This window comes from Malus sylvestris, chromosome 17 (genome assembly GCF_916048215.2).
Source record: "Malus sylvestris chromosome 17, drMalSylv7.2, whole genome shotgun sequence".
In the NCBI taxonomy this organism is placed as follows: domain Eukaryota; kingdom Viridiplantae; phylum Streptophyta; class Magnoliopsida; order Rosales; family Rosaceae; genus Malus; species Malus sylvestris.
In genome coordinates this window covers 12,478,226-12,612,052 of record NC_062276.1, presented here as the reverse complement: position 1 = coordinate 12,612,052, position 133,827 = coordinate 12,478,226, and the positions used below count along the sequence as shown (strand labels likewise).

The window sequence follows — 133,827 nt, the reverse complement described above, 5'->3', positions numbered from 1 at the left end:
GGACGACGAAGTACTTGCTGTCGTTGGGGCATGGCCGTGGGGTGGAGAACAATGCCGTTTCAAGGGTGGTTGTAAGATTTGTAGAATACAATGTATCATGGGGAAGAAGAAGATGCGATGGTCTTCTTTTTGTCCTTTTTTGTAGTGTTTAATGTTTTATAATTTTTTTATATACAATTATACAGCTTTTTTTTTTTATTAGTTTCAAGTAATTAATAATGGTAAAGTTGTCTCTTTATTATTAAAATTTATTTACTCAAGCAATTATTTGACGGTGAATTAATTTCTAAAGAAGTATTAGTGTAATATCTTAAACGTGAGAGAGTTTTACAAAAATTCGATAAACTTCAGGGGTGTGAGTAAACTTAACCCCAACTTCCCAATTCTTTTTGTCTTTTTTTGTCAAACGATAGGTTTTGTTAGATTAGATGTTTAGGTTAGCCACTGAAGAGTTTTGAACACACCCATTCATGCAAGGACTCAACTTCTTTTCACAACTTTGGTAAAGTGTCACTTGCAACTTCCCAATTCTTCAATAGTTTACAAATTGCAAATTTCGACAACTCTATTAATCACAATTCACAAAGGAGTAATGCAAGAAATGAAAACAAGAGCTCGAACATAAAATGTCAAGTGCAAGAGTATTTAGTATTGTTAAATGTTAACAAGTTTGAGCCAGCAACAAACCTTTAAATATCTAATTAATTTGCATTATAGTCATTAATTAGACAGAAACATTAATGTTCATAGTTAATAAATTTAAAAATTAAGAATCTGTGTTCGAAAATATGTTCACTTGGCTGGTATTGAAGAGGGACATACCAGTGTCACACAATATATTTTATGATAAGAAATGCTAAGGAGACTCTCAAAATAAGACTTTTTATGGACTCTTTGTCACCTCATATTTTAACTTTATTTCTGTGCTAACATTACAAAGTATTGTGCAAAAAAATGAGGTGACAGAGAGTTCATAAGGACGAGGGATTAGCATTTGACACATCGTCAATGTTTGCACAATTTTCACATTCTGTATACATATGCATGTCTCTTTTTGTGCTGATGTTTTCTCACTTTTCCTTGTATATTATATTTAATAAGTAGGATTTTTTGTAACAAGTAGGGAGATCTAATATTTGAGTTTTGGGGATAAATTGAGAACTGTTGTAGACCTATTTGATTTAACGATCTAGGGTTTAGAGAGAGAGAGGGGCCGACAATATTGTGGGAGAAAAGAGAGTGATTTAATTGTGAGGTGTGTTTGATTCACCCCATTGTGCCTTTATTTATAGTAGTAGGATAGGCAAAAACCTTTCCCTTTAGGATTACAATATTTAATAGGTAATTTACTCCTAATAGAAATATAAGATACATTCTCATATCTACTAAGATTTACACAATCACATTGCTATTCTAAATATGACTGCAACACTCCCCCTTGAGTGTGTAAATACTCAACAAACCATCGCATCAGATCTTCAGTAGATAAGGTACAATAGTTGATGAAGTCATCGGCATAACGGGTGATCACGAGTCTCAAATTTATTTGAAGTATGCATTTGTAGTAAAACTCACAAAAACCTCGCTATGGTAAAACCCAAGGCATGGGAAAAACCCACAAACTAAGGAGAAAATTGAGAAGTATGCATAATGTCTAAAACAAATGTCAAAGAGGACGAAATTAGTGAACTCTGTATGATCATCCCAGGATGGGTGCCTCATTAAAACCTCGTTAGGTAACAAAAACTCAGTGGGAAAAATGCTCCTAATCGTAGGAAAAAGAGTACAGTAAGAACATGTGAGTATGCTTCTAGACACTCCCCCTAAGTTAGACATAACTTCTAAATAAGAGAACTACAAGTGATTCAACTCAAATAATTTACACATACCGATTCCTTAGATAAGCTTTTGAAAAGTAGACTTGGACAATGACTTGGTGAAAAGATCGGCTAGGTTGTCCTGGGAACGGATTTGCTTGACTCCAATGTTTTGATGATGCTGCTGCTACTAGTGTGAGTAAAAGAACTTCAGCGCTATGTGTTTGGTGTTGTCTCCCTTGATTTATCATTTCTTCAACAGCTCGATACATGTTGCATTGTCTTCAAAGATTGTCGTAGAAAGGTCAACGACTGATGTAAGACCACTGGTGCTTCATAACTTCTCTCAGCCAAAAGCACTCATGCGATGCTTCATGCAAGACGAGAATCTCAGCATGGTTTGACGAAGTCACAACTAACGTTTGCTTGGTAGACCTCCAAGATATAGCGGTGTCTCCAAAGGTAAAGACATAACCCGTTTGAGAACGTGCCCTATGTGGGTCAGACAGATATCCAACATCTACGTAACCAACAAGGCGAGAATCAATCCGAGGACCATAGGAGGTGGCAACACTTGAAGATTCGTGGGTATAGAACAAGCCCAAATCCGTAGTACCCTTGAGATAGCAGAAAATGTCTTTAACACCATTCCAGTGCCTGCATGTGGGCACATTGCTATATCTTGCCAAAAGATTCATAGCGAAGGAGATGTCGGGTCTAGTGCACTAAGCCAAGTACAATAAAGCTCCAATTGCACTTAGGTAAGGAACTTCAGGTTCCAAAATCTCTTCCTCATCCTCCTTTGGATGGAAGGGATCTCATTTAGCATCTAGAGTCCGAATAACCATGGGTGTACTCGAAGGCTTCGCTTTATCTTCATTAAAACGACACAACACCTTTTGGGTGTAGTTCGATTGATGTACTAGGATTTCATCCGAACAATGCTCGATCTCCAGGCCGAGACAGTATCAAGTTTTCCCAAGATCCTTCATCTTAAATTCCGATTTCAAGTGTGCAGCAATTTCCTTAAGCTTTGCGAGAGTCCTGATGAGGTTCATGTCATCGACATAAACTGCAACGATTGCAAATCCGGAATGTGACTTCTTTATGAACACGAATGTGCATAATTTGTTGTTCACATAACCCTGACTTGTCAAATATTCACTCAGACGGTTATACCACATCAGCCCAGTTTGTTTCAATCCGTAGAGTGACCCTTTCAACCTAATTTTTTTTTAACCAACCTTTCAACCTAATTGAGAGAAGGTTTGGTGGTCTAGAACTATTTGAACTAGTCAATGGAAGTCCTTATGGAACTTTCATGTAAATTTTCGTATCTAGATCCCCATAAAGATACACAGTTACCATGTCCATAAGCTGCATATTCAGTTTTTCAGAAACTACCAAACTGATTAGGTAGCGGAACGTTATAACGTCCATGACGGGGGAATACGTATCCTCGTAATCAATCTCAGGACGCTGAGAGAAGCCTTGCGCTACGAGGTGTGCTTTGTATCACACTATTTCATTATTCTCATTACGCTTCCTCACGAAAACCCACTTGTCGTCAACGGGCTTCATGCGTGGTGGTGTATGAACGATAGGTCCAAACATATTACGTTTCGCGAGCGAATCGAGTTCGACCTGGATTGCTTGTTTTCAGTTTAACCAATCGATTCTACGTCGGCATGCATCAATGGAACGTGGTTCAATGTCATTGCTAAGCATGATGTCAGTAACTACTGAGTACGCGAATGCAGTCGATGTTCATTTCATTCATATTCCAAACTTCATCCAATACTACGTAGTGGATCGAAATCTCACGATTCTCGAAAGGCTGGCATGTTTCATTTGAAGCATCACCGTAATCTAGAATAACCTCATGCGTTGGAACAGATGAGTGAGCGATGGTCAAATTCAAACTAGGGTCACTAGTTGGTGTTATCTTCCTCTTCCAGGGTTGTGAATCCTTTGAACCAAAGGGTATACCATGCTTTAGGGTCGGAGCAAATGATTGGCTAGCTGCCAATGTACCTTGTCGCATGGAAGGTGAGGCATCCCTACCTTCGGGGACGGTCTGGCCTTCCCAGGCAAGTTGTGGATGTATGTGGGGTACATCTATCGTTGCATGTGCGTTTGCAGTGGGTACATGTGATCTTGTTACCTTTGCTAGATCATTAAACGCATCCAGCATGCTTTGAGCAATACTTTGAAGATCTATAATTCGTCACACCTCAGTTTCAGACTGGGCAGTGCGGGGATCTAAATGAGACATAGTGAGAGCATACCACGACAATTCTCGGCATTCTACGGGAATGTTAGCATACTTATCTCCCCCTAACGACGGGAAGACTGTCTCATCAAAGTGACAATTCGCAAAATGTGCGGTAAAGAGATCTCTTGTCAAGGGTTCTAATTAACAAACTATTTATGGCGAATCATAACCGACATAGATTCCCATTTTTCTCTGATGACCCATTTTGGTACATAGCGACGACACTATTGACACATAAATGGCGCACCCAAACACCCGTAAATGCTAGCCATTAGGCTCGTATCCAGTGACCAATTGTAACAGTGAATGTGGTTGAGTAGCGGTGGGCCTTAGGTGGACCAACATAGCTGCTTGCAATATTGCATAACCCTAGGCAAATACCAGCATTTTGGTTCTTATAACCAAAGTCTGATTTATCAATTGAAGGCGCTTTGTGAAAGTTTCTGCCAGGCCATTTTGGGTGTGAACATAGGGTACATGATGTTCCACATCAATCTCTACTGATATGCAATAATCGTTAAAACCATGTGACGTAAACTCTCTAGCGTTATCTAGTCGAATCGACTTAATCGGATAATCAGGGTGATGAGCCTTAAACTTAATGATTTGAGCTAGGAGTTTAGAAAACGTGGTATTATGTGTGGACAACAGGTAAACATGTGACCATCTTGTCGATGCATCAACCAACACCATAAATTATCTAAATGGTCCGTAGGTTGGTTGGATAGGTCCATAAATGTCCATTTGAATCCTCTGAAGAAACTTAGGGGGGTCGTGAATAATCTTTGTATATAAGAGTTGAGTATTCAACTTCCCTAAAGAACACGCTTTACATGACAGAAGTCCAACATAGAGATGTAACTTATGCCCGTGTGAAGATTTGAGGATACGGCGCATCATGTCAGGTCCAGGATGTCCCAAACGGTCATGCCAAAGCAACAAAGTGTCATGAAACTCATGCATAGGGCAGGCCACACTGTGGGCTTCTATGCCTTGAATGGTTATGATGTACAACCCATTCGGCATACGTTCCAACTTCTCGTGAATACGCTTCTGGCCATATTTGTATGAAGTGATATAAAGAAATTCAGAACCATTATCTTCAGTGGTTTCAATATGATGTTGATTATCTCGAATATCTCTAAAACCCAGCAACGTTCTTCTGGAATGTGGAGAATAGAGTGCCTCCTTAATGGTCAAGATTGTACCATTGGACAACATGATATGTGCCTTTCCGTATCCTTCAATCAGGTTGGATGAGCCTGAGAGAGTTGTCAAATGAGTTTTCTTGGGTATTAAGTTTGTAAAATAGTGTGGTTCACACAAGATGGTGTCCGTGGTTGCATTATCTGCCAAACAACTAACTTCCCCACTACACATACCTATAAATAAATTGATTGAATTGGTCACATGTATAAATATAAGTCCATTCATTCAATTAAGCAATTTGAGAAAATAATATCCATTCAAATAACAATCCATAATTCAAAACAAACCAAAACCAAACAAATTATTCCAAATACTTAGAAAAAATATTCAAAATTAAACCATAAACCTAGAAAAATAAAGGGGTAGGGCCGGCCACTTCTAGTGGGTTTGGCCACTAGGGGTAAACACCCCAAAAACATGTCTAATTTATTCATCCATAGAAGCTGACGCCTCCTGAAAATCTGATATCTCCATTGACGTAGTTGCATCTTTCAGATGATCCACATGTGCAAAGTTAGACTTACGACAGGAATGATACTTGGCAATAGCCTGAGGGGAAGCTCGACATATTCAGTAGAAGTAGGTTGAATGGAAGCTTTGCCCTTGTTATTGAAGTTTAGGGCCTTAGGGGCGAGTGGTGGACATTGCTGGGTCACATTTCTTCCCTTAGGTGCGGCACTATGTTGACCTTGGGCCGTGGTAGGGCTTGTCGCCCATTGCCACGGCTACGACGATTCTTTCGTCGTTTATGGCTGCTAGAATTAATCGCATACGCTTCAGGCACGGCATTCGAGCCAATTGGTCGAGCTTGATGATTCTTTATCAAAAGTTGGTTCTGCTTTTCATCGAGAATTAAAACAGAGATCAAATCTGAAAACTTGGTGAATTTTTGTGCCCTTTATTGTTGCTGCAGGACAATATTGGTGGCATGGAAGGTCGAATAGGTATTCTTCAGGAGATTTGATTTGGTTAGTTCCACTTTGCAGAATTTCAATAGTAAATGGATTCTACAAACTTCAGAGTTGTATTCATTCACGGACTTAAAGTCCTGGAAGTGAAGATAATGCCAGTCGTGTCTTGCTTTAGGTAAGTATGTGTTTTTCTGCTTTTCGGAATGATCGACCAGAGCAAGCCAAAGGGTGCGTGGGTCATCCTCAGTGAGATACTCAGTCTGCAGTGCATCATGGATGTGTATTCGAATGAAGATCATTGCAGTAGCCTTCTGAGCTTCGTCAACAGGTTTGTTGGCGATAGATGTCTCGATGGTGGCTTTAATACCCTTTGCAATCAGATGGAGCTTCACGTCTTGAACCCACTTCAAATAGTTTCTTCCAGAGACTTCTAGAGCGGAAAAATCAAGCTTGTTCAAGTTTGACATGTCCCTAAAACAGAGGGGAAAATGTGATTAGTCATATGGTAAGTCATAGACATATATCGTAGAACATGCATGTTCTATAGACATGTATTGGTTTAAATTTTACATGAAAACTACATGTTTCATGTGGTATGTTTTAAATGAAAACTTCAAGTTTCAAAGGCACTAAATTTGAAACTACAGGTTCAATATAATTTTTATGAACAATTAGTTCATAATGAGAGGTTTCTGCAAGAAACACAGTACTAATTTAAATATAGTGGATTTGAGATTCTTTGGGAACTCAAGTGTGAGAGCTTCGTTACTATGAAAGTATGTCATGGTTCAAAGTATAAAAATAAATTATTGAATCGTTAATGTCCAAAAGTGATATTCAAGTCAATAATTTTGGATTCATTATCAAATTAATGGACTACAAGTCACTTTTAATTAATTTAATAAATCGGGCTATACGGGGTCAATTGTAAAAGCTAAATAATATTATTGGATCGAAAATATAGCCCCAAAAATATTTAGGCTTGGGTTGGGTGCCTTAAGTAAAAGGCAAGGCCCAAAAGGGCCTCAGGAGTGGGCTGCAAGCCACCATGGGGCGGGAGAAACCCCAGCAGCAGTTGGGTTTCAATTTTGGCCTAGGAGAGGGCACGGCTCAAGGTCCAGCGAAAGTTGGCCTGTGGGTTTGGGGCGGGAAGCCCAGCTGCATAGGCTGGCTGTAAGTGATGCGTGGAGTGGGCCGCAGGTGGCGTGGAGGACACGGGTCGTGACGCGGGCCAAGTGTAGGTTGTGGGTCTGGGCAACACAAAACCCAACAACCATAAAGGTTGTTGCGTGCAGGGGAAAACCCAGCCAATCTGGGCTGGTTGAATGGTGCGGGCCATGGTGCAAACGGGTGAAGGGCTTCAGGCCCATCAGATTGACCCCAGGTCGAGGCCTGGTTTTTGCATGTACAGTGATGGTGCAGTGGGTGTGCCACACCATGTCTAATTTCCCTTTTTTTCAAAATCCCTTAGGGTTGAGGAAACCCTAAATATGCTTCTAATTTAATTTTATACATTGACTTACATATTCCACATAACAATTTAATTGTGCGATGCATGAAACAAATATATGAACATATACAATATATATATATATATATTGTAAGGAAAATATAAACATAGAGGGGTTCATGCATCATAGGGAATGTTTTCATGCTTCGCGGACGTTTCAAATATCTTCTTTTATTTTAAGCGTACCTGATTAGAAAAAAACAAACATAAGCCTTTGAATTTGGTGGAAGATAGCCTCCTCCTACGATGCGTCAATTCCTCAGCTTCGAGGAAGAGCGTGCTAATAACTTGTTGCAAGCCTATTTGATTGAACGATCTAAGGTTTAGAGAGAGAGAAAGAGGGCCATCAACATTGTGGGAGAAGAGAGAGTGATTTAATTGTGAGGTGTGTTTGATTCACCCCATTGTGCCTTTATTTATAGTAGTAGGATAGGTAAAAACTTTTCCCTTTAGGATTATAACATTTAATAGGTAATCTACTTCTAATAGAAATATAAGATACATTCCCATATTTACTAGGATTTACACAATCACATTCCTATTCTAAATATGACTGCAACAAGAACTATATATTTTGTTTAACTTTTAAACAATTTGAATTGGTAAAGTTTATACATAAGACAGAAACACAAAAATCAAACTACAAAATTTAAGCATTATAAATATCACAAAATTTAAGCATCAAATATCATAAACTTTAGGGTTTAAATAATAATATAAAAAAATCCAATAACATAAAATTGACCGAAAAGGAAAATGAAAACAAAAAGAACTCTAGAAATTTTAGCAAACCAAGAAAATAAAAAGAAAGAGAAATGCTAAGGAGATTCTTTTAAATTGAGACTTTCTCTTGACTCTGTGCTACCTCATAGTTTAACGTTTATATAGGTGCCAACATTACAACATTGTGCCAAAAATATGAAGTGATAGAAAGTCCATAAAGAGCCACGTTTGAGAGTCTCCTTAGCATTTCTCAAGAAGAAATTGTGGCTATATTTTACATGTTGGCGCACTCGGTGGAATTTTCAGCAAGGAAGGAAATTGAAGGTATGTTCGAGTGGTGGTACTAAATTCGATGGCATGTTCATGTTGCCCATATGCGGATGCTGGTTGTGCGCACATATATGGTGTTGGAAAATTTAATGATAATATTATATTAAATTTATTAATTGAATGGAAATTAGAAGTGGAGTCCTTTTGTAGAAAAATGTGTCTACTCAAATGAAGAGTTGCAACTTTTGACTCTTTATGAATAGTCACATGCTTTTCAAAGAGGTATCTCATATTCTATAAATAGGGAAGCCCCCTATAATCACAAAATAACTTTCCATTATTTTACATAATCATATATAGAGTGTACTAAATATTAGAGTCTCATTGTGTCCATACGAGAGGGAGGGTTTTCAACACAATCGTGGTTTATGGAACCTTTTAATTTGGAGTGCTACCTTTACAAGGACGTGGTCGTTGTATTTTGGAAGACATGCGCCGATCAACTATGTGTCATAGCCCGTCCCGGGATTTTATTTATCGAGGATGTGAAATGACGGGAATGCCCTTAGCGGTTACTAAGGTATGTGTGTGTCACATATTATTGGACTAAATACATACATTCCTAAACTTTTGGAAAAATAATTTAAGTTGGATTAAAGTTGGTATGTATGTTTTGTGTGGTTAGGGATTTTAAGAATTGGATTGTGACTTGTTTTTAGGTGGACCACACACACACACACACGGGACAACCCTCTCATTTCCCGTGCTCTCTCTCTCTCTCCTCTCCGTTTCAGTCTCTCTCTCTCCCTCTCGAAATTGTACGAACAAAGCACCAAACCCTAGAACCTGCACGGATCAACGCCAAAAATGTAAGATTCTTCATCCTTTCAACCTCTTGAGTCGTTTGGTACTAGTTTTAGAATGGAAAACCTTAGAAATCACGTTGAAAACCCGAGGTCCAATTTGAGTATTGTTCATGCATTCGTGATGTGTTGATTTTCAGGGAATTCTAAGCTTATAGTGAGCTTAGTGAGGTCCTAAGGAAGCTCGGAGTGCTTAGTTTGAAGGTTTTGGACGTCGAGATCGTTGAGTTCGAAGTTGGCCGATTTTCTTGGAATTTCTCCAGTGAGATTTCGTAGTTTTTAGAGCCTTAAAGTAGTGTAACGTGATTCTACATGCTTAGGGCTTCATTTTGATACAAAATACGTGAAAAATGGTTGAGAAATGACGGAGAACAAGGAGATTGAAAAATCTCCAGTTTTTCGGCGACCAGCGAACCAGTTCGGTGACTGGAGGTTAAGGGTGATGCGTGTGGGGCCGCGTGGACCCGTGCCCATCCTGGCGCGTGCGGCCTCAGAAATTTTTTCTAAAAATATGCCGACATTTGTGACGTCGAGTAGGTCACTGTGGTATATTCATATACCCAAATTGAGCACCGTATGAGAAGTTATTACGAATTGTCGGTTATGTGCTTTAAATAACGTTGTTTTAGTTGTTTCGCATATAGGTGATACCTATCCCGAGGACGAGCGCATCCAGGTACATCACGGGGGTTACGACCCTTCGACTTATCAGTGAGTGGACAGTTATTTTTTATATTTACCTATATACTATTGATTTTCCCAGAAATTGAATTTATATGAAAGTATGTTTTAAAATGCCATGCATGCATATTGTGAATTATATGAATTGATAATTGATGCATATATATATGTGAATTGGTACTGTGGACGAGCATGTGAGTATCAGGTAAGTTTTATGTTATTCATGTGAATCATTGATGATGTGAATTGTGTTGAGAGCTCATAACCTGCACCCCTGGTGTTAGTGCTTATAGTATTCACCGCACTGCACGCTCACATTGGATCCAAGTAGGTGCATGTCGTACAGATCATGAGAGGGTTCCGACATGCTAGTCGTATAGATCACTAGAGGTGGTTCTGACTGGTAGGTGACCTTAGATTATGCGCGCAGATGATTGATGAGAGAAGCACTAGAGCGTATTATTTCACCATTCTTGTCATACAGACTACTTCAGGTAGTTCTGACTTATGTGCAGAGTAGCGCCGTACAGGTCACCGTGGTGACTCCGGCTGGGTTGGATATTGAGCTATAGAATTAGCCGTGCAGGACCAACTGCAGGGTCTCCGGTTGATTCATTATGTCACCTGTTATATTGATACATCCATATTCTGTCATTGACATTTATAGCATGGCATACTAGCTGGATTTTGATAAAGATTGGTGTTTTGAGAGATTTGAACAAATATTGTGCTATTATGTTATTTTCTGGGAAAGTATACATGTTTTACAGTGAGGGGTTAGAAATGTTTTAAATGAAATGTTTTTGAAAACTTTGGTTTTACTGACCCACTCAATTTTGTTTTGCGCCCCTCCAGGTTCTAGTTGGTAGTTGGTGGCTCACGAGGTTTTCTTCGGCGTTCTGACAGACTTCCTGCATGTAGGACTCACCTGCGGGTGTTGTAATTTAATTATAGTCCTACTTGACTGCACCTAGTATTTATGCTCTGAAATTGTGTACTGCACACTTAAACTCACTCTAGCATGCTAGTTGGATATTATTGCTAGTATTTGGTTTTCGTTTATTCGTATTTCTCTTATCTTTTGCTTCCGCGTCGCACTTTTGGTTACGTCACGCTCACGTGACGGCCATCACGCCTTGATTCTAGGATCGGGGTGTGTCACTATGAGCACCGTAGCGGGGCGTAAACTTGTCTTAAGGACAAAGTGTTCAGCACTTGCCTTGACCGTATTTTCTAGGTTTTTCTAATCCATTATGTCATTTTCATTTAATATTGGTTACTCATGTGCATACATTAATTTTGATATATAATTGCATGAATTACATTAATTTTGATATATAATTGCATGAATTATTTCTTAAATTTTTATGTGATTTAATATAGCAATTAGACTCCAATTTTTCCAACAATCTTAAGACAAGTTTCTTGGTTTGATTGCTGTTTTTGTTTTGAGAATAATATGCTTCCGTGACAAATTAAAAGTTGATCATAATGGCATGATCTTTCTTTCAGATTTATTCTATCATGTTTTTGTACTATAGATTATTTTTTGTGGTAGAATAGTCTGGTATGTAGTCTTGGTTTCTTGCAAAACTGTTTGTTTGTATTCTTGTCTAGTTGGTTACTTCTTTGCCATGCATCAAGTTTCAGTTTGTAAAGTAAGGTTGCCCATCGATGTGAAAGGTCTTAGGTTCGAATCTCGTGGATGACGAATTCGATACCAAATTAGGTTGCCCATCGTGTGGCATAGCCAAACTTCTCCTCACCTTAGTGTAAAAATATCAATGTATTAAAAAAAAATTGACATCTTGATTTTAAAGTCTATTAAAATCCTATGAAGTCATAGTTTGACTAAATTTAAAGTATAAACTTAAAACTAGTAAATTATTGAGGAGACTATGTTTAGTTCTTTTGATTGGAGATGATATATAAGTATGACCAGATATTGTTTATTAAAAAAAAAATATTTTGCAAGGCTATAATTCTAGACGGGGCTATATTAGCCATTTTCGTTGAAGATGACCTTAAGTTTCTAGTTTCGTATCCGGTCATTTTTTCACTTGGTACATGTTATAAGCCAGTTCCATCTCTAAATTTTCTGTAAAACAAAGGAATCTCCACTAAAAATTCTGTAACTTAGATCTCAAAACAACTCTAGAGGAGTCGATAAAATAAATGAATTTTCACATATTCTTTTCTTTTTTCTCCAACGGATAAATTCTAATTCAAATTAGGGTTCGAGACTACTGGAAATGCCCTTACCATTTCACCTTTAAGAAAGTTTGCCCCATATCTTAATTATCAAACATCAATAAAACACCGTCCCCAACTCATCCCCACCGTAGTCAGCGAACAAGCAAGCATCACCAAATCATTCGATAATGTTTTAGCCTCCTCAATTAGTTTAGACTGAAAGGAAAATTTTAATCCCACATGTGAGGCTCATTGTTTTTCTTTTAACGGGAAACTAATGGAAGTTTAGGTGTGGACTATTATGACTAACGGGACTCACCATGTCATTAATTGACAGCTTTTTAACCACAAAGTCATATTGAAAGTGCGATGTCACGGCATGGACCATGAAAAAAATTGGGCATATGTTAATTGCTAGCAAGTGCTGCACAGCCTGCACTCCAGCTCCTTGACTTCCATGGTTAATGATCCATTCTCCTTCCGACTTTCTCAAGGATAATTGGTTCTTCCCTGTCTGTGAGGAACAAATTGTACAAACCAAATCCCACTGCAAATCCCATAGCTTCTCTTTTCAAAAACATTGGAAGAAATTTGGCTCATTTGTTTTATTAAACGCATGGTGCCAACTGATAGGATACCTACGAGTATGAAAATGCAACAAAAAAAAAAATTCACAGGAACGAAGGTGAAATTCCAAATAAAGTACATGAACCATAATGCAATTTAGTTTTTTTATTTACAGCCCAAGCCACATAAGTGAGTAAAAACATGGACTTCTCGCTTACAAATAAAAAAGAATATTATTAAACTAAATTTGAGTTCTTGCATTGGAGAATTCCGGCATACATCGATCCTTGCATTAAAGTTACAAAATCCGCCCCCTCTCCAAACACAAACCCAAACCTTGCAAATTTTAGCCACCGGTCCTTTGCTTTGGCTTGGGGTCGGCGATAGCCTCTCCCGCCTCCTTCTAGCGTTCCCCTCCTCCTAGCCTCTCCACTCCCCACTTCCTACCCCTCTCCACTCGTAGGTGGTGATGGGTTAATAGATGGACTCAAGCCTACCGGATTTTGTTTTATCGGATTTGTGTAGCATTAGTGTAGGTTTGTTTGTACTGCTTCTAGTGGGTAATGTCTCACCTTATGAGTGATGTGGCCAGTTTGTGAGCAATGGTTTGATGTGACCTCGATTGTCAGACTTGGTTTTTCATTGTGGCCTCTCTTTGCCAAGTTATGGTTTTGATGTAGTCTTGCTTGTTTGGCGGTGACATTACATGGGTTGCGGTATAGATCAATTATGTATGCCGTCTTTTTGCCAGATTTATACTGACAGTGCTAGTGCGTGTGGTTGTGGTTGCTAATTAGGAGGTTATTATTAACTCCAGTGTGTGTGAATTACCTCCAGATCAATTAATTTGGTCACGAGAGATTATACCCATGTTGCAACTCTTGTAATTATTGTGGACTTTTTGTAATTGTGATTCAATAATGAAATTTTACTATCGTCTCTTGTCAAAAGAAAAAAGAGTTGCAAAATTACCAGAAAATATTTTGTATGATAAATTTGTAAGTGCTAATTTTGTAACAATCTTAGATATTCATATTTGCCCTTACGGGCCATCATGGACTGAGCCCAAAATTTCCGGCCCAAATCCCCTTTGATAACCCATTGAAACCGACCTAGCGGTGGTCTTCCACTTAGAAAACCACACCAAATTCTGAGAGAAAAAACTCACTTCTTCTAATCTAGTATTCTCAGAGAAGAAATGGGGATTGTGGAAATGCTTATTGAATTACAATGAACATATTCTCAACCGCTGTTTCTGCACGTTGCCAACTTTTTTTCTTCTGATTTAAGAAAGAAAGCTTCATCTGAAGATTTTTTCCCCAATATTTTGTTTTCAGTAATAATGTGGAAGCAAGGAAACAAGTCAAAGGCATGGAATGGGCCTCAAACACGTTGGGTTGCATTTCTGGCAGTGTGTTTTACACTATTTCTTCTGGTTTCGTATTGTCGGTTGGCAACACTGATCAAAAGACCAGTTCATTGCTTGGACTTCCAGAGGAAAAGTGGAATAGCTTTGACTCAGTGGTGAAATTTTCTCCAACCTTAGAGTTTCCAAATGGAACGGAAGTAATATGGCAAATACCAGATTCGCCTAAAGCACTTCTTTTTCTGGCTCATGGTTGCTGAGGTAGAGCTCTATATTTTTGGGATAAATCTTCTCACTGCCCTGACTGCATTGGTTTGCCAGAGGAACGGCTAATTGCTCTTCATGCTCTTGCCCGAAAGTTTGCTGTCCTTACTATATCAAGTGCAGGGACATGCGGGGCTATGGGGAAGGAGATAATTGTTGTCAAGGATATCATCAGATGGTGGGTTGAGAAAAACAAGCTTGAAAAGCTTCCTCTTGTTGCTAAGGGGGCCTCTTCTGGGAGATACTTTGTTTCTGTGCTTGCCACTGTGTTGAAGTTCAATAGTATTGCAATCATGATTGCTGAAGGGGTGTTTGATCAAATGAAAATCGAGAGCTACCCCCCTACACTTTTCATGCACATGCCCAAAGATATAGTTAGGCAGAAAAAGATAGACAAGCACATGAAAATTTTGAAAAAAGAAAGGTGTTGATGTTGCAGAGATTGAATGCATGGAGTTCCCCTTGTCGCCACATTTGTTAGCTGATAGAATCCCAGGTCTTGATCAGTCTGTTTCTGCTAAGTTGTTTGAACTCTTCCGGAAAAAGGGTTTTATCGATGAGAACGGATATATGAAGAATGATGGTCGTAAAACACGTTGGAAAGAAGCTGTCAGAGAGAGTAAAATTGTTTCTCTAGACGACCATCTGACCCATTATATCCAGGAGGAGTTAAATCTTGCATTTGCGTATCATGAAATGGCTAGCTTGCACGCTGACAGGATGTTTAAATGGTTTGAATCTCATATGAAGTAACTGCTTGTCAAATTCTCCCTTGATTTGCCTGATTCGGTGGATCTGGCCCCGGCTTTGTAGTAATTTAGAGGGTACGTACGGCGTAGCACCAGCTTTGTTTTCAGTACTTTGTCTTGGAAGGGATTAGGAAAACACATCTTCAATCGTTCTTTTGGATAAATCTGAACAAACGATAACCAGTAGGAAAATAAGAGCGTAAAAACTCGATAGCTATTCTGTATTACTGTATCCTGGTTGATCTTGAGTGTCATATTTGATTGACTAACCATGTAATCACAAGCACGAGATAGAGATGCACCACCTATGTCTAGTTGTTCAGGGAGAATTAGAGCCCGTTTGGGACTACTTTTGTCGGAAGCACTTTTGCTCATGCTTTTGCTAGACGTGCTTTGTAAAAAAACACGTCGAAATTTATACATCCAATTGCAGGAGAATTATTATGTGCATGTTGGAATTAATGCTGCTTGTACTGAGGGAACATGTGTAGCGATCGAATGGGTTGCACAAGAAACATATGCATCTTGGGACAGGCATCCGTGGGTTGCACAAGAAAATGTCAGAAGCGCAACTCTTAAAGTAAATAGAAGATGGCATTTAGTTGTCTTGTCCCCTAATCCCTAAAACATTTTTAGAGACTAACTTACATGCACTTTCTAGGTTGGACAATGTATGGTCACTCAACTGCTGTCATAAAATCATAGCTACAAGCATCACATCGCAGATTCATCTCCGCCCTCCCCTCCTCCACCCCTTCCGCAATCTCCACGGGAGAACCCTCCGTGGACGGTTCTGTGGACTCTTCATATCTCTCTCATCAAATAAACCTTATTAGATTTAATGTTATTTTGGAGGTTGGAGGGGTGAGTTAAGAGTCAACTGGTTTTCATGGGGCAGAAACTAAAAATAGGCTTTAGCCAAAATGATCCTTGAAATTGGCATAACTCCTCATTTTAGTCTTTGAAATTTGCAATCGAAAGAAGTAGTCCCTGAGTTTATTCACTATAAATCATTTTGGTCATTTCGTGAAAAAATTCAGGTACATAAGCACCAAAATGACAAAAATACACAATTTAATAAATAAAGGGCCAAAATGAATTGAAAAAATTTGAAGGTATTTTTGTCATCGCTTTATTTAACAAATATTTTTCACGGAATGATCAAAATGATTGGCGGAGTATTGATTTTAACAAATATTTTGACCTTAAGGACAACTTCTATCAATTTTAAATCTTATAGACCAAAGTGAAAAATTATGTTAATTTAAGAACCATTTTGAATAAAAAAAAACTTTAAAAATATGCGGATAATAATGGCGCCATTCTTTTTTAGGAAAACTAATGAAAATTGCTTGAAAACTTTGAGTTTTAATGATAAGGACAAAATAAAGGGTAAAGTGAATAGTACCAGGATTGACTTTTTAGTGTAAAAATGTGGTTTTTCGTTAAAGTGAACAGTACCGCGGACTTTTCGTTAAAACTCCCTTCTTTTTTCCCCCTTTGACATATTTCGTATATTTCCTTTTTGTTAGTTGGGTGGGTATCCATTTATTATTGTATTTAATCCTTCATTGTACTATTAAGTACATTTAATATATGAGTCCAGATCCTCTTTGTGATGATCCTTGAGCTTCGTGAATCATGTCAGTTTATCGTACATCATATGATCAGAAATTATTTTAAATATTTTTATTTAAAAATAAACATAAACAGTACTTGACAAAAACTGATCACAAGATATACGATGAACGGACACGATTCACGAATCCTCAAAATCCCCGTAAAATAATCCGGAGAGGATTTAATTGATTAAGCTTGTTTCTCTATTTGACCTTGGCTGGGACTTGCATCTAACTCAAAGTTCAATTATATGATCTTTGTCGCTCATTTAGCTCACACAAAGTTTTGTTTTGTTTGTATTGTGTGCCTTTTTACTTAATTATGTACCATGTATTTGCTTTAGCAACGGCTACACATTTGACCAAGACTAGCTTTTGTAATGTTATGTTTTGTGATTTAATGAATTGTGGTCTGGTTCAAAGAGAATGACTTATATGACATGGATACACCGTCACGGTGACGTTCTGTGCTAGTAAAATAAAGACATGTAAGCTTTTACCACATGTCCTTATTTCATTAGCATGGGATATTACATAGGGATGTACTCATGTTATGTAAGTTGTTCTCATGGTTCAAATGTTTTTGGTTAATTTAGCTGGATGTGTCCTCCTTTTAAACATTATATTATGTTGAGAAAAGTTTGAACATGTCATTTAAGAGGGCATTCTGCAGATACAGGGGACCAAGGAAAGCTATATATATCTCATCAATCTTTGTGGAAAATGACTTATATATAGAATGGGTTCACCGTCGCCATGGTGTCTGATTTCAATGAAACAATGACATGTGTAAGTTTTTCAAACACATGTCATTGTTTTAGTGGATCGTGACACTAAGTGACGGTGAACCTATTCCATGTAAGTTGCTCTCATCTTTATGGCTTGGCACTCCCATTCAACTGCCTCACTCCCTAGTTTTTAGTAATCCCTTCTTAAACTTCTTCAATCAAAAGTGGACTTAATGATGTAGACTTTTGTTTGACATAGCCGTATTCTAAATTAATATTCTAATCTATGGGGAGGGGGTATTTGAACTCTGGTGACCTGAATAATTGGCCTTACTCACGTATGCAACATGGTGATCCATTTAGAAAGGGAGGGAAACTAGGATTTGTATATGATTAAAACTTTTGTTATGTTTCTTCTTCCCGTTAACAGTCCTAGCATTTTTATTTCCGTTATGTTCTTGTGCTTGTGTTTTGCATTTTCTACAGATATCCGTTCGAGTATGATTAGCACGCGAGTAAGATGTCATTAGGAGAAGGAGATTGATTACAACTTGGAGATTTCATGCTTTCACTTAACAAGAAATGGTCCGTACTGATAATTTAAGACGGCGGTCCTCACATATTTTCTTTTCTGCAACACGAAAGACGCGTTCAGCAGTATGAGGCTATGAGCTGCAGAGGTACCACTATAGTTTTATTAACATGTTATTTTTACGTGAATTTCATCTACTTTTTTTCATAAATTAACATTGACATATCATTTTCACATTAATTGAGTATCTAAAATTTGGGATTCGTTTTAGCGCTTGTAGTACTGTTGCTTCTATTTATGTTGCATGAGATATGAACTCAATAAAATCTTGAATTATATTAAATTAAAAACTAATTAAGATGATCAAAGCTAAGTATTAAATAAATGTAAACCAAAGTTTGCATATCTTAACATGCTGTAGCTGCAAATTTGATTAGAAACTAAGACCGTAACGTTCTAGAATAATAACAAACAAACACTCTGAAGTCTCTCTTAAGTAGTCTTAGATATAAGTAATTAAACAACTCATAAAGATTAACTTTGAACTTAAATTAAATGAAAGCAAATGATGATTGTGATTGAGATCAGGCTCTGGGCTTGAGTTTTCCTTCGTTGGCAAGCTTGAAAACGCGGGCTTGAGTTGCTGCAGCCTTGTTTGATCCAAGTGCACTGACGAAGCTGTCCCTGACTTGGTTGGTGGTGAAGTGGAACCTGTTATCCACCATGGCATTCAACAAGGCAGCAGTTCCTTGTCTGTAGAGCTCTCCTAGCCCGTCGGTGCGGGTGTTGGAAAGTGCCTGCGGGAGGCTCATGGTGCCGGATCCGATCCCTGGAAGACTAGACACGCCAAAAGAATTGCCCAAAGTTCCCCACCAGCCCAACAGACCCCATATTAGTGTGGGGTGGCTCCCCCAATAGCTGCAAAACGAGGCAATTTATGAATTAGGGATGAAATTTAAGTTATGAATATGTACCATTTTTGTACGTGCTCATTTTACCATCTACAACATCTGGTACATAGTTGATATGTGGTCAAATATCAACCAAATAATAGTAATGTGCCAAATACTGTAGATTGATACTAGTTACCAGCTAATCACTGCGTATTATTTAAACCAGTTACTTACTTGCATGTGAAGGGTGGAAGGGAGTTGGGGCCAGGAAGAAAAGGAGGAGAAGGGATGATTGGGGTGTTTGGGTCAATTGGTGGGGTTCCAATGTCTGGGATCGGGGGGCTTAGAATGACTGGGGTGGGAGGGGTACCAATTTCTGGTGTGGTTGGGGGGCTGCCACCATAAGTTGGTGGCGGAGAGTAGTAGTAGCCACCACCGCTTGGAGTTGATGGAGTGGATGGAGTGGATGGAGTGCTAGGGTCATGTGATGGAGTTGGGTTGTGGTGTGCTGGTGGGGTGCCACAGTTGGAAGGTGGTGATGGTGTAGGGTTGTAGCTTCCACCACCTCCATGAGACGGGGGGCTTTGAGAGCCGCCACCGTGTGATGGTGGGCTGGAAGGAGTTCCGTGTGAACCTGAATTAGTAGGAGAGGTCATGAGAACACATATTAGTGAATGCTTGACATAATATTATTTGAGAGAGAGAGAGAGAGAGAGAGAGAGAGAGAGAGAGAGAGAGAGAGAGAGAGAGAGACCTCCAGGGGGGCTGCCGGAGTCGGGGTCTGGTGGAGAGTAGTAGTTCTTCTGGTCTTGGACAGTGGAGGACATGACAGAGATGACCAAGTTCTGGGAAAGTAACCCAACAACCAAAGGCCATAGAATCAAAGAGGCAGCATTGCTTCTCAATCTCCCCATTTTTGTCTGCTTGCTTTGGAGAGTAAGGAATTAGCGAGAAGAAGGGAAGAAGGGTGGTGGAGTAAGTGTAGGGAGGAGGAAGAGGGTGAATATATAAGGGAGAAGTTAATATTAGCAGGTGAATGAGTGGTGTAGTTAGTTGCTGTGTTGAAGGTGCATTTACTCCTCCTACTTACTCCCTTGTGTTTCATACAGTAATGGTATCAACTTCTCAAGTTGCTAGCTTTTGAGACACATACCATAATCTCTCTCTCTCTCTCTCTCTCTCTGATATGGGTGTTGACATAATATTGGTTGTGATCTGGACAGATTGTATAACTGGGATTAGAGAGCTCATTGCTTTTTTCTTTCTTGATGAAGTCTTTACTTCCACAATTGAAGTTTACAGAGCATGATATTACATAAAATTATAAATTTAACCAAGAAAAAACTTATATCCCCTCCCCTAGCCTTGTGGGTAGTACAATATTTGGAAACCAATGCATGATCGGCCTTCAGCTGGGGGACTTCTGTAACGTAAGTACACTATCATTGCAACGTCTCGTGTAAATGATATAATGATATAAGTAGGTTTCTCTTCATTTATATGATTGTCAGAAGACACCACGGTACATCGGTAACCATGCCACATGAACGTTCTCCTTCAACTAGCTTGTTTTTTTTTTTTTTTTAAATTTTAATGAAATTCTTATCCAATATAAAAAATTGGGAGCGAGGTTTGAACTTGAGTGTAGCAGAGAAGCACATTGCTCTAACCAGCTTAGCTAAGCCTAAATATGCTGAAGTGTGTCTTGCTCATGGTCTAAAATATCAGTAGTCCAAAAACATGAAAATTTTGATGGAAATATCGGGATATTATCGATATCGATAAAAATTAAATAAAAACCACGGAAATTGTAAGAAAAACTTGGAAATTTTTATTGAAACTTTGCAGGATGTTTATTTAGTCAATTATCTATTAGTTTATCACAAAAAATTGGAAGGAAATACATTGCATGATGGATTTAACTGATTTAAGTTGATTATATAGCAAGCTGGCAAACATTGTGAGTGTAGAAAATATGTAGTAATTAATGAAAGAAGTTTAAACACACCATAATCATTTATATATAATGAATTAGTACAATATTTTACACTTTATACATTGCATGGTAAGATACATGAGTGACTTAGTACCACATAGAGTTCCTATGAGGTTCAAAATTTTCACTATCTTCATCATCTCTATATGTAGAGTAAGTGTATTGTGAAGAGTAGTCAGCAACCATGACAATGGCTTTCAAGAACCAAAACCCAAAAGTCAATAGGAAACTGAATACTTCGGTATTTTTTGGGATTTCGGGATTACCAAACAAATGGGATTTGGAAACCAATCCCATATCGAAAATTTCGGTATTTTTTGGGATGGTTTTGGTTTGGGTTTGGGACTTTTTTCGGTTTGGTTTGGGATTTTCGGGAATTTTTTCCAGCCCTACAAGTGACCAAATAAAAAATAGAAAAATTAAAAACCACATGCCATTGACTAAGTAATTAATTGACACAATTTAAAATATAATACCACAAAAAAATTGGAATATGTGCAAATTTGTTTCTTGCAAAAGAATTTAAAACAAAACCATATATATAAATATTTTAGCATATTTTCAGAAAAACATAAGTGATATGGTGGTCAAGGCGTTGAAGGAGTCAAATGGGACGGGTTCGAATCCCTCTATGCTCAAGATTGAGATTTTTCAGAAATTTTCAAGTATTTTTATGGGTTTCATTTCGTGATATTATATATTAACGATAATTAAGGAGATAAGTCATGAAATATCGTCATCTAAAAAAAATGATAATATATTATTGATATTTTGGTCCATGGTCTTGCTTTGCTATTTAAGATAAAAACCCTGAATAGAGCCTGAACCCAATTTGAAATAATCTCAAAACCAAGTCAAGCCTTGACCAACCTGTCAATTTTCCAATATCATTATACTTGTATTAGCTCATCCTGGTCCCAATTCAACCTGAACGGATGATGTGTTAAACATGAGATTATGCATTAAGTTAATTACAATATGGTACATAAAATTGTTTCGGAAATAGTGGAGCCCTACCCATAAATTTGTGTAAATTGCGATGGGCCACATGAAAGATTTCCAAAGTACTTTTCACATCCATCTCCTCTCTACCATCTTCATATTTGTGATGGATTGGAAAATTGGAAACCATTCAATCCATATACATGAAGATCTTTGTGATTGTTGTTGGATAAGGAAATTAAAACTGGACTGACTTCTTGCCGGGCATCACATTTTTGAAGATTTGGTCACGGTTTCATGCAAATTCCATACCTTGGTCTGCTTATAAATTTGCAGCTAGCTAGCTCAAAATGTTGCAGTGGAAATTGTAGCTAGGAAAATATATATGTTAAGGTATGGTATATAATATTTTCTTCAACAAGTATGGTACATTTGTGTAACAGATGGCAACGACTAAAATTTCTAGAGAGAGAGAGAGAGAGAGAGAGAGAGAGAGAGAGAGAGAGAGATGAAGTGGGTTCTGTTACTGTATGAAGGTTAATGAGATTTGCAGAGAAGTAGCTGAGATTGCACAAATGTGTGGGGAGGGGAGAGTAAAGAAGACAGCGAAGTAGGGTATTGTATAGGGTTTTGCAATTGAATTTCTTTTCAAATTTCAAATCTGCGATTGACCATAAATTTTAGAGTGAACTATCGATTCACTCCCCAAACTTTCACTTAACTTTCGATTTCCCTCCTGAACTTTTCTATTGGAAAATTAAGGACTCAAACTAATTTTTTTAGCCGATTTGCCCCCTACCTTTAGTTTTTCATATATTCCATCCATATTTCTGTTAAATGAGATCATGTGCACAACATGTGAGAGTAGTTAAGTCATTTCACTCTTAAAAATGATTAAAAAACTGAAAATAAATAAAAAAACAAAACTTTCCGTCTATTTTTTCCCGCTAATTCCTATCCTCAATTTTATTTTATCCTCTCATTCCTATGCATGAGAAATGATATATGGTGTTATTGTCTTCATAAGTAGCTAAGTTAGTCTTTTTGTTGAAGCATGTACTACCATTTTTATTTTCTCTAACAAATTAATAATTTGACAAATGCTCATGGTGTTATTGTCTCCAAAGCAGTGCATTAATATAAGAAACATGTTCATAATACTCATAAAAAATGCTCAAGATAATTACATACTTTTCATAATGTCATAATAATCCCAATACAATTTCACAAAATGATCCTTAAGAAGTTGGAAAACATAAGAGATTTTACCATTCATAAGGTATATAACCCATAGAATCTCGATTACAAAATATGGGCATTCCACTTAACCAAACACAAGCAAAATAAGGTTTTAGTTATCAAAACAAGAGCACAAACATTATGCTCAAAACGCACATGACACATGGAGATCAAATACACTTTCCATGGTCTTCCTCATTTGGTTGGAATCTTGTACCAAAACCTATTTTCATTTCTGATGGCTGAGTAAGGTTGAGGGTGTTATGTTTTCCAACTTCTTAAGGATCATTTTGTGGAATTGTATTGGGATTATTATGACATTATGAAAAGTACATAATTATCTTGAGCATTTTTTATGAGTATTATGAGCATGTTTCTTATATTAATGCATTGCTTTAGAGACAATAACACAATCAACATTTGTCAAATTATTATTTTGTTAGAGAAAATAAAAATGGTAGTACATGCTTCAAGAAAAAGACTAACTTAGCTACTTATGAAGACAATAACACTATATGTCATTTCTCATGCATAGGAATGAGAGGGAAAAATAAAATTGAGGATAGAATTAGCGGGAAAAAATAGAGGGAAAGTTTGTTTTTTATTTATTTTTAGTTTTTTAATCATTTTTAAGAGTGAAATGACTTAACTACCCTCACATGTTGTGCACATGGTCTCACTTAACATAAATATGAATGAAATATATGAAAAACTAACAATAGGGGGCAATCGGCTAAAAAATTTAGTTTGTGTCCTTAATTTTCCAATAGAAAAGTTCAAGGGGAAAATCGAAAGTTAAGTGAAAGTTCAGGGGGTAACTCGACAATTTACTCTAAATTTTAAGCATACAAAAGAAACCGAGCGATTATTTTACTATGCTCTAGTGTATGCTATAGATCATGATTTTTAACCGTTTGGTTGTTGAATTCTTGACCAAGAATATGACGGCCAAAAATTCTGATGTACAAGACCTGGAGCATATAGAAAATCCCAAGAGAGAGTACGACATGAGAGTGATGAGATTTCACTTCAAGTTTTCAACCAAAGTTCAATGGCTGTGTAAGAGAGACAGCATGGCCAATGGGGATCCTGAGTTGTCACACATTTAGAGAAAGCCCTACTTAAATAATGGCTGTGCAACAGCGAACTGTGAAGCTCTAAGTTAAATTTATAGCAGCAGTGCCAGTGATCGATGGCAAGGCCTATGGAGCTTGCTAGCAACTAGCTTAGCTAGAAACTGATGAAAGCTTTCATGTGAACTGAAATAATAAGAGGGTTTCTGGTGGTCGTTGAAAGCATTAATCCCATAAAATTCTCCAGGAAGTTGATGCAGTAACCAGACAAATATATGACCTGAGAAACTCCTTTGAGCTATTTCAACAGCTCTGGTTGGTTTGGTCTCACATTTTGAGAATGCCAATGACATTTTTTCGCCATCAAAGCCCAAATTTATGATTCTTTTTTCATGTGGGAAATACTACAAAACTTTTCTCTCCTTCTAGGAAAAATATATTCTCATATGATTGAGGCTTTGCACAAGTTTGGGTTAAGTATGGTTATCTAATTAGAGCAATTTTCACACCCGGTGAGATCAAAATAGATAAATAACTTATGAGAGATATTCTACGTATAATAGGGTCGGACACCCATACTGAATTACAAATGAGTCAAAGAACAATGGGTTTGTCCAATGGTAATCAAGATTAATGATATAACCAAATTCATCAATTCTAAACTCAGAGGCTAATTTGCTATGTTGTAAAAACAATTTTTCTTGACCCAGACCTTTCTTAAATTCCATTAAGATCCCATTTGGTTTTCTTGGGAGAGGAGAGCGTGGGTTTCATTGTCTCTGTAGTATTCAAGTGCTACTTCTGTGCGGTTTCCTGACAGGGGAGAGAGAGAGAGAGAGATCGCAAATATTATAAATACACACAGGTCCCCCATTCGTTTTTGCTACAGAATTATGACTTTACTGCTGCTGTTCTGTGTGCAAAAGTCCAAAAGCCTGAATCTTTCAGAGCAATTCCACCCCTAAAAAAATACGCTAGCATCCAGCCCATTTAATCCATTTAGTGAATGATGATATACCACAATGAATAATAATAGGCCAAATACATCTTCACCCCTAAAACTAAATAGCCTAGTCAATTTTATTAAATTTTTATTATAAAATAATAATTTGATTTTTAATTTCTGACATGATCCTTTCTTCTTCTTCCCACTTTTCTCAAAATGGTCTCTTTGGACTCCCTTCTTCTTTTTCTTCCCTGATTTTCCAACTGTGCGGTCAAGCACAGTTTCACCACTTTTTCTTCCCTTCTTTTTCTTCTCTTCAAACCGCCAAAACTCGTGTGAGATCAGCCAAGTTCGGCCCGACCCAAATTCAAGGGCAGGGGAAAGATTGAAGCTTTCTAGAGGCGGAAAGAGATAAAGATAGAGAGGGAGAGTTTTGGATATGGAAGCTCGAGTTGGGGTGGTGGTGGAGGGAAAACAGAAAGCTACGAATTTAGCTCAGGGAGGCATGTTGGTATCGCCTGGCGTCATGTAGGTCGGGCAAGGGCTCAACACATTCTGAGCCGGCCTAGAGAGGCTGGGTGCCAGCCTATATGCTCGGCTGGAGTGGATTGGCTGGGTGCTGGCCTAAAGGTTCCCCGGTGAAACTGCACTTAAATAAATGTGGTTATAATTTATACCAGCAACTGCTACAACAATCGACTCCCTCTCAAACTACATCCTCAAAATATTTGTGTATATGCATAGCATGGATGGATTCTTGGTTCTGTTCAAATTCTTGGAATAGGAAATGTACTCAAAACCTTAATTACTAGGTACTGCCTTATGGCTACATGATCAAATGAAGTGGATAAGTTAATCAGCGTGAGATCGATGCTTATGCTTTCAGACTGAATATGGACCATTGATTGTGTCCACTCTGGTTGGAATGCTGTAAACACAAAATTTCTGTAGCAAATCAAACAAGAACACGTGTACAAAATAATTGTATTTGTATTAATGAGTTTAGGGTTGCAATCTTTGTTTACAAGGTTGATCCTTTGATTTGATCTCCGAAGATGTGTAGATGTGTGTTGTTGATCCAAGAGTCGCAATGAATTGATCTAGGATGAACGACTGCCACATGGATTTGACTTGTGGCGATGGAAGAACCAGCACAGTGTAGTAGTGCTTGATGATTCTTTTACGGGTTTGAAGAAGAACGCAGAGGGTTTTCTGAGTCTTGTTGAGTGTCTTGGGTGTTTTTTTTTGGGGGGGGGGGGTTTGAGAGCTTCAAAGCTTCAGAGTTTTAAAGCTTCAGCGTATGGCCGTGAATGATTTTTCTGGCCCCCTTTCTTTGTCTTGGAGCCTCGTATTTATAGACTCTTCAAGTCTTGCCTACAGATAGATTTGACCTTGATTGTGGGTTTAATTGACAAAAGAACCAGAACTCAATTTGTGGGTCGATTCGTGATTTGACTCCACCAATTAATATTTGATTAAATTAAATTAAAATCAAATTATTCATTTCTGCCAAATGTTGACATGTGTACTTCTTGATGACTCATCCGATTTTGATGAGTCACGTCCATGTGTACAATTTGTGAGACACATGGCGCATGCCACGTATGTCCTGACATATCGAAACTTTAATGTGTTGGTGAACATTTATTTAAAATTTCGATGTCTACAAATGCATAGTCCATATTCACAATGCTTGAATATGAGTATTTTTCTTAGAATATAAGTGTAACAAAATAACATTACTCGGATTTATATACGCTAACCTATCTTATCTTCCGTATTGGAGGATCATGCACTTAAGGAGAGGTTATCATTTCATGGTGTGTATCTATAAAGCTTATCTTTTCATGGTGTACATATATAAAGCTTATCTTTAGGAATAATATTCCACAAATGGATCCACAAAATTTGGTCCCTAACATGGCTGTGGTTAATTTATGCATGAGGCACCCCCTTCGCATGATGATAAATATGGTTTCTTAGCATTTGGTTTGACCACAATCTTTATAAATTGCTGCATACCTACAATACAAAAATATACAAAAATAAATTTGGTTACTAAATTGCATTGTGTAGGGAGGAGACACTAAAACATCGATAAAGGAGGCACTAAATTACATTTGTGTATCGTTAATTGTTGGTATTGTGTCACTCATATTCTATTTTTAACTAAAAGTTTGTAACAATTTATGCATAAAGCCAAATTACCCAATAATTTGATACTGAACTCAACCTTATAAGAGTCGAACTTAAGACCGTTTTGCTAATAACAAGTATCTCTTGTCGAACAAGTATCTCTTGTCGTTGAAATCAAAATTGGAAAGATTCCACGGTTTTTATCCCCTCTTAGTTAATCTTCATCATCGTATCAGCAACCCTACTTGATTTTTTGGGATTTCTTTTCTTTTCTGTGGTCGGTCATCCATTTCGAAATATGCAACTTACCATGGACGTCGTTAATTGTTTGGATCCACAAATTTTTGGAATAATAATCCACACGTGAATCCACAAATTTTGGTCCCTAACATGGACGTGGTTAATTTGTGCATGAGGCATGCTCTTCGCATGATGATAAATAGCATTGGTTTTACCACACTCTTTATAAATTGTTCCATACATATAATACACGAAATATACACAAATGAAACTCGTTACTGAATTGCATTATGCAGGGAGGAAGCATTAAAAAGTCAATAAAAGGGCACTAAACGTCAATAAATTAAGGGGAACTAAATTGCATTGTGTATTGTTCATTGTTGGTTTTGCGTCACTCGAATTCTATTTTTGATTAAGGCTTTGTTTAAGTCCGATTTAAGCATAAATCTGACATTATTGTGAAGCAATTCCAGCATGGAGACTTTCAAGGTCTCTTCTTATATTTTTCTTAGTATCGTTATTTAAGTTGAAAAGCTAAACTAAACTGCACAACAGCTTGCAATAATTTGGTGCTGAACTCAACATTATAAGAGTCAAACTTAAGATGTACTATATTGCTAGTGACAAGTCTCTTTTGTTGAAATCAACAAGCATGAGAGATTGAAAAGATTCCACGGTTTACATCATGTGTTTGTTAATCTTCATCATTGCATCAGCAACCCTACCAAATTTTTTGGGATTTCTTTTCTGTGGCCGATCACCCATTTCGACAATATGCAACTTAACGTTGAGTCAATGTAACGGGAAAATCTGAGTTGTTGATTTGTGATAAAATAGTCCTGGGACGGTTTACGACTTCATGATTAGTTGACTTTTCTGAAAAAATCAGGGGGTGTGACTTTCTGGTTTTTTTCTTCTATAAAGCTAAAACAATTTGCTCACCTGATACCACATTATAATTAGAACTATAAAATTTCAAACTTTTTTAATCCATGAAATCATCGATGGCAAATGAAATTTGCAATCATTCTTTTTGTTTGTTCTGTTTCTTAGCTGCAACGGTCTTTTTCATTGTTTTCTTAGGGCACAAGAAACGCTGTAACACGAATAAGAAAAGACTGCCACTAGGCGAAATGGGGCTTCCTTGGGTAGGCCAGACAATGGAGTTCTACAAAGCTCAACGGAAGAACAGTTTGTTTGATGATTTCGCTCAACCTCAGATTGCTAAATATGGTAAAATCTTCACAACGCATCTGATGGGATCACCAACTGTGATTGTAAATGGAGCCAATGCTAACAAGTTCCTGCTGTCCAATGAGTTCAAGTTGGTGGTGAGCTCGTGGCCTTCGGCATCAGTTCAGCTGATGGGAAAGGACTCCATCATAGAAAAGCAAGGGGAGAGGCACCGCTACCTGCGCGGACTTATTGGGGCGAGCCTTGGCCAGGAGGGGCTTGAGACGTTGGTGCCTAAAATATGTCACTCTGTGCGGTTGCATTTGGACACAAAGTGGAAAGGCCAGGACTAGATTAGCCTTTACCGCTCGACGAAAATTTTGACGTTTACCATAGTGTTTGAGTGCTTTTTGGGGATCAGTGTGAAGGCAGAGATGTTGGGAATATTTGAGAGAGTTTTGGAAGGGGTTTTTGCAGCGCCTGTTCAAATTCCTGGTTTGAGGTTTTGGAGAGCAAAGAAAGCGAGGGTGGAGATAGAGAATATGCTGATTGAAGTAGTGAGAGAGAAGAGGATGCAAATGGAAGGCAAGATAGAAGCAGAGGAGGAGCAGGGAGGAACATTGCTTTCACAATTGGTGGCTGGAATGATTCAAGGAGAAATCACTGAGGAGAAGGTTGTTGATAATGTGGTGTTGCTTGTTTTTGCAGCTCATAATACTACTTCTTTCGCCATTGCTATGACTTTCAAAATGTTGGCTCAGCATCCTTATTGCCATAGTATTCTACTGAAAGGTATGTAACATTTCGTGCAGTCCAAGTTCATTGATTTCAATCACGAACTTATCGGTGAGTTGCATTTCATTATATCAGAACATGCTGAGATAATGAGAAGCAAAAGACCAGGTGAAAATCTGACACTGGATGACACAAAGAAGATGAAGTATACCTGGCAGGTTGCGCGTGAAAGCATGCGCATATTCCCCCCAATCTTCGGCTATTTTAAGAAAGCCATCGCCGGCATTGAGTATGAAGGCTTTACCATACCTAGAGGATGGAAGGTATATGCTTTCTGCTTTGTGCCTTGCATTTTTACACCGGTGTGTACTTACAGTGCTTGGACTAATTTCTAGTGGTTAATTCCATGCAGGTGTTGTGAACAACATATGGAACACATTACAACTCTGAATACTTTCAAGATCCTCTGAGTTTCAATCCAAGTTGGTTTGAGGAGTCAGTCCCACCGTATGTGTTCCTTCCATTCGGGGGAGGGCCAAGAGTGTGTGCAGGCTACCAACTGGCCAAGTTGAATATCCTTATCATCGTGCATTTCGTTGTTACGTGTTATGATTGATCTTTGCTTTATCCCGACGAGCCCATAACCATGGATCCTCTTCCATTCCTTTCCCATGGGATGCCTATCAGAATTTACCCAAAATTTCCCATAGCGCAACCCGAGAATTCTTGCAACTCAATGCATAAATAGCCAAGCAGGCTCACAGTATCCGAATAAGCAGTGAAGTACGGTTTTCTGAGTCAATGTTTCATCCCATAAGATGTGAAGACTACATTGTAACTTATATTTCAAAGAGCTATTGTAAATACATTAAACATATGAAGATTTACATTGAAAGAAGATAACATAGATTCCTAATCAAGAATCATGAGCTAATCATTTCAAACATCTTTGGCCAAAAAGGTCCTTCAAAATAACAACTCATGGGAAATTTGTCGCATGGTTGGTCGAGATTGTGGATTCGTTCGCAAGCACGCATGTGCAAGGTTTGCAACAGTGATCACTTTTTCCACAACATGATTTCCCGGAGGCGGGAGCCTCTTGTCCAAGACATCGTTCAGTTGTATAGGTTCAGGTGTTGATGTTGATGAAAATGACAAAAAATAGGAGATGAGGTCTCCGGGATGCTTTCCCATGATCATTTCTAGTGCTACCACTCCAAAGCTATAAACATCACATTTCTCATTTGCTTCCATCGTGTATGCTAACTCTGCAAAACAAAGACCCAAGTCATGATGAGTAAAAGCAGGAAATAAGTACTTATGTCAAATGGAAGAATTCAAGCAGAAGATAAGTACCTGGAGCACTGTATCCGAATGTGCCTGCAAATGAAGTCCAATTTGAAGTCTCAAGATTCAAGAGCTTAGCTGTACCAAAATCGGAAACATAAGCTCCATATTCCAAGTCTAGCAAGATGTTCTTACTTGAAATGTCTCGATGTAATATCGGAGGTGAACAATCATGATGCATATACAACAATGCATTAGCAACATCCTTCACAGCATTCACCCTCTCAATCCATCCAAACTTAACTGCATGGTTTTCGTCGGTCAGTATCTTTTGCAAGCTTCCTCCGTCTACGAAATCATACAACAAAAGAGGGTGCTGCGGATGCGAACAGAAACCATAAAGCTTCAAAATGTTTCTGTGACGAATCTCTGATAGAGTACGAACCTCACTTTCGAAAGCCTTGAGGTTTGCCACTCCACTATCCTGTAGCATGTGGAGTTTCTTCACTGCAACAATCCGGCCTGTTTGCAACACAGCCTTATAAACACTTGCATTGCCTCCCACCCCCACACAATATTTGGAGTTGAATCCCTCTGTGGCTTCAATGATGTCTTCATACTCAAGTCTTCCATCATAACTCCAAATCGCAAACTGGTCTTCATTTTGCACTTTTCGTGGATAGCAGACCACGCAAAGAATCCCGGTTACCACAAATACAAACAACAGGATGCCTAAAATAAGGACTACAGTGAAGATAACCGATTTGCTGCTCTTTTTCTCCCCTCTTGTTTCGGACGGACAAACATTCAAACCTGTGGCATTGCCACACAAGCCTGTGTTATTCGCAAAAGCTAGAGCCAAGGCCTTATGGAACGCTTTGTTGTTGGGAAGAGGACCCTCCAAATGATTGTATGACATGTCCACAACTGTCAAGCTCAACATGTTATCGAACATAGATGGGATCGAACCAGAGAGCTTGTTGTGGGAGAGATTCAAGGTTTCCAACTTCATCAAATTTCCAAGTTGTGGTGGGATTTCACTCATCAGTGAATTTTGACTGAGATCGAGAACTTGAAGAGCGTTTATGCTTGCCATCTGAAGAGGAATGCTCTCATTAAATTTGTTTCTGCTCAAGTTCAAGTTCAACAACTCTCTGCACCCGTCTAATTTTTCCGGAATTAGTCCACTGAAATCATTTGCTGCTAAGTTAAGATGTTGTAGATTGGTTAGCAATCCAATCTCCGAAGGCACACTGCCTGAAAGTTTGTTGTCACCTAGGTTAAGGTTGAACAAGGATGTCAACTTCCCTAGTTCCTTTGGGATTGTCCCGGTGAGAATATTCGAAGATAGGTCAAGCACATGGAGCTGAATTGATCCCTTAAACCGAGGTATCTCCCCGGAAATTCTGTTGTTGCCGAGCCTCAAGCTTTGTAAGTTTTGGCACCGCTCCCAGTTTTCTGAAAGCTCTCCATAGAATTTGTTGTAACTTAAATCGACATAAATTAGTTTCGGATAAATGCCAAACTCTTGAGCTATATTTGCTGTCAGCTGGTTCCTCTCAAGCCTCAATCTAACTAAACTGGTGCAGTTCCTCAAGCTTCTAGGCATGGGGCCTGTCAACTGATTGTTGTGTGCTGTAAACAGTTCAAGGACTCCGCTGATGCATATATCGTGGGGAATGCTGCCAGAAAAGTTGTTGTTGCTAAAAAACAACTGCTTCAAAAATGTAAAATTATTCAGTCCTGAAGGAAGAGAGCCATTGAGTTTATTATCCACCAATCCCAAATGAGTAAGAAATTTGAGCTTTCCTATTTCAGGTGGGATATTTCCAATTAATTGATTTCCCATCAAATACATCTCCTTGAGGCTACTCAGGTTGCCTATAGTGGAAGGAATTGCGCCGGAGAAATTGTTGAGTTGAAGGGCAAGAACAGTTAAGCTGGACAGGTTTCCGATTGCTTCTGGAATCGAACCCATGAGACTGTTAAACGCTACATTGATCACACTGAGTGAATTCAGCATGCATATTTCTGTAGGGAGATTTCCAGAGAGATTGTTTTGTTGGAGGGACAGAATGGTTAAGTTGCCCAACATTCCAACTTCATGTGGAATGGACCCGTTGATGTTGTTTCCAGCAAGATCAAGGATTTGAAGGCTTTTCAAAAACCCTATCTCCAACGGGATTGTTCCGAAAATCGCATTGTGGCTCAGGTTAAGGCTCATGAGACTTGGGAAAGATGAGAAACTAAGTGCATGAAGTGTACCTCTTAAGCCAGAAGCAGTGAGGTTTATTTGTGTTATGCTTTCAAAATTGTTACAAGCAATTCCTTCCCAATTGCATATGCTGTTTCCAACCCATGAAGGCAAGAGGGAGAGACTTGTGCTGTTGTCAAGGCTAGCTTTCCAATTCAGAAGTGCTTCTGCTTCTTGTCCTGATGTTGCTGCTGAAGCTGAAGAATCCAACAAGAGAATGAGTATAATTGGGATGAAAGAAAGTGTTTTTTCTTCTTTGGATGCCATGATTTTAAGTTGTGAGGATTATTTCATTTCTGGAAACCACAAGATGGCTCAAGAAAACCATCTGCCAAATTAAGCTGTTTTGGTATTGAGGAAGAGTTTTGGTGCTCTTATTATATATAAAGGATAAATTACAACAAACTACTTCAACTATAGATCGAATCACAATCTCATACTTCATGTTTAAATATTGCAATGTCATCCTCAATTTATGAATTCGTTTCAATGTCAGACATTCGTTAAGTTTTCTGTCAATGTAGTTGTTAAAGGATGACATAACAGAAACGGGATCTACTCATTCGCCAACTAGAATAAAAAATTAATTAATTAATAAAAAATTATTATTTTTTATTCAATACACTCTTTTCACTCTCCCTCTTGCTCTGTCCCCCAACCTCTCCTTCTCTCCCAACTCTCTCGTCCTTCTCCTTTCTGCAAAAGCAGAAAATCAATGACGGCGTCTGCTGCCGCTGCCGTTGGGGCCAAACTACCACCACTACCCTGCAAACCCACCACCCTGCAAACCCAGAAACGAGAGTCCCTTGGATTTGAGATCCGACATTTGCACCGACGCCCCCACCCCCCCCCCCCCCGGGGGGACACCAGCGATTGTAGGTAGAAGAGGGTCACGGCCAGCCCGAACACCAGATCCGAGGGCAACGGAAGAACCGATGGGTCCACTCGGAAAGGAGCAGAGCCAGCGTGAGCACTAGAAAGAGGAAGAGGGAGGCAGCGGACTGCAGGGACGTGAATCGGTGGAGACGATCGCGTAAGGTTGACATCCACCGCCTGCTAGGGTTCTGGTGCTGTTTAAACTAAAAAGCAAATTACAAGCAAATAATAAGAATTAAAAAAACAGAATTTTGTGACTAATCTCAGTTGGGATATTTTAATTATTCAAATTGAACCAAAGGAAAAACGGAAAGCGATTATCTTCTTTGCTTCTCTCACATCCAAACCAGAGCACAGTAAGAAGGGGAGGACTGAATCATGATATTGACAGGAACCTTCGGGATTGTCGTCATCGAAAAACATGGGGTTGCAGCCAATTCGCTGGCATTGAAACAGAGCTGCCCGCTGACCCTCCATACTCTCTCCTCGGTCTCTCTGTCTGTCTGAGAAAAATACGAGCCTTCAGCGACAGAGATGTACTGGAGAATTGAGATTTGGGATGAGTTTCGCGACGGTGGTAGTGGGATGATGGTGCGGCGACGGAGGATGGACATGGAGGAAATTGGCATGGAGATTGTGGAGTGTTTGGCTACAGTGATTAATTTTGGTTAGGGACTGGGTTTGCAGAGGGTGGGTCCCATATTTTTTAATTAAAATTATTTAAATGATTTTGTTTTTAAATTTTTAATATTTAATTAATTTTTTAATCCGTCTCAAGTCTCGTCGGTATTTAATAGATAAATTGATATAAAAACTAAGAGAGATCTGATATTACAACATATTCGTAAAATGAGATATGATTTTGTAATTTTAAAATATAAGCTATGAAATTATGATTTGACTAATATTTAAAATAATTTTATATAATTTACCCTAATTATATACACGATTTATATATGTCAACATGTATGTAGTGATATGATTGAATTACACGTCTGTTAGTCTTGAATTTATTATAAATTAACACGACACTTGTTCATTGTAATTTTTGAAGAATTTTTTAGTTAAGAATTTTTAACTTTAAAGACAATCTTGATACGAAGGATTTTAGTTAAGAATTTTTAACTTTAGAGACAATTTTGATGGGACAAGTCAATTTCCAAGACTATTTATGATAGAAACCTTTAAATACATCCTCTGTAGAAGACAATGGGACCATGGACGTCCAGGTCCATGATCAATTGCTTTTTTTTTTTTTAATACATCGATATTTTTTACACTAAGAAGAATGAGAATTCGGCTAAATTACACAATGGACAACTTAATTTGGTATTGAATTCGCCATCCACAATATTCAAACTTAAGATCTTTCACTTTCAAGTGAAGAGGAATACTACCAGACCATAGTACTGAATGGCGATCAATTACTTTATTAAACGCAAGAAAAAAGTTTCTTTGTGTATAGTATAGTATTGGCTGGTGGTCGTGTGAATGCTGAGAAAAGTGAGAACATAGACATGAAATTCTCATTGAAAGACTTGAGGTGGACCAAATACGAATGCTAGTGGTGTCTTAAAACATGTGTTTAATTAGCTTTAACAAATTAGAGAGGTGCAACGCACTAGGGCAGCGCAGCAGCCTCATCCATACAGACAAATATTAGGTTCAAATTTTAGCCGCCTCGGAATAGATTTTGTAATTTGACCTTTGACTTTTTGTCAAAATAGGTGCCAAATTCGAATTATCTGACTAATTCTATTCTAAAAAGTTAACGATACCTGCACCATCTAAGTTACCTCTTGCACCATCTAAGTTACTTCTCGATGTTATGTATTAGCATTACTTGCACTATCTAAGTTACCTCCTTAGGGTAAACTCTGTACGATGCCAAATCAGGGTTTTCAAAGTCATGGTATTGATAATGCCAGAGAAATTACTTAGAAGTTTAACTTTTTGCACGTTCAACAAGCGCGAGCACGAGCACGAGCACGACTCCCTCATTTGACCTCAGTACGTAGACCATCATAGCATGCATGCACCCGGCAACAATATGCTGAGACAACAACGTGTTACGGCATAATATGAGGTTGTTTAAGAGCTATTGAATACCTTTCCTTAATTTACAGGTCGGTTTTTACAAACAAGTTTTGTTATGAAGAGAATTTTTGGTAGGGCCGAAATTACATGAGGAGGAGCCTCACATAAATGTTAAAGAAATAAAATAAATAGATAGATTTACAAGAGAATATAACACATGTTTGGAGTTGTGATCTAGTTAAATTTATTGAGGCGCTAATGTTTTTTTTTTCATGTTGAAATTAACCTTTGTAAAATCAAGTCAATATAGAGAGTTATTAATCAAAATTAAAGAGGATTAAGAGAAATTAACCTTTCAATATCAAGTCAATATAAAATGTTATAGAGACCATCAATATAAAATGTTAGAGTGACCATGTTTTTAGACCATATTTTGGATACCACATGATGTGACGATTGATAATTAGATTCCTTCTCTAATGATTTAAAGAAGTAGTCCAATTATTAACTTCTATATTATCATTTGGTCTCAAAATATGGCTAAGTAGATAGTCTTTTTATCATCACCCCAAGTCAATATAAAATAGATTGGGAATTTTCGAACAAAGATGAGAAGAATGGAATGGGAATTTAGAGAACAAAATATGTGAAATATATAAATCTAGTAAAAAGTTAAAGAGAATGGACAAATTTACAATCCTAATATTGTTATGGGTTTGGAATTTGAAGGATAAAATATATGAAAGTTCAAAAATGGGAGTAGGAAAAGTTCAAAGTTTTTTATTCTTCGCTTGGCAATGTAAATAATATATTTTAATAAAACTAAATCAGACTTTAGGTTTTAATTTTAAGAGTTAATGATTTGTTTATAAAGTAAGATGTTAAATTTAGTTTTAGGATGAGCTGTTGTGGTTGAAAAGAAAAAAAAGACCTCTTACTTTAACAATTGGTGAATAAAATTTAAGAGTTTTATGTAAATTAAAAGAAGTATAATACCAATAAAGAATGAATTAAATTGTTGATCTCAAATCAGCCATCCATGGACCATGCTTCATCTCTAGAGTACAACTTTGTCTTCTCTTATGAACTTAAACCAGTTTCTTCAAAGTCATTACCTACATTACCAGTATATTAGTTACATTAACTTCATCTAAATTACAAGAATAGAAAATTGAACTTGATTGAGAGCTGTGCTTAGCTTTGATTCGATGAGATTGTGCGCCAAGTCTTGCGAACCCATTTCTTATGTCTTTAGAGTCAAAAGAACAAATCTAAGGGGTGGTTTGGGAGTGAGGTGCTTAAAAAAAAAACACCCATGAAAAAAAGCTGTGAAGATTTTAGGTGTTTGGTAAACTGAAAAAAAATGGCTTATTTTGGAAGCTGCTGTGAGAATAAGCTGAAATCAAAGGAAAAAGCCGAAGCTGCTATTTGCAGCTTTGGAAAACTGGCATTTTTTCAAAGCACACGGAGTTACAGTGCTCCTTTAATGAAAAGACCCACTATTAAACTGTTTTTTTTTTTTCAAAAGCACTTTTACAAAAAAGTTTACCAAACACTTTGCTGATTTATTTCACAGCCGCTTATTCTCACAGCAGTTTTTTTTCAAAGCACAACAATACCAAACCAGCCCTAAGTATACAAGTTATATTATAGCATATGATAAAATGACTTGCTTTATTAGCATGTGTAATTAGGGGTTTGCCTTTAAATATTTGAAGTGCCTAACTTTAGTGGTGAAGTCATATCACTTTTTTGGGATCATTCCAAGTCCAACACAAGAGTTTGAAAAAAAAAACTACTCGATCCACAGGGGAAAATGCTGCATTTTTCTCTCAAGCGTGTCATTCTCTTAGTCACCTAGTGACTAAGAATTCATGGTCACCCATCTATAGATTTAATAAGAATTCTTGGTGTAACAAAAAATTCATACTTTCTTTAGTCACCTCTAGGGTATGTTTGTTGCATTAGACTAGCTTAGTGAATCGTTTGGTGCAGTGTCAGACTAAGAAACAGGATAATATAAATAAGTGAAAAATAGATCTTATTTTTTAAACTAAAGAAATCTAATGCCTAGATAATGTTGAATACCACGCCGTAAAAAATTGTATCAATTGATAAAATTTACGTCTAATGTTTGAAACTTCAAGGCCTACTTGAAAATAAATACAATAAATATTACACCAAAAGCCGTGTGTAGAAGATATATAAGATATTCTACAAACAAATGTTACAATAAGAAATAAATACAATAAACTTCATACACAAATGTTGTTAAGGGATGTCTTCCGAAGTCTTGTAGTTATGAGCTAAATTGAGTCCCAAAATTGAGTGTATGACATTCAAGATTCTCCAAGTTTAACACAACAACAACACTCGTCTCACATATTTCAGGAATGCTAATGAGTATCCTTTCCCTGTAAACCAACAAATGTCCCTGTTACATACATAGAATGTGAAACCACATGCCCAGAAAACTTAACTCTTCCACTGGACATCATAATTAAGCTTAGACAAAAGAAGTAAGCATGATACAAGGCAACTATATCAAAAGAAGTAAACTTAGAGAAATATACAAAGATGCAAAACTTCATGTTTTCCTAGTCTTAAGTATATTGCTTTATGTGAAAATATGTAACTAAAACCCATCAATCGAATCAGCAGGGGTCTTAACAATAGCACAATATTTTTAGAACCAAGGCTTTGGATTGTTTTATTTTTTATTTTAAACAAATGATATTATCTACACTAAAGGGAAGGAGGTGGGCTAAGCCCCACAATGGGCTAGCAATAATGTAGTTTAAATTCACATTTGGCGAGAATCGAACATAAGACCTCTCACTTACAAGTGAAGAGGAATACCGCTAGACTCTAGTACTAAGTGGCAATGACACACCCCAACCTGGAATGTCTACTTGGACTCCGAATCGAGCTGTGTTGGCCGACACCAGCAGGGTGACGAAACCATAAAGTGTAGTGATGTGGAAAATGTGAACAAATTTAAACCTAAAAGTGCCTAAATATAAGAGTGCGCTTGTGAGCAGGAATGAACCCATTTCACACGTGATGTCAAAGCATAAGTAAAGTACAGTAAAGTATGATGAGAATTATATCATCGAAGTTAATCTTTAATACCAAGATTCGCCAAGAATCCTCATCGATAAGAAAGCTCATCTACTAAAACCTGGAGGGGCGAAAAACAAGGGTGAGTGGGCCTAAAAATAAAGTTTTGTAAAAACCTTTTCAAAAACATAATAACCCCTCGCTGTAAAAAAAGTGTAGTTTCCAAAATATACATACTACGTATAGTATGAAAAATACTTACTGTAGCCTGCAATATCTCAAGACTTCAATACGTCACAAATTCGTAAATAAGCATATAACTTCTAGTAATCACAATATCTCGCAAAAATAAATATATCACATCAAGTGTTCATCGACCTATGCTGACACACGATTCCATGCAGAGCTATTCTGACATGAACAAGACTGGGTGTAATAATGATATACACTATAGTACTACAATCAAGTGAAGACTGGCGCTATGCGCATCACATACGAGTCCTAATTGCCTATAGCAATCTAGGTCAGGACTGGCACCTGCAATGGATCCAAAGTGAGCGTACGGTGCGATGTGAACATACATGTGAAAGACTGGCCTTGGCCCGGGCGAGTACTAACACCGGTGCAGCAACGATGAGCAAATAACGTAAATAAAATCATACAACGGTAAATCAATAATTTACGTCAACATAAAACTATTCTATAAATATTAATCATGGCCATAATTAAAATCCCACAAAAGTACGCATACATGTGCATCCCGTAAGATTTAGGATAATTTTGTAAATTACATTGTTTCGCTAATTTTTATAAACATTAGACTAATCTAGGCATATGTAAGAAATTCTTTTCAATCATATAAATGGAAACTAAATAAATATATAATATTTAAAAGTGAAGACCTATTCACAGATACTTGCGACGTCGCAATCATTCGAACTAGGATAGCCGAAGTCTCCGATAGTAATCGCACTTAAGCATAATATTGAGAATCATTAGTAAAACTCTACTAAGACAATTAAATTTGGAAAAACAAAGTGCGGATTTGGAATCAGGGCGTCGTAATACAGTAAGGATGGTCCCCGACAAATTTTGTAAAAAGTCAACCGAGACGCCCCGGCGATCAACTACGTTAAAACTTTGGAATTTTCCTAAATGGATTTTAAAAATGGACTCGGGACGTCAAATTAGCCTATGAGGGTTTTCGAGAAAATTTCATAAAAGTCAACACAAAGAATATTCCATATGCATTTTAGAACCGAGTCGGGCGGGATCTCGGGTTCAAATTTGGATCCGGGTCGCAGACCTGGGCTTCCCTTTTTTTTTTTTTTCTTCTTCTTCTTCCACCGGTTGCCACTGCAACCGTCGGAACTTGAGAAACTTGGCCAGGAAACGTTCCCAGCTCTACCTAGCTTCAAAACTCAACTAAAACTAGCAATCTAATATACTAATTTGACGCTCGAAAGGAGAGGAAGAGAAATATACCAACATGGGGTTCTACCGTGGCTGGAATTGTCCAGAAAACGGCTCAAAGCCCTCGGATCTCTCGCCGAAAAGCTGGGTTAATTTCCAAGGGGGTTTTCTGCATCCAAACGTCACCAAAATCCCTCAAAATTACCATAATCGTACTACAAAAAATGATCTACGAAGAACTTGGGGTTTCAAGGTTCACCTTTGTCAGAAAAATAAAGACTCGCTGGAGGACACGATGAACAGTGGCCAGAGCCACTGTGCAGCCACATCTCGAACCAGGGTGCACTGAACTGACTAGATGACGGCAATGGTGATCTTTCTTCGAGGCTAGTGGTCTGGTTTCGACAGAAGACGACGATGCTCCATCGTGGTAATGTTTGCATAACTCTAGAGAATATAACTGCAGAGAAGAGGAAAATGGGTGAAAGAGAGGTGAGGGATGAAGGAAAAGAAATCATGGCAGTCGGCGGTGGTTCGTGACTAGCCTAGGTTAGTGGTGGTGGTGTTCGCCAAAACGGCGTGGGTGGTATGGTCCGGTTTCCTTGCACTTGCAGAGAGAGAGATGAGATGGACCTGAGAGATGAGAGGGTGAAATGAGGGAATGAGAGTCAGGTGGCAGCAAATGGGTGGACAGTTGAAAAAAATGGGATTTCTGGGGATTAGGAGACACATAAGAGAGGGAAAGAGTGAGGTGTAGGCCTCACATGGCACATAGCTCAAAGTCACTAATGAAAATGCAAAAAAATATCTCCCATAACGTGAATTTACCAAAATGCCCGTCATGCTCCGTAGTTTGTAAAATCTTTGTCGAAACTCCAAATTATGTTCCGCTTGCGCCTATGTGTTAGTATTGTTGAGTACTTCGAGAATACGGTAAAATAATAGCTCATACGCGTCATGAAGAGACAATCAAAGAAAGTCAACAATCTCTCTTCTAAGGGCATTTTAGTCAACTCATACTTTTAAAATTTATAAAATCGTAAAATTAGGGACGGATTGTCACAATCTACCCACCTTAAAAAAAATTTGTCACCGAAATTTGAAATACGTTGTTGTACATAAAATGCTTAAGATAGAAAGAATATATATATATATATAAAGAAGAAATCAAGCTAGAGCAGTTGCATCAAAGAGAATGTCATTCTGTCGCGATTGGATTGCAATGATTCTTCTTTCATGCCTCCAATCTCAAACTTTCATTCTCCTTCAATACAATACCAAAATGTAATACTTTTATAAAAACATAAGGTCAAAAATAGATATATAAAAACATAATGTCAAAATACGTATATACAATAACGTAGAAATAGTTGGTACTGAAATCAAAACTGAACATAGCTAAAAATAAGTGTAGTATCTTTAGGTCAAGCCCAAACAATAAATAAATAGCTAAAAATGCTAATGTAAAAGGACCTACTTGTCCACTTGCTTAACAAATACAACAAATAAGTTATCGATATTACGGTCTGTAGCCCGCGATATCGACAACTCACTGTTGTCTCAATAAGCAAGCAACAAATTCCCGAGGGTGCAATATTACCATATTGCCCCTCATTGGAAAATACATATAAATCGTCTAATTAGCGTCTCGACCGCGCTCATGTACTACCTTCTCTAGCGACAACGCAAATAGCACACAATTTCCTAAATTGTAATCTCGATTATTCAAATACCTATTCGTAATACTCCTCTGTCAATCATGTGCTATGCATAAAATCTCCATACTACATCTCAACGGTGTCATACCCAAAACCAAAATTGTAACCGTAGTTACATGCAACTAAAATAAAGATAATTGTATGTTACAACCATGCTAATTGTAGAACAGACAAAATGCAACAAGTCCACTAAGGTCTGAGTAGCTCATTCAGACTAACTGTTAGTTTGAGGGTGAAATGTGGTACTGATATAAACTTAGTACACATGGCCTTCAAGAAGATTGCCAAAGACTTAGCACACCATGTAGTCGAACAATGTAGTTCACAACACCTTGGGGAGTAGATTCATAGTGAATTTCTCTCGAGTTTAGCAAGAACTATGTTGAGAAGGCTAAAGGAACACTCAAGAATTTGAGGGTCAAAACAAGTCCATCAGATCTAGGATACAAGGTAACTGGAGTGAATGTATGACATCTTGCTACAATGGTAGCTTCCAGAAGATTTAATCACCAACGGTAAAATTCATTCAGCAAACTATTTCTTAGGTGATTGAAGCATTAATGGTCAAAACTAAAAATTAGACATGTATTCAAGGTTGATTGGAATGCCTTCCAGCACCAAGAGATGAATATGGAATCATAGTCAAAGTAGATGTTGATCGAAACGCCAGAAAATCTGATAAATTCAAGAATGAACAATTTTACTAAGAGATCTAAAATGTTGTCTGTCTAGACCAACAGAAAGTGAGTTGACTTGTCAAGTCAATCTATAATCATCGAAACATCATCATAATCTCCACATGTACAATATACCTCGTACCGGGAGTTTATGATGATATTTCCCAACTCCATTCATATACAGGAAGTGATTATAACCATTCGAACGATTTCTTGATAATTCAAAAATAACGTCAAATCGATGCTTATGAACTCCAACTTGAATAGGATAAGAAAGGCTAGAAATGTTCAAGGGTAGATATGTCTTTTGCTGTGGTAAATAATTACATTTGCACAATCGGGGTGATACATGCTAGTGCAATCGTAGACGTTGATTTGGTTCTTCCATTGTTTGTTGCTATCAGAAATTTAGCTCTTTTTCAAGAAAAGGTGTATTTGAGAAGTTTGTAGGTTAGTGAAGATTCTGGACACGTTTCTCCACAGAGAAGTGTCATCCGGTTTTTCAAGTAAGAATGATAATTGTTGACGCAAGGTTATGAGTAAGATGATTCATTTCATACGGTTCCACCCGTTGGGAGGCATAAATGATACTCCGTCGTGCAACATCAGCACAGACAAAACGTCATCGTGGATTTCGAAATTATCGATGCCATTGAAATGTATAAGAATAAAGCTCAAGAAAAGACAACACTTCAATTGACAGAAATTTTATTCATAATTAACATCACAACTTAAACTAACTTTCTTCAATCAACTTGGAAGGAAAATGCTACAGCTGAAAAATCGCTAACAAACTGCCGATAAAAATCGACAAAGCCAAAGATATCTCACATTTCACAACACTTTGTGAGAATTTCAACTTTCTTCCCCACTACAACCTTTTTGAAAAAAGAAAAGAATATCGTCCATTGAGAGCACGTCTCCCAAGAAAAGTACTTGTTCTAAAAAAATTTAACATTTGAAGAATGTGGAATAAAGCTAACTATCAGTGTTTAGAGAATTTGGTCTTACTGCCGAGATAGATGAGAAAGTCGTCGATAAGACTACTATGAATTCGTCAGGCTATGGAAGAAAACTTGGGTTACAAAAGTTGGTCGGGTAGACCATCAATTTGAAGTATGGGTATTAACAATTTTAATCATCACCCAATTGAGTTGCTAAAATCTAGGTACAATCCTAAGGTTTAGTCTTTTGTCTTCTTGACTTTGTTTGAGGTTCCCTAAGACAAAGTGTTTGGTTGGGTAAATTCTTAATCAGTAAGCTTTCACAACTTAGTTTCCTAAATGTCAAAGGAGTCGTTCGAAAAGGCATAAGGAAGACTGATGTAGTACAAGAAAGTAGATCAATGGTGCATTTAACTTCCCACTTCAATGGTATCCCAAGTAAAAATTTTAAGAAATGATGCCAGAGATATACGTCCTCAAAACGTGCCATACTACTTCCTGTCACCCCCCATGTACTAAAGGCCTTCACAACTTTCTCGATACTCAGTTTCACTTTTACAGCGGGAATTTAACTTGTGTTACGACTCCAAAGTTTGCCTATGGAAGTGATCGGAAAGATGGCTAGTCAAAGAGGTTTTGGTTACCTGCATGTGTAAAAGGGTTAATAAAACTGTGAATTTACTATCCTCCTATAAGGCTTGCTCCTAAGTTTCCACGATTTTAATTTCTTTGACTGAGGTAGTCATTGTTAATTAGTCTATCAGTCGCGTAGCTAATTAACGCACATATAATATTTTGATATTGTTCGTTACCCTGAAACCGTGAATCGGCATTCTGGCATAAGGTATCACTCCTAGATACTAGTACATGTGTTTGGTATCATAAAGCATACCGCCTGAACACTAGTTGACAGCTTTTGGATATCGGACAATATCATTAATTAGTAGCGCCACCATAGGTGGATTACAAGTTAGAGCCCGCTCGAGTGGATGGTTTCGAATGATTTGTAAGGAATTGGTCATATGAGGTGGTTTCATTAATTCTAAGGAAAATTAATTACTACTTCTGGAATTTCTACTACCTGAAGGTATAATAACTAGTACTCACATGCCTATACTCATCGAAATGATGAATACAACATCAAAAGGAATTCTGGGAACTAGTGTTGGTTAAAATGTCCTAAGGTAAGAAAAATGATTTGCTAATAACCTACTTTAGAATAGACTTAAATGGAAATCGATCTTCCTCCTGAAGATTTGAAATTTTGAATACGCTTGAAAGATTTGTAAAGTCGGGGACCAAAGGTGATTGTCCCCCAGATGTTCTTCTGTCTAGTGCTACCACTTTAGCACCACATCTACACTTGAGACATTTTCGAAAATTTCGACGACAAGTAAACTTCATAGGAATTCTGATAGGTGTAATTTCCTAACTAGAAAGGGTTGTTAATAATGATTAGATAGTAGTAGTGGGATTGACGGGTAAATCTCTAGTGATGCATAACTATCGATACATTAACCCTACATCAGGACCATCAACTTAATCCAAATCGGAAATTTCCTTGGCAGGGAGGTTCTTGTTTAAAATATTGAGGCGGTCGCCACAATGCTATTCTAGAAGGTCGATAAGTCGTCTAAATAGCCAATAACTTAGAAAAAGCTAATACATTTTTCATGCTCAATGAGGTGGCAAGATTTGAAAATAGGCTCAAGAACATAGAATGCTTACATCATGCATGTGATGAACACAATACTACCCAAACTTATGCTCTGATACCAAACTGACACACCCCGACTCGGAATGTCCATCTGGACTCCAAATCGAGCTGTACTAGCCGACACTAGGAAGGTGACGAAGCCATAAAATGTAGTGATGAGGAAAATGTGAATAAATTTAAACTTAAAAGTGCCTAAATATAATAGCGTGCTTGTGAGCGGGAATGAACCCATTTCACAAGTGATGTCAGGGCATAAGTAAAGTACAGTAAAGTAGGATGAGAATTATACCATTGAAGGTAATCTTCAATACCAAGATTTGTCAAGAATCCTCGTTGCTACGAAAGCTCAGCTACTAAAACCTAGAGGGGAGAAAAACAAGGGTGAGTGGGTCTAAAAATAAATTTTTGTAAAAACCTTTTCAAAAACATAATAACCCTCACTATAAAACAAGTATCGTTTCCAAAATATACATACTACGTATAGTATGAAAAATATTTACCGTAGCCTGCAATATCTCAAGACTTCAATATGTCACAAATTCGTAAATAAGCATATAACTTATAGTAAGCACAATATCTCACATAAATAAATATATCACATCGAGTGCTCATCGATATATGCTGACACACGAGTTCATGCAAAGGTATTCTGACATGAACATGATTAGGTGTAATAATGATTTACGCTCTGGTACTACAATCACGTGAAGATTAGCGCTATATGCATCATATACGAGTCCTAATTGCCTATAGCAATCTAGGATAGGAGTGGCACCTACAATGGATCCAAAGTGAGTGTACGGTACGATGTGAACATACATGTAAAAGACTAACCCTGGCTCGGGCAAGTACTAGCACTGGTGTAGCAACGATGAGCAGATAATGTAAATAAAATCATACATCGGTAAATCAATAAATTATGTCGACATAATACTATTCCATAAATATTAATCATGGCCATAATTAAAATCCCACAAAAGTAATCATACATGTGCATCTCGTAAGATTTAGGATAATTTTGTAAATTCCGTTGTTTCGCTAATTTTTATAAACATTAGACTAATCTAGGCACATGTAAGAAATTCTTTTCAATCGTATAAATGGAAATTAAATCAATATATAATATTTAAAAGCAAAGACCCACTCACAGATACTTGCTTGGTCACAATCGTTCGAACTAGGATAGCCGGAGTCTTCGACAGTAATCACACCTAAGCATAATATTGGGATCCATTAGTAAAACTCCACTAAGACAATTAAAATTGGAAAAACGGAGTGCGGATTTAGAATTAGGGTGTCAAAATATGCTAAGGAGGGTCCTCAACAAATTTTGTAAAAAGTCAACGGTCAACCCTAAAATGTCAACTGAGATGCCTCGGGGGTTAACTACATTAAAACTGTGAAATTTTCCAAAATGGATGTCAAACATGGACTCAGAACGTCGAAATTAGCCTATGGGGTTTCTGAGAAAATTTCGAATATTCTAGAATATTCCATATGCATTTTAGAACCAGGTGGGCTGGATCCCGGGTTTGGATTTGGATTCGGGTTGCAGACCTGGGCTTCCCCCCTATTTTTTTCTTCTTTTTCGGCCAGTTGCCACTGTAACAGCCGGAACTCAAGAAACTTGGCCGGGAAACGTTCCCAACTCCACCTAGCTTCGAATCTTAACTAAAACTAGCAATCTAATATACCAATTTGAAGCTCAAAAGGAAAGGAAGAGAAATATACCAACATAAGGTCCTGTCGTGGTCGAAATTGGCCAGAAAACAGCTCAAAGCCGCCGGATCTCTCGCCGGAAAATTGGGTTAATTTCCAAGGGTGTTTTCTGCATCCAAACGTCACCAAAATCCCTCAAATTTACCCTAATCGTACTAAAAAAATATGATCTACAGAGAACTTGGGGTTTTCGAGATTCACCTTTGTTGGAAAAATCAAGTTTCGACAAATGAGACGATGAACAATGGCCAAAGCCACTACGCAGCCACATTTTGAACCAGGGTACACTAAACTGATTGGATGACAGTGATGGTGATCTCTTTTCGAGGCTAGTTATCTGGTTTTGATGGTTTTGACAGAAGACGACGATGCTCCGTCATGGTAATGTCTGCATAACTGCAGAGAAAAAGAGAACAGGCAAGAGGGAGAGGTGAGGGATGAAGGAGAGGAAACTTCATTGTTCATCGGCCATCGTCTCATTCGGGGAACATTCGTGGTGGTGGTGCTTGCCAGAACGGCGAGGGTGGTATGATCCGGTTTCTCTGCACTTGCAGAGAGAGATAGATGAGCCGGAGCTGAGATATGAGAGAGAGTGAAATGAGGAAATGAGAGATGAGGTGGCAGCAAATGAGTGGAAAGTTGAAAAAAAAAAGATTTATGAGGATTAGGAGACACGGGGTAGAGGGAAAGAGTGGGGTGTGGAGCCCACGTGTCACACAGCTCAAAGTCACCAATGAAAATACAGAAAAATATCTCCCATAACGTGAATTTACCAAAACGCCCATCACGCTCTGCAGTTTGTAAAATCTTCGTCATAACTCTTAATTCAGTTTCGCTTGAGCCTATGCGTTGGTACCGTCGAGTACTTCGAGAATACGGTAATATAATAAGAAAACTAATGAAAAGAGTTTCAAAAGTTTTAGTTTTAATCAAAAACCATGTTATAAGTTTTATTTAATGATTAGTACAATTCTCATATTAAAGTAGTCCAACTAAAAATGGCCCAACTATAATAAATCATTATTTGTCCATTTTACCCCTAACTTTTTTAGGTTGAGTTCCAGATTTTCGTTGTTAATGGAGTTTATTGTTGTTTTGCAGACCTTTTTTTTTTTTTGAAACAAAAATATAGATCCTCATACTATTTAATTTATATTTTGTATTATTTCGTTGAAATGTGATTGTCGTTATTATTCATAGTGTATTTGATGTACTTTTTTTTAATTTTTCTTCTTCAGTGGAGTTCATCGTTTGTTTCTCTAGAAAATAAATTTGAGATCTGCATGCTATTCAATAATAACGACGGGTCACTGTTTTTGGACTGTAAAAACAAACTGTCTCTGGATTTTAAGTAACATTATTTCTGGAATCTCAATTACTATTTCTGGAACCTAAGTTACTGTTTATGGAATCTAAGTCACTGTTTCTGGAACTAAATCACTGTTTCTAGGTCCAAATGAAATAGACACATTGTTTCTTAAATGTAAGCTAGAAAAGAAATAGTGAAATTCACTGTATTTGGATTCAAAGCAAATTAAGCATCATGTTTCTTAAATATAATCAATTGATGCATGAAAGAAAATAAACAGTCAAAGGTCAAAACATAGACTGTTTCTGGAATTTAAGTCACTGTTTCTGAAATTTAAGTCATTGTTTCTGGAATTTTAGTTACTGTTTCTGGATTTTGGTTCTTTTCTTTCTAGATACAATGTTTGTTTGTGCACAGACAAAACAAACATTGTATCTGATTTTTTTTCTTCAGAAACAGTGTTATGTTTTGGGTTCTCTAGAAACAGTTTTATGTTTTGGTTCTTTTTTCTGCCTAGTTCAACAATGTTAATGGATGAGTGACTCAACAAATTGCACCTAGTGGGAAACCAAGAAAACAGAAATTTCAAGTCCAACCTCACAGTTCCGAGAGTCAAAACAATTTCATTCTAAAAAAAATCAACAAACAAACCCTAGTCAATATGTAGAAGAAAATGTCCTCTATAATAAAGGAGCTATTGTCCTATGTAGATGTGTCCATCTTAGGATTCTACAATCCAACCCCTCAACGAAGTATCCCACATTTCTTATTCCAAATTATGCGTGTCTGGTTTGGGGGATGCGCCTCTAGAATCTTCGCCATGGCCAAACCCAAAGCTCCGAGGCAAACGATCGACTCCTACACTGTCAAACCCATGAACAAAACCGTCAGAAAAAAGTCAACAAACAAACCCTGCGGTGCTCGAAGCATTAGACGTAAGGGAGTTGATGTCCAAACCAACATGGTTGTCATCAGGATCCTGGAACTCTTGGTTTTCGAAGACATCAAACTCGACATCGAAGATGTTGTTGTCGGGGTCGCCATTATTGGAGAAGTTGAAAAAACTCAAGTGTTGCGCTGAGCTTGCACCGCTTAAGCCAGAGAAGGGTGAGAAAAGGATGGTTTTTTATTAAATTTTGAGCCATTTTGGTTAAATAACATTTGGTGATGGTTTTGGTTAAATATTTGTTGGCCCAAACCCTTTTCATTAAAGCTCCCTAAAATAATAGCTCGTACACGTCACAAAGAGATGGTCAAAGAAAGTCAACAATCTCTCTTCTAAGGGCATTTTGGTCAACTCACACTTAAAATTTATAAATCATAAAATTAGGAACTGGTTGTCACAGGCAAGCTTTGGATTCATTTAGTTGTAAACTTATTCAATAGAATATGTTCCTTTTTAACTTGCATATTTCTATTTCTTAAAAAGATCAAAAGGGAGAAACAAAAGCTTACCCCATGCAAACACAAGAGTAACAATCATTGTCTTGTTCTAGGTCACTTGTCAACAAGCCGATATTGAGATTGTCAGTATAGGTAAAGCTTCTAAACAGTTGATGACCTTTGTTGTATTTATCTTTTATATGTCGACCCTTCTAGTACGTCTGATAACAAGAAACAATGAACCTTAGGAAGTCAAGAGACGAAATGCTCAAAAGCACTGTTTCCTCTTTATATCAAATCCGAATCAAACTGTTTAAAAGAAAATGAGATCAACTATTAATATTAAATCCTTTTTACTAAGTTGGTTTTAAGTAAGCATCTGAAGAATGCATATACAAAGCTAAAATTATAGTGAAAGAAAGGATGCTGCTACAGTGCTCAACACCATAAAATTGAAAATAACTAAAATTATCCACAAAAATTGACAATCTTTATGATCAAAATCGAAAATTATTTCTAAACAAGGATAACACAATTTTCTCGCAAACATCAACCGAACAACTAAGTTAACCCTGTGACCCTATGGGACCAGATAAAACTTATGCAATGCCAATGGTAAAAGCATCATATAGTATCACGACTATACAAAGCTACAACAAAACTGCAATCCCAGTGGACATTAAAAATGACTGATGCACTCGCAGCTATCAACTACTATATCATCTCAAACACACCCATAGTGACCAAGAGAACGTTTATCTCATTGCCTACAAATGGTAAAACCATCTAAATGATTGGACAGGTGAACTAGTTTTAGAATAGGTTACAAACTTTTAATCAATAATGTAGCTAGAAGAGACTAAACAGACAATAGCCATATATAAACAACGGTAAATTGAGAGAAATTACTATACAGTCCGAGAGAGCGAAATTTGGATACACAATCTTAAATTTGCGGGAAATATTTGATGCAGATACTGAGGAAACTAAGCATTGTTAACAAGATGCCCCAAGGTAACCTTGTCAAATGAGATTGGTAAAGGTGCCCTTGAAATATTTGTTAGCTCCTGGGAAACCTGTTGCTTGGCAGACCGAGATTGTGGGTTGGCAAGCATGAAAATGCAAGCTTCACAAGAAACGCCGCTTTCTCTGCAACTTGATCTCTTGTAGGTGAAAGCCTTTGGTCCAAAATGTTCGTCAACGGTGTATTAAGCACAGTTGATATTGTCGAGGAGAGAACTGAGATCATGAGATCTCTCGGATGCTTTCCCATGATCACTTCCAAAGTTAACACTCCAAAGCTATAGACATCAGATTTCTCATTCACTTCCATTGTGCAAGCAAACTCTGCAAACCCGACAAAACAATTCAAAACTCCATTTCATAGTAAACAAAAACGTATGGGTGCAACTGTGTTGCACTCAGATATTATATGCTTATTGTGACAAATTATAACAAGAAGAAATAACTACCTGGAGCAGTGTATCCAAATGTACCTGCAAATGAAGTCCAATTGGAAGAGTCAGGCTTCAATATTCTAGCTGTGCCAAAATCGGAGACATAAGCAGCATGCTCTAAATCCATCAAGATATTCTTGCTTGATGTGTCCTGATGAACAATTGGAGGCAAGCAATCATGGTTCATGTAGGATAAAGCGTTCACCACACTTCTGCCCAGATTTATCCTTGAAATCCATTCAGACATAGTTGCTTCTTTGTCACTGCTTAGTAACCCTTCTAAGCTTCCTCCTTCCAGAAACTGGTAAACCAAGAATGACTGCCGTGGATGCGCACAAAAGCCATACAGCTTCACAATGTTGTGATGGCAGATTCCTGAGAGTGCACGAATCTCACTCTCAAAGGCCTTCAGGTTTTCTATCCCACCCTCTGGTAGCGTGTGAAGTTTCTTCTCTGCAATAATCTGGCCTGTTTGCAACTTAGCTTTGTAAACACTTGCACGGCCCCATGTTCCTACACAATGTTTCTAGTCAAATTCCTCTGTAGCTTCAACATTGTCCTCATACACTAATCTTCCATCAAAGCTCCAAACTGTGTAGAGATCTTCGGTTGTAATTCTCTTGGCATTGTCCATTTTTTACAATCTGGCGAGGGAGGTGAATGTAGAGAATCACAACTACAATGAACCCAAGAAACAGATCTCCTGAAACGAGGGCTGCAATCAGAGAGGTATTATTGTTGTTCGTTTTCCTGTTTCTTAGGGTAGATTGGCACACCTTCAGGCCAGTGGCATTACCAAACAAGCCTTTATTATTCTCTAAATCTTCAATTGGAGCCTCGTTGAAGGCTTCAATGTTTGCAAGAGGACCCTCCAGTTGATTGTAGGATAAATCTATAGCGTCAAGTGTAACATTTTACCAAAACTGGATGGGAAGGAACCAGAGAGCATTGTGCGACAAATACATTGCTTCTAAGCTTTCCAGTTCTCCAAAGTGCAGTGGTATTTCTCCTCTAAGTAAATTATGACGAAGATCGAGGACCCGAAGAGACGGTAAAACCTCTCCATCCATGTCCTGCTCCCCCCATATTTTTTTTCCTTACTAATACAGAAGTGACTCCAAACACTAGGATGCCTTGCTGTAGAAACTGCACAAACTATTTCTTGCATTGCTGGTAAAGTTTTTTGCTAAATGGCACTACAAGCCATTGAATTAAGTTTCTACCATAAGTGCAAAACCTTTGCAATTCCTAAATAAAGACCACAAATGAGCCATGCATAAGACAAGCACTATCTTGATTGGCTTCTCTCATGGAACCTAGCCAGTAACCATTTTCTTGAAAGTCATTATCTATCAATCAGTAAGTTATTAATTGCCCACGAAGGCTCTCTTATCCGAGAAAAACTTGCATGTCACGAGTTAATGTCCTCTACAAGGGGAGGGATAGAGAGGGAGGGGGTATGAAACCGGTCTAGCTAAGTTTCTCTCCTCTTCTCGGCCATGATTAAGTTTTCCAAGCCATACAATAGTCGAGAGGGTAATATGTGTCATATTCATATATCTTCCATAATTACACACCTGGTGTAATTAGGGTTTTGCCTTTAAAAACTCATGGTGCACACCTTTAATTGTTGAGCCATACCATTTTAGGGATTCATTCAACTCTTAAAAGCTTGAGAGATGTACTTTAGACATACACGTCTGCTACCACAAACTTCTATTCCTTGCCATATATGTCGTTAATCAAACTCTAAATACAATGACAATAGTGATCTTAGTTAAAGGTTGAATTGGACTGCCTGGATTTTTTGGCCTTTTTTATCTTCACTTTCATTTCTCTTTTATTCTTTATTTTTCCTTTCATGAAGCCGGGTTAAAATATTACTCAATTTACTGGAGAAAGAAAATAAATAATTTCTCATTGCTTTGAATCAACAAATGGTGAAACTAACAAAATCACTAGGACAAACAGAAGAACTTTGTTTTTGAATTATATCAATAATAATTCTTACAGGGGTGGTGGATGTTTGACACACTGCTTGCCATCAGGCAACAGCCTATGACTGGTGGGCTTTAACCCTTTCTTAAACCAATGATTCACAAGGGATGTTTCTAGTTTCCTCACCTGCAATTGTTACAAGCAAATGTTCAGAGACAAATAACAGAACCTTAGACCTTTATTCCGACAATAGAAAAACATAAATCGCAGTGTAGATACAGTCAAAGTATCTAACACAAAAATAAGTCTAAATTATGAAGAAAAAGAATTTTCATTTCTTTTGCATAAAGGCTCGCGGCAAAAGGGGTAGAGGAAAACCTAGGATGACTTGGAAAGAGACCTTAAGAAAAGACATGGAGTACTTGGAGCTAACGGAAGACTTGGCGCAAAACAGAGCGTAGTGGTGTTCTACAGCCTACCCCATGTAGTGGGATAAGTGGTGGTTGTTGCTGCATCATATTTGCCTCCAGTACCAACGCTGAATCTAAAAACACTCCACAGCCTAGTCTTTTTACTAAGATGGTGACCATTGTTACACCATATTCCAGAGGGGTTTCCATGCCATGATTGGGAGTTTGAAACTTCATAAGGTGTTTTTGAAGTTTGCGTGTGATTATAAGTTCAAAAGGGAGAGGATCAGAGGGCATAAAAATTGGTCAGAATGTATCTCAGGCAACAACGATGTTAGAAGAAACCCTTCTAGGTAGCATAGAAGGCCTTTGCGCCATTTTTATTTCTTTAGAACAAGAATCAGAGTCCTTGATTCCCTTAAGATTATTTTTCTTCACCCGCATAGCCACTATGAGGTATGAAGTGGCTTTGTTTTTGCCCGGTCTGTTTTCAAGTCACTCTCAAATTGGCACAAACTGGGAAAAATGACTCATAACATTTGGAAATATGGGAGCTGCTCATTTGTTCTTGTTTGAGTGAACTTAAAGAGAACCTACAAGTCAAACCTTTGAATGGGTGAGACCGCAAGATATTCTTGTATGAGTCTGAAGAATCATTCGAACTCTATACTATTGGATGGTCCTTTTATTCTTTCTTTGGAAGATTGTGATTTTTAGGTTGATTTCCCTCCGTATCTTCTTTATATTTGGTTTGCTACAACCTGGGTTTATTCACCATCCTTACCCTACAAGACAGATCATAAGAGGATTCTAAACTATCCTAAAAACCACAAGGAAAAAATTACGGACAATATGGAGAACAAGGACTGACACCACAAACTAGGGTATTTCACAAATTAAGATTTAGCAGATTGATTTTTTGTTTACCCAAGTCAGGAAGAGACAACCATTTGCTTTCAAAAACAGCCTAATCAGATTTTATAACATTTATTTGTTTGGAAAAGAGAAAATGACATGACATTCACTTTCGGTGTATGAAATGGATTTGAGAAGAAACAAAAACCAACCTGCCTAACAATGAACGGCTCCTCATTGAGACTCAACGGTTCAGTTAAAATAGTGAGAAAGCCATTTTGATTTCCATAGACAATATCAGTGAAAGGCCGATCACCCACCTACAACAAACAAAAATACCCCATGAGTCACTATGTTATAATTCAGACAAAGATCAAATGGAACAATTCAAGAGGTCTATGAATCTTATCTACCATAATTAGGTGTGAAGATTTACAACCAAAATGCTTCTCGATCTCTTCAGATGTTCCAGCTGGTTTCTTCACTCCTATAACATATGACAAAAATACCCACATCAATACTACATAAAATCTGTAATTCCTATGGAAAACTTGTATTTAACCAACCTACTCTTTTCAAATGGAATTTGGTTTATTAAAAAAATGAGATTAAAAAACTTTGCAGCAGAAAAAAGAACAAACAAACAAACACTTACTATGTCTTATGACTTTAATTCCAATTGCCCCTTCAAGCTCCCTAGCTTTTGAACCATCATGGTCATACTCATAAAGCCCTAACCATGAAACCAAAATCATTACTTTGACAATTAAAAACAACTAAAATTTTCAGATGGGTTCTGCCAAAAATTACCAGCCGAGTTACTGAACACCGCGATATCGGGTCCGAAAACTGATTTACACTGCTCCAACGAAGACCCAAGAGGGCCCCAAAGCGTCAAGGAATACGGCGCAGTGATAGTATTATCCTTGTCGAACACAACACCCTTGAAACCCCTTCTATGCAACTCAGGCCAATCAATGTACCTAACATCAGGCACAGAAACATGCGGCAGCGCCAAGTGCTTGTCCTTTGTGAGCACCATGGCCGAACGAACTATGGCTCCAAAGTTGAACCTTTGTCCCAGTGCGGCTTTCACGTCTGCCCACCACATGTTTGTCAAAAGTCCCTCGGAATTATCGGCTTCGCTCTCTCTTTGGTCTCGTCCTCGTTCGTCGTTTGGGGCTTCTGGGCTTTGATTACTGGCCGCCTCGGTATCGCCGGAGGATTTCAACTGCAGAAACAACAAATCGTTCTGATAAGGGTCGGAATCGCCGTTGGTGTGCTTCTGGCTCTGCTCCTGGTGCTCTCTGCTGCAACTGTTGGTGTGAGAGATGGAAAGCGCGCAGTGGTTTGAGGAGTGGGTTTGGGGTTTTGGGGGGAGGGGAAGGAAGTTGAGGGTTTTGCGAGGGTGTCGATGGTGGAAGTGGAAGAGGAAGTGGTTAAGGGGGAGAGGGTAAGAGCATTTGCGCAGTAGAGCTGATGAGGTCGACTGCATTTCTACTTGTTAATTTTCAGGGATAAGGCGATGGGTGCCATTCTTAATGGATCTTGGTGAGACTTGGTTTGCGACAAAGCCCAAAAAGCTGTGGTGCCAAACAATGTGAGAGCCCACACAATGCTAGCCACTTCTTTTCTTCTGCTTATTTCCTTTTTCTTTTTAAGAAAATTAATAAAAAGTCTTCAAAAACTTTAATTTTAATGAAAAATGACAAATAAATGTATAAGTGAATAGTACCAGAAAAGGTAAAAATGTCATTTTGTTAAAGGTGAACAGTACCGAGAGTGTTTCGTTAAAACTTCATTTCTTTTTTGGTTAATTACACATTTGCCCCATGGATGGATTTTTAGTTAGTTAAATTTTTTATCGTTAGCTTTATATTTTTGTCGCCACTTACTATTACAGTTTAATGGTATTCTTCTACATTTATAAATAAGAGGTCTCAGGTTTGATTGTTGTCAAAAGTAAATTTGAACAACATTACTACTAACTCATTGTGAGGCTAAATGACCACAATGTTGATTATATATATCAGCAATGAAACATTTTGAGAAAATACCAAAACACCTAAAACAATAAAGAGACGAGACATAATGAAAATAAGATATTTTTCTTTAACGAACGTAAAACCTAAACGATCAAGATTGAGTACGCCAGAAAGAAAAAGATATTAAATCACATTTTATTCAAGCCCCAACAATTTTCTTGAGATGGAAACTATAGTGTTGCCGGTTCGGGCAATTTTAGTGTCAATTAAGCTGCAAAACCACAAACAAAACAAATAAAACAACTGCAAAACCAGATTGACAACTTTGGTTTGGTCCATTTTTCAGCATACAAGACTACGTGGTAATGGAGAAGGGCATATTATGTTGTGTAATTAACAAAAAAAAACTACTGTTGGTAATTATGTAAAACAGGTAATGAACACTTTCTTGATATTGTTAGAAGAAAAATCAAATATTATGAATTTTTATCGCCTAATATGAACTACTATATGTATATTGCAGAATCTCAGCTCAGCTTACATTGTAAGAGTAAAGGAAAACATGCGACAATAATGTCACATTAGACATTCGTTATTAGAAAAACGATGAAAGAATGTATCATATAAATTGAATCTAATTACACAAATGAATGCTGCATAGAGCGGGGAATATGTGATGATGTATGTATCGTAAGATATCTGGATCTCTAGAACCTTGATCTTCTGCACTCCGCTGGGAGGCCTTGTGGGAAACGTTTAAGGTCATTGCAGTAGTTGTAGACCATGAACTTTTGTTGCACCCATCAAAGCCGGTTACGGCCAGCTGTATCGAGCCCTTGAGTCTGCCATGCACTGTCCCCCACTGAATTGGTAGATGCAGTGGAGGCACAGGAGGATGATGAGCCAGAAGTACAAGCATTGGCCTTGAAGTTTCTGTAAGAGGCAGTGAAGGGAGCTTGAGTCCAATCGGTCTTGACAAGGCCACCTCTTGTTGCCCAGTCATCTGCATTCCACAAGCTTGAGTAAATCCGCATGGGCTTGTTTTTGGGGAATGGGACTCCAACTGATTCCAAGTTGTTGAACACTCTGATTGGCATGTTATCTTCCAAAAATCTGCATAAATTTGCAATTGTAATAGAAAGTATCTAAAAATAACAAGTGATATGATGAGTCAATATTATATTATATATTTTACCCTATTGTTAGTATAATTTCGTAATTATTTTGGTAGAATTTTGATATTTTGCTTTATATATTCAATGTAGGATATTCGACTTCTTCTGGAGCAAAACATGATCAAACGGATGAATTTTGGAGCAATTCAAATTGGAGGACGTTCGTGTGTCTCTTGACTTGTTCGTGTCAAAATTTGGGATTTTCTGGCGATTAAATGAAGGAGCAGTGCACGTTACTGAAAAGTGACGTTTCTGCGTTTTTGGAGCCCAAGATGACCTCAAATAGGTTCATGGCCTTCTAGAGAAGTGTTCAGAATAGTCCAAGCTCTACATCCAACTATTTTGGGCCAGTTTTGGAGCTGATATGGGGCCAGAATGTGGCTGTGCAGATTTCTAAGCGAATTTACCAAGTTAATTTAGGATTATGTTTCCTATTTTATTTTAATTTATTTAGTTTCCTAGTCTTATTCTAAGACCTTTGACTGGGAGAATTTTATTTAGAGGAATATAAATAAGCCTTTTGGCAAACCTAGGGTTTCTCGGGGACGGATGCAACTTTTTGGGAGAAGACTTTGGGAAAAACTTAAAGAATTCAAGACTTATACTTTCAAGTGTTTCCATTCTTTTTCTAGTTTAATATAATTATGTTGATTTTAATTATGAATATGCGTAGCTAATTTTCTATTGCTAGGGTGAGACTATGATCCTTAGCAAGAATATGTAGTCTCTTTTTAATTTTCTTATGAATTTATGCATGCAAGTTTTGGATTGTTAATCACTGTGCTCTAAACTATTTATTTGTCTTAGTGATTCGCGACCATTAGAATAATTAGAAAAGTAAGTTGATGCAATTTTGGCGGAGGGATGTCCCTAAAATTGACTAAGACTTCTTGTGGTTAACATGTGTAACTATTTAGGATGGACGACACGTCTTAGGAGTTATATGGTTTTTCAAAAGGTTTTCACAAAACTTAATGAGTCTTGCATGTTCATATTCGATCTGGACACCACGGACAGGTTGCATGATTAGATATACATTCTATGTTGGGGATTACAACTAGGGCATACTTTAGGAAAACCTAACCTTCAAAATATGCAGGATTGTTAGGGTGACGGCAGAACCCTAGTATTTTCTCATTTTGAAATCTAAAAAAAAATTGTTTCCTTTTTCTTTCTCTAAGAATTGCAGATTTTAATTAGCATTTTTAATTAATTTCATTTTTCTTAATTTAGATCATTAAATCACCATTTTCCAATCTTTGTTTTTAAATAGTTAACTAGGATTAGAGTTTCTCATAAATTGTTTTAAATAATCCCAATGGAAACGACCTTGCTTGAGTCATTTATACTACAACACCCTTGTTCTCTTGCAAGTATTTTGTGTGATTTTATCCCTACTTTTGTAGGTGGTAAAATTCCTATCATGATATTCTCAACACATTCCCTCAGGTGAGTGCATGCATGTACTACTTACATAATGCGTTGCGTGTTCCAAACAATGGAGTAGGTGTGGAAGGCCTTTGTGGGATCAAACCAAAGGTGGAACTGCTGTTCTCTGTTCCCTTTTCCTTGGCTGAACACATTGGTATGTAGTGTGTAGGGATCTCCGGATACGTTTCCCAAAAACTCAAAGTCGATTTCATCATGAGTGGACCTTCGGAGGATAACTGCAAATCATATAGGAATTGTGTTTCACAATTAGCAAAGCAATTATACAAAATATATTTATAGAGTTGCAAGGATACAAACTAAGAGGGTATGTAGTAGTACTACTTACATAGTAGGCAGTAATAGTTCCCGCTGAGTTACCGGCAACAAGCTTGATCTGCATATCAATTCTTCCAAATAAGTACTCGTTCTTGGATTTGAAACCGGAACCGGAAGCCTGATCAAGGTTAAGTGTGAGAAGCTGTCCTCCGTTGAGTATCTTGGCACGTCCATTGCCAAATGTAACGTCAAAGTCTTGATAGAAATTGTCAGCCGAGGCAGCCATGGCCATGACACAAGTTATGGACAAAGAAGAATTACCATTGAGAGCTGAAAGCAGTTCAACCGGACACAAAATTGCCCAGCACCCTGTCCAAAAATCAGCCCAGCACGCTATCAATCTGCTTCAGCCTGCAAAACAGTTTGGCACCCAACCTAAGCCAAGCAACAGACCAGCCCATTTCGGACAGACCCAGAGGCCGGCCTATTTGGCTGGCGCGTGTAGCACACTCGCGACTGGGCATGAGTAGGAGACAAGGGTGCAGGCGGCGGGGCACGCTTGTCAGCCCACTTGTGTTCACCCATATTAGAGCTATGTGGCCCTCCTCAGTGCCGTTGGATTTCCAACGGCTAGTTTTTGTAGACCGTTGGATTTCCAGCGGTAAAAAAAAAATTTAATTTGACTTTTAAAATGGATCGTCCGATCACAGATCAACGGTCCACGTTTTTTTCACAAAAAATAAAAATAAAAATAATTAAAAAATGCCCAACAGTCAGAATTATGACCGTTGGCCACGTGGCAACACCTTGACTCTTGGATTTGAATATTTTTCAAATCCAACGGTCCAAATTAATTAACTATATTAAAATTTATTAAAATTTATGAAAAAATACAGAAAAATTATTAAAAAATACAGAAATTTTTTTTAAAAATATAGAAAAAAAAATTTTAAAAAAAAAATTCTATAAATACCTAACCCTCATCTTCCACCTTACACCACATTTCAATATTTTCTACACTTTCTACACTATCTACATTTCAATATTTTCTACACTTTGAGAGAAAAAAATGTCTTCGTGGAAGAACATTGAAGATGTTACGTTGTGTGAATGTTGGGTTCACACTACTCATGATCCGATTACGGGTAATGAGATGGATAAGCGAGAAATGTGGAGTAAAATTACGAAAGCGTTTTGCGATGTACATGGAAAAGACGCCAGAACTAGTCAAAGTCTTCAAGGTCGTTGGAAAAAACTCAACACATCCTTTACTTGTTGGAAAAACGTCATCTCGCATGCTTCTGATAATCTGCATAGTGGGACAAGTTTAGCGGATCAGGTGACAATATTTTTATTTATTTATATGCATTCCACCCGCATCAATATTTTAATTTATTTAATTTCTTATGTAATTTTTATGTAATTTATATGCATTCCACCCGCATTTTTTATTACTATCTCATCCCACATTTTTATAGACACTACAAGCACAAGCATTCTACAATGCAAAGAACCAAAACAAATCATTCAACAAATGGGTATGTTGGCAAATTGTCAAAGATTGCCCTAGATACAAAATTGTGGCAACTGGTCCAGAAGTTGTCATGCATGGCATGGGTCTACACAGTTCGCCAGAAGCATACACAGCTGAACAAGAAGCCAACACATTTGAAGACACGAAAGGGACGCCTGAACAAGTGCCGGAGACCCAACCGACTCGTCAGTCCCTCAGACCTCAAGGTAAAAAGGCATCAAAGAAAAAAGGTAGTTCTTCCAAAAATGACTACACTAAATATATGGAAGAACTTGCTCGCCAAGGTGAACTGAACATAGCACGGGAAAAGGCTAGAGATGAGGAAAAAGCTGCTGTTATTGCAGCAATAATAGCAGCTACTAAGGCTCGTGATGCAAGGCTGAGAGACAAAGAGAAATAGTTAATCGAGAGAATGAGATGATTAGAGAAGCACTTCATCGAGAAAATGAGATGCTTAGAGAATAAAGGATGGCCCAAGCAGATCGTGACATTATGAACAAGCCTCTAGTAGGACTATCTCCGAATTCAAAATATTTTTGGACATCGGAAAAAAAAAAGAGGTCGTGTGAAAGAGGCGTGCAAGAGATGCCGAAACAAGTCGAGGGGGTTCTAGCTACAGAAATCCTAGCAACGAATATCCTAGCACCACATATCCTAACTCCACAAACTTTGTATAATTTCGTATTTCTTTGTAGTACTTTATTTAATTTTTATGTAATTTCTTATTTATTTTTAGAACTTTATTTAATTTCTTATGTAATTTTTAATGTAATTTCTTATTTATTTTTAGAACTTTAAGCAATTTCAAATTTATTTTTTGTACTTTATTTAAACACATCAAATAAGATTACATAAACTCACTAAATAAGATTACATTAAACTCACCAAATAAACTTTAAAAAAAAACACCAAATAAAATTACATAACCTCACCATATAAACTTTAAAAAAAACACACTAAATAAGATTACTTAAAAATCTTATCCAAAATTAAAACTATTTTATTTATTTATTCTTTTATAAAAGAAAATTTAAAAAAAAAATTAAATGGGCTAGGTGCCAGCGCATTTTGTAAGGGTGGAGATCGTTTGTATCAGCACATTTTTAGACTAGGTGCTAGCACATTTTTTTAGAGGTGGAGATGTTTTGGCCTATTACTATTCATTGGAGTCTATTACTGTTCAGTTGAGTGGATAAATGCGCTCGGTGTGATGAGTAGTTTTATATTATATATTTTACCCTAATCTTAGTATATTTTGGTTAATATTTTAGAAGAATTTTGATATTTTGAATTGTATTTTCAATATAGGACTTTCAAATTCCTCTGGAGCAAAGCATGACCAAATGGACGAATTTTGGAGTAATTCCATTTGGAGGACATTCATGAGTCACTTAGCTTGATCGTATCAAACTTTGGGATTTTTCACCAAGCGGTTATTTTCTGACGATAAAATAAAGGAGCGATGCGCAGTACTGGAAAATGACGTTTTTGGGCTTAAATTACATTTTTTGAGCCCAAGATGACCTCGGATGGGTTCGTGGCCTTCTGGAGAAGTGTTCAAAATATTCCAAACATTAAATCCAGCTATATTGGGCCAGTTTTGGAGTAGCTTATGGGTCCAAAACGTGGCTGTTCAGATTTTAGGCGAATTTTACCATTTAATTTAACGTTATGTTTCCTATTTTATTTTATTATTATTTTTAGTTTCCTAGTGGGAATAAAAGACCTGTTTTTAGGGTTTGTGTGGGGGCTTAGCAAATAGATTGCTTGGCCGTCTACAATATTTCTCTACGCTTTATTTTATGCAATTTTGGAGACAGAAATAATTGCTAGGGTTTTGGAGATTTTCTACTTGAAGGTGTTTTCAATCATTTTCTTAATAATATTTTCTATGATTTCAATTATGAATATGCGTAACTAAATTCTTTTACTAGGGCGAAGCCTTGAGTCTTAGCATGAATATGTGATTTTTATTTAATTGCTTATGATTGATTGCATGCATACTTTGAATTATTAATTACTGGGATTAAAACTATCTAATTGTCTTAATGCCTGATCAACATTAGGATCTTTAGAAAAGTAATTTGATGCAATTTTGGTCAGAAGGTTCCCTGAAATTGACGCTGGCTTCTTGTGATTAATAATTATAATTTCACTTAGGATGAACATCACGTCTTAAGGGTTGCATGGTTTTTCAAAGGGTTTTCATAAAGCATAATGAGTCTTTCATGTTCAGATTTGATCCAAACGTCCGGACAGGTTGCATGTTAGATATACGTTCTATGTTGGAGGTTCCAAGTAGAATATGAATTAGAAAAATCTAACATTCAAAGTGGCATGTGTAGATCATGAGTAATTGGTAAAAGTTCGTAAGATTGCTAGGTGATGGTGGAACCCTAGTGCTTTCTTAGTTTGATTTCTCCCAAAATTGTTTTCTTTTCCCTCCAGTTTTAATATTGCAGATTGTCCTATCTTTAATAGTTAAATTCGTTTTTAATTTAAGTAGGTTATAAAATTAATCATCTCAATTTCTACTTTACAATAATTAATTGGAATTTGGTTTGTTTCGAATTATTTAATAATTTCTGTGGAGAATGACCTTGCGAGATCCGTTTATACTACAACAACCTTGTGATTCTTGCAAGTATTATACGAGTTTTTATCGCATTCACATGAGTAGTAAAATCCCTATCAATAAAATGGCGCCGTTGCCGAGAATTATTTAAAATAATTCCTACTAATCAGAATTTCAATTAGTTATTGCTGTTTATACATATAAGAAAAAAAAATTAATTTTCATTACAATTTGTAGGTTACAATTTGTTTCTTTTTTAGCAGTGCAACAATGGAATTCGCAGTTCCCCCTGAATTCAATCTAACACCCGGTGGACCACCTCTTTGGGTTTCATTAGCAAAAACGGGTTATTATGGATTTAAGCCCGGTTTGTGCTCTTTGTAATTCAAATATTCATGATATTTTGCAATGTTCTGAGAGAGAATATTTTCCAGATTATGTCCAGGAGTATATAAATATGAGAAACGATTCAAAATGGAACTGGAACAATCCCCATTCAGAGTTCCACACTCAAAGTTTGAAAGAGCATCTTTGGCAGTATTTTGAGCGGCTTAATGTGCCACAAGAGCTTTCGGTGGAGGACAAACTATCTAAATTATTGGAATCAACTGAATTGTACATAGAAATAACCAATCAAGAATTTCAAATTCAAGCAGTAAACCGTGGGAGAAGCTATGATGATCAAGAGGTTGGTGCAGGAACCGATGAGCCATCTGCCTATTATTCACGCCCAAAGGAGGAAACAGCCCCTAATGACTTTGAAATTTCCATAGAATCTGCTCCTACAAAAGTCTGTGTGCCACTCATGCACTCTCCCGAGACTCCAAGGCAACCCGCTAAGCAGCAAGAATGCATGAATACTCTAACAAATCTAATTACAGGACAACTGCTTACTGATCATAAAATTTTAGTGGCAGTAACGGACAATGTACCTGCACAGGCCATCAAATTCAAAGAAATGCCAGATGAGTCCTGCAAACATGCAAAGATCTATATGGAAAAGAGGAAGCTTATTGACAGCCAAGTTCCTCGTACAAAATTTCAGCCAGTGCGGAAACTATGGGTGTTAAATACACGATTTAAGTCAGCTCAATGGAGAAATAAACATAGCTAGAAATGAACCTATATCTTTACAAAGATTCATTCAAAAAGAAAGGCGTATAAGAAGAATTCAACCATTAAATTTGGAAGCACAGTGCTCTATGACGTTATTAAAGAGTGGTTAACTTTGAAAGAACAAGTGACGTGATCAACAATTCTTTCCGCTACGTTTAGCTATAGACTTTAACTAAAGCGCTTTTTGGGAGGCAACCCAATTTTTCTAACTCTTTTCTTTTTATTTCGTTCAATTTATTTTCCAATTTTTATTCCTAATTACAAAAATCAGAAAGAAAAAAAAATTGCAATTTTTAATTCTTGTTATTTTTCTTTACTTATGTAATTAGTTTTTTTTTTATTGCAGGTTGCATTCGAAACTGATTCGGCCTAATCCCAACTAAGGGGGTGCAATCAACCTTTATTCCCCTAGCACATTCATCATCAATTCCTCTACATTCATGAGATTAGGCAGTGCGGAGTGCAGAAACAAAGTTGAGGGATCTAAGTAGCACAGAGGACACGATTCATCAAGGCAGGATACAGCTTATGTTATCCACACTTTTGGGCTCAAATATACATCAGTGGGTACAAGCAAGCACACAGATAGAGATTTATGAGCATGTGGAGAACATTATCATGCATGATGCGCAAATAAGAGTTAGGCATCTATGTTCTATACCTTTCCTTTTCAGATAAGCTCCTGACATCTACCGTTCTTTTCTATGTCGGATCAGCATTCTGCAGCTCCTGCCGCAGAAGCACACATGCATTAGATAATTTTCATCCATTTTTTGCCCCAAATCTAAGCATATAAAAAAAATAAAAAAAATCGAAGGGAGATGTGGATAAAAATTACCCATGAATGTGTCGGAATCAGAGAAGGATGTGATCTGCGGTGTCATCTTCGCGGCTGTTGATATTACTGTTTGAGGGTGCTCGATTTCTGAGGTTCGAAGGCAACGAGATGATGAAGGAGGACATCGTAAAAGAGTGGTAGATGCGCTTGGATGGTCCTGGTTCAGAGATTAAGTTTGGGGGTATAGTGCGGCTCTGGGGTATGGGTTTGGTTTTTGAGATAGAAATGGATGTGGGCTCGAGGATGAGAAAAGAAGAATCTAGAGAAAGAAGCTTTCTGAAGCAGCTAGAGGAAGAAATGAGAAATGGGAAGACAGCGCCAGGGTAATTCTATATATAGATAAATGAGCATCGAGTAAGCTTAAACAAGTTGGCTGAGACGTTTTGGATTTGGGCTTGGTAATCAAATGGGTTGTTTCATCTTTTGCTAGAATGAGCCACATCGTGGCCCACATTTGCACCTAGTCTAGCCGTGCAACAACTTCATTTTCAAGCCCAGGTAATATCTTTCTTTTTCTTTGGTTTTGTTAATCATTTTCACTTTTATAATTATTATATTTTAGTTTAAGTTTATTTCATTTTGTCATGTTTCTTTTATTTTCCACACCTTGAGGACAAATTGTGAAATAAGTTTGGGGGTGGGAAAGTAAATTTTAGGCTTTTAATTTTTTTTATGTCAGCTAAGAATTTTCATTCTTTTTAAGTTAATATCCATAGATTATTTTAAACGTTAGAACAAATGGACATGGTAAAGATTCATCCCATAGTAGAGTCTTTTCTATTTATCGTTCCTTAGACACTAATTCATGATTATACTTTGAACTTCGCACATCACACCAACATGGTTTGTGGGAAGTGTGATTGAAACACTTACTTTTAGTCTAAGTTTATTTTTAATTTTTGATTTAAGTAAAGTCAGTTATTATTGTGTTATAAAGTAATAATTGTCTCACCCGAGGTTTTGCCTAGTAACCAGGCCAGTCCTACCTAATCAGCAGTGATTCTTGCATTAAACGATAGAGTTTTGGCATGGGGAATGGTGGTTAGTTGGTTTCGTAGCCTTTTCAGCTTGGGTTAACAAGCCCTTAGGGGTGTTCTACACATAGTGCCCTAAAGCCCTAGTGGTTTGGGAGTCATTGACCTAAAGCTCACTACATGGGTTGGATCGAAAGTTTAAGTGAACCGACATTACACAACCACTACTGTTACTGAAAAAAAATTGAAAAAGAAAAAGAAGGATAGTTATATTCAAAGTTAGTATGTGTGAAATAAAGAAGGACGAGAGGTAAGAGTTTTAGTCGAGTCTCCTTAACTATGTTGGTTCACTTTACACCAAAGGAAGTTTGTGAATTATTTTCTAATTGATTCTAAATGGTTTAGACTCTGTGGTGGGATTGGTTGGAACTTTTGAAAAGATGTTGTAGTTTTTTAAATTTGCTTGGATTGCAACTTGAAGGTGGAAGTTTTGTCTTGGTTGAGTTTTAGCTAGTTGTCTAGTTTGTAAAGTTTTTATTTTTGTTTGAGTCTTGTTTTGCTTGAGGACAAGCAAAAAGCTAAGTTTGGGGGTATTTCGATGACTAGATTTTATATTATATATTTTACCCTAATCTTAGTATATTTTGGTTAATATTTTGGAAGAATTTTGATACTTTGAATTGTATTTTCAATATAGGACTTTCGAATTCCTATGGAGCAAAGCATGACCAAATGGACGAATTTTGGAGTAATTTCAGTTGTAAAACATTCATGAGTCACTTAGCTTGATCGTATCAAACTTTGGGATTTTTCCACCAAGCGGTTATTTTTTTGTGATAAAATAAAGGAGCAATGTGCAGTGCTGGAAAATGACGTTTTTTTGCTTAAATTGCGTTTTTGGAGCCCAAGATGACCTCGGATGGGTTCGTGGCCTTCTGGAGAAGTGTTCAAAATATTCCAAACATTAAATCCAGCTATATTGGGCCAGTTTTGGAGCAGCTTATGGGTCTAAAACGTGGCTGTTCAGATTTTAATCGAATTTTACCATTTAATTTAGGGTTATGTTTCTTATTTTATTTTATTTTATTTTTTTAGTTTCCTAGTGGGAATAAAGGACCTGTTTTTAGGGTTTGTGTGGGGGGCTTAGCAGATAGATTGCTTGGCCGTCTACAATATTTCTCTACGCTTTATTTTATGCAATTTTGGAGACAGAGAGAATTGCTAGGGTTTTGGAGATTTTCTACTTGAAGGTGTTTTCAATCATTTTCTTAATAATATTTTCTATGATTTCAATTATGAATATGCATAACTAAATTCTTTTGCTAGGGCGAAGCCTTGAGCCTTAGCATGAATATGTTATTTTTATTTAATTGCTTATGATTGATTGCATGCATACTTTGAATTATTAATCACCGGGATTAAAACTATCTAATTGTCTTAATGCCTGATCACCATTAGGATATTTAGAAAAGTAATTTGATGCAATTTTGGTCGGATGGTTCCCTGAAATTGACGCTGGCTTCTTGTGATTAATAATTGTAATTTCACTTAGGATGAACACCACGTCTTAAGGGTTGCATGGTTTTTCAAATGATTTTCATAAAGCATAATGAGTCTTTCATGTTCTGATTTGATCCGAACGTCCGGACGGGTTGTATGTTAGATATACGTTCTATGTTAGAGGTTCCAAGTAGAATATAAATTAGGAAAATCTAACCTTCAAAGTGTCATGTGTAGATCATAAGTAATTGGTAAAAGTTCATAGGATTGCTAGGTGATGGTGGAACCCTAGTGCTTTCTTAGTTTGATTTCTTCCAAAACTGTTTTCTTTTCCTTCTAGTTTTAATATTGCAGATTGTCCTATCTTTAATAGTTAAATTTCGTTTTTAATTTAAGTAGGTTATAAAATCAATCATCTCAATTTCTTCTTTACAATAATTAATTGGAATTTGGTTTATTTCGAATTATTTAATAATCTCTGTGGAGAACGACCTTGCGAAATCCGTTTATACTACAACAACCTTGTGATTCTTGCAAGTATTATAGGAGTTTTTATCGCTTTCACATGAGTAGTAAAAAACACCAAATAAGATTACATTAGACTAACCAAATAAGATTACATTAGACTAACCAAACAAGATTACATTAAACTCACCAAATAAACTTTAAAAAAAAACACCAAATAAAATTACACAACCTCACCATATAAACTTAAAAAAAAAAACACACACTAAATAAGATTACTTAAAAATCTTATCCGAAATTAAAACTATTTTATTTATTTATTCTTTTATAAAAAATTTAAAAAAAAAATTTAAATGGGCTGGGTGCCAGCGCATTTTGTAGGGGTAGAGATTGTTTGTACCAGCACATTTTTAGACTGGGTGCCAGCGCATTTTTTTAGGGGTGGAGATGCTTTGACCTATTACTGTTTACTAAGGTCTATTACTGTTCACTTGAGTGAATAAATGCGCTGGGTGCTAACGCAAAGTTTTAGGAGTGGAATTGCTCTCAGAAGAATAAGACATTTTGATTGCTTTAGAAATGAAGCAGTTTGTGGTTTGATGGTATAAATTGAGAGTTGTGAGAGCCCTTTATATGCTGGAAACCTTCGAGCGAGTAGTGTAAAGTATGCCGCGTGAATAATAGGGCTGTCATTATTTAATAAACTAATTAAAGTTTCAAAACTGGCAGCATATATTTGGTTACAAATTATTAGGTATGGGGTTATATGATATGATTTTGTTCTCTGAAAATTGACTTGTTGCAAAAGCCCACAACTTGTGTTAAAGCTGGACACGGGTTTGCAAATTCAGCGCAATAAAAGTAGAAGCTACGAAGCATATGATAAAATAATATACATTAATATGTAGGAGTTTTTATTCTTAATATCATCAATGTCTTATGTGATAAAACTTAATATCTAATAATAGATGATTAAGTTGAAATAATATTAGAGTATATCCAGCAGTTGGTGAAAGGTAAGGGCAGGGACCCAAAACTTGCCCTCCAACCCCAAAACACTCCTCCACCTGTTCAAAGATGCAAGGGCAGGTATGGTGGGCCAAGCAAAGCCACCCAAATGCTCGAGCATCTGAAGCTCGGCCTTGTGTCAGCGATCAAGCTGACGCCAACCACCTTATTTTTTATTTATTTTTTATGTCAAGCGCGTGTTACATGAAACTAGAGAGTGGGCAACAAACTGCAAGGTTGGGCTCTCTACAGCATAGCCCAATGGCTCAATGACGTGACTTGCTGTGAGTCATTGGATTTCCAACGGCCAGATGATCTAGATCGTAGGATTTCCAACGAAAAAAAGTTGAAAAGGTTACCATTTGGACACGTGGCACAATCTAGTGCGAGAATATGTGAAAGAAGATTCATGCACAATTTGTAGAGCGGTTTCAAGGCACACTCAAACCGAGCAATCTCTACCGAGTAGGTACAAACATCTACATAAAGATTTGAAAACTTGGCAGCTTAATACAGATGGTTTGTCTAAAGGAAATCCCGGTCCTGCTGCATGTGGAGGAGTTTTCAGGAATTGCCATGGTTGTTTTCTCGGAGGTTTCTGTCAACGGATTGGTCATTGCAACTCTTTTTTTGCAGAGTTATCAGCAATTATTATTGGTATTGAGTTTGCTTATCAGCGGGGTTGGCACTGTCTTTGGTTGGAAAGTGATAGTTCTAGTGTTATTTCTGCTCTTCAATCATCTGATTTTGATCCTCCTTGGCCTCTTCATACGCAATGGTCTATTTGTTTGGATCGCATTCGGAAAATGACTTTCTACGCATCTCACATATATCGAGAAGGAAATCTTGTTGCGGACAATTTTGCTAACATGGGCTTGTCTTCTCCATCTTTAACATGGCATGATTCTCCTCCGATGGCGGTTCGTGCTACTCTGTTTTCTGACTATGTTGGCTTGCCTGGTTACCGCTTCTCAAATTAATGTGCATGTCGGCATCCAGGTTTGTCTCACTTTCCTTTTTTTCTCCTATCTTTATGGTGTTGTTTGATTTGTTTTGCAGGTTTAGACCTTCATGTTTGGTTCTAGAGGGGTTAGGTTTCATGTCCCCCCCTCTTTTCTTTGTATCATTCTCATTTTTTGTTTCTAGAAGGGTAAGGTTTATGTCCCCCCTTCTTTCTAGTGTATTCCTTTTTGTTATCTCTGTTTTTTGGAGGGGTAAGGTTTATGTCCCCCCCTGACTAGGTGTACCTTGTTTTTTCGTTATCAATAAAATTACCCTCGTACCGTCGAGGTTTTCCAAAAAAAAAAAAAAAAAAAAAAAAAAACTTGGCGAGAAGTCATCGCAAAAGCGGAAGAAATTTATTAAAGTGGCAATAATCCAGCCAATATGGTAATAACATTTTATTATTAATATATTTAAACTATAATTAATATGTTATTATTTTACCTTTATTATGTAAATTTTTATGTTGTTTCACAAATTTTTTCAGCAACTACAAGCACAAATGTGGTTCAATCTTGATAAGAGAACATCTTGTAATGCTCTGCAACCATTTGAGCAATATTCAGAAACACAAAATAAAGCTTTGAGGCTGTTTATTCTTCTTATCCATTTTTCTATCAAATTTTAGTATATTAAATTACCAAATTACATCACTCCCCTCATTTTTGTCCATTCAATTTCTTTGATTTGTTCAATTCAATTGGATTTTATGTCTATGTTCCATGTTGTTTCATGCATGCAGGGAACGGCAAAGAAATACATTGTTTCTACACTGTTAATTTATTGACCTGAACTCAATAATGTTAGGTGCACCCTGTGTATCCATAGCTGTTGATGAATCAAATTAATAAAGAGACGAATTTGTTACCAACCAAACGCGGCTTATACCTTTTTCTCTTTGTCCACATGTGTTGTAGCACCACAATAACCAATTAAAAATGCTTCACAACCTCAACTCTCCCTTTCACATAACAAACGTCTGGCTTCCATGCGGCTTCCTGACTCTCTTTTAATCCTCTATCGTCTACGTACCTGTCTCCAGCCAGCAACATATACACATATATACACATACATACATACATACATACATACATACATACATACATATATATATATATATATATATATATTATTGAGTTTGGCAATGCGAGTAGTCAATTCCTGTGGCACCGCGGCCCGCCGCACTCAAAGTCTGAAATAAAGCTAGAAGCATATAAGTAATTATTTGCAAACCCTACTGCCAGTTTTGAGCTTTACTTTTTTTATTACGCCAGCTATCTATTCGACGCGGCATACTAGTTATATAAAAGGACTTCAGAACTCGAATTATAGCTTCAAACACACACCCTCATTTCTTCTTGAAGCTCATTATTCTCTTGCTACGTCTGTCTGTCTACAGTATCCACACTACATTCATCAGAATGTGTTCTTGCAAGCTCCCAGTGAATATGGTGCTTTTTCTTTTTTTGTTCACAACTTCTCTGATGCTCATGGCTGCCTCAGCTGGTAATTTCTACCAAGACTTTGACGTTACATTTGGCGATGGACGTGCCAAGATACTCAATGGAGGACAGCTTCTCACGCTCAACCTTGACCAGGCTTCAGGGTCTGGTTTCAAGTCCAAAAATGAGTACTTATTTGGAAGGATTGATATGCAGATCAAGTTGGTCGCTGGGAATTCGGCTGGAACCGTCACTGCCTACTATGTAAGTAGTACTACTACTACATATCCTCCTAATTTGTATCCTTTGTAATTCTATATAGATATATATTGTATAATTTATTTGCTAATTTATGAAACCAAATGCAACTTTGCAGTTATCCTCTGAAGGTCCAACTCATGATGAAATCGACTTTGAGTTTTTGGGAAATGTATCTGGAGATCCCTACACTCTCCATACCAATGTGTTCAGCCAAGGAAAAGGGAACAGAGAACAGCAGTTTCAACTTTGGTTTGATCCCACAAATGCCTTCCACACTTACTCCATTGTATGGAACTCCCAACGCATTATGTAAGTTTGCAACTTTCACACCTACAGTTAATTCATTTATTTTCATTTAAAGTTTCTCATATATAATTAACCGGAAAATGCTTGGGTCGTACAAGTACGAAGTCATTCCTCCCTGCAGACAAATCACAATATGAGAAATGAATAAGTAACATGTGCCAAGCAATGTTCTAACTAGCTACTGAATAAAAACTAACTAAATACATATACAAATTAATGTTGTGCAGATTCTTGGTGGACAACATTCCAATCAGAGTGTTCAACAACCTGGAATCAGTTGGAGTCCCATTCCCTAAAAACCAGCCCATGAGGATTTACTCAAGCTTATGGAATGCAGATGACTGGGCAACAAGAGGTGGCCTTGTCAAGACAGACTGGACCAAAGCTCCTTTCACTGCCTCTTACAGAAACTTCAAGGCCAATGCTTGTACTGCTGATTCATCATCCTCATGTGCCTCCACTGCATCTACCAATTCAGTAGGAGACAGTGCATGGCAGACTCAAGGTCTTGATGCAGCAGGCCGAAACCGGCTTCGATGGGTGCAACAAAAGTTCATGATCTACAACTACTGCAATGACCTTAAACGTTTCCCACAAGGCCTCCCAGCTGAATGCAGAAGATCAAGGTTCTAAAGATCCAGATATAGTGCCATCACATATTCCCTCTTTTGCAAGTACGCAGCATTCATTCTTTTGTGTAATTAGCTTCATTTTATGAAGCACTCCTTTTTCCTTCTGCAAATAAAGATTTTGTAATGTGACATTACTATCCCATGGTTGTATTCTTTCATCGTAAGCTTAATTGAGATTCTGCAATAAAGCACTTCATTGTTAAATCATCTTAGTAGAATTTTAATTTCGTGTTGCAATTGAGTCATGTTGTGTCATTCCAAATTTTTTACGAGTCTTAGTTGACTCTATGTCGAACCTCTTTAATTAATCTGTCAACGGTGTTTGCATTATCTCGTAATGAAGATCATAACTGTTACTAATTAGTATCCTAAATATAGTCATAAGAACAACATTTATGGTGAAGTTACGTAGACTGATTACAACGGCATCATCCAAAAAATATGTTGCTAGTTTGTGGCATGGCCACAATTCCAATTTGCAAAGGGAAACCACATTGGACAATTCAATCTCAATATTCTAAGAACAGCATGATCTATTCAAACGCAGCACACCACTGATCTGCCCACAACATATAACCAACATTCTGTGATTCGGAAACAATTTTCACAAATTGAGATACAATCTGAAGATTAATTTAGATTGTATTCTTAGTTTTACTTTTTAAAGTTAAAATCTAGAAAAAAATTCAAGTACTTTTGTAAACAACATTTCCTCATTTTCTGTTTCTGAGAAGTTTTCAAGGTCTTGTTTCGAAATTATCCTCCTAACAAATTTCAATTTTATTTTTAAATCCTATAAAAAATTCTTCAAATAAAAATGTCTTCTTCTAAGGTCTCGATGATGTTTTTTCTTTCTTTGATCACAATTTCTCTGGTGGCCGTGGTTGCCTCAGCCGATAATTTCTATCAAGACTTTGAGGTTATGTTCGGCGATCAACTTGCCAAGGTACTCGAAAATGGACAACTTGTCACCCTCTCCCTTGACAAATCCTCTGGAGCAGGTTTCAAATCCAAGAATGAGTACTTATTTGGAAGGTTTGATATGCAAATCAAGTTGCAACCTGGAAACTCAGCTGGTACTGTCACCACATTTTGTGTAACAACTCTCAATCTCTAGCTCTAATTAATTTTATCGGTATTATTTCCATAAATATTGAATACGCATTGCTAATTGTTGAAACATTTGCATGCATGCATAGGCAGTTATCTTCCTCGGGTTCAAATCATGATGAGATTGACTTTGAGTTTCTGGGCAACTCAACTGGGGAACCCTACACTATCCATACTAATGTCTACGCCCAAGGACAAGGGCTCAAGGAACAACAATTCCGCGTATGGTTCGATCCCACTCAGGACTTCCACACATACTCCGTTGTTTGGAACACCAAGCGCATTATGTAAGTAGCACTCACCGACATGTACCATAAACTAGACAACATTGTAAATTTTAATTGGTGGTACCAAATACCGATCTACAATTCTTTCCTACACTTGAGATTACAAAGTACAGTTCGTTGGTACCAGGAAGTAGACAATCTTTACCAATATTTTCATCGTACTCACCTTGAACACATACTATTACGCAGATTCTTGGTGGATAATAGTCCAATTAGAGTGTTCAACAACTTGGAATCAATTGGTCTTCCATTCCCTAAAAACCAACCCATGAGGATTTATGCAACTTTTTGGAATGCCGATCACTGGGCAACACAAGGTGGGCATGTGAGGACTGACTGGAGCCTAGCTCCTTTCACTGCCTCTTACAGAAACCTCAACATAAACGCTTGCCTTGGGTCACAAGGACCATCTTGTGCCTCCACATCTACCAATAGGTCAGCGGATGGTGCTTCATGGGCAAACCAAGGGCTCAATGCTGCAGAATGAAATAGGCTTCGATGGGTGCAGCACAAGTTCATGGTCTATGACTACTGCACTGACCGTATTAAGTTCACCAAAGGTCTCCCTCGTGAATGCAAGCATTCAAGGATCTAAGGCTTCTAGGGAAACCAGATGCCAAATGATCGCACATCCCATGCATTCTTTTGACATATATTATCCACAAATGACATAGTAAGTTTATCTCCGATGGTTTGGAGGATGTCTAATGTTCAACAAACAAGAATGTAAGTAAGATATAAACATACTGTAGGTGAGTTCAACACCTAGATCGTTGTAGCTGGCCCTCTCCGTTGTGGTGGCACAACGTAATCTGGTACAAGTGAGTTTAATTTCTGCGGTAGGCAAATTAATTTCCACCCTTTCTGCAGCGAGTCATAGCCTTTTTACCACCAAACTCTCCTCCTTCAACGACAATAACAAGTCAATTGTGAGTAGATTCATGAAACCAAATTGTTAGTTCGTAAAACGACTTTGAACATAAGTAGGCATGATGTTGGATAAATAGCCAACTTCTTCATGCCTATATGGGTATAATCATGAATTCATGTCCGCTTGTTTGTAAATGTGAAAATATTCTGTCTCTGTGCTAATTATGTAAACTCTAACATCAAATTAATTGTTATTTTCTTCTTCCCCATTTGTTTTTTTTATTCTTTATGGGAAACTTTTGTGAAATTTTAGAAACAGACATTGAAACTTGAAAGTAGCTATCTCATGCATTATGGGCATGTTTACTAGCTAAGAATCAGAGTAAGCAACAATTGGAGTAAGCAGGAATCGGAGTAAGCATGAATTGGAATCAGACATTCCCATTAAATTGTTTATTAACTATCAGGAATCGGAATGAAAATAAAGTTGATTCACATTATAATTCTTTACAATTGACCAAAATCTCCCATCTCCACGTTCTCATTCTCCTTATGTAAACACATCGTCAATGACATTTATGATCCACAAACGATGTAGCTAGATTGTCTTCACGTGGTTGGAGTGTTAAAAGTTAATGCTTTACTTAAACTGTTTTTGTAATTTTAAATGCTTTGGAACTCTGATCTAGTGCCACCTGTATGGCTTAGATTTGTTGTAAAACAAGGCCTGACTATTTCCTTTATATGTCGGCCTTGTGCTGTTGTAAAAAAGGCAGAACAAAATATCTGAAAAAGTTGGCTCAATCTCTCTGTTTTTCTCTCTACCTTTCGACTCCTATTTTCTGCAGTAGTAAACTGCTCCTTCCTCTTAAAATCTCCATCTTTCTCATTTTTATTCAAGTTTTATTAATGTTGAAGATGGTCTGAATTCCAACATGGTATCAGAGCCAATCTGATCAAAAGAGTGGGGCGTTTTTTGATTCTCAAAAAAGGGGGAAAATTCTAAGTGAAACCCTAGAATAAAAAATTTTCAAATTCATGGCTGGTTCAAGTAGCAGTGGTGAGATTCGAACTCCTATCTTTAGTGGAGTGAACTACGACTTCTGGAGGACAAAGTTGAGAACAATTTTTGTATCTCATGATTTGTGGAGCTTGATTGAAGATGGCTATGTTGTACCTCTAAGCACTGTGATTTTGACAGAGACTCAAACAAGGGAGCTGAAGGAAAACATCAAGAGAGATGCAAAAGCTCTTGGGGTCATCCAAAATGCTATCTCAGATGAAATTTTTCCGAGAATCTCAAATGAGACAAGTGCCAAATCAGCTTGGGATGTGCTGGAGAAAGTCTACAGATGCTCTACTAAGGTAAGGGCTGTCAAACTCCAATCCTTGAGAAGAGATTTTGAGTATATAAGAATGAAAGATGATGAATTGCTAGATGATTACCTGAGTAGATTATCTGAGATTATTAATCAAATGAAAAGCTATGGTGAAATTTTGTCTGATGAGAGAATAGTTCAGAAGTATCTAATTAGCTTGCCAAGAAAGTATGATAACATAGTTTCAATCATAGAGGAGACTAAGGATTTGTCAACTTTGAGTGTTGAAGAATTGATTGGTTCTCTCAAAGGTTTTGCTCAGAGACTATCTAGGCATGACAACAATGATGTAGAAAATGCTTTCCAAACACTTACAGTGAATCCAAAAACTCAAGTTAGTTCAAGTCAAAGCAAAGCCAAGTCCAACAAGAATTGGAAAGGCAAAAACAAACCATGGGAAGGAAAGGGTATTTTTGAAGAGAAGAAAAAAGTTGAGAAGAGTTCGTATGTTTCGAAGTGCAAAATTTGTGACAAAGCTCATTCCGGTGAATGTTGGTTCAAGGGAAAAGTGAAATGCCACAAGTGTAGCAGATTCGGGCATATGCAAAAGGATTGTACCTATAAAGATAATCAGCTTGCTCACTACACCAAAGCAGAAGATGAAGAGACCAATATGTTTTATGTTGGTCATGATACAACCGTCCAAGAAGAAGCTAAAGTTTGGTTTGTGGACAGCGGCTGTAGCAATCATATGACGGCGAACAAGAATATTCTCCATAATGTTGACACTACAAACCTAACCCGAGTGAAGATGGGAAATGGGCAGCTAGTTGATACATTGGGAAGAGGTACTATTGTCGTGCATACGAAGAATGGAAAGATGTTCATCAAGGATGTCATGTTAGTTCCTGATTTGAAGCAAAATTTGCTAAGTCTTGGACAACTCATTGAGCATGGCTACTACTTATATTTTGGAGACAATACTTGCAAGATATATGATAGGAGGAATCGTCAACAACTCTTGGCTAAGATTGAGATGAGGAAGAGTAGAAGTTTTCCTCTCACAATTGAGTATGCAACTCAATCTGCATTCAAGATGGAAGTGCAAGAAGATTCAAAGCTATGGCATAAAAGGCTTGGCCACTTGAATTTTCAAAGTCTCAAGAAACTACAAGAAAAAGAAATGGTGCATGGGTTGCCAAGTATCCAAGAAAATGAAGAAATTTGTGAAGGGTGTGCACTTGGGAAGCATCATAGAGATTCATTTCCACATGGTAAAGCTTGGAGAGCAAAAGTTCCATTGGAATTGATTCATACAGATGTTTGCGGACCCATGAAGACCTCTGCTCAAGTGGGAAACAAGTATTTCCTAATCTTCATGGATGATTATTCCAGAATGACTTGGGTATACTTTCTAAGACAGAAATCAGAAGTGTTCTCAATCTTCAAGAAGTTTCAAGCTATGGTTGAGCGACAATCTGGTTATCTAATCAAAGTTCTTAGAAGTGACAGAGGAGGAGAGTATACATCCACAAAATTTGATAAGTTTTGTCAAGATATTGGTTTGGAAAGGCAGCTTACTGTCAGCTACACTCCAGAACAAAATGGAGTAGCTGAGAGAAAAAACAGAACCATAGTCGAAATGGCTAAGGCAATGTTGCATGACAAGGGAATGGTGTATTCTCTTGGGCGTCTAAGAAGCAGAAATCAGTTGCACTATAAACGGAAGAGGCTGAGTATGTGTCGGCTTCAATTGCAACTTCTCAAGCAGTGTGGTTGAGAAGAATTATGCAAGATTTTGGTGAGAAACAAGAATCAGCAACTCTTATCCTATGTGACAACAAATCAACTATTGCCATGAGCAAGAATCCTGTCTGTCATGGAAAATCAAAACATATTGCTCTGAAACATCATTACATCAGAGGTGCTGTGGAAGACAAGGAAGTGGAAGTGGTCTACTGCAAGACAAAAGATCAAGTAGCTGATATCTTCACCAAGGCATTACCAAAGGATAGATTCATCTACCTAAGAGAACTTATGGGAGTGAAGCATCAAAGCATTAAGAGGGAGTGTTAAAAGTTAATGCTTTACTTAAACTGTTTTTGTAATTTAAAATGCTTTGGAACTCTGATCTAGTGCCACCTGTATGGCTTAGATCTGTTGTAAAACAAGGCCTGACTATTTCCTTTATATATCGGCCTTGTGCTGTTGTAAAAAAGGCAGAACAAAATATCTGAAAAAGTTGGCTCAATCTCTCTATTTTTCTCTCTACCTTTCAGACTCCTATTTTCTGCAATAGTAAACTGCTCCTTCCTCTTAAAATCTCTATCTTTCTCATTTTTATTCAAGTTTTATTAATGTTGAAGATGGTCTGAATTCCAACATGGAGGCCTTAGTTTCGACTCACACAGATCTGCAAGTGCGATACCTATTTGTGGGGAGTTCTATACCTAAAGGCCAAACCAGGTCTAAATAAACTCACGAGTTTCCAGTGCAAGCAGCAGGGAGGACCACATACACCAGCAGCAAACCTGCAAAGAAAATTATGCTAATAGTTCCAGCTTTTAACAATTGAGGGTTTGACCTGCACAGTCATCAACGACTAAACTTCCAAAGGGGCTTCTGCTTGTGCATAAAATGGCTCCAAACTTCAACTTCTACAGTTCTCTTCCAATCCTACACCCTTTCTGTAAGCTTATTTATGTAACGAAAACTAAAACATGTCATCCTTTGACCATATAAATATGCTTTTGCTTCTGCCTTCAGAAGATTAACTGTTCCATGACTAAGCATGAACTTAAATGCCAGTTACCAGTCTGTAATTTTTCTGCTTTCTCCTGCTCCTTCCTTTCTGTTTCAACTTAAATCTGTTAGACTGCTCGAGCGTTTCCAGTCCTCATCTTCCAAGTTAGGATCTCCCGGGTTTTTTATTTTCGAAAAAAGAAAAAAAAAAAAAAACAGGGTTTAACAATCCTATTTCATGATTTACAAGACATCTCACCGCAAAAAGAAATCGAAACGAAACTTTCTTGGCCGGCACTGAAAAGAACTATTCCAACTTAAAGCAAAAGACAACGTTGAATGGGAAAATTAAATTAAAGATTTCTTCGCAATGAATTAGATCAAGCTTAGCAGATACAGTTACAGAATCAGCCTATATGTCAAGATCTGTGAATTCTTGCACAAGAGATATCATCAAGTTGTAACATTTTTTAAATGCTCAACGGACCAATAGCTTCATTCCCTACTCCACACACTGCTTATCAGTTAATGTACTCCAGCAGCAATGTGCAGAACGGTGAGTTCACCCTTGCATGAAACTTGAACGGTGCAAAGTCCATCAAGCAAGCATCACTGCTCCCTCTGCCATTGAAGACAAAAGAAATGAATAAGAGAAAATTTTCAATTACAATCTGCAGCCCCTTCAGCGGCCCAAAATGCATATGCTTCAAACGTAACTTTTCATCCAGACTTAAGAGGGGAACGATGATCCCTTGCAGATAATCATAAACTCTAAGATTTATAGTTTCTTACTCACAATTCATTATTCACAAGTAACCTTGGCGGAACATTTAATTTAGTTCTTCATAAGTTTCAATAATCATGACTTAAAGCCTAACATTTCGCACTCCCTTACAAACCATATAATCACACAATGAGAAAAGAGGAAGTGAGACTGGCATAAGAAGAACCATAACGTGAAATTCCCGCCGTAACTTTACGAAATTTAAGTGTAGCCCTTGTAGACTTAACCTCTTCTTCCTTTCCTTCATCTCCATCAGCTATCGATATCTTCAAAAACATAAATAAAGCAAAATTGCTTCTGGTGTTGGGACATCCGGAATAGTAAAATAGTAGTCCCAACAGAGAAGCAATGACTGAAGCCTGACAAAACTTAGTCAAGATTAAACAAGGACCTCACCACTGAGACGATCCTTTATTTCCAGCCTCAACCTTCTGTTTCGCTTGAAACCTCACAGGCCTTTTAATCCAAAATTAAATTTATGATCCAATGCCATTTTCCAGTGCCAAGGACCACCTACGGGAAAGAGACAAAACAACAGCACTTCTTGCAACTATTTATCTACCAAACCACAGTCCATCATAAAAAATCAAGACTGTAAGCCTGCCTACGGGAAAGAGCAAAACAGCAGCACTTCTTAACATGCCTGAGCAAGGACGCATTTAGTCCCCATTGATATTATCACCAACACAACTAATTCTAGTCTTAACAGTGATTTTCTCTTCGCTCCCAATGTTACAGAACTATTTGTATCGTCAGATGCCCTCGGTGCAGATACTAATTTCCACTGCTCCTCACCGTGTTTGGAAATCACTCGGACACTAACTAGAGTCAAAGTTTTGAATCGAAAAACAAAGGAGCCACTACCACATTTGGCATTTCGCTCATTAGCTTTACACAACACTTGTTTTTGTGCCTTGTGAAGTGTATACAATTTATCTGCCTCTCAAACAATAACTCCAGAGAGCAACAGCTAGACGATCCCGCTCGTATATCAAATGAGATGAAACGAAAACTAACAATCACAACGCCAGATTGTACCGACCCTGACCCATGCAAACAAAGATTCGTAATACTTGGAATATCGCGAAGAATTCAGATTTTAGAAAATGCAACATTGTTCCAGCATTCGGTAGGATTTACAAAAACGATTTTCGCACTACCGTTTTCTCCTTCTTCACCCCTCTCTTTGTTTCTGTCATTTGATTTATTGAATGCAACGGCTATAAAAAAGAAGGGGATGCAAGGGAGAAAAAGAGCGTGCGGAAATCCCTTGTAAAAGTGACTCCTAATAAGCACCCAAATCAGCATACGGAACAAGAGAGAAACTTTCTTGAAATAAAAATTCCTAAACGACAAAAGATGCAATCTTTCATTTCAAAATAAATAAAAAAAGGGGAACGAAATCGTGATTTGGGACGGGTGTGTGTGAAATAAAGTATAGGGATTTGGGTCTGGGGTGATTCAATGCAAACCCAAAACGGCAGCAACGTTAAACAAATCAAAAAACATATATAACTGAAAAACAGAAACATAAAATCAGTTTACCTTGTTGAGGAGTGGAAACAAATTTCCGACGAGACGTGCCTTGGGTACGAGGAACAAGACCCATCAGAAAGATATCGGGTTGGAGCTGCTCCAGCAACAGTAAGTCGCAGCATTGCTTCTTTTTGTTTCCCTTGATTTGATGCCCCTCTCTCTCTCTCTCTCTCTCTCTAAAGTATTCTCTCTCCAGAGTCTTTAGACTGGACGTACCATAGTGTGTGTAATGCATATATAGGAGTGAGTGTGTCGGTGTATTCAGTGGTGTATTCTGTGGGTTTAAAGGAGGGTTTTAGGATTTGCACGCATCACGAGGACTCCCTAACTATGACTGTTCCTCTCTCTCTCTCTCTCTCTCTCTCTCTCTCTCTCTGCCTGCACCTCCCGCCAAATTTTCTTGTCGGCTGGTTTTCAGACTAGTCCAGTCCAAGCTACAGTAACTTCCCTCGAACCCATTCGCTTTGTTTGTTTTTATTTTTTTAAATTAAAATACTTTTTTACATCAATAAATTGAAGGAAATTACTATTTACAAATTTATTCAATTCGATTATCAAAAACTGAGAAAATAGGAATAAGAGATAAAAATAAGTATGAGAATAATATTAAATTATTGTAGGCTTATTTGATTGAACGGTTTAGGGTTTAGAGGGAGAGAGAGGGGGTTGACCACTATTAGAGAGAAGATAGATTGATTTAAGGAGGTTTTAACGAAAAACTTGCGGTACTGTTCACTTTAACGAAAAACCACATTTTTACACTAAAAAGTCAAACCTGGTATTATTCACTTTACCATTTATTTTGTCATTATCGTTAAAATTCAAAGTTTTCAAGTCTTTTTCATTAGTTTTCTTTTGATTTAATTGTGAGGTGTGTTTGATTCACCCCATTGTGCCTTTATTTATAGTAGTAGGAAGGGTAAAACATTTCCCTTTAGTATTACAACATTTAATAGGTAATATAATCCTAATGGGAATATAAGATACATTCCCAAATTCCCTAGAATTTACACAATCACATTCATATTCTATATATGACTGCAACACTCTCCCTTGAGTGTGTAAATACTCAACAAACCATCGCATTAGATCTTCAGCAGATAAGGTAGAATAGTTGATGAAGTCATCGGCATAACGGGTGATCACGAGTCTCAAATTTAAGTGAAGTATGCATTTGCAAAAACTCACAAAAACCTTGCTATGGTAAAACCCAAGGCATGGGGAAAACCCATAGACTAAGGAGAAAAGTAAGAAAGTATGCATAATGTCTAAAACACTCGTCAAACTGGACAAAGGTAGTGAACTCATCGGAGTATGATTATCCCAGGATTGGTGCCTCATTAAAACCTCTTTAACTCAGTAGGAAAAATGCTCCTAATCATAGGAAAAATAGTACATTAAGATCATGTGAGTATGCTTCTAGATACTCCCCCGTTAGACTTAACTTCTAAATAAGAGAACTACAAGCAATTCAACTCAGATAATTTACGCATACTGATTCCTTGGACGAGCTTCTGAAATGTAGACTTGGGCAATGACTTGGTAAAGAGATCGGACAGGTTGTCTTGGAAACGGATTTGCTTGACTTCAATGTTCTGATGATGCTGCTGTTGGTATGAGTAAAAGAATTTCGGCGCTATGTGCTTGGTGTTGTCTCCCTTAAGGGTGGGCACTTAGAACCGAAACATGAACCAAATCGAACCACACCGAACGGTTTGGTTTTGCGGTTTTGGAACGGTTTCGGTTTTGGCTTTTGAAAACCGCATCGAAACCGAACCGCACCGTAAATATTAATAAACATTTAATTAAATGTCCATATTAAATTTCATGTTTTAATTGGTTGTTTGTTAGAATCCATGCATTTAGTATGGACACAACCACACTAGAATATCATCATTCATCACTTTCTTTCGTTTATTAACTTGAATGACCTTTGTTATTTTATACCATCACACACACACACATATATATGTACAAGGGTGGACTAATCTTGTTATCAAGAGCCAAACAATGATCTAATGAAGTCCACTCATTTGAAGCATGATATCACATATTATAGTATGAAAGTTTCGCTCATGTTTAATGAATTCAAAGTTATTCAACTTGTTTTATGTTATACCTTGTACGGGACACCCTTTTGTTACACAAACATATTTTAACATCACAACTGCATGCAACATGCTAATTGTTTATATAACAAATGTCTTTTTCCTATTGCTACTGGGAAATGCTTAGTAATATGTTAAATTGCAAATTGTACATTTTTTCTTAAAAACCAAACCGAAACCATTTGAAACCGCACCAAACCGAACCAAACGGTTTGGTTTCATTTCGGTTTTGGCTTCAAAACCATACCAAACCAAACCGTAAAAAAATTTGGTTTCGGTTTTGGTTTCACTCAAAACCGCACTGAACCAAACCGTGCCCACCCTTAGTCTCCCTTGATGTATCCTTTTTTCAACTGCTCAATACATGCTGCATTGTCTTCAAAGATCGTCGTAGAAAGGTTAACGACTGATGTAAGACCACTAGTGCTTCGAATATGTTCCATAACTTCTCTCAGCCAAAAGCACTCACGCGATGCTTCATGTAGAGCGAGCATCTTAGCATGGTTTGACGAAGTCGTAACTAGCGTTTGCTTGGTAGAACTCCAAGATATAGCAGTGTCTCCAACGGTAAGGACATAACCCGTTTGAGAATGTGCTCTATATGGGTTAGACAGATATCCAGCATCTGCATAACCAACAAGGCGAGAATCAATATGATGGCCATAAAGGGCGGCAACACTTGGAGATTCGCGGGTATAGAACAAACCTAATTCCGTAGTACCTTTAAGGTAACGGAAAATGTCTTTAACATGATTCCAGTGCCTGCATATAGGTCCGTTGTTGTATCTAGCCAATAGATTCACAGCGAAGGAAATGTCGAGTCTAGTGCACTGAGCCAAGTACAATAAAGCCCCAATTGCACATAGGTAAGGAACTTCGGGTTCCAAAATCTCTTCTTCATCCTCCTTTGGACGGAAGGGATCTCTTTGGCATCTAGAGTCCGAACGACCATGGGTGTACTCGAAGGCTTCACTTTATTCTCATTAAAACGTCGCAACACATTTTGGGTGTAGTTCGATTGATATACTAGGATTCCATCTGAACAATGCTCAATCTCCAGGCTGAGACAGTATCGAGTTTTCCCAAGATCCTTCATCTCAAATTCCGATTTCAAGTGTGTAGCAATTTCCTCAAGCTCTGTGACAGTCCCAATGAGGTTCATGTCATCGACATAAACTGCAACGATTGCAAATCCGGAATGTGACTTCTTTATGAACATGCATGGGCATAGTTCATTGTTCACATAACCCTAACTTGTCAAATATTCACTCAGATGGTTATACCACATCCGCCCGGATTGTTTTAATGCGTAGAGTGACCTCCTCAACCTAATTGAGAGAGTGTTACGTGGTCTAGAACTATTTGAACCCGTCAATGGAAGTCTTTTGGGAACTTTCATATAAATTTTCATATCTAGATCCCCATAGAGATACATGGTTACCACGTCCATAAGCTGCATATTTAGTTTTTCAAAAACTACCAAACTGATTAGCTAGCAGAACGTTATAACGTCCATTACGAGGGAATACGTCTTCTCGTAATCAATCTCTGGGCGATGAGAGAAACCTTGCACTACGAGGCATGTTTTGTATCGCACTATTTCATTCTTCTCATTACTCTTCCTCACGAAAACCCACTTGTAGCCAACGGGCTTCACACGTAGTGGTGTAGGAACGATAGGTTCGAATACCTTACGTTTCACGAACGAATTGAGTTCGACCTGGATTGCTTGTTTCCAATTTGACCAATCAGTTCTACGTTGGCATTCATCGACAGAATGTGGTTCAATGTCATCGATAAACATGATGTCAGTAGCTACAGAGTACGAGAATGCACCATTGACTATCATCTCATTCCTATTCCAAATCTCATCCAATACTGTGTAGTGGACCGAAATCTCGCAATTCTAGAGAGGCCGGCAGGTTTCATATGAAGCATCACCGTAATCTAGAATAACCTCATGCGTTGGAATGGATGAGTGAGTGATGGTCAGATTCAAACTAGGGTCACTAGTTGGTGTCATTTTCCTCTTCCGGGGTTGTGAATCCTTTGAACCAAGGGGTCTGTCACGCTTCAGGGTCGGAGCAGATGATTGGCTAGCCGCCAATGTACCTTGCTGCGTGGAAGGTGCGGCCTCCCCACCTTCGGGGACGGTCCAGCCTTCCCAGTCGGGTTGTTGACGTATGCGGGGTACATCTATCCTTATAGGTGTGTTTGCAGCTGGTATGTGTGATCTTGTCACCTTTACTAGATCATTAAAACATCTGGCATGCTCTAAAGATCTATAATTCGACACACCTCAGTTTCAGACTGGGCAGTGCGAGGATCTAAATGAGACATAGTAGAAGCATACCACGACAATTCGCAGCGTTCTACGAGAACGTTAGCATGCTTATATCCCCCTAACGACAAGAAGACTGTCTCATCAAAGTGACAATCCGTAAAACATGCGGTAAAGAGATCTTCTGTCAAAGGTTCTAAGTAGCGAACAATTGATGGCGAATCATAACCGACATAGATTCCCATTTTTCTCTGAGGACCCATTTTGGTACGTAGCGGTGACGCTATTAGCACATAAATGACGTACCCAAACACCGGTAAATACAAAACGTCAGGCTCGTATCCAGTGACCAACTGTAACAGTGAATGTGGTTGGGTAGCGATAGGCCTCAGGCGGACCAACATAGCTGCGTGTAATATTGCATAGCCCCAGGAAGATACCGGCAGTTTGGTTCTCATAACCAAAGTCGGAGCGATCAATTGAATGCGCTTTATGAAAGTTTCTGCCAGGCCGTTTTGGGTGTGAACATGAGGTACAGGATATTCCATATTAATCCCTACTAACATGCAATAATCGTCAAAATTATGTGACATAAACTCTCCAGCGTTATCCAATCGAATCGCCTTGATCAGATAATCGGGGTGGTGAGCCCTTAGCTTAATGATTTGAGCTAGGAGTTTAGCAAACGCGACGTTGCGTGTGGATAACAAGAAAACATGTGACCATCGTGTCGATGCATCAACTAACACCATAAAGTATCTGAATGGTCCACAAGTTGGTTGGATAGGTCCACAAATGTCCTCTTGAATCCTCTGAAGAAATTGAGGGGGGTTGTGAATAATCTTTGTATACGAGGGTTGAGTATTCAACTTCCCTAAAGAACACGTTTTGCATGGTGGGAGTCCAACATAGAGATGTAACTTATGCCCGTGTGAAGATTTAAGGATATGACGTATCATGTCACGTTCAGAATGTCCCAAACGATCATGCTAAAGCAATAAAGTATCCGGTAACTCAGGCATAGGGTCGGCCACACTGTGGGCTTTTATGCCACAAATGGTTGTGATGTATAACCCACTCGACAAGCATTCCAACTTCTCGTGAATATGCTTCTGGTCATATTCATACGAAGTGTTACAAAGAAATTTAGAACCATGATCTTCAGTGGTTTCAAGATGATATTAATTATGCCGAATATCTCTAAAACTCAACAATGTTCTTCCGAAACGTGGAGAATAAAATGTCTCCTTAATGGTCAGAATTGTACCATTAGACAACATGATACGTGCCTTTTCGTATCCTTCAATCAGGTTGGATGAGCCTGAGAGAGTTGTTGAATGAGTTTTCTTGGGTATGAAGTTAGTAAAATAGTGACGTTCGCGTGGTTGCACTATCTTCCAGAAAACTAACTTCCCCACTAGACATACCTAGAAATAAATTGATTGAATTGGTCACATGTATAAATAAAAGTCCATTCATTCAATTAAGCAATTCGAGAAAATAATATTCATTCAAATAACAATCCATAATTCAAAACTAACCAAAAACCAAACAAATTATTCCAAATACTTAAAAAAATTGTTCAAAATTAAACCAGAAACCTAGCAAAATAGGGGGTAGGGCCGACCACTCCTAGTGGGTTCGGTCACTAGGGGTAAACACCCTAAAAACATGTCTAATTTATTCATCCATAGGTACTGATGCCTCATGGAAATCCGATATCTCCATTGATGTAGTTGCATCTTTCGGATGATCCACATGTGCAAAGTTAGACTCACGACAAGAATGATACTTGGCAATAACCTCAGGGGAAGCTCGGCATACACGTGACCAACGATCCCTTGATCCACAGCGATAACACATGTCCAGTTCAGTAGAACCAGCATGTGGTTGGGTTTGCCGCCCATTACCATGGCCACGACGATTCTTTTGTCGTTTAGGCTGCTATAATAGGTCGCATACGCTTCAGGCGCGGCGTTGGAGCCAGTGGGTCGAGCTTGATGATTCTTCATCAAAAGCTGGTTTTGCTTTTCAGCGAGAAGTAAAACAGAGATCAAATCTGAAAACTTGGTGAATTTCTATGCCCTAAATTGTTGTTGCAGGACAATATTGGTGGCATGGAATGTTGAATAGGTCTTCTCCAGGAGATCTGATTCGGTTAGTTCCACTTTGCAAAATTTCAACAGAGAACAGATTCTACAAACTTTAGAGTTGTATTCATTCATGGACTTAAAATCCTGGAAGCGAAGATGCTGTCAGTCGTGTCTTGCTTCAGGCAAGTATATGTTTTTCTAGTGATCGAAACGGTAGGCCAGAGCAAGCCAGAGGGTGCGTGGGTCCTTCTTAACGAGATACTCAGTCTGTAGTGCATCATGAATGTGTCTTCGGATGAAGATCATTGCAGTAGCCTTCTGAGCTTCGTCAACAGGTTTGTTAGTGATATGTGCCTCGATTGTGGCTCTAATTGCAATAAGATAGAGCTTCACGTCTTGAACCCACTTCAGATAGTTTCTTCCATAGACTTCTAAAACGAAGAAATTGAGCTTGTTCAAGTTCAACATGTCCTTAAAACAGAGGGAGAAAACGTGATTAGTCATATGGTAAGCTATAGACATATATCGTAGAACATACAGGTTCTATAGACATGTAGTGGTTTAATTTATGCATGAAATCTACTGGTTTCATATGATATGTTTTGAATGAAAACTTTGAGTTTCAAAGGCACTAAAATTGAAACTACAGGTTCAATTTAGTTTTATGAACAATTAGTTCATAATGAGAGGTTCCTGCAAGAAACATAGAATGCAATATACTAATTTGGATATAGTGGATTTGAGGTTCTTTGGGAACTCAATTGTGAAAGCTTCGTTATTACGAAAGTATGTGACGGTTCAAAGTATAAAAATAAATTATTGAATCGTTAATGTCCAAAAGTGATCTTCAGGTCAATAATTTTAGATTCATTATCTGATTAATGGACTGCAGGTCACTTTTAATTAATTCATTAAATCGGGTCATACGGGGTCGATTGTAGAAGCTAAATAATATTAAAATAACATTATTGGATCGAAAAAGATAGCCCCAAAATAATTTGGGCTTGGTGTCGTGGGTAAGGGCACGGGTGTAGGTGCCTTTAGCATAAGGCAAGGCCCAAAAAAAAACCTTGGGGTGGTCTGCAGGCCACGGTGAAAGGATGAAACCCCAGCCGCAAGCTGGGTTTTGAAATTGGATCGTGAAGGGGGCATGGAAACAAGCCCAGCACACGCTGGCTTGTGGGCGAGCACTCAAGAAGGCCCAGCGAAGGCTAGGACCTGGGTCGTGGGCACAAGAAGCTAAGCCCAGCGCATGGGCTGGCTGCTGATGATGTAAGCCGTGACACAAGGGGCCCAGCAAGCTAGGCTTGTGGGCTGTGGACCAGAAACTAGGGCTACAAGCCCGTGGTTGTGAAGCATCAAGCCCTACATGGGTTGCGCAAGTAGTCCAAGGGCATCAGGGTGATGCCATCCCATGGTGAGACAAAAAACATACCCAATTGTCAAAACTAAGGTTTCAGAAAACCCTTAATTTGCTTATAATTTAATTTTATATTTTGACTCACAAATTCCACATAACAATTTAATTGTGCGATGTATGAAACAAATATATGAACATATACAATATATATATATATATATATATATATATATATATCGAAAGGAAAATATAAACATAGAGGGGCTCATGCATCATTGGGAATGTTTTCATGCTTCATGGACGTTTCAAATATCTTCTTTTATTTTAAGCGTACCTGATTAGCAGAATACGAATAAGCTTGTGAATTTGGTGGATGATAGCCTCCTCTAACAATGCGTCAATCCCTTAGCTTTTGGCAAGAGCATGCTGATAACGTGTTGTAGGCCTATTTGATTGAACGATCTAGGGTTTAGAGAGAGAGAGGGGGTCGGCCACTATTAGATAGAAGATAGATTGATTTAATTATGAGGTGTGTTTGATTCACCTCATTGTGCTCTTATTTATAGTAGTAGGAAGGGTAAAACATTTCCCTTTAGGATTACAACATTTAATAGGTAATCTAATCCTAATAGGAATATAAGATACATTCCCAGATTCCCTAGGATTTACACAATCACATTCCTATTCTAAATATGACTGCAACATAAACTAAATTGAATTAACATTAGAAAGAGAATCATTGGGCCGAATGCAGGAGCCCAGGCTGATTTTGTACGAGCTTCAGCCCAAAGGCAATATGACTAACAAGAGGGAACTTGACGAAACTTACATGCAAGAAGACTTTAATTGGATCCAAGGGGAAAGATATATTAAAATAGATAACAAAAAAGCTACTTCAACAGGGGAGAGAAAGACATATATTTATTAGGTAGAGGCTAAGTATTAGTCTCACATCAAAAATATAACAAATAATATTATCGAGAAAAAAATATAACAAATAATATATATTTTTTTAATAAATGATAGTATATACACTAAGGAGGTTTGGTGAGCTTAGCCTCACAATGGGCAAACAGTAATGTGGTTTAAATTGACCTTTGATAGCAATAATGTAGTTAGATTTTTGCAAAAGATAGTGTAGTTCAAATTCGCCTTTTGCAAAAATTGACACGCCCCGATCCCGATATCCCTCTCATATCAGGATGGGCACGTGCTAGCCAACACCCGAGGGTGACGAAGCCATTTTCTACATGCCTACAAGAAAATATGTAATTAGAAAGACAAATGCTGATGCATGAACATGTTCAGAGCATACAACCAATTACGAATAATATGAAAGAATTATAATAAAAGGTATGAACAAGGGAATGAGTCATACATAGAAGAGACTCGAAGATACCTAAGCGGAAATGCCCTGATGCCGGGATCGTTTGCCTCGAATCTAACTCCTGAGGGGGCGCAAAACCAAAAAGGTTAGTGGACCAAAGTTTATAATAATAATACTAATAATAGGAAAATCATTTTCTTTATGAACATACTAACCCCCTGTTTTGAAAGCACGTGTATAGTACTACATAGTAAGTTTTCTGAAAACTCTGGCATGCCATGAAAAGCATTCATAAATCATGTATGTGAAATACAATGCTCAACAATGGTGTTATCGCCCCACGAAGGAAAATCCATAAAACCTCTGTCAATCACATCAATGAGATACTCAACTAGGGGTACAATAGTCGCCCGAAGGCAGTACTTGTTCATCACCCAAAGGTAAAGCTAAATAACATATCCATCACCCGAAGGTAAAGCTAAATAATATAGCATAACATACACACATAAACTAGTCGTGGCTAGTGAAGCTGTCCGACACTAGTTTCGCCAGTGAAGCTAGGGGTATAAATATCTCACTACTCCTCTATTGTGTCATATGGCCATAGACGTCATACCCATGTTGTGTGTATGTGCCATATGATAACCCATTAGCTAAGCATAGAAACATTTCTCAAAATCTTATTTTAAAACACCACAGCTCAAAAGCTCAAAACATCATTTCATAAATCCATAGTAAGTCATAATCATAAATCCATAAAATTAATCATATTCGCAATCCATAAAATTTCATATACAAAAATTCCATATTTCGTAACCTTTAGTAAAACGTAATTTCGATAAATCATAATTAATGCATAAGTGTAAAATCAAGAAATCATACTTTTCGTGAATGCAATCCTAATATTTTATAAAAACATGCAAATTAAGAAGGGATCCACTCACAAGTATTCCACTACTGGAGAACCGCTCGAACTGGTGTCACTTCACACCGACACACCTAAACAGAAATAGGGACCATTTAGTAAAACTCTACTAAAACGTTAGAATTTGGGAAAACGGACAGTGGATTCGGATTCAACACATCAAAAAACCTATGAAGGGACCTTGGTTTCCCCACACGCGCCGCCGTATGAGCCTTCACGAGGCGGCTGCCCGGAAGGCCACGCACCGCAGCAAGCGGCTGCCCGAAAGGCCACGCACCGCAGCAAGCGGCAATTTCCAGTGACAAAAATCTGATTTTCCGACCAACTCCAAAAATTACCAAATTTTGCAGGAATGTAGAGCTCATCAAGGGGAATAACTTTCATACCTAGGCCGAAGTCCAATTCAGCAAGGAAACGCATGAAAACACCCTCGATCCATCAAAACCCTAGAAATGGGTGGTTGTTGATTCATCTTCCCCGATGTTCCGACGCACCAACCAAAACTTGGGACTTGTTCCTGGGTTTAAGATGAGTGGATTGATGGTGGTGGTCACCGATGAAGGCTACAAGATCGGTGAATCGCCGTTCGTGGCGCTCTCAAACCCCACTCGTCGTTCTCTATGATATGGAACCAAAACCTCATCAATCTTAGGTGGAAAATGGAGAGGGAAGGCCGATGTGAAGTTTCTAGGTGGTAGGTGGCTGCGAATCGTCGGAAAAACGCTGGAGATGGGGTCGAAAAATCAAGCAGGGTGTTCGGGTCAGAACTGGGTCACGATGGGGGAGTCGGGCCAGGTCGCAGGTCGAAGGGAGGTCCGGGTTGGCTATTTCTTCCCTTCCCTCCATTCCCTCATTTTTCTCATCTCTCATTGGTTCACTCTCCTCCTTTCTTCCCCTATTGGGCAGTTTTCTCCTCCTTTCTCTCCTCTTATTTCTATCACAGCCACACACATGGCACTAGATTATGCCCCAACAAAATCTGGCGCCTTCCAGATTTATGGTCAAATGACCATTTTGCCCTCAACACCTTCGTTCGTTAATAACTCTTTCGTTATAACTCCAAATTTGATTTCGCTTACGCCCACGCGTTCGTAGCGATGAGTACTATAAGGATATGCCAAGAAAATGGATCTTACGTGACACAACAATGTGGTTAACAAAAGTCAACATTTTTACCTCGAAGGGCATTTTCGTAATTTCACATTTTAAAATTATAAAAACCGTAATATTTAGGGACAAGTCGTTACAAACTAAGACCTATCACTTACAAATGAAGAGAAACACCACTGGACCGAAGTACTAAATGGATAAAATAATATACAATTTATAATTATGGGAATATTAATATCATCGAAATCCTTTATGATTAAATTTCACACATAGTAATAAGTTATTAAATTATGAATAATATCGATATTGTTGGTGATGAGTCATGTTGACCCAAAAAATTTATCCTATCTTGCACTTGAGTCTGCCATGCATTGTTGTCGTATCTTGAAACGAGATCCCATGGTTGCGAACTGTTGCCGCCTTGAACCACTGCACAAACCCAAACCTAGAAAGCATAAAATCAATTGCGTCACCCCCACATCGCACAAGACCCAATTGCTTTGAACCACTGCAAACCACTGGGGGATGAACGCTGCCAAAGGAAAATCCTTAATTTCCCCTTTCTTCACATTAGGTTTTGCCCTAATTTGGGGGCTTTTCATTTGCTTCCTATCGTGAAGATTGGATGTGCTTCCTGTCAAAAACCATTTTTTTTCTTTTTCTTTTTTATCCGATTGCCAAACACAGTGTAAATAATACAATCATTAGTATGATAGTATACCAAACGCCGGACTAATTTAGGGGTGGTTTGGGAATGATGTGCTTAAAAAAAAAACACCCTGGAAAAAAAACTGTGAGGATTTTAAATGTTTGGTAAACTGAAAAAAAAAAAAGACTTATTTTGGAAGCTGCTGTGAGAATAAGCTGAAATCAAAGGAAAAAGCTAAAGCTGTTATTTGCAGCTTTGGAAAACTGGCTTTTTTTCAAAGCACACGAAGCTACAATGCTCCTTTAATGAAAAGACCCACTATCAGACTGCTTTTTTTTTCCAAAAGCACTTTTACAAAAAAGTTTACCAAACACTCTGCTGATTTATTTCACAGCCGCTTATTCTCACAGCACAACCGCTTATTCTCACAGCAGCTTTTTTTCAAAGCACAGCAATACCAAACAAGCCCTTAGTCAATACTATCGGTGACTATTTATCCTATCCGATTAAAATAGTCAGTACAGTCCAAGCTGCTAGACAAGGCATGCTCTCTCCTGCTTGAAGTTGCAAGATTTATGCGTTCAACTACTTCTAAGTGTAATCAAGAGATATTTGGACTTCAATAAGTATCTGTCTGAGTTTGTCTATCGAATCTAATCACTCGATGATATGAAGCTACACGTTCCTGCACTTCTGTCTGCTAGAGTATAGCACAAAACAGAGATGAAAGTGCTGATAGAAGGGTTTCACAAAAGCCGCAGGTAGACCTTAAACAAATCAACAGCCCACTCACGAAAACTTTGACTGAATTTGAATATCAAATCTAATCAATACGAAAGATTTTCATGATATGGAGATGCAAGTTGATGCAAAATCTTCATTTATAACTGGAGATGGGGATGCAAGTTTAAGTCATAGACTCATAGAGACACAATCTCAGTTCAAATTCAGAGTTAAGGGACTGCAGAAAGACCACGATGGAAAAGTAAACATTTTGCATGATCTCCATAAGTTATAACTAAGTAAATAGGCAATGTCAACTCATAAACTAACAAATAAGATCATCATTTCAATACCAGAATAAAATACACAACAATCAAAATTCTTCCAGACGACTCAATATGGATAGCCATACTTGCCCGGATGTATTGAATCCCACCGCAAAGCCTGTCATTCGCCTGCAGCCTGTTATCCCGAATCACTCTGCTGCTTTCTTACTTCTCTTGGCCTTCTTCAGGTTTGCTTCTGTGCTCTTCAACTTTTCATCTTCACTCTTCCTCTTCTCCTTCTTTCCAACAGACTCTTTACTCTTTCTCTTCTCTTTCTTTCCAATAGACTCTTTTCCTCGAGCCGACGAATCATCTACTTTCTTCTTTGTAAGATTTTTTTTCTTCTCTTTCAAGGACAACCCATCTTTCTTATGATTGACAGTGGCACCATCTTCTTCTCCTGCCTTCGCCGACCTTTTCAACTTCTTCTCACCAATAACCTTTTCCCCCTTTAACTCAGTATCATCTTTCGCCTTAGCTGATTTCTTCAACCTTTTCTCACCCTTCAACTCACCAGCAACTTTTTCTTTCTTCCTCTTCTTCTTCCCCAATTCGCCACTGTCTGGTTCATCATTCTCGCTTTGCTTACCTTCCCCAATGTCCACACCACCAACAATACCGAAATCATCATCATCAAGCACCTCGCCAACATGGCTATCCAAATACCTCACTTCATGAATCCTACCCTTCTTCTTACTCTTCTTCTCACTCTTCAAATCCTTGCTCTCACTCTTATCAACCTCTTTCACCTCCTTCTCACCTTCCACAACACCCTTCTCTCCCTCAATCTTCAATGTCACATCTGGAACCGCCTGATAAACCGGCAACGCAAGCGATTCAAACAACTTCAAATGAAACGACCTCACACCTCCCCAATTTTTCGGCACAATCTCCACTATCCCATTAATCGCCGCAACCGCATTCTCCACAATCTCATCAATGCTCATCGAAACTTTCGCAACCCTCACCACACTACACGTCCCTGTACTCAAGAACAACAAAGCCGACCCACAAATCTTATCCACCTGCTCCTTCCAATTCTTGTGCTGCAAGTCCACCGGCACCGGAATCTTCTTCTTCTTAAAGAAGTGCTTCCCCAAATACTTCGGCAGCAACGGCACAATCCGCTTATCAGCCAGAAACATATCATAAGAATACATCAGCTTCCTCTTGGCCTCAAAGGGCACGTAATCGCTCTTGAGCTTCGAAAGCTTCAAGATTTTCGCCACGGGTATGTTTTCGGCCTTGATTTTCTTCTCGATGAAGTCCTTGGTGAGGTCGGACTTGGGTCCGTCGTCGTATATCAGGCAGAGCTCGGAGAGTTGGGAGTGGAGGGGATTTGGGAGGGGGATTTTGTAGGCGTTGACGCGACCCTTTGGCGGGATTTTCTTAAGGGTGAGAACTAGGTAGGCGAACTCGTCGGATTCCAGGAGATCGGGGTTCTGGGTCTGCAGCTTGTCGTTCCGCCATTTGATGAGGGCGTTTACGGCTTTCCGCACAGTTTGGGCGATCGATTTGGTGGGTTTTGTGGCGGAAGGTGGAGGCGCTGGAGTGGTGGCGGCCATGGAGGCGGAGGAAGAGAGTAAGCAGTGGAGTAGGAAGAGATAAAGGGACGATGTTTTGCTAGGGTTTTAAGGAGAAGGAAGATTAAACTGTGGAAGGATATGACCTTTTTGGGGGTTTAGGGTTTTTGGGAGAAAGTAGGGATTGAGAATTGTAATGTTGATTTGGGCTGTAAAAATGGGGTTCAGTAGGGTTTGATTGATTCTTGTGTTTGGCCCGAATTATAATTGGGCTGAGAAAATAAGTGGTTAAGTTTAGGCCTTGTTTGGTTTCAATACAAAAAGCAAATCATGGCAAGGTATGTTCAAATTCCAATCATGGTAGTTATGGAGAAAAATTAGTTAAGACAGTTTTGGAGTGCCACTTAGTACTACGGTATTGATATGAGAAATGCTAAGAGGATTCTTTCAAAAATGAAACTCTTCGATATCTCACACATTAACGTCAATTTTCGTGCCAACATTATAAAACAATGTGCAAAAAACATAGGATACCATAGAGTCCATAGAGAGTGCTACTTTTGAGAAGGACCGCTTAGCCTTTCTCATTGTGATATTTATCTTCAGTTGTAAGTGAAAGAATTTTAAGTTTAAATCTTCATCCCTTACTATAAATAACAAATTCGATCCAATAATTATCTCTATACTTTATTGTAAATACATTGTTATATAAAAATACAATAAAAGGACAACTTTAGACTTGGTAGGTTTCCATTAATGTTTAGGACATGGTCCCTCATTTCACAATCTTGAGATGACCCCTCACATGGTCCCTTAGGTACCGTTTGGTACGTGAGACGGGACGAAACGGAGTGAGAAAAGATGTTCCGTCCTACGTTTCGTGCGCCTAAAACGGGTGGAACGTTCTGTTCCATGGGACGAATTTTGGATGAATTTTCGTTCTGCCTCACCCCCTGGAACGACTCGTTCCACATCCGTGGAACACAAAATTATAACATCTTCGTCTCCTTCTTCTTCCTCCTTGTTTCCATCCGACGGCATCTTTCCTCCCTCTCCGTTCCATCCCGTCCTGTCCCGTCCCTTCCAGTCCCATTATGTTCCATCCCGTCCCATCTATATACAAAATGATACCTTCATGTCGATTGTTTGGCATAAAAGTTATAACTACCAACCCCCTAGTGTAATGTTATTCATACTATATTTTTGTATCATATTTTCATATCATCTTAGGTGACATTTGATGTGGACAGCCACATCATTTGAATTAATCAGATTTTTAAATTTAGTTGATTATTTAATAAACTAATAATTAAGAAAAACTAGTTAATTAAATGACGATTGTGGTATACAAGAAGTCTTTCTTCTTCTTTTCTTTGGATTTTGCAAATTTTTCAAATGATGTGGCTGTCCACATTATATGTCACCTAAGGTGGTATAGAAATGTGGTACAAAAACATGGCTTGAATAACATTACTCCTCAGTATTTACAAGTTTTTTCCTCTCATAATCGCTTTTGTATCTCAGTTGAGCAGTCGCCCATACACTTTGTTTGTGAATTTGATTTTCCATCTCTATTATTATTAATGTTCAAAAAGAAAAAAAATCATACAAGTTCCGGTGACAAAATGACAGAAAAAAACTCATTTGGATTAGTTAGTTAAGACAGTGTTTTCGTCCCCTTGCACTTAAGTTCAAATTCTGACTTTCTATAAATTAGAACAGTTTATAATATAATTTTGTAAATAAAAGAACAAAGGAACTCATGAAGTCCTTCCCCTCCCCAAGAACTTATCTTTGTATCAAAAAAGAAAACAATAAACTTAAAACACGGACTATGCATTGGGAAACTTTAGCGATCAAAACAAAGCAAACAAAAATTCCTTTGGAATATAGAATACTTTAAGGTTTTAAGCGTTAAATCTTGATTTTTATGTTTTTGACGAGAACAATAGTTAAAATCAAGAGTATCAGATGTTTTGAATCAGCGTATAAATTCCGCAAAGCAAAACGATGGGGTATGGGTATGGCCCCATGACATTCATCATCGAAACCACTGGAACGTTACATTGGGGGTGGTGCGACTCTTGTGACTCTTGATTGTGTTGTATCGCTCAGACTCCCGCCTTTATAACTTGTGAAGGGCCACGTCCCATGCTCTGCCTGCAAAATGCAAGTACCGACAACGTTGTGGTTGGTTGAGTTCCCTCCTTAACGGTTTCAATTTCAAAACACGTTAGAAGTTCTAACTTAGAACTCATCGCGTTCTCTCTCTCTCTCTCTCTACGTTCTTAGCAACCAGTCAACAAATCAAACCATGCCTCCACGTTCAAAGAAAATCACATCAAAACTACTTGCCAAGAAAAAAACCATCCGCCAATCTCCCCCTACCCTTCAACCCCAACAAGTCCCAAGTTCTCTCTCTCTCTCTCTCTCTCTCTCTCTCTCTCTCTCTCTCTCTAGGAATCCAATTTTCTTATTTGTTTAATTGGCAATTGGCGATTGGATTCCACATCGGTTGACTTGTTATACATTTCTCATTCATCTATCTGTAATTTGCCAACTCCTTTTAGTTTGCTTTATCTTCACTTTCTACTTGGTTAAATTAGCAATTTTGTAACTTGACTATATTTTGTGAAAGTCATTCTTTTAATCAATATTCATTTGCAGAGGAGGAGGAGCAGAAAGTTTCTGCAGATCTTAACGAAATGGCGGATTCTTCGAATGGGAAGTTGGAGGGCGCAGAAAATGTTCAACCGGAGGATGTTGGCGACTCAAAACCTGTGGTTGAATCTGTGAGGGACATAGCCATCGATGACTGTTCCGAGCCGGTAAAGGAAACCCGCGATGTTGCTGATGATTCGAGTTCGAGTTCAAGTAGTAGTTCGGATGAAGAGGCGGAAGGTGCTCGAGTGGCGAATGATTCAGGGGAAGTGGAGGGGACCGAAGAAGTTGTTGTCTCGGTTGTTGAGACGGTTGAATCTATGTACAATCATTTGGATCAAGGTTGTGTTGTAGTGGAAACCAAGGTGGAGGAGGAGAAAGTCGCGGCGTCTTTGGATGAGACTGGTGAATCTTCGCCGGCCATCACGGAGGAGGTGTCGAAACAGATTGAGGAAAAAACATTGTCAGATGCGGAAGAGAGTAATGGGGTTGCTCTAGTCGAAACCGATCTGGTGTCCAAGGAGGTTGAAGAATCATGTGCTCCAGTCATAACAGACGTGGTGTCGAAAGGAAGTGAAGAAGCAGTAGTGCCTTGTTCCGATGAGAAGGAAGCGGTTCCTGCTGCTCTTGCAGATATTGTGTCAAAGGGGATCGAGGAAACAAAGTTACCGGTTTCCGAAGAGCAAATTGGGGATTCATCGGGTACTGCTTACAAGGAAGGGGTTCCTGCAGTCGAATCAGCTGATGCCGGGCAAGATCATGGCAAGGCTGAGATCCCCGAAAGCACAGGAAATCCGGTAATTAATTAAGTTGCTTAAATTGTTGTAACTTTTGTAGCTTACATAAAATTCTTTTCAAATCAATGACTACTTGTTTGTTTCTCTGTTGGCAGTCGATTGTAACTGTCGCCGGACACCCCCTGCAGCCGACCTCATGGAAGAATTGCTGTGGACTCTTCGAAATTCTGCACCGAAGATCTGATAGATAATTCAAGGTAATTAAATGAAGATATCTTCCTAAAATAATTAGTTGAACTTGAAGCACCATCACTAGTTCAGACTATGTACTTGATTTCTTTCGTTTCGATCCGACTACGTTGCTGTTCTGCCTGTTTTTTCTTATGTCAAAAGTTGTCCTTGAGAGGTATTGGAATATGCTGTCAAGTGCTGTCATGTTTTGGCATATGAACTCTTGTATATTGGAATATTGCTTCATAAACATGGCTTTACGGTTAGTAGGTGGCCTATAATGTATGGGTCTATCAGTAGTCACACGTATGCACATATAAGTTGCCTTGGAGATAGTTAATCAGCGTGGGAGCAACTGTCAGCCGTTGATCGAAGCGGTTTTTACGCATCAATGGCTGATAGTTGTCCACGCACACCTCCATGACTGTCAGTTGCATTCATCGTGCTAAACACTTTGTTTCTTAAACTCTGGGCTAACTGTAAACCTGAGCTTAGTCAAGTTGACTATATCAGTGTACTCCCTCCCTCTGCACCCAAGTTCGAATTCTCTTTCCCGTAATTTAGATGAATTTAGAGTAGAATCATATCATTTGTCAATAAACCATGGGCTAACTGTATCTTCTTTTCCGATTTCTATTCTTCAGAAACGAAGCATTACCGCTGGTGCAACTGAGCCATGAAGGTTGCACAGCTAACCCTAAATCTAATTAGTGTTTGAGATTTAGAGCTTAATTTTGTGTTAGCTGCTGAGGATATGAGATTGGTTTTCGTGATTTCGTGTGGAGTGAATTCCGTTATTTCGTGTGGAGTGAATTCCGTTATCTGGTATATTTTTTGTATTTACTAAAGACTCGTTCTTTTATATTCCTTTCAATGATTTGTATGTACTAAAGATTTCACTTATATTTTTTATTTTTTATTTGGTCAAGGATTTGTTACCAAATGTACATCATGTACACATTGATGGTCAATGCTAAAGACAGGTTCAGGCTTGAGTCTTCAATTATTAACTGTTAGGGTCCGTGATACAACAATATTTTTACTTGCATACACCATTTTCTCTCATCACGAGATTAGTCATGATAGATTTACACCGACAGGCGGATGGTTGTGCATGTAAAGCGAACCTAAATGGCCCAAGGGTACACCACCAGATCTTGGAGTTGAAAAACCGTTGCAACGAGGCGATATTGAGTGCTCAAACGCACATTTCTTTTGCTATATTGAAGTGAATGAAACCATCAACTATCATAATTCTAACTCATTACGCCATCCTCATCACTTATTTACTCAAACTCTCACTCAATCACACTATTGAAACAAACTGCAATGACACAAAACAAAAGATAAAGCAGTTCTACTTGCTTTCTGCACAAGTTTATGAGTTGGTTAGCAAGAAATCCTCAAGGACGAGAGAAACTTCGATCAGAGAGGGGTTATACACCTGGTTTTATTCAAGTTTTAGCCCTAAATGACGCGGTGAAGTCAACCTTATAATGGGCGACTTCACCATGTCACTTAGGGCGCAGGCTTACATGAACAGAAGATTAACTTCGCAGAAAAAAGGTTCTAACTTGCATAAAAAAATGAACATGAACAAACAAAATTTCATGAATGCAGCAAATGATCACTGCATAATGTTGCTGATCCTCGAAAGGAAGTACACAACAGTTAACCAAGACAACGGAATTGCACATAATTGGTAGAATTCAGAACCCAGCACAACCCCGAGCAGGGAGACAAATGGGGAGCAACATGGCACCATAAGTGATGGTTCCTAGCTCGACTATTAAACGTCAACTTTTCTTCAAAAACTACTAAACGGAACTTTTAAGGAAAGTTGTATGAATTCGAGATATCAAATTAACAATGTGCTTAAAAACCATCCAATAATTAGCAGAAACACCTAGGAAAATGATAAACACACACCTTTTATAGCTTCCTACACACCCCTGGCTAATCATGTCCGTTGTTTTCGTTTGATTTATTCAATCCGATGGCCTGGAACAAAGAGGGGTGTGGGAAAAGCTATAAAACGTGTGTAAAATCAGCTCCCAAACACCTAATGCAAAATATGTATTATTCAAGCAATTCAAAATGGCTTGGAGCACGCAGTGTACGAATACAAAATAGTTATAGCCAAAGTATGAACTACATATAGTTATAGCCAAAGTATGAACTACATATATGGATTTTTTTCAAACAAAGCAAGCAAAAGCTAAACAAAACATCGTTCCAAAATGATAGAGCTAACAAGATCGGCTCGCAAGAAAACCAAAGCCAACAAAAAAGATTCAGTAATTCTAACAAAATTGCGACATGCTCTTAACCAAATAAAAACCCTAACCTCTAGCGTTAAACCTGCCTGGATTTTTTTCCTCTATACCGCATTGCAATCCAATCACCTCTGCCTTACATACAACACATAGACAACAGCAGCTGCCGCGGCAACAACGACCCCAGTAGACCCTGCCACAACTGGCAAGCTCAATCCTTTCGACCCCGTCTCTCCACCTTCCAGAATCTCCTTCATTTCATTCGCAGTACCATTAATGGCCTCAACAGTCCTCTCCTTCAATCCAGTAATAACCTTCTCAGCATCCATGACGTCCTTCTGTAATTGTCCCATCTTCATTTCCATGGCTCTGCACTTATCCTCCGATTCCCTCAGCGCTGCCTCGACATTGACCCTCTCGTTCACTCTCTTCCCGAATTCAGCACTGTTCTTCGCAACAACTGACTCCAAATCCTCCACTTTCTTCTTGAACAAGATAAGCTCGCTCTCTTTCTCATCAAGTCTCTCTCTCATCTCCTCCTCAACCCTAATTTTCTTGCTCTTCTCCTCAGTCTCCTTCACTTCCAAAACCCCAATCTTCCTCTCCAATTCCCTAACTCTCTTCTCGCTATCAGCCTTCGCCTTCTTCAGGCTCTCGACCTCCTTCTCCAAGCTATCAATTTTCTCCCCCTTCTCTTCCAACTCACGCTTCAGCTCCGCAACTTCGTGATTCGCGTCCTCCCCTTCGGCCATGGCGGAGATCAGATCGTGTTGGAGCCTCGCTACCTCAGTCTCAAGCTCGATCGCTCTATTCGCAACCGATTCCAGCACATCTTTCCCCTCCTCAGTCCGTTCGATCTCCAACTCCATCTCCCTGAGCCTCTCCTTCGTCTCCTTCTCGCTGCTCTTCAATTTCTCGATCTCCACCGTCAATTCCTGGATTTTCTCCTTAGTCTCCTTGTTCTCACGCTGCAGCTCAAGCTTCTCCCCCTCCAAACCCTCGACCTTGCGGCCCAACCCCGCCGCCTGATCGGCATCGAAGAAATCCTCAGCCTGATCGTCCACGATTTCAACCGTCTTCTTCTCTGCCATTCTAACCCTAAAACACACACAAACAAACAGACAACAGAACGCCAATCACAATCCGCCAATAAAAACTACAAAATTTCAAAAATCCCTGTTTGGCAACCGAGAATATCACAGCCACTTTTCTTGCAGTTTTTTTATTTTCTCGGGAAACGAAAGCATGAGAGAGAGAGAGAGAGAGAGACAGAGAGAAAAAACCTGAAAGCAATCAGCAATGGCGGTTCAGTGATCTGCGAGCGTGCGTAGGATGAGAATGTTGCGAGTAAACAGGGGGCGATAGAGTTTTAGGGTTTCTGCTGCTGACAAATTTCCATTATCCCTTTTTCGTCTACTTTTTTCTGTAGAATTAGAATTAGACCGTAGAATCTAATTATCTCTGTCGAGGAACGGACGGCTGAGAGTCGTGGATGGTGCGGTGCACGTGTTTACAGTTATGGGGACAAATACGGTGCGCCACATTTTATACATATCATAAGCTAGTATAACCAAACAATATTATCAATACTCATATACTTATAATGAGATGTAGGCTTAGTCTCACAATTGACTAATAATAATGTAATTTAAATTCTTCTTTGACGAGTATTAAACCTAAGATATTTCCCTTATAAATGAAGAGAAATATCACTAGACACTGTAGTACTAAGTTGCAAAATGACTTCTCCTCTTTTTAGTAAAGTTTATTTTCTTGAAAAAAAAAGATAGCATAAATTTGGGAGCTTTAGATAAAAGAGAAAAATATACATTATATTTCAGATAACTCGATTAGATTTTTAAACATTTCAAGGAGACCAAAAAATAAAAACCTAAAGCACAGTCCAAGAACGATTTACAAGGTAGTACACTCGGATACAGAACACTTCGATGTCCAAAGGCTCACAAAAAACGAAGTTAAGACGCCAAGCGTCTGAAAGGCAGAAAAGGGTACGTATGCCAACTTACTTTGAAAGGCATGGTCTCTAGATAGCTACCCATCTTCAAGGGCAACAAGTCATTTCCAATGCTAGTTAGAGACAATTGTGGGACTATGATTTCCAAGGCCAAAGTACGACGGATCGGAGTACACCTACCTCAGAAATCTAGTTCAGGGACTCAACAACTTTCATCGTGAAGTTAACTAAACGGATCAGCAATGCCACCATTAGTTGGTCGAATTCTGTCGACTTCATTGAGATAAACCATTCTTGTTCTGCAAGATTTGGGAACCTAATCCAACATGAATCAGTAGGTTTCCTATAACCTTGGAGTCCGTCGACTTCACTGAGATAAACCATTCTTGTTTCGCAAGATTCGGGAACCTAATCTAGCATGGAATTAGCAGGTTTCCTATAACCTTGGAGTCCTTACAATCTAAGGATTGACGTGTGTCTCAAGTGATCACAGTCATAAGAAGATACAATATCTACTTCCTATATATCCTCATGGATCTCCCGATAATGTTTGTCTCTGATAACACAATCTCTACACACCTATTATCTTGCCTATTTCTTGAATTTTAATATAGCTTACTGACTTGAACATCGGAAAGCCTTTAACCAGCACACACCCACCCTCCCCCGCGTCCTAGGCTTGATTACGATTGTGTGTTCTGATTCGAGCATTTCCATTACTTATGGCAATGCGCAAATTTAATTCCAAAAGTATAAATAATTCAAGAATATTACAAATTACATGGGTGTGCAGAAAAATATAAAAAAATTAATTGAGGGTGCTTAAAAATCCAACAGGATCCTCTCCGGATCCTTTTGGTGAGGATCCTAAGGATCCGTGAATCATGTACGTTCATCGTATATCGTGCGGTCAGTTTTCGTCAAGTACTGTTTGTGTTTAATTTTAAATAAAAATATTTAAAATGATTTCTGACCGCATGATTTACAATGAAAGGACATGATCTACGAATTTCTGAGATCCTCACAAAGAGGATCCGGCAAGGATCCCCGATTCCTAAAAAATATGGTTCACAAAGAAACCACTCTTTAAATAGGGCTCACAATTCAAAGAGGCCCATTGTAATTAATCTATGTTGAAACACAAAACAACCAAAACCAAGCCCAATCTTGTATCATCCATTGTCCAAAGAAGTATATTTAATCTTTCTCCATATTGTACTTGTTGGAAAACATTTGAATCAAACAAAGCATGGAAATGGAGAGGGGCAGAAGACGAACACAAGAGTATGGGCAAAGCCTGCAGTATTTATTTGGTTTGCCGTAACCCTAAAGAAAAATAAATGGAAGAAACAAGGTTAATTTTACAGGCGGTACAGACAGAGATCAATACAGGTTGTCCAAGGTCCAACATATATGTCTGGGCGGGCTGTTCCTTTCTCGAATGCAGGTCGTTGTTTAATAATACCATGAATGTTCCACGAGAGGACCACCTGCAACTTGCAGACAGAGCTAGCTTTTCTTTTTCTTCTAATATCTTGTAAGACAACACCCCCACTACCACTTTTCCTTTGTTTTTCTTCTTATCTTTCTTAATTCATCACTCTGAGTGCAAGCAAATGAAACGAAGGCTCCATAATTTGCATGTATGTATGCATGCACCCGTTGCAATTGGATACTTGGATGGTGGGTTCCAACTACAGCACCCATAAATTTTTGCATCTCAACGTCTCAACTTGCTTTTGCTTGTTTGGCGCAACATGAAAGTGGAAACTAGGCCACCATATGTAGATGCAGATGTGTTACATCCACGTCCAATTTATTTTATATGAGTCTAGAAGATTCGACTTGTATTTCAACACTCTGTTATCTTAACTTGTTAAACAATACTTCTAAACTACGTCAAAAGCGCGTTCAAAATACTCGTAAATGATTCTTGCAATGGTTACGTGGTAAAATGCTTTCAAGTTATAATTAAAAGCAATTTGTTCTTTGGCACCATGGGCAGAACTTGCCCCTACAAAACCGGTTTGATTTGATCATCAGTTGCCAATAATCGAATGCCAAAAAGTGGCAAATCCAGTTACGTGCTTTGACTAAACTAGTATAACCTTAAGACATTAGATTTGTCAAGTCCAAAGTCTAACATTTGAAACTTGAAAGGTTGCACAAAGCCACAATCGATGACATCAGCAAGTATGTATTTTTTGGCTCAACATCGTGGGTGACAAACATGATTATCCCCCCGAAAAATCTCAAAACTAATCTAAATCACCAACTTTATAATGTTATTATTGACGAGTAAAAGGGGACACAATGCTCCAAATAATGAATCAAATTAGTTGAACTCGCACGCAGATTATGCATGGTGACTTGGTATGAAGAAAAAAAAAAAAGATATAAACACAATTGTATGTCACCTCAAGAAATACCATTTATGGTTTAGGTTTATAATGATCTTATTAATGATTGATTTTTATTGGTCGCCTCCTTCTAATTTTGCTCTTTAAGGCTGAGGTTGACGATCTCATAATTGATTGACTCTTGTCAATCGTTTCCTTTATAATTTGGCTCTTTTGGACTGAGGTAACGATCTCATTATTGATTGTCTCTTATTGATGGCTCTTTTCAAAAAAGGTTTACTATCTCATTATTGATTGACTCTTGTCGGTCATTGCTCTCTAATTTAACTCTTTTTGCTGCTATTTACATTACACCAAAATTAGTTATGTATTTATTGCCAAATATTCACTCTCTCACTTTCTACTCTAACTCATGTGTAATACAACATGAAAAAGATTAATTCTCATAGCCTAGATTACTTAAATTAAGCCTCAAAACTTAAATTATTGGCATGTGTGTTGCAGTTGATGTATATTTTAAGGAGGCTAGTTACAATAATTGATTAACATTAAGTTCAAAATAAAGTCAAAAACACCATTTGGAAGTTACCTTTGGACCTCATTTTCCTAAACTACACTATTATTAATGTTTCATATGTACAGGAGGGGGCCAAAATCAATATATAGCATTAAAGTTTGGTCATTGAGAGTAGCTCACTAACCACATGCTAACCATCTTCTAATTTCTTTACTTAGGACACTAATTGCCACTAGTTTCCTCAGTAAACAAACAAAACAAATAAACAAAAGAGATCAAGCATTTTATATATATAATGCCTGCAAAAGTGTATCATCACAATCTCCTTGCCCTTCCAAATACACTCATATTTCTGCATTTGCAGCACTCATGAAATTCCTGCAAATTATGATCCAGTTATAAAATAACTAACTGGTTAATGCTTGATTGCTCCGGTGTAGCAAAAGGGCTTTTATATATATATATATATATATATATATATATATATATATATATCTTTAGTACTAGAGAACCTTGATCTTTTCCTATCCATTTGTTCATTACAAAAATATTAAAAAATTACCATTATAAAGAAGAAAGAAAGGTGGAAAAAGTAGGAAAAAAAAAGCTAGCCAAGTAACCCAACAAATAAAATCGAAAATTTATAGAAAAAAAGGATTTCATTCATCTGTCATGGAACCTGATTAAGAACTTTTCAAACTCCCAATCAGCAAGAGATCCCATAATTTAATTAATTAAGAACTAATTAATCAATTCAACCTCCAAACTTCCTCCTCTCCTTCTCCAAACCTTCAACCAAGCTGGCAAGTGCTTTCATGGCTTTGAGCTGACCCTGCAACGCCATTATGTACCCAGCAGTCTCTTCAAAAAGCTCGTCCACCCCGCGCGACTCACCGCCGGGAACAATCCTCTGCAACGCCTCAATCTTCCTCTCCACCTCCTCCTTCTCACCGTCCTCCTCCTCTTGACATGCAATCTTTACATCGTTGACCATATCACCCTTCATGCTCTGTTTTCTGCTTCTTCTGTGAGTCGAATCCGCAGCTGTCTGCAGCCGGTTTATGCTGGGTAAAGATTCATGCACCGCATTACCCATGCGGGGTTTTTGCTGGGTTTTTCTGTGTTTCCTCTTGAATGTGGGTTTGGGTAGCTGGGTTTGTGTTAGGGTTTGAGTCTGAGCTTCATCCATTGATGAAGAAATACAGTGGAGAGGAGAGTCAGAGAGAGAGAGAGAGAGAGAGAGGTGTGTGTAACTTATGACTTTGTAAAGTGAAGGAGGAATTGCCGTTAAATTATTGTTGAGCTGCTAGTAATGTCAATGCCAACGAAGCTTTAGGCCCACAAAGTTTTTGGCTTCCCAAGCCCTAGCTAGCTTGTTTCTGGATATGGAGTCTAGTGCCCTTACTCTTCACGAGTCTAGTCGAGCGCGCTGGCTTGGTTATTAAGTTATCAAGACAAATGCTATGTAAATCTGAAATGCTGAGGAGATTCTCAAAAGTATAATTCTTTGTGAACTCTTTGTTACTTTATGTTTTGTACAATTTTTTGTAATGCTGATATGAAAATTACGTTAGGTGGTTGATAATCTTGTATAACTTCATGGTACTAGAGTCAAAATTTAACTCTTTTCTCCACACTAAGGGGTTGAGAGGTGAACTCTTATATTTAGTCAGTCATAAATTATAATATGGTTTAAATTTTTCTTAAGAGAGAATCGACTTACCAATGAAAAAAAATACATTTAAACCGTGTACTAAGTGGCCACTAATTCGGTATTAAACAATAAGAAATAAATAAAAACAAATGGTAAAGAGACCCAAACCACCAGGGGGTGGATTTGGATAGTCCAAAAAAAACTCCAAGGAATCGGGTGCGGGTGGCCTCACAGTAGCATAGGGTATAGGGGAAAGTGGAGGGTCCCACGGTAGAAAACAAAGGGAAAGAGAGAGCACATGTGATCACATGATTTTCTCGAACCTAACACCGCCCATGTGCCTCAGTGCCGCCCCACCCGAACACAGAACCTCTCCGAAAAAATTATAAATCATGAAAAATCATTTTAATTTATCTTTTTTTTCTGAAAATTATAGTAATGAAATTATCTTTATGAATCAAAAGATAGTGAAAATATTACTTAATTTTTTATCACACAAAAAAAATAATGGTAATAATGTAATTTCAAATGTTCAAATTTTACTGTTTTTTTTTATTGAAACCTCACATAAAGATAATGTTAAAATACCTTTAATATTATTTAAAAAAAAACCAAAAACAAAAACAAAAACCTCTTACTCACCCCACGTTATCTCTCCCTCTATCCTTCTCACTTTTAAAAAAAAATGTGTAGGCAAATACTAATATCATTTATAACAACAAAACAGATGGGTTGGAAGAAGAAGAATATGACACTACAACATCAACTATCAAATTAACATCTTACATTTATCGTTTAACATCTGAATTAAAAATACTTTAATAATTCAATCATTCACGACCATTAATTTATAAAAATTAATTTAAAATTTTATTCTTTCCAGCATTACCGTTATCCATAACTGACCTTTTCTTGGGTTGAAGATGGTGAGGAGTGAGTGAATGAGGTGTTTATGGCGAAGGAGTGGTGGTGTTTCCAAGGAGGAAACAGCGGGTAGTTGGTTCATTGGGATTGGTAGAGAGAGATTCGGTGTTGTTGGGCATATGGGCTACGTGTGATCAGAGCCACCCAAATCCTACATCCTCTTTTGTTGCTGTCACATTCACACACCACATCCTCTTGTGATCATACTATACTTTATTATTCGACCCAAAAAATAAATAATTTAATAACATATCTCGGATCGCAAATCACAATCAAAATCAAATCGGATTTTGTTTTTAATTTTATTTACTTATTGCATCATAAATACTATCAGTATTGTTTTCTTTTTTGCGATCCGTACTCGAGTCAAGTACAAACTTGTGCAGGACCAGGTTGGGTGAGGTCTATAGGCGAAGTACGAACTCAATCGTTACTCAGGAGAAAAATTTATCCAAACTAGTTTTTATTATATACAAGTGAGAAAATTGTTTTTAAGAAACGGTTATAGATAAGTTTTTCTCGTTCTCGGTTGTGCAACAATTAATGATGTATGAAGAAATAACAATCTATTTGATAGAGCTTTTGTATGGAAAGATACACTCATTTGTCGAGGGAGATGAATTTAGAAATAACAACCAGATTCATTAGTTTAGAAATGAAAAGACGAGTCACTGAAGTGATGGATGCGATGAATGTACAAGAAGGTGCAACCGTGGAACAAGAGTTACACATGTTCAAGGGTTACAACCATATTCAACAGGAATTACACATAAAGTCACCATCAGCGATTAATCCGGAAGTGGAGGAGAATGCATGTGGATGTGGGGGAGGGAGGGAGGGAAGGAGGGAAGAAGACGAGGGTAGGCTGGGTCCATGTGATGGTGCTCATGGGGACAAAACATTCGAGCAAAGGGGGCCATAATCCATATGGCGCAGCTGCACCTGCACCTGCACATGCAACACCGCAAAAGTCGGGAGAAAGAAGAAGCTGTCAAGTAATAGGCCTAATGGTTATGGCCCAAACTCTCCTTTGGTGGGCCGGCCTAGACGGCATTAATACTGGGCTTTGAGTGTTTAACTGGCCAACCAGAGCAAGATGGAACGTTGACACTGAATCGCGTTTGAACTTCGGTATTATGTTCCAAGTCATGAGACCAAATCTTTTGCATCCAAAATTAAGTGGTTGACTCGTACTTATTATCTTAATTTTCTTTTACATTTTGTTGTCATAAATTTAATGTGTCAAAACACTTATTAAGTCCCTCAAACGCCCGATTAGGACTAGTCCTGTTTGGTACAAGACGACATTGAGAGTGAGCTGCGAGTATCAAACCGGCAAAGCAGTACTCCGCACTCCGTAGAGGCTCCCACTATGTGGAGAGGAACTTACATGTAACTCGTTAAGGTATCTCGTGATAGGCTTGAGATACCGCCACTGACGACGGCATAGCATACCACTACGTTAGCGTTTCACTCGCATGTAAGTCTCTCTGCAGTCATCTGCATACATCGTGACTTGTGGAATGCTGGCCAAATTGGCATATAAAACCACCGTAAGAAATTTCCATGTGCAATTGTTGCAACCAAAGCACACCATGCTTGGCATGCAAGTTATGCTTTTTTCTGGTCATATTAACTCACACAATCACGTCAAAAGCAAAGAGAGTATCATTTCTGAATTTTATTGTATAACCTTTGCTGACATATAGTTTCTTCAACGAAAGATAAACGTACTCGTATCTAAACATCACCAGAGAAAGCTGGCTCTCTTAAGGAAAGCACCACCTCGCTTGGCCGCTTTCCTCACAACCTTCCCTTGGCGTGCTTTTCGATCCCTTTGACGATGGAGCCTCCCTGCCACGAATGAACTCTGGAACTCCTTAATCCATTAGGCACCACTTCCATGACCCAAGTCTCGTGATTATTCTTCCCTAATACATCCTTGACATGCCAAACTGAACAGTTCCAACCTTACGGTGGGCTGCTGCAGTGGTAGCAGCAGGGTCAATCCCACCATATGGAGCCTTTGTCTGCAGGTAGTGGGTGTCAATAGCAATTCGATCATGATGTTCCACTTTAGGGACTCCCACCCGAGTCATAAAAAATGGGTTGGAGTCTATGCTGATAGCTACATCTGGTGCCACTTTCGCTGCCATGCCACAATGTGCAGCTTGCTTGGCTTGAGAGGACAAGTCCCTCTCACCTTCCACTGCAGATCTTTCTTGATTTCCAGCACTGGGCTTGCGGTAACAATAAGCAGGAGGGACAGCCTGAGGGGGAAGTACCGAACCTCTAACTAGTGTCCTCCGGTCATAGGCATCTTTCATCATGCTCCCATTATCGCATTGTGCAACAGGTCCAACAACTCTTCCTGGTTTGGCTGGATAAGTGCCCAAAAGCCAGTTAAAACTACGTGGAAAAATAAGAAACGAATGGAATTGCTGCAAATTCTAAAAGGTTATCGAGAGTACCCAAAGAAATTCTTTGTGGTGTTTGCATGGTTCTTGATATATTTACATGAACTGCTTCCGAATCCCTTGAATTCCTGTAAGCCTCCTCAGCATTTTTCTGATCTTTCAAAAATGCATAATTTTGTTGCTCTTTAGGAGGGACCGTATTTGAATGTACAATTGTGGATCTGTATTTAACACATTCGAAATTATCATAACCATAGACAATTGGATAAAAATCATACGCGCAGCTTTGCCAGGAATGGAAGTCATAAGATGAAGATATCCTAGCACTATAAAAGGGATAGAACAATAGGCTCGACTACTTGGTGATCACTGGCAATAACTAACAAGGAGATGTCCTCCAAAGGGATTGTTTGATATTAGAGGCCGGGCAAGTAACAGGACATTCCATTTAGCGCTTAGAAAACGACTAACTTGCCTAACGATAGATCCCACCTTGTCCTATCAAGGTGATGACGATGCATCAACAGTTGGCACACATCATTTTGAGAGCAGCTTGTGAATATGTGAAAAACTAAACAAAAGTAAATTATATTTTACCTAGGAAGTGACACGTGCTTTCGTTCAAGCGGTATAACTGGACCACTTTTACCCCCATTCTCCTCAAGGTGTGCAAACTGCTTTCTAAATTGATCCACAGCACTGCGTACAAATACAGACAAACATTAGGGCAAAGAACATAAAGAACCTTAACCAATTTATACAACAAAATGTGAATACTAAAAGAAAATATGGCTGCTCGAACCTTGGATAGAGAAAATTAGTTCTCTCAGTTCCATTTATGTAGTCTTTTAGCAATTGAGGATGGTACTCCAATATCTCCCGGAAAATTAACTCTCGTATGTCTTCCTTTGTGACCCTTCGCCTTTCAAATTCAAACTCCATCTTCGTAATTGGCTGGCACGATGGTTCCCTCTCAACTCTTGACAGTCCCTTAAAATAAGGATCAGCGAGTGCCTGGTGAAAAATAAAATGCGGAGTTCAGCACATTCACTATAAATTGGCTGGGTATATGCACTAGCTAGATTTTTCACATGTTTTCTAATTCTAGAAAATGGCTGGATATATGCACTGGCACGTGTGAAAAGAAATACAAAGAAAGCAGATAGTCTAGTATGTTATGACAAACCTCTTGGGCAGTTGGACGGTCCTTGGGATCAAAGGCAAGCAATCTTTCCAGAAGTCGTAGTGCTAAAGGATCAGCATTTGGAAATTTTTGTGCGAAGCACACAGGTTGTTTTTTCCTCATACTGGTTAAGTATCTCCTTGCCTTTTCATTTCGAACCTGCATTTAAAAGAAGTACTTATCAAGCTTAGGCACAAGCATAAATTAAAGAGAAAAAGAAAGCATTGTATCAGAAAAAGACGGGTTACCCGGGATATGGTATCTAGTGATGGTGTCCCAAGAAGATCAGTCATCAAATCCAGCTGGTGAACAACATTCTTTCCAGGAAAAAGTGGCTTCCCTGTCAATACCTCAGCAAAGATGCAGCCTATACTCCATACATCAATCGCAGGGGTATACTGCATTCACATGCTTTCACAAATTAATAGGAAGAAAAAAATAGAGTACTTGCTCATGAACTAGGATCTTATTAGAAAGTGATTTACACAAACAACAGGCATGCCACAATTCCCCTAAGTTCAAAGTAATGATCGTAAGAATGCAGCTGTTATGTGTTGCATTTGGATGCACTACCTTAGCCAAATGACAGTATGGAAGCTGGGCTGAGTTACTAAACCCAGATCAACAGACTTGTAAACTCGTGCCTACTTAAACTGTAATGGAATAAAATTGTACAAGAGAATCTTTGAGAAGGTCTACCTTAGAGAAAAAGGATCCACAGAGCTCTGGAGCTCTATACCATCTAGTTGCAACATAATCCTGCAGTTGTCCCCAAAAATTATGAAAATGTATTAGTGCTATATTTAAAACATAATGTTGGAAACGTTGTCACATGCTCTGAAAATCACTCTAGCACTGATAAAATACATAAAATCACAAAATTACGTACTGTCCAAAATATTGTCGTAGGCGTATCATTGAAAGCAACTCTTGCTAGCCCAAAATCGCAAATTTTAAGCTTACAATTTGCATTTGCCAATATGTTCTTCGGTTTCAAATCTCGATGGTAGACATTTGCTGCAGTCAAATTAGATTATCAGATATGTCCAAAATATCCCAGAATCCTCCACCAACCCCACTCCCCAACCAGAAAAATGAAAGACACGGAGGAGGGGAAGGAGAGAGAACAAAAATAGAGAATCCCGATCATAAGAGTACACTAACAAAACAAAATGCAGAACAGACCAATCAACTAGAAACACCACGGAACTCAAGAACATATGTGCAGATACACACAAAGAAGAGTGAGAAGTACCGGTGTGAATATACTTCAATGCACGAAGCAGCTGGTAAAGAAAGAACTGATAGTGTTCTCGTGTCAGATCATCATTAGCTTTGATAACTTGATGAAGATCTGATTCCATGAGCTCAAAAACAACATAGATGTCTTTAAAGTCTCTTCGAGAAGGTGGTAGCATAATGTGCTTAATTTCAACAATGTCGGGATGTCGTAGAAGTCTGAGAAGCTTTATCTCACGAAGAATACGAGCGGCATCAGATATATGCTCAAAAATGTCATGTATTTTTTTTATTGCCACTTTTTCTCCCGTATGTGTGTCTATTGCTGAGCAAACAACACCATAGCTTCCCTTCCCGATAACTTCCTGAATTTTGTACCGATTGGCATCACCGTAATCCGAGAAGAAGTCCATCTCTGTTTGATTCTGTTGCATTGACTCCATTCAATCAGAATACAGTACAAAAAAAATAAGTCATATGATCAAAGAGTACCATATAATTCTAAACGAAAATGAGCATAGGAGTTTTTTGTATAACTATACAACAAGTCTGAGCACAAAGATATCAGACTGACAAACAAAGTTACAAGAATAGCACACATTGACATACATACATATACATATACATATATATATATATATATATATTATCATACGTCGTCGCTCTTAATAATACAGTTTTAAAAATATCATAAGATACGATGCAATCACTACAATATTTCTAATATGTTCCAACTTCCAGATTATATGATAATTCACACTAACCATGATGATAGAGTTATAAGATCGTACTAAATCCCCTGTGGTTTAATCATATAAGGACAATATCTAAAAGTCCTAAATGTCAACTTCAAGAAAATTTAAAAAAGAACAAAAAAATAAAAAAAATAAAACAGAAAACAAAAAAGAGCACAACAAATACCTCAAATTTTTACAACCATTCCGGCAGTTTTAGCAGTAAAGGGCCAGGCAAAGAAAATTGACAGAAATAAAAACTGATGCACAAAAACGAGATATATAAAAGGCCCCGCGGAGAGAAATATCATTTTATTAGAGAGGAATCTAGTCAAGAAATAGAGGGACAGAGAGCCATGAAATTGGCATATAATGATCTCAAAAGAGAAGCATAAGCACCAGAATAAGAATGAAAACGTAATCTTTCAAAGGAACGCATTAACTTATGCCGTTATCCATTATGAGTCCATGACTGTTTACATAAAACAAAAATTGAATCAAACAGCTGCTACTTGTAGATAAGTAAGATCAAAAAACCAGTAAGTACGTTACATTTTTAGCTTAACATACATATGTCCCACTCAATCAGCAGACCAAAAAACTCCAATTCAAATCTCAATTTGCACAAAGATCTCAACTTTCAGGACAAACCAAAGAATAATACAATTTGACTGCACCAAATTTTACAAACATGAATCAAATCAAGTTTCAATAAATAAAACAAGATTGCAGTTATTGATACATAATTACTTCAACAAATCAAAGAACTGGAACAATTAAGAGATTAAGTAACAGAAACCAATTGAAAGTCACCTTCTTGGAGTGATCCTGCTGCATTTCTGTGTCAAACCCAGAACTCGAAATCTCGAAAACTCGAAAAACTGAGCCGAAAAGCTGTTAGCCAGCTGAGATCAAGCAAATATAGAAAGAACCCAGGTCCTCAAATCCCACAAGGACTCAGCCACATTTGCCCCACCTCCCCCTGCTCCTTATGACAAGCCCACAATCCCACCTTACTGTCAATCCCAACTTCACCCAGCATAGAACCCACAAGACCAAATCCTTCATGCACTCCTCCAATTCCGATTGCAATCCTCCCAAAACCTCACTCACTGAGCAATACCAATAAGGCAGCCCACCAACTACCACCATAAAGCACCCAACACATAAAGCTTTAACATTTTCCAATCCTGAAGCAAAACCCACAAAATAAATTGTACCCTTATGCAATTTAACTTGGTTTCGAAGGAGAATGGGAAGAAAGATGAAGAAAAAGCGACAGTTGGATAGCCACAGAGCTCGTATTATGCAAGATCTGTTAACACCGACAAAAGGGGTGAGAGGACTCACAGAGAAGAGAGAGGGAGAGAGATGTGAGGAATAAATCTAGGGGGGGAGGGGGGGTGGGCAAGGCAAGTTGATGGCGTGGTATGCTATCGTGATCGTATGCAGAAACGTATGGATACGGAAATAAAATATGTAAATGATGGAGATATACAGAAAGGCGGTGGATATGCAATTGAGAGGAAATGTAGGGTTTGTTCCGAATAATCCTAGTTTTGAGAGTGAGTATGGAGAAATTTTCAAATATTAGGTATTTAAGGGCTGGTTTGGTATTGTTGTGCTTTGAAAAAAAACTGCTGTGAGAATAAGCGGCTGTTCTGTGAGAATAAGCGGCTGTGAAATAAATCAGCAGAGTGTTTGGTAAACTTTTTTGTAAAAGTGCTTTTGGGAAAAAAAGCAGTCTAATAGTGGATCTTTTCATTAAAGAAGCACTGTAGCTCCGTGTGCTTTGAAAAAAAGCCAGTTTTCCAAAGCTACAAATAGCAGCTTCAGCTTTTTCCTTTGATTTCAGCTTATTCTCACAGCAGCTTCCAAAATAAGCCATTTTTTTGCAGTTTACCAAACACCTAAAAATCTCACAGCTTTTTTTCATGGGTGCTTTTTTTTTAAGCACCTCACTCCCAAACTAGGTCTAAGCACGGTACTTCACATGCTATAAAATAACCGAAACAACTCGAAAAATACATTATTTTCTCTGCTTATAACATGTAATATATTGCTTGAATATCTAGTACTTGAAAATGTCTCTCGCGACGCGTGAGTGAGTTGGCAGATTAGCAGATTCCGTACAGGGTTTCTATATCACCCAATTTGCATTTGCTTTTCTTGCTGATTCGCAAATCACAGAGTTAGGTCGTGAGGGTTGCTAGACACGTGGTGGATTTTGAGTGGTTAAAGGTAGGTTGGTGAGGGAGAAAATTTTTAGTGACGGGAACACGTCTGATATACCATATGTCGTAATAAAAGTGATTCAATATTCTTAAAATATTATACTTAATATACTGAATCGTGTTTTTGGTGCACTTAAAATTTTTAGTTGGTGGGACAAGGTGGGAGGTAAAAAGGCGCCACAAGGATAAGTGGTGGTTTGTTTTTTTTTTTTTTTGAAAAAACTATATTATCTATAATAAGGAAGTTTCACAATAGGTTAACAATAATGTGGTTTGAATTTGTTTTTAGCGAGAATCGAACCTAAGACATTCCGCTACTTACAAATAAAGATGAATACCACTAATCTCATAAAGGCTCGGTTTAAATACAAAAGATTTAAAAAAAAATATGCATATGAAAGAGAAAGAAGCTTGTGAGAATATGAAAAGAAAAAAAAAAGGAACAGAGGAAACATGGAAATAGGATAAATTTTACTTTTATTCTTTATCTTTTAAATTTTGTTTTTAAGAAAAAGCAAAATTGGTTTTGTGCCAAATTACTTCAATGCCCATAACTTTTTAATTGATATATTTTTAAAATTATGCATGAGAAGGTATAATACCGTTTCTTTTATGTCGACAAAGAATTTAATTAATAAGGTAGTATAGATTATCATGATGATAACAATAATCAAATAAGATAATTGGATTTCAAACATTAATGATTATTTGATAAATATTTTATTTTTTGATGAAGAAAATTTGATATATACTTCAGTGCCCTTGGGATTCCTACAACACTACAGCCAAACAACAATTTCAAGCCACCACATAAGGGAGAATGGAATTTCAAATACAACGATTTTGTATATTTTGTCCCCAACTTGTCCAGCATCTGCTACCAAATTAGTTTTCCAAAACATATGTTGAAAATGAAAGCTATCAAATTGTATTTGTTGAATAATTTTTTCAAGCATGTTAGCTTTTTTTCTCTTTTTCTTTCTTAAGAATCTACGTGAAACAACATTATCGATTTTTTTTTGTATTTTTATGAAATAAAACAAAGTACCAAACGTAAATGTTACTTTTTTTTTAAGTTGAACGTGATTATCAAGAATAAAAGTTGTCTAAGTTAAATTAAAGAGCCCCAAAACCACTCAATATAATCCATAAAACAGTACATACAAAACTTTTAGCTAATTTATTGTTCTCTTATCAACAAAATTAGCCAACCACTTAGTGCCAGTTTGGGATTGTTGTGCATTTTTAGTAAATTGTTTATGTTGTGATTTAAGAATTATTAGCTGCAAAATAAAGCAATTTAGCGTTTGATAAACTGTATTTTTAAAAGTATTGTGAGTATGAAAAATAGTGTAAAAGCAGTGTCTAGAAGGATAAATAATGTCATTGTATAAAATTAATGAGCTTGTTATAGGGATTCAGTTCGAATCTCATGTCACTCAGTACTATATTCATCTTCACTTGTAAGTGAAATGTCTTAAGTTCAAATCTCATGGATGACGAATTTGATACCAAATTAGGTTGTCCATTGTGTGGTTTAGTCGAACTCTCCCCTCCCCTTAGTGTAATATATCATTGTACTAAAAAAATAATAATCATACCTCATAACAAATTAAAAGGGGCTGTATGCAATTGGGATTTTGAGAGATTTTAATTCCTTTTACAAATTCAAGCGGTATTGAATTAGGTTTTCAAGTAATTCTCTTAAAATCTAGGTATATTCAATCAGGATTCTAAAAGACTTTATAACATTTTAGGTATATTCAATTAGAATAAGTTTTTTCAACAAAAAAAAATAGAAATTAGTTTTAAAAGACTTGTAAAAGTTGGGGAATTCGAAAGAATTAGAGAGATTCGGCAGTGAATTTTAAGCATTCTCAAATCTTACCTCTCCCCCTAAGAATTTAAGAAAATTTACTCAAAATTTTAGTAGGATTCTTAGAAATCAATTAAACTCCATTAAAAATCATGAATATATAAATTTATTAAAACCATTCAAAATCCCAATTAAATATATCCCATGCACCACACATTTTAATCGAGACAATGCTTTAAAGGACGAGTAATTTTCAATCTTTATTTAGGAATCTGTCTAATTAATGAACTATATAAATAGTCTGCATCAATTAGTAAAGTCACATAAAATCTAGTTCTATGTGCTTGAGTGGTAAACTTCACAAATTCACAATGGGCTCGCCAAATAATTTGGTTTGAAATTATCTTTGATAAAAATTGAATATAAGACATTTTATTTAGAAGTAAAAAGAAATATTACTAAGTTGTAACATAAAAAGAAATATCACTAAGTGACAACGTCTTATATTATATTAAATATGGTTGATAGACATATATAAGCCAACATCACAACATATTCAACATGTTATTTTCTGTCTAGACTCAGGCATTTATATAGGGATGTTACATTTTGAGCGTTATCTTCTCGCTTTTGTTATATGGTTGGAGTTTTTGTATTGGATTTCGGTTGCGTTTGTAAGCGTAAAATGGTATTCTTTATCTCTAATGTTCTTAATCAATGGAATTGTTTTTTTATCTTAAACAAAAAAGAGTTGATCATGCTCATAAGTACGTAGCGTACTGCTCTTTTGCTATGTAATCATGTTTACTTGTTTCAATTCGGATTTACATTCATGTATTTGGTACCTTCATTTTACATATATACATACATACATATATATGCATGTAACTATTTTTAATAAGAATTCAAAAATAATACTATACACGTATATATAGAAGACAAAAACCTGAGATATATTTTGATCCGTTTGGTACCGAATTGTTTATGTTTTCTGTACTGAATTAGAAACTTGAAAGGAAGCATCACACCTTCCAACATGGACGTTTTATCCAACCTCAATTGACTTTTCGTGTTGGATTGAGGAAATTAGGCAAGAAAATGTGCCAAACCTCAAGTTTATTGTGTTTTTTATATTTTCTTGATGCGTTGATATTGCATGCTTTTATTTATATAAATAAAAAATTCGTATGAATATATAATGGGTACATTGACTTAATAAAAAGATTGTGTTCCCATCGACAAGCTGACAAATTAAACCAGAGAGAATGATTTTCTTCCTACATTTGTTTTTCAGTTATGAAAACATTAGAAACAGCTAAAAAGGAGAGCAAAGAAAGAACATTAAAAAAATTGAACAACATAATCCCATTTATAAAAGCTGAAATTAAGATTTTCTATACACCGCTCTCTTTAAGGCCTTTGACTTTATTTGTGTTTCAAGAAAATCAAACTTGATCGTATATCTATTGTCGAATGATAAGACATTTTACCAACAAATCTATACACTAGGCTTTAAGTGTATATATATTGCATTATTTCAAGGTACATATATACTGGCTTGAAACTTCAAGTGTGCATGCTTGTTACATGACGATGCATTAAAATTGTAGAAGAAGAGGACAATAATTTGCTCTAAAACTCAGTATTTCAAAGAAAAGCTTGCACACAAAAATATATGATATGACTAATATATTTTGGGGAATTTTTATTTAAACCCATTAATCTTCTTTCCACACCCAACTTAGAAATTTTGTTCCACAAACTTACCATTTTATCCTCAAATACAAAATTTACATACTTGAAAAAAATTACACAAACACGTAAACCCACCCAACCACCTACCCTGGCAACAACCAGACTTGATTCTGGACATCATTCCAGAAATTGTCACCACCGATCTGCTCTTTATCTCGTCGTTTTTCAATTCTTCATGCCCAATTCCATGGGACTGGATTTTGGTATGACTATTATCTCCTTAAACCTTAATGAACTAATTATAAAAACCCAACAAATAATACAATTCACCATCACCAATTCAAAGTTGTTTGTTATTGCATTCTCTTGATTTGTAAAGGTATGACTCCAATTACTTTGTCCTCCAAACCCTTCTTAGCATCTGCATCAACAATTGCAGAACAAAAGTTAACCCAATTGCTAATCTTAGCATATGCAACACCGATTCATCATCACCTCGCATCTGATCTGAGGCTCTACGTACTGCAATTTGTTCAATCCTCACCAATTTCATGTTCTTTGAGTCTCTAAGTATGTATGTAAGTCTTTCCCTCTCTGTGTCAATGAGCACCGCATTACAGTACTGCAAGAATACAATTTCATGGATGTCTTGATTACTGCAATAATACAGTTGCATTACTACAAGTCTGCAATAATACAAGTTCGATTTGGTTATGACTTATATATATGCAGACCTCCGGCAATCCCTTTTTGTTGTTCTTCTCCACCCTCCGGCAATCCCTTTTCTGAATTCTGGCAACCCACCCAGCCACTAATTGTGGTTCTCAGGGCCATTTCGACCCACCTATATTCCCCAGTTGATACTTTCTTTCTACACCCATATTTTCTTTAGGGCATAATTGAAATATAAAATTAAACAAAAATTTAATGGGTGTAGAAATAGGTTTATTGGGTCCAAGTAAAATTTCCCTATATTTTGCTTTCTTTTCATGGGTGTTTCGTTATCCCTATCACATTCAATTATATACTACCCTGTGGTTCATAGCAAAAGACAAACATATATTATGATATATGTAGCACAAAATAGCATTAGAATACAAATATATAATATGACTAATATATATATATATATATATTATATGTATGTGTATATATATGTAGATATCCCTTTCTCCAATCGCTTGCCGTGAAAACTCCACAGGCTACGGATTTAAAAAAAGATGATTTGCCCTTAAAGTTAAAGGATATTAAGATTTAGATTTTACTAATTCCTTTCACAATCATGCACGAAAAGAGGACGTCGATGGCCCAATCTTGCCGACCAGATGTCGAGCGGGACACGCATGTGAGGTGAGAGCTAGCCATCTAGGGTTTGCATGCTTTCCTCCTTTCCAAATCTTTCTTTTACTTGTCCAACTAAAATATCACTCATCTTTCAACATAAAAATAAACCGTTCAAACCTATACAGATAATAGTTTGTCTCATTCACAGCAAAATCAAAGGTTGGAAAAGATGCACGAAGCAAATGTTAAATAACGGTGCAACTTAACTATTTGTTAGTTCCATGAGTAAGATTTTATCAAAAAAAAAAATTCTGATGTAATTAGTTATGATGAGATCACCCAATATAATGTATTTAGGTCTGCCATGTTCAAGTAGTATTTCTTTCCCCACAACTAGATAAAAAGCCCTAACCGCTGACCCTTGTCTTTGGTGTTGGAGTCGATGCGAATCCATCTTGATCTTCTTTTTTTTCTTCTCTTTGTTTCTAGTTGTAGTTGTTCTCTTGCTCTATTATAAGAGTCTTCAGTCATGGTTGTGGTCGCTTTCTCGCTTTGTCAATGATAAATTTTGTGATTGTGGTCTTGGTCATGGTTTGTTCAATCTCAAATTTTAGAACGGCGATAGCTTTTTAGATCTGAGGTGATGGTATTTGTGGTTTGGACACTCGAGAAAGGACTATGAGAAGAAAAGTCGACGTTTGTTAGATGATATTCATAGCATGGCTTCTTTGCCAACGATTGCAAACTTATCAGAAATTGGTACGGTTTTTTTTCTCGTGGAGCCTCTATGTTAATTCTTAGGCTTGCAGTGTTCTAGTCCTCGTGCCTCGGGTTTAGTTTTTAGGCTAAGGATCCTCTATGATTGAAGAATCGTATTGTATTTTTGATGTGTTTGTAACTGTAGAATTATGATGTTCTTTTGACATGTATAGTCTCTTGAGTTATTTTAAAAATACAATTAACATGTTTGTTTTACGTACATGTTTTACTATTTTAATAAAATATCTTTTGCTCAAAGAAAAAGGTTCTACCATGTTTTCATGCTACTTTTACTATTTTAATGAAATTTCTTTTGCTCAAAGCAAAAGGTTCTATCATGTTTACATACTTTTACATTCGTCAACTCTTCCACCGTATGTGAGAAGAAAGTTATGCTACTCGACGACATCAGCCGTTCATCTACAAACATCTCCACATGCAAAAATATAGAAATAAAATATTCATCTGTAGTGAATCTGCGAGATCTTCCCAGTGAATATAGAAATAAAATATTCATATGGGCTAATCACATGCTTAATTTTTTTAAAAGCTAGTAGCCACTGGGAAGATCCCAATTAATCTTACTTACGAGTCACGAGAGATGAAGAATTTAAGGTGATATAATATCCTTATCCATCCAACTCTTGAATCCCAATGGTCCTTTTGGATTAGAATTTATTTGTAATTGCTTTTAAAATAACTGAAAATACTTTGAAAACAAAAAATTTGAGTTCTTAAAATATTTAGAATGCTTCATGCAAGAAGCATCAGTTATGTGTTTCTTATATAAATCAACAGAGCGTTTTTTTTAAGATTTACTTGACATTTTACTAAATATTAATTCCAAAAGCATTTTGACTAAAAATGTTTTCACAATTTTAAAGCATTTCCAAACGAGCACTCAAATAGCATAAATCATTTTATAACAAAGCAAAAGTGCCTTTTCTCTTTCTATTTTTCAATTGTCCACAAGCTAAATATATATGATTAGGATAAAAAGAAGGGAAAGGGATCCTCTCCATATCCCTTTCACCAAGTCCTCTTTATCAACTAATCTGGGTTCTTGAAATTTAATCAAAAGGCTACAAACATAGGTCAACTTTAATAGTTATAATAACTTTAGCCGTTTGATCAAATTTTAAGAACCCGAATTATTTGATGAGGAGAAATTGGTGGAATGGATCAAGAGAGAATCCCTTTCCAAAAAGAAGGTGACTCAATTGGCATCATCTCCAAGGGCAAACCGAGTGCAGTACCCACCACGGAGCCATTTCTCCCCTTATCCCTTCAACTTTACCAATCATTTTTTAGGTAGAAATTCTCTTCCTTAAATGATTGATTATGTCAATATTTGTATTAATAATCTCGATAATGTTTTCATAACATGTTAGTTTTACTATATATTGACATGTTGTCTAATAATCTTATTTAGCAATTTATCGAAACAATATTAATAATACGTTTAACAAACATCTGGTTCAAGCAACTCAGTACTGCGATTTGGTAGTATTCATCTTCACTTGAAAATGAGAAGTCATAGGTTTGAATCTTGTGGACGGTGAATTCAAAACCAAATTAGGTTAATCATTGTATAGCTTAGCTGAACTCCTCATCTTCTGCAAAGTGTGAAAATATACAAATGTACTCAAAACAAACGTGTGGTTCAAAAAAAGAATTGATTGTTTGAGAGAGATGTTGAACCTCTCTTTAAAAAGATACAAATGGTGCATAGAAATATAGCATGCATTTCAAATTTCCAATTTGTGGCATATAAATTTGGTTACCACATAAATTATGAATCGCGTTTAATGGACGAAGTGGACATGCCAGCCTACCCATATGCTGCAAATATCAAATATGCAATGCAGGCAAAGCAAAGCAAATCCAATACCAAACCAAACATCCACCAATAGAAATCCAACACGCACTCCTGCAAACCGAACCCTAATCTGAGTAATCGTGTTGCACGGATCCGTAGTACCAAAAAATGTCAAACCGGACGTGCACCAAATACGTACCATCAAAACACTCGTTCGTATAAAAATACCATACGGGGACGTACGTATTTGTATATTTGTGTGTAATACTAATCGTTGGGGGAAGAAGGAAAAGAAATGAAAAGGATATCCGTAACCTCCATCGCAAGTGTATCCTGTCGTGTCGATGTCCTCCAAGTGCCCCACGTGGCCACGTGAACTTTCCTTCAGCAAGCTGTGACCGTCGTTGTGTGATGGTAGGATCCGACAGGTGTCGGTATGCAAATTGCATTATGCATAATTGACTGCTTATCCCTTAAAGTGAGGGATATAGGGTTTTTATTATCTCATATTTTAACGTTAATTTATTCGTTAATACTATAAAATATTGTATTAAAAACATGAGATGATAGCAAGTTTATAGAGAATTTCACTTTTGAGAATGTCTGCTTAACATTCCACTTAATCAAAGTATAACGCTATTCATATACTAATTTTTATATTTTACACATCATTTTTATTTTTGATCGTCGAATCGAACGAATTAAAAAAAATTAATAACAAAAAATCAATAAAAGTTTGTGAAAGATAAAAATAAATGCATTAATAGTACTCTCCTTATCCACTCAATCAAATGGGCAGTGTGGTGTTTTCCACACAATTTTTTTTACCGACACATTTTTTTGAATTATTTGTGGTCATATCAAATAAATGAAAGATAATCAAATAATGAAAATTAGATAAAAAAAAAATAGAGGTGCGAAAAGCACCACTCAATAAAAAAATGCTTGATGCCAACGTGGTCGCAGCTCAAGCACCCGAAAGGCCAAAAGCACTTAATATGTGGCTCCTTGGAGTTCCACACTCGCACTTTCGTTTTCACTTGTTGTAATTACTTTCACATCCATAGTTGGGGAAGTTGGGATATAGATATCCAATTATAAAGTGCTTTTGATACAATTGTGGTACTTGAGTGAGTGGTGGTCATCATCTGCCACGTGTGCATGGGATGATCCTTTTAATTTGAATGGTTATGATAGGTTGTGATTAATTAAAATATATTTGAGTCCAGGCATGAACTAGACATTATAAGTTATGAATCTACAATATAATGATTTATCTAATCCGTTTTTAAACATGAGTTACAAGTCAAGTCTTACAAGTCCATGTCAATCCAATCATCTCTTAAGCCCCAATCCCATCTAGCCCACCAAACAAGCCCTAAATGATAATATAAGCACACGACTAGTAAGCACATTGATCCCTCCGTGAAATTTCCATACTTACACTAATAACAATGACAAACATTTACTCTAAATGAGGTTAAGAATTTCAAATTAAATACGATGAGCTAAATTTTGACTATAAGTTGTTGCCATCAAATAACAACTAATAATCAAAATTCAGGAGGGCTACCGACTAAAAGTAGCCAGTCCCATCTAATACAACAACAACAATAACAACAAATCTTTTTTCCCACTAATTGGGGTTGAGTATATGAATCCTAGAACGCCATTGCGCTTAATTCTTAGCGCGATTTCGTTATGGATTCATTTTCATAAGAATTCGACGTAACCTAGGAGTGCTAGTTGTCGACTGTCTGAGGCCCTCTCTCTCCTCCTTTATCTGGACTTGGAATCAATAATAAGATAAACTTACACAGACGGAGTTCCAGTCCCATCTAATAACATGTAAAAAATGAGGCCGAAGAGTTGGTTTGGAAGAATGATTGTTGTTGAAGTAAAAGCAAATATGAAGACAAGAAAGGTGAGAAATGTGAACTACATCTTAATCAAGCAAATGATAAGTAATAAATATTTGCATAACTCGCTCGTTTTGCACGTGATGAATTACATATTTTTAGAAGATTCCAAGTGTCAACACGTTTCCATCTAGAAACTAAAGCAGATGAGAAACTAATCTACAAACTAGCTAGCTAGGTTTCCTTGTTTGATGTTTCATGCAAATACTATGCAATTGGAATTTACAACATTCAGGCTCTTTTCTCCTTGTATAGCTATTTTGGGCTAATTCCCAAAAAGAATGATTTGTGAACAAAGAAAATTTGAAAGGATTGGATCTGCTATTAATAGCCCATTTAGACATAATACAAAAATGGGGCCCAATGATCAAATGCTCACAAAGATTTGATAAAGGAGGAAATTTATAGATATTTAATCAACTACGTTTACTAATCCGTAATCAGATTGAGATGAATTGAATTGAGGAGGAGTAAAATTGAGTAACAATTAGAATCAAATTCTTATGGAAGTTATTTACTAAACTGTGTGGAATCAGAGTAGGAATGATGTCGATTCCATAAAAGTTTTTTACTGAATACCCCTGAATCGGAATTAAAACCAGTATAATTACTTAACTCCCCATGTTCTAAATAAATTAACTTATTTAGAAACTTTAATTTCCATAACAACATATACTTATAATTATAGAAACTTTCTACCTCTTTATAATATAATCCATAATTTTTTCCACCCCTTTTCCACCTAAGGGTGGGCACGGGCTGGGCCGGGCCCAAAATTAAAAGAACCAGACCGAACCCATTTGTAAATAAAATGGGGCGGGTTTTGGATTTTTCAAAATGGGATCCAGACCGTTGAAACGAGCCGGTTCCTACGGGTCTCCACTAGTCCAAATCTTCAATCACGCTTAACTTAAGTCTGATCTTCGCATCCTGTTCGTTCCTTTCCCCAGCGTCTTTGTTGACGCCTTGAGCAAATCCTCCAGACTGTAACCCATCTGCTAATCCCAAAAAAAACTACCCATCTTTTTTCATTTTCTTTTTTTTCGCATTGACAAATTAAAAGATATTGAACTATTATGATACAGCAACAACATTTTCCTTCTCACTAGATCCATAAACGATGTAATCCGCCATTTCCTGGAACAATTTGTCGGCTTTTAGCAATTTTCCGACGTGGGTCAAATTAACGAGGGTATACAATGCCTCTAGCTTGGCTAAGACCGTCTTCAAACAACGCCGATTACGGTCGCCGCTTTGAAGCTTCTAACTGGAGCTCGACACCGGTGCGACATAAGTATTCTTCTCGAGATGGGGTATGGGTGTGGTGTGTTTGTGCTCCGGGAAGAAGAGTTGCAGAGATGGGGGGAGAAGAAACAAAGAATAGGAATGAGGGAGAAGGTTCGAGAGATTGGGGGAACAAAAGGAAGTGGGGTGTGTGTGTGTGGAGCGTTCTCGAGAATGAGAACTGTCATGGGGAAGAACAAAAGGAAGTGGGCCTAGGAGACAGTACCCAACACGGGGGTATTTTTGCAAACGGGCCGGTTCGGGTACCTGTTTTCCTATACTTTTAAAATCGGCCCAAACCTAAAATTTCAAAACCCGTACCGGCCTCGAACCTTGATTACCTGCCCCGACCCGCGGTTCCTGTATCCGGGGTAAAATTCATGCATTCCTGATTACGCCTAACTCTTAAATTCTCACCTCCCACCAAAGAATCTAGTTCCTTCAAAATGAGGAGTTGAGTTCATTTTTTATGCAGTCTTGATTCCTTCATACCGTAGTAAACAAAAGAATAATTTGTAATTGGAATTAGAACTCTTTATTTTCATCTAATTACAAGTGCAGAAACACATCCTTAAGGTTCAGGCTTAGTTTTTCCTTTTGGCTGTTACGGGGGTGAAAACAGTTTTTAAGTTTTGATTATCTAATTTGTTAAATTGCAAAAAAAACATATAATTACATAACCATGTAGGCTATGATGGTTATAGTTTATTAAATAACCATCTCTTTACGAGTGCCAACTTTCTCTCTCAATATGTGGAATATGTAGTTTATTAAAATTTTTATACAGACGATGTTAGCAGAAAGAATCGAACTCAAGACTTTTTTTTTGTTGAAAAGAAGATATTATTAAATACGAATTGAAATGTTTACATCATAAGCTAGAGAATTAAACAACCACTCTGGTTTAAAGTAATCCCACAAATGACTACCCCCCACACGCATGGCATAAGATGCCACCTAATGCGCAGCCCCATTACAGGCATGAGGAGTAAAAAGAAGCTCTATTGAACATAATTGTTGTTTAATATGGTTAATATCCCATAGATTACCTTCCATGACTGCCTCCGGTTGCAAGATCCCCTTAAGCATGTCCACAAGGACCTTTGAATCAGTTTCCAACTGACAACCCCAAAGCCTTTTTCCACACAAGCTAACAACGCCGATCTCATTGCTTCCGCTTCCACCATAATGCTTGATTCACATAGAATTTTGCCCACATCTCCACCACCTTAAAAAATCCCCGCAAAATTCCTTGCAACCCACCCAAAACCACCCATGCTGGTGCGACTACACCAAGCCTCATCACAATTCACTTTGATTGTACTAAATGGAGGCTTTATCCACCATTCGTGGCTCTTCCTTCTTACTTGCTGCCCACGGCCTGGTTGATGCACTTGTTCCCCTTCACATCCCGCAATCTCACCCCATTGCTGTCAAAGTAGTTCCAATGCAAAACTAGGTTCGACATCAATCTTCTCAAACACCAAACTATTCCGATACTTCCATATCCTCCACAAACCACAAACCACCAAGCACATTAGATCACCACATTCTCCCTCTTCGCCATATTTATTACACAACCACTTCCAACACTCCAAAAAATCCCCATCTACAACTATTGTCACATCCAATTGAAGCGGAGAACCAAACCAAAAAACACATAAATGGGCAACGAAAGAATACATGAACCTGCGTTTCCACATCGTCTGCATAGAACAGGCAACTAGGCTCCAAGTGAATCCCCCGACATTGCAAATTAATATGCATAACAACGATATTCTTGCACCCCTTCCAAACGAAATGGCAAAGCTTAGGAGGAACCTTTAATTGCCATAATGCTATCCAGACCGAATCCTTGGTGTTTGCCCTACTTGATTGTCCCACACCTTTCTGTTCAAGCTCCCCATTCCGATTCATCTCTTGAGCCACCATATACCCTAATTTAACCGAATACACCCCATTTCGAGTGTAATGCCAAATAATGACCAGAACATCCAAATTGGCTAAGCAGCATACATAATATAATATGAGCTTCCTCATCATTGAAACACCTCTCAATAATATGCCTCTTCCATTTACCCCCAGGGACCACAATGTCGGCAACCATTTTAGGCATCTCCTCATGTCTCGAAATAGCCCGAAATGTACGCAGTGTAGGCAACCATGGGTCTTTCACAATTTGGATACTCCTCCTATCTCCAATCCTCCATTGTATGTTAGCCTTCAATACTTTCCTCCACAGCAAAATCCCCTTCCCACCGGCACTTATAGAAAAGATGAAGAAGGATAATATTTGGCTTGAAGCACTTTAGCCAAGAGTGTCAAACTCAAGACTTTGAGTACATCTTTCTGTCTCGCATTTATACTTATTTTAGTAAAAAATAAAATAAAATAAAGGGTAATCCTCACTTTACTACCCTAAATTATCATGAAATTCGTACTTTGCTACCCTTAGTTAAAAAAAAAAAAACTCACTTCATACCTAAAGTTACGATTTGTTTCCAAAATCATACTTCTGTTACTTAACCATTAAGTCATCCGTTAAATGATGATGTGACATGCCTTTGACCCCACAAAAAATTCTAAAATCATAAAAAACTAATCAATTCATACTCGTAATGTTTTTTACATTGCGACAGAGATAAGCCACACGAACATGTTCGACACGTAGATGGACAAGGGTGAGTGGAGTACCTGTCAGAATAAAGATAGAGGGGGCTACGTTGGTGTAGATTTAGAGTGGGTTGATGGCGATGATCTGCATGAGGTTGCACGGGTGGAGATGGAAGTTGTTGAGAGAATTTTTTTTTTTGTATTTTAATATTTAACTTTTCAAAAAATAATAATTTGGATTCATTTTAATTTTTTTGAGGACTTGGGAGCAAATCTTAACTTTAGGTATGATAGTGAGATGAAAAAAACTAAGAGTAGCAAAATGCAAATTTCACGATACTTGAAGGTAGTAAAGTGAGAATTGGCAAAAATCAACTAAAAAATGTCTAATGAGTATATATATGCAATGCACCACTAACAAAGTTAATTAAACATTTAATAAAATAGAATCATATAATTACAACATGAATTTCCTTACAAACATAAACACTATTTGATTTTTATTTTTGTTTCAAATACTCAAATGAACTAAGGCATGCCCAGCCCAAGTTCGTGCCTTTTAAAAGGGCCAGCCCCGAAGGTTCAACGGGTTGGGCCCAACCCGTTCTCGGAGGCCCGGCTAAAGTCGACCCACGACAAAGACACGTGGCCCCTACGAAATGGCTCTAGTATATTCCTCATGCCATACCGTAGAAAAATAGTGGAACCAGACTCTGTCGTCGGCGCAACGACACGTCAGCTATCCCACCACATAAAGTGATACAATAATCCCCTGCATCCACCACCACCGAAACCTCCCTCCAATCCCCCTCCCATTGGGCAATCCGGCGCCCCGTCTAATCATAAACTAGCACGTAGCACCGAAAAGCGAGGGAGAGCATGGCAGTTGCGTAATTCCAGTGGGAAGGAGGGTCAAAGACCCCCGCGAAATTATCTGAAATTTGTAAAGGGCTTGGAGTGTGGCGTGTCACATCGCTCAAATGCTTCGTGTCAACGGACGCCAAATGAGATTCAAATGCAGCCGAATTTCTGGTTGAGGAGAGAGATAGAGAGAGTAAAAGAGGAGAGAGAGGGAGAGAGCTTTTGTGTTTCGGTGATGGTTTGTGTGTGAATGTCTGAAAAAATAATAGTAAAAAATAAATAAAGAATAATTTTGTAATTCTGCTGCTGCCACTGCTGCTTGCCTCCAATCATTTGACTCTTTTTTTTTCTTTTTTTTTTCCTTCCATTTTTTCCCCCAAATTTTGATATAATTTTGGAGTTCGTGGTGTTGCAATTTTGGATTTTCTTCTGAGAAGCAATTTTCTTACATTTTCTCTCTGGTTTCCCGGCGAGAGAGATGGAAGTAGAGGAGTAGACGAAACAAATATCTCTGCTTCTACGAAACTCTCAAGCGCATAGACCCTCTCTCCTCTCCTCTCTCCTTCTCTCTCTAGAATTCCATGATCATGACAAAGAGCTCTTGAATTCAGTATGCCAGATAACCCATCTCCAATGGACTCTCTCTAACTGCTGTTTTTGTTCTACTCTCTCTCTCTCTCTCTCTCTCTCTATAAGGTACTCCCTCTCTCTCTACACTCTTTCAATTTTCTCTTTTCTTTCCCCGTTTCGGAATTGATTGAGGTAATTCGAATTTGGGTTTTTTGTTCTTTCGATTTTTTTTTTTAAGTTTTGGGATTTTTGCATGTGATTGGGTGATGATATTGCATGTGGGTTTTTCTATTTTTGTGAATTTAGCTTGCTATTGAGGGAAAGTTGGTTAATTTGGAGCTAATTTTGGGTTCTGAAGTAAGTAGGTGTAGAGAAAGTTTCAACATTTAAGGCCATTTGTTGAATTTGCATGCTAAATTTGAGTTGGGAACTTCGCTTACTTGTTACCCAGTTGGGTTTTTGAGCTACTTTTGCTGTTTCTTCATCTTAATTTGCAAACAATTTGATCATGTTTGACTTACATTTTATTTTTTGGGCACTCTGTCAAGCTGGTAATATTTGACCCCCATCAATTCGAAGACTTGCATGGGTTTTGTTAGACCCTGTTGATAATGGTAGAGAAATCTGTAGTGATATCAGTCCATCCGATCGTCGGAAATTCTGGTGGATGTTTGATTCTAGTGCTGCTGAATACTTAGTCCTTTGATTATATTCTTCCTGCATAAATTTGTCTGTATACTTTTTCGCAGATTTTTTATTTATAAATTTGTGAGTGTATTCATTTGCCTCTCCAAGTGTGATAGTTCTGACATATATGTGTACATATTCTGATGCTCTTCTGTTTTTTCTTGGTTAAAATGAAGATCAATTATTGATGCTCTCCAGTTTCTGTATGTGGTGAGTCACATTACGTTGATTGCTCTGTTGACTCAACAAACATAGAAACACTGTGGAACTTAGCTAAAGTCTTTGCTTTTGGAGTTGTTAAGTCAGCTATAAATTATGTTAAAATCCTAATGAAACATACAGAGCACGACAATGAAATATATGGAGCAACATGATCGGGATTCAGGACTACCTTTACCTTGTGTAGTCACCCAAACGACGTTAACCATGCACTTGAACTCAGGATAAACTTCACCGATTTCTTTGTTTTTATTTTTTGCACCATATTGAATTCTGTCTGTATTATTTGTTCGTTAATATTTTTGGATACATGTAACGTATGCATGTTTTCTGAACTAGCAAAATACATTTTGAGAGTTTGGTTATAACTGAACGTTATATATTTACTTCCCTTGTTTTTTCAGAAAGCGGTTCAATGGAGAAACATTTAGGGGATACGATATTTGGTCGTTCTGAAGGTTCCCTCTCTTTTCTTTACTGATGGAAGCATTGCGTAGGCGCATAGCCATGTACCTATGCTATATACATATATTTCCTTATGTATGCTTGATGTTTCTCTTGATCAGTCATTTTTAACCAATTGTGTAGGGGCCTTCAAGGTTCCATCTGCTAACAATCCTAGAAAATCTGAAAGTAAAGCATGGGGGACCCTTCGTGCAACTGAGGCATACCATGAATCAAGTAATACTAGCTTGTTTTCGAGTTTGTTACCTGTCCTTCCACATGAAAAGTGTACGCACAAGTTATTTTTTGAATGAAAACATTATCCCTATCTGTAGAATGGCTGTTGAGACTTGATTTGCTGAATATGCAGTGAACTTTTCTGTTTCGGAGCATTTTGGTCAGCCTGTTGATGATAGTT

General features: G+C 37.7%; 14 protein-coding genes, 1 long non-coding RNA gene and 2 pseudogenes across 20 annotated transcripts in view; 7 read left to right on the top strand and 10 right to left on the bottom strand.

Annotated features, from left to right (window-relative positions):
* Nucleotides 1–14,361: 14,361 nt before the first annotated feature.
* Nucleotides 14,362–15,402, top strand: LOC126611206 (uncharacterized; annotated as a pseudogene).
* A 3,235-nt stretch (nt 15,403–18,637) lies between these two features.
* Nucleotides 18,638–20,167, bottom strand: LOC126611205 (protodermal factor 1-like). The gene is made up of 3 exons (XM_050279398.1): nt 19,925–20,167; nt 19,405–19,804; nt 18,638–19,195 (listed from the first exon to the last, which is right to left on the bottom strand). The coding sequence occupies exons 1-3, from the start codon at nt 20,082–20,084 to the stop codon at nt 18,862–18,864; spliced, it is 894 nt and encodes a 297-aa protein (XP_050135355.1). The 5' UTR covers nt 20,085–20,167; the 3' UTR covers nt 18,638–18,861.
* An 8,579-nt stretch (nt 20,168–28,746) lies between these two features.
* On the top strand, nt 28,747–30,144 carry LOC126611804 (taxadiene 5-alpha hydroxylase). The gene is given in 3 exon segments (XM_050280156.1): nt 28,747–29,707; nt 29,786–29,973; nt 30,063–30,144. Coding segments are annotated over 3 exon segments (1,158 nt in total). The 3' UTR covers nt 30,072–30,144.
* Nucleotides 30,145–30,422: 278 nt separating this feature from the next.
* Nucleotides 30,423–34,689, bottom strand: LOC126611204 (MDIS1-interacting receptor like kinase 2-like). The gene is made up of 2 exons (XM_050279397.1): nt 31,007–34,689; nt 30,423–30,918 (listed from the first exon to the last, which is right to left on the bottom strand). The coding sequence occupies exons 1-2, from the start codon at nt 33,456–33,458 to the stop codon at nt 30,617–30,619; spliced, it is 2,754 nt and encodes a 917-aa protein (XP_050135354.1). The 5' UTR covers nt 33,459–34,689; the 3' UTR covers nt 30,423–30,616.
* A 16,028-nt stretch (nt 34,690–50,717) lies between these two features.
* On the bottom strand, nt 50,718–52,669 carry LOC126611803 (MDIS1-interacting receptor like kinase 2-like). The gene is made up of 4 exons (XM_050280155.1): nt 52,609–52,669; nt 52,143–52,393; nt 51,517–52,027; nt 50,718–51,391 (listed from the first exon to the last, which is right to left on the bottom strand). Exons 1-4 carry the CDS (start codon nt 52,667–52,669, stop codon nt 51,105–51,107), a joined length of 1,110 nt encoding a protein of 369 aa, XP_050136112.1. The 3' UTR covers nt 50,718–51,104.
* Nucleotides 52,670–53,389: 720 nt separating this feature from the next.
* LOC126611203 (phosphatidylglycerophosphate phosphatase 1, chloroplastic/mitochondrial-like) lies at nt 53,390–56,234 on the bottom strand. Its single transcript, XM_050279395.1, has 5 exons — nt 55,515–56,234; nt 55,360–55,437; nt 55,118–55,191; nt 54,917–55,024; nt 53,390–53,625 (listed from the first exon to the last, which is right to left on the bottom strand). Exons 1-5 carry the CDS (start codon nt 56,197–56,199, stop codon nt 53,509–53,511), a joined length of 1,062 nt encoding a protein of 353 aa, XP_050135352.1. The 5' UTR covers nt 56,200–56,234; the 3' UTR covers nt 53,390–53,508.
* A 1,171-nt stretch (nt 56,235–57,405) lies between these two features.
* On the bottom strand, nt 57,406–59,863 carry LOC126611202 (xyloglucan endotransglucosylase protein 1-like). Of its 2 annotated transcripts, none has more exons than XM_050279393.1 (3): nt 59,610–59,863; nt 59,339–59,518; nt 57,406–57,802 (listed from the first exon to the last, which is right to left on the bottom strand). In XM_050279393.1, exons 1-3 carry the CDS (start codon nt 59,861–59,863, stop codon nt 57,493–57,495), a joined length of 744 nt encoding a protein of 247 aa, XP_050135350.1. In that variant the 3' UTR covers nt 57,406–57,492. The 2 variants fall into 2 exon arrangements, with proteins under 2 accessions (XP_050135350.1, XP_050135351.1); XM_050279394.1 differs by having other exon boundaries at nt 59,339–59,531; nt 59,635–59,863.
* Nucleotides 59,864–63,950: 4,087 nt separating this feature from the next.
* LOC126611200 (uncharacterized) lies at nt 63,951–65,223 on the top strand (annotated as a pseudogene).
* Nucleotides 65,224–71,903: 6,680 nt separating this feature from the next.
* LOC126611198 (xyloglucan endotransglucosylase protein 1-like) lies at nt 71,904–73,428 on the top strand. Its single transcript, XM_050279391.1, has 3 exons — nt 71,904–72,289; nt 72,402–72,595; nt 72,820–73,428. The coding sequence occupies exons 1-3, from the start codon at nt 72,005–72,007 to the stop codon at nt 73,223–73,225; spliced, it is 885 nt and encodes a 294-aa protein (XP_050135348.1). The 5' UTR covers nt 71,904–72,004; the 3' UTR covers nt 73,226–73,428.
* A 273-nt stretch (nt 73,429–73,701) lies between these two features.
* On the top strand, nt 73,702–75,273 carry LOC126611199 (xyloglucan endotransglucosylase protein 1-like). Its single transcript, XM_050279392.1, has 3 exons — nt 73,702–74,320; nt 74,428–74,621; nt 74,811–75,273. The coding sequence occupies exons 1-3, from the start codon at nt 74,042–74,044 to the stop codon at nt 75,106–75,108; spliced, it is 771 nt and encodes a 256-aa protein (XP_050135349.1). The 5' UTR covers nt 73,702–74,041; the 3' UTR covers nt 75,109–75,273.
* A 4,614-nt stretch (nt 75,274–79,887) lies between these two features.
* Nucleotides 79,888–82,304, bottom strand: LOC126611197 (uncharacterized). The gene is made up of 2 exons (XR_007618740.1): nt 81,882–82,304; nt 79,888–80,173 (listed from the first exon to the last, which is right to left on the bottom strand). It is a non-coding gene; the product is annotated as an uncharacterized LOC126611197 (long non-coding RNA).
* Nucleotides 82,305–94,705: 12,401 nt separating this feature from the next.
* On the bottom strand, nt 94,706–96,459 carry LOC126611196 (uncharacterized). Its single transcript, XM_050279390.1, has one exon. The coding sequence runs from the start codon at nt 96,337–96,339 to the stop codon at nt 94,924–94,926; it is 1,416 nt and encodes a 471-aa protein (XP_050135347.1). The 5' UTR covers nt 96,340–96,459; the 3' UTR covers nt 94,706–94,923.
* A 1,994-nt stretch (nt 96,460–98,453) lies between these two features.
* On the top strand, nt 98,454–100,929 carry LOC126611194 (uncharacterized). 2 transcript variants are annotated; one of them, XM_050279387.1, is made up of 4 exons: nt 98,454–98,708; nt 98,965–99,755; nt 99,851–99,952; nt 100,571–100,929. In XM_050279387.1, the coding sequence occupies exons 1-3, from the start codon at nt 98,612–98,614 to the stop codon at nt 99,944–99,946; spliced, it is 984 nt and encodes a 327-aa protein (XP_050135344.1). In that variant the 5' UTR covers nt 98,454–98,611; the 3' UTR covers nt 99,947–99,952; nt 100,571–100,929. The 2 variants fall into 2 exon arrangements, with proteins under 2 accessions (XP_050135344.1, XP_050135345.1); XM_050279388.1 differs by lacking the exon at nt 98,454–98,708 and adding an exon at nt 98,715–98,845.
* Nucleotides 100,930–102,087: 1,158 nt separating this feature from the next.
* Nucleotides 102,088–103,646, bottom strand: LOC126611195 (peroxisomal and mitochondrial division factor 2-like). The gene is made up of 2 exons (XM_050279389.1): nt 103,486–103,646; nt 102,088–103,300 (listed from the first exon to the last, which is right to left on the bottom strand). Exon 2 carries the CDS (start codon nt 103,291–103,293, stop codon nt 102,328–102,330), a length of 966 nt encoding a protein of 321 aa, XP_050135346.1. The 5' UTR covers nt 103,294–103,300; nt 103,486–103,646; the 3' UTR covers nt 102,088–102,327.
* A 4,024-nt stretch (nt 103,647–107,670) lies between these two features.
* Nucleotides 107,671–108,603, bottom strand: LOC126611193 (transcription factor PAR2-like). Its single transcript, XM_050279385.1, has one exon. It carries the CDS (start codon nt 108,241–108,243, stop codon nt 107,809–107,811), a length of 435 nt encoding a protein of 144 aa, XP_050135342.1. The 5' UTR covers nt 108,244–108,603; the 3' UTR covers nt 107,671–107,808.
* Nucleotides 108,604–111,282: 2,679 nt separating this feature from the next.
* LOC126611192 (mitogen-activated protein kinase 20-like) lies at nt 111,283–116,596 on the bottom strand. The gene is made up of 10 exons (XM_050279384.1): nt 116,019–116,596; nt 114,488–114,896; nt 114,122–114,249; nt 113,932–113,991; nt 113,481–113,630; nt 113,236–113,391; nt 112,852–113,063; nt 112,647–112,748; nt 112,104–112,270; nt 111,283–112,012 (listed from the first exon to the last, which is right to left on the bottom strand). Exons 1-10 carry the CDS (start codon nt 116,040–116,042, stop codon nt 111,564–111,566), a joined length of 1,857 nt encoding a protein of 618 aa, XP_050135341.1. The 5' UTR covers nt 116,043–116,596; the 3' UTR covers nt 111,283–111,563.
* Nucleotides 116,597–132,099: 15,503 nt separating this feature from the next.
* The window catches only part of LOC126611189 (protein MEI2-like 2), a 6,688-nt gene continuing 4,960 nt past the window's right edge, over nt 132,100–133,827 (top strand). For 2 of the 4 annotated variants that reach the window (XM_050279379.1, XM_050279382.1), the window contains exons 1-4: nt 132,100–132,185; nt 133,370–133,423; nt 133,554–133,697; nt 133,780–133,827. The exon at nt 133,780–133,827 is cut by the window's right edge and continues 422 nt beyond it. In XM_050279379.1, coding sequence (XP_050135336.1) covers nt 133,381–133,423; nt 133,554–133,697; nt 133,780–133,827 — 235 coding nt within the window. In that variant the 5' untranslated portion in view covers nt 132,100–132,185; nt 133,370–133,380. Of the gene's footprint in view, nt 132,186–133,358; nt 133,424–133,553; nt 133,698–133,779 lie in introns of those variants that run through there. The other 2 variants (XM_050279381.1, XM_050279380.1) reach the window with 2 other exon arrangements.

Bases quoted from the DNA above. Each gene is read 5' to 3' on its own strand.
- LOC126611205 (XM_050279398.1), bottom strand. From the start codon at position 20,084: ATGGGGAGATTGAGAAGCAATGCTGCCTCTTTGATTCTATGGCCTTTG. The intron at 19,805-19,924 runs GTCTCTCTCTCT...CTACTAATTCAG, and splicing joins CTCCGGCAGCCCCCCTGGAG to GTTCACACGGAACTCCTTCC. The intron at 19,196-19,404 runs GTAAGTAACTGG...CTCGTTTTGCAG, and splicing joins CTTCCACCCTTCACATGCAA to CTATTGGGGGAGCCACCCCA.
- LOC126611204 (XM_050279397.1), bottom strand. From the start codon at position 33,458: ATGGCATCCAAAGAAGAAAAAACACTTTCTTTCATCCCAATTATACTC. The intron at 30,919-31,006 runs GTACTTATCTTC...TTTGTTTTGCAG, and splicing joins ATTCGGATACAGTGCTCCAG to AGTTAGCATACACGATGGAA.
- LOC126611803 (XM_050280155.1), bottom strand. From the start codon at position 52,669: ATGCAAGAAATAGTTTGTGCAGTTTCTACAGCAAGGCATCCTAGTGTT. The intron at 52,394-52,608 runs GTATTAGTAAGG...TTGACGCTATAG, and splicing joins TAGTGTTTGGAGTCACTTCT to ATTTATCCTACAATCAACTG. The intron at 51,392-51,516 runs GTAGTTATTTCT...TCGGGTTTGCAG, and splicing joins ATTTGGATACACTGCTCCAG to AGTTTGCTTGCACAATGGAA.
- LOC126611203 (XM_050279395.1), bottom strand. From the start codon at position 56,199: ATGCAGTCGACCTCATCAGCTCTACTGCGCAAATGCTCTTACCCTCTC. The intron at 55,438-55,514 runs GTAATTTTTGGC...TTTCATGGTTAG, and splicing joins GGTGTTCAGTAACTCGGCTG to GGCTTTATGAGTATGACCAT. The intron at 55,025-55,117 runs GTAGATAAGATT...TGTTTGTTGTAG, and splicing joins AATCTTCACACCTAATTATG to GTGGGTGATCGGCCTTTCAC.
- LOC126611202 (XM_050279393.1), bottom strand. From the start codon at position 59,863: ATGGCCATGGCTGCCTCGGCTGACAATTTCTATCAAGACTTTGACGTT. The intron at 59,519-59,609 runs GTATCCTTGCAA...TATCCTCCGAAG, and splicing joins ACTACATACCCTCTTAGTTT to GTCCACTCATGATGAAATCG. The intron at 57,803-59,338 runs GTAAGTAGTACA...AAATTTATGCAG, and splicing joins TGGAACACGCAACGCATTAT to ATTTTTGGAAGATAACATGC.
- LOC126611198 (XM_050279391.1), top strand. From the start codon at position 72,005: ATGTGTTCTTGCAAGCTCCCAGTGAATATGGTGCTTTTTCTTTTTTTG. The intron at 72,290-72,401 runs GTAAGTAGTACT...GCAACTTTGCAG, and splicing joins GAACCGTCACTGCCTACTAT to TTATCCTCTGAAGGTCCAAC. The intron at 72,596-72,819 runs GTAAGTTTGCAA...AATGTTGTGCAG, and splicing joins TGGAACTCCCAACGCATTAT to ATTCTTGGTGGACAACATTC.
- LOC126611199 (XM_050279392.1), top strand. From the start codon at position 74,042: ATGTCTTCTTCTAAGGTCTCGATGATGTTTTTTCTTTCTTTGATCACA. The intron at 74,321-74,427 runs GTAACAACTCTC...ATGCATAGGCAG, and splicing joins GTACTGTCACCACATTTTGT to TTATCTTCCTCGGGTTCAAA. The intron at 74,622-74,810 runs GTAAGTAGCACT...ACTATTACGCAG, and splicing joins TGGAACACCAAGCGCATTAT to ATTCTTGGTGGATAATAGTC.
- LOC126611196 (XM_050279390.1), bottom strand. From the start codon at position 96,339: ATGGCCGCCACCACTCCAGCGCCTCCACCTTCCGCCACAAAACCCACC.
- LOC126611194 (XM_050279387.1), top strand. From the start codon at position 98,612: ATGCCTCCACGTTCAAAGAAAATCACATCAAAACTACTTGCCAAGAAA. The intron at 98,709-98,964 runs GTTCTCTCTCTC...ATTCATTTGCAG, and splicing joins TCAACCCCAACAAGTCCCAA to AGGAGGAGGAGCAGAAAGTT. The intron at 99,756-99,850 runs GTAATTAATTAA...CTCTGTTGGCAG, and splicing joins CCGAAAGCACAGGAAATCCG to TCGATTGTAACTGTCGCCGG.
- LOC126611195 (XM_050279389.1), bottom strand. From the start codon at position 103,293: ATGGCAGAGAAGAAGACGGTTGAAATCGTGGACGATCAGGCTGAGGAT.
- LOC126611193 (XM_050279385.1), bottom strand. From the start codon at position 108,243: ATGGATGAAGCTCAGACTCAAACCCTAACACAAACCCAGCTACCCAAA.
- LOC126611192 (XM_050279384.1), bottom strand. From the start codon at position 116,042: ATGCAGCAGGATCACTCCAAGAAG. The intron at 113,992-114,121 runs GTACGTAATTTT...GGACAACTGCAG, and splicing joins CTACGACAATATTTTGGACA to GATTATGTTGCAACTAGATG. The intron at 112,749-112,851 runs GTTCGAGCAGCC...ATTTGTACGCAG, and splicing joins ACTAATTTTCTCTATCCAAG to TGCTGTGGATCAATTTAGAA.